This window comes from Dendrobates tinctorius, unplaced genomic scaffold (genome assembly GCF_039654945.1).
Source record: "Dendrobates tinctorius isolate UK_male_01 unplaced genomic scaffold, ASM3965494v1 ptg000031l, whole genome shotgun sequence".
NCBI lineage: Eukaryota > Metazoa > Chordata > Amphibia > Anura > Dendrobatidae > Dendrobates > Dendrobates tinctorius.
The window spans coordinates 3,553,539-3,697,717 of NW_027361699.1; the positions used below are offsets into that span (position 1 = coordinate 3,553,539).

The window sequence follows — 144,179 nt, forward strand, 5'->3', positions numbered from 1 at the left end:
AGTGCATAAAGAGGGCAACACATCATCATGTAGCAATTTCAGATATTCAGTGGCATTGAATTATGGGTGTCAGGTCCGAGGATTACTACATCAACAGTTTCCTGGAAAGTGGATTGGTCATCTTGGGCCAGTTGAATGGCCACCAAGGTCTTCCAATCTGATCCCCTTAAGCTTTTATCTTTGGGGTCATCTGTAGGCAATTGTCTATGCTGTGAAGATACAAGATGTGCAGCATCTGAAACAATGGATACTGCAAGCCTGTGCTAGCATTTCTTCTGCGGTGTTGCAATCAGTGTGAAAAAATTGGGAGAAGAGAGTTGCATTGACAATCCAACACAATGGGCAGAAGATAGTATTCTGCTACAGATGGATCTGGATAAGTTAGATACTAGGGCTGAAAGGTGGCAGATGTGCTTTATCATTGTTAAATGTAAGGTTATACACATGGGAAGAAGGAATCAATATCACCATTACATACTGAATGGGAAATCACTGGGCAAATCTGACATGGAGAAAGACTTGGGGATCCTAGTTAATGATAAACTTACCTGGAGCAGCCATTGCCAGGCAGCGGCTGCCAAGGCAAACAGAATCATGGGGTGCATTAAAAGAGGTCTGGATACGCATGAAGAGAGTATTATACTGCCTCTGTACAAATCCCTGGTTAGACTGCACATGGAGTTTTAGGCACCGGTGCTCAGTAAGGATATAATGGAACTAGAGCAAGTCCAAAGAGGGCAACAAAATTAATAAAGGGGATGAGGGAATTACAATACCCAGAGAGAGTAGAAAAACTAGGATTATTTAGTCTAGAAAAAGACGACTGAGGGGTGATCTAATAACCATGTTTAAGTATATAAGGGGACAATACAAATATTTCTACGAGGATATGTATATACCAAGGAAGATGACGGTCACAAGGGGGTATTCTCTGCGTTTGGAGGAGAGAAGGTTTTTCCACCAACATAGAAGAGGATTCTTTACTGTTAGGGCAGTGAGAATCTGGAATTCCTTGCTGAGGAGGTGGTGATGGCGAACTCAGGCAAGGGGTTCAAGAGAGGCCTGAATGTCTTCCTGGATTGTAACAATATTGTATCTTACAGTTATTAGGTTCTTTAGAAGGACGTAGATCTGGGGATTTATTCTGATGAATATAGGCTGAAATATCTTTTTTCGGCCTTGCTAATTATATGTTATAATGAACAAAAATGCACTTTCAAAGTGCCACAAGGGAAAAAAGAGGCATAGGCATGAATATAATGAAATATAATATTTTATTGAAAATGTATTAATATTTTTTTTAAATAATTTAAAATCAAAGGGATTTTCTCACGGGTAGCAGGGCATGGGGCTGTTAATAGGAAAGGATCTCTGCAGCAGTAAGACATAATTTGAAAAATTCCCAAACCTGCTTATATGCATGCCCCCTTAGGAAAAAGTCAGGTACAGTTGTGGCCAAAAATATTGACACCCCTGCAATTTTGTCAGATAATACTCAGTTTCTTCCTGAAAATGACTGCAAACACAAATTCTTTGGTATTATTATCTTCATTTAATTTGTTTTAAATGAAAAAACACAAAAGAGAATGAAGCAAAAAGCAAAACATTGATCATTTCACACAAAACTCCAAAAATGGGCCAGACAAAAGTATTGGCACCCTCAGCCTAATACTTGGTTGCACAACCTTTAGCGAAAATAACTGCGACCAACCGCTTCCGGTAACCATCAATGAGTTTCTTACAATGCTCTGCTGGAATTTTAGACCATTCTTCTACTGCTCCAGGTCCCTGATATTTGAAGGGTGCCTTCTCCAAACTGCCATTTTTAGATCTCTCCACACGTGTTCTATGGGATTCAGGTCTGGACTCATTGCTGGCCACCTTAGAAGTCTCAAGTGCTTTCTCTCAAACCATTTTCTAGTGCTTTTTGAAGTGTGTTTTGGGTCATTGTCCTGCTCGAAGACCCATGACCTCTGAGGGAGACCCAGCTTTCTCACACTGGGCCCTACATTATGCTGCAAAATTTGTTTGTAGTCTTCAGACTTCATAATGCCATTCACACAGTCAAGCAGTCCAGTGCCAGAGGCAGCAAAGCAACCCCAAAACATCAGGGAACCTCCGCCTTGTTTGACTGTAGGGACCGTGTTTTTTCTTTGAATGCCTCTTTTTTCTCCTGTAAACTCTATGTTGATGCCTTTGCCCAAAAAGCTCTACTTTTGTCTCATCTGACCAGAAAATATTCTTCCAAAATGTTTTAGGCTTTTTTCAGGTAAGTTTTGGCAAACTCCAGCCTGGCTTTTTTATGTCTCGGGGTAAGAAGTGGGGTCTTCCTGGGTCTCCTACCATACAGTCCCTTTTCATTCAGGCACCGACGGATAGTACGGGTTGACACTGTTGTACCCTCGAACTGCAGGGCAGCTTGAACTTGTTTGGATGTTAGTCGAGGTTCTTTATCCAACATCCGCACAATCTTGCGTTGAAATCTCTTGTCAATTTTTCTTTTCCGTCCACATCTAGGGAGATTAGCCACAGTGCCATGGGCTTTAAACTTCTTGATGACACTGCGCACGGTAGACACAGGAACATTCAGGTCTTTGGAGATGGACTTGTAGCCTTGAGATTGCTTATGCTTCCTCACAATTTGGTTTCTCAAGTCCTCAGACAGTTCTTTGGTCTTCTTTCTTTTCTCCATGCCCAATGTGGCACACACAAGGCCACAGGACAGAGGTTGAGTCAACTTTAATCCATGTCACCTGGCTGCAAGTGTGATTTAGTTATTGCCAACACCTGTTAGGTGCCACAGGTAAGTTACAGGTGCTGTTACTTACACAAATTAGAGAAGCATCACATGATTTTTCGAACAGTGCCAATACTTTTGTCCAACCTCTTTTTTTATGTTTGGTGTGGAATTATATCCAATTTGGCTTTAGGACAATTCTTTTTGTGTTTTTTCATTTAAGACAAATTAAATGAAGATAATAATACCAAAGAATTTGTGTTTGCAATCATTTTCAGGAAGAAACTGAGTATTATCTGACAAAATTGCAGGGGTATCAATACTTTTGGCCACAACTGTAGGTGAAACGGCACTGTCGAGGCCCTGGCAGTGATGTGTCTGCTGTTTACATTTACACTGATGTAAGTTTAGATAAGATCTTGATTCATGTGGCAGCTTTATATGTATGCATATAAGCACTTTAACTTTTTTTATTTTCACGTATATATGTCTTTATCTAACTTTCAGAAGACAGCTTTCCTTGACATTTGGGCACTTCGCACTTTATCATGTATAAGAAATACTTCCTCCATTTATGCACTTTTTCTGAATTTTTCAAATTATATCTTGCTGCTGCAGAGATCCTTCCCTATTAACAGCTCCACACTGTGCTACCCTTGAGAAAATCACTTTAAATTCTTTAAAAAAAATTAATAAATTTAAAATACATTTTTATATTTTATTATAATCATGCTTATGCCTATGTTTCCCCTTTTGGCATTTTAAAAGTGGGTTTTTGTATATTTTATTCTTTAGTGATATACATACAGCAATGGAGAAGGCATCATTTTGATAGTCTGATCCCTGCTTCTGCAGTTGCACAATCATGTGTAGCTGTGTTCAAATGAAATGATGTCTTAGAATGTCACCGCAGTGTAGGAGCGAGACCGCTCAGACTTCTAAAATTTATGGGCTGTCTGAAAGCTGTTAACATAGTGATATTTGCCAAATTTGTGTATGTTTTGATTACCTGTGGACTCATACAGGGTGCATCACTCACCATTGCTAAAGGAGCACAGAAGAGATCTGGCATCCAAGGCTATCGGGAGTAAATAATAAACAAAAGGTTGGCACAACATCACACAATGATTAAGAATAAGACAAGCCACCCAACTTATAAGTTTAAATTAAATTACAGGTGCACAAATATCATATGACTAACATACAAATCTGTACATATACACTACATCAGTACACTGCAACAAAGGAACACATTAATTCTGTTATTGCTACATATGTTAAAAAGTAAGCTTCTTAGTTAACATTTTTTGATCCATTAATACAAAAACCATCCAACCACGTCAAGATGACCAAAATTATGTATAGTCCCTATACACGTGCTGCGCCAATTCTTTGGAATGCACTTCCCAGGTCAATACGATTAGTCCCCAATCCCTACAATTTTAAGCGTGCCCTGAAAACGCATTTATTCAGAATGGCCTATCACCTCAACACATTAACCTAACTATCCCTGTGTGGCACAGTCAAAAGTTATACCATAACCCGGTTCCCCGCATCATGTTCCCACATGCCTTATGCATTTATTAGCCCTCTGTTTCTGTACTGTTACACACTTAACATTATGGCTGGTCCAAACAATCAGGGCAACTGTTACCACCCACCTTTCGTGTTTACCTTTTTTCCTCATAGATTATAAGCTTGCGAGCAGGGCCCTCATTCCTCTTGGTATCTGTTATGATCTATGTGATTACTGTTATGCTGTAATGTCTATTGTCTGTACAAGTCCCCTCTGAAATGTAAAGTGCTGCGGAATATGTCGGCACTAAAGAAATAAAATTTATTATTATTATTATTATTATTATTATATTATCACCATTGTCTCACCTCTCCAAGTGTCAAACCAGGCTTCATCTGGGGAAGTTAAAGAAAACCAGACATATCTCATGATTAAAACTGTGTTTGGAAAATTTGAATGAATATGTAGATTTCCATAAAAGGTTGTATAAAAAACTATGCCTGATATGCTTTACTTTGCCAGTTCACATATAGAGAGGTGAGGTATATGTTGTAAGGACATTGACATTTAACGTAAACACCTTGATGTCGTTGGATGGCTTTTGAACTTTTTGATCACAAAATGTTAATGCTTATGCAAAGTGTGAGTATACAATGCTCCAAAATGACCGAACTTTATTATATCCAAAACATTATTGCAAATATCTGGAGGTACAGGCAGCGCACAGAAGACCATTTTTGGTAAATGAGCTCATTGTCAGGCTTGGTAAGCTTATGCCTTACAACACACTCATAAGTGCTATCAGAATAATCATTTCTGAATTTAGGTGTGCAGCTAACTCTTGACCTTCTAGTTTAGTAATTTACTGAGATGCTGAATAAACAACAAACGTATCATGCAATGGAGACACAAAGGAACAACAATTTTGTTGGGGTATAAAAAAGTCTATTTTAAAAGTAGATAACATCCTTTTCTATGCAAAAAATGAATGGCAGAGTATTACATACATTATAATACTAGACATTATGTGCATTCTTAGGCATACTTGACATACTATGGTTACAACTATACATATGAAACACATATGGCTAGCTGATTTATTTCAGCAGCTGTCTTGGATGAGCTTCAGCCATCACCTTATATTTTCACTGATTTCACAATCAGTGATGTCAAAGAAAATATTAAAATCCATAATACAACTCTAGTGAGGGGACATTCACCCCCCTCCTCTCTCACATGGAATCTCTCTAGAGGAACAAGAGCTTACATTCCTAAAGTAGCATTACACAGATTAACATATGGGAAGAGCGAAAATTACTTAAAGCTAGGATGTGAGAAAACTAAATAACATAGGAAAAGCTAACCAATTAAACTCACTTTGAAGCAGAGGACCTTGTAGGGCCAAACAGGAAGTCTACTGTAAGGAATAATGAGATTTATAGATTGGTGAGGAAGAGAAACAGGAAATCTAACACTGAAAACGGTTGTCCCGTTTCCTCTGAAAGGAACATTAACAGCTTGATGTTGGGGCACCAGTGGAAAGTGATTAATATTGGGGTTTGTATTGACCTTATGCTTATGAGACATAGATTTTTGGTGTCATTACAAGGGTACAGACATGATGAAATCACTCAGTTTGCCATGGGTAGAATCCCTCCAATTAAATAACTGCCTGATAGATGATGCAAACTGGGTCATATTTAGTCTCTGGGTAATGGTAAAATCATGATAAAAATATGACTATAATATATCCCACCCGTGACCCCCAGGAGTGAAAATATCTTCAAAATTGTACATGTAATAATCTTCTGAACCTAAAACCACATTCCAGGACCATCCCTGTTATGAGTTATCAAGGGGAGGTGTGTGGGGGTAACTTAGATGCTGATTAAAGGACCAGGCAAATTATTATCTGTGTTCCATGCAGAGAGATGCATATCAGCTTATGCATGATCACTGTTCACTGGACATCTCCAAGCAAAACTCGCTCCTTCACCTAGTTGAGCCATCTTCGTGACCAGTGTTGTAACTTTCCTTTGTTTCTTCTTTTATGTAATTTTATATATTATGCTGCATTGTTTTGTCTCCTTTGTAAAATATTCTGTTTATGTTTTTAAACACTGCCTATCATTCTAGATTAAACATAAAATATAATAGTTCTGTTCCTTTTGTTCTATAAACCACACTACTGAAAGCGATACGCTTCCAGGAACCAGGCGTCTGATCAACCTATAAACGATTGATGAGGCCAGTGAGCAGTTCTTTAGTTATAGTGGAGTTTGTCCGTGACCATACCAGGGTATATACATATATTCCATGCATTTGAAGCGTAGGTGTGTATATCATAAGTTCACTGTTAGTTCTCCACTAACCAGCCTATTAGTGGTAATATCAGCACCCTCATCCATTAATAGTCTGCCAATCGTGTGATTGTCCTTATGATAAGGGGAAGCAGAGGGCTGTTTGTGACAAAAAGATAACCGAGCAGTGGGTCTGGAGTGACCCCCAGGCTGTGATCTTTGACAATTGGTGAAAGCGGTGGGATCTGTGAGACCCTTCTGATGTCCTTCTTTGACAAGTGATTTCAGTTCTTCTCTCGTATAGTATTTAAGATTTTTTTTCAGATCAGCTACAAATAGTATATTTTTTTGCAATATATAATTGTGGCATTTTATTGTCATTTAGACAAATATATTGGATTACATGGTAATAATCTTGACAGATAATATTCAGAATTAAGTAAATATTGATGGTAAAGTTTTACCATTAATTATGGAATACAAAAAGTAAAAGCGATCACATTTTCACTGGACTTTTAGCTTTGGGCTACGACAACTTTTTTTCTTATAAAATATTGTGTTCTTCTATAGCACATGCTGATTCTTCCCAGATAATACATTAAACCCCACCTGCTGATTGCTTGCTAAATGTAAAATTACAAGGATAAAACAAGAAAGAAAAACATGTTATTAAAAAAAATATTTAACTTAGTTTACTGCCTGATTATTATAACATTATGTAGAGAACAAAAGCACTTCCAGGAAATTTCAGCAAAACGCTGCAATTATGTTGTAACTTTGATGTATAGTTATCATCAGAACTTAAAAAGACAATGCATTTGGAGAAGAGATAAGTAGTCAGCCTGAAAAGAAATATCAGCTTTCTCCCCTGTAATTGCTCTATTCCAAAGAGTTATTAGACTTTGCTTTGCAGAAAACATTATTTCCATCAAGGCTTTGTGATCTTTGCTGCTCTTGGTAATGCTTTGCCTTGTGCATCATGCAAACTTTTCTTGGTTTGCTAATCTACTTGTTTGATTTTGATCCTAGTTAAAGCTTGGCATAAACTACAAGACATTTTCTCAGCATTCCTATGTTCTTCAAAAGCCTCCTTTGTAATCTGCTTTCGATATGTCCTGTACCGGCTAAGCACTGACTTTAAACATGAATCAGGCTGACTTTTGCTCATTGATTTCCATAAGTCTTCCATTCTCAGCCTGACAATGAATGGAAAAGGAAGCATTTGCTATTGGCTTTCAAATCAATAGCCCCTGAGTGATTAACTTCCTGAAACACCATGTCACATTTGATCACTGTATCCTTAGAATGGCATACACATGTGCAGCAGACAAAATTGCAGTGAATTATTGCTAACTGACAGTTTTTGATTTGGCATTTTGCACTGGGAGGTGCGAGAAGGGAAGATTAAAAGTGGCACAATGTGCCAGTTCATTTATCCTCTGTAGCTCACGCAGAGAGCAATCAAATTATCACAGCCAGAAACACTTCTCTCTGTTCTCCATGGTAGTGCGATAAAGTAACTGGTTGCAATGGAAGGGGGAAAGGGCAACATTTTTACTCATCACAAACTGCATTTCTATTCTCTCAAGTGAATCTCAGATGTGATATTATCCTTAGAGTTATCTATTTATCTATCTATCCATCTGTCTATCTATCTTTACTATCTATGAAATAAGATTTAGTTTTTAAGTTATTAACTGTTATCTATATATATAAAACTCAAAATCTGTAGCCTGCTCTATACAAATCCACAGTTCTAACCCGATTTGGGTGAAGTTTAGCATGCCTCATCTCCACCCACAGGAGCAGAATACTGCTTATGTTAAATCTCGCTAGCATCGCATCCCCCTGTCATGAGATTGGGGCCCCCGAAGTTGGGCCCTATTCATATAATGGAGAAATGTGAAGGTGAAAGTAAAAGTGCTGAGGGGAAAACAACAGTTGTGACTGAAAGTTACAGATTATAGTGATGGTGCCAAAGAGTCGCTGCTAAAGGGGCCACACCACCACACACAACACACAAACATTTCACAAACACCATGCAAACATCACACAGACAACACACATACACCAACCCACAAGCACAACACCACACAAATGCCACAACACACCATACAAACACCACACCACTCTAATACAGGAAACATGTATATCTTTGTACCGTGCTAGCCAGTAGATAGAAAAATATTCAGAATTAAGAGTCCTCAGTGGTTGATACCTTTTAATGGCTAACTGAAAAGATGGTAACACATTGCAAGCTTTCGAGATTACTCAGGTCTCTTCATCAGGCATAGACTAATACAAAATCTGAAGAGTCACATATTTATGCACAATACAGCACAGAAAAAATGCAATAGATGAGACAAGTGACGAGAAGCAGAATTATGATTATGGGAGAGGGAGAAACATAAATATTGGACCAGTTCGTAGATAAGGAGTCCGGATGTTTTATTGTCCTCTGATTGGGGTCTCCTAATATGTTGTGATACCCTCACAAGGTCTTAGGAGCAAATTCCTTAATTGATGTAAAAAGACATAAATCCATGCGACTCATTCATTCCAGCATTGAGAGTGTCAAAGGTCGTCATAAATTTATACTCACAGACTCTTCTCTCTCTCTGAGATGTGAAGTTACCTTTCAGTACCAGTAATTTCATATCCCCGGTGTTGTGGTCCATCATGCAAAAATCTTTTGCCACAGGTAGATCCATTCTTTTTTTCTCTTATTGTGTGACGATGAGCATTCATCCTTGTTCTAAGCTTTTGCCCTGTCTCCCCCACATACAGACCCCCAGTTGGACATTTAGTACAAATAATTAAGTACACCACATTAGATGTAATGCAGCTGAAAGTACCTGGGATCTTGTAGTCCTGATGTGAGTTGGGGATCTTTATCTTGTTCGTGGTCATTATAGATGGACAGGTTTTACATTTTTTCTGATTGCAAGGAAAGGTTCCTCCAGCTGTTGGAGAGGACAGGGAGCTTCTGACAATGATGCTTCTTAGATTTGGGGGCTGCCTAAAGCACAGTAGTGGGGGGTCTGGAAAATGGATTGCAATCGGGCATCTTTTTGTAGTAAAGGTTGTAATTTCCGTGCAGCTCCCCTTAGCACTTCCAGATTTGGGTTGTAGGTGACTACTAGAGGCACCCGGTTATTTTCTTCTTTAGCTTTGTAATGTAGCAGGTGATTCCTTGACATTCTGGTGGCTATTGTAATTTGGTTTTCAATTGTTCTTGGATGGTAGCCCTGATTCAAAAAGGTCTTTTTGAGGCGACCAAGGTGTTTGTCTCTATCCATGGGGTTGGAACATATACGATTGTATCTGATGGCTTGGCTATAGATAATAGAGTTCTTTATGTGTTTTGGATGGAAACTGTCCCATTTAAGGTATGTTGGACGGTCGATTGGCTTCTGATACAGGGATGTCTCTATTTCATTGTTTTTTAGCTTAATGATGGTGTCCAAAAAGTTAATCTCAGTGCTGGAGTAGTTGAGTGTTAAATTGATGGTGGGATGAAATTGCATAAACTGTTCGTGGAACGTCTTTAGCTGTTGCTCAGACTCCATCCAGATGATTAAAATATCATCAATGAAGCGGTAGTAGGCCAGGGGCCTGATGGGGCATGAGGACAAAAAGTTGCTAGTGCCTCAGCTCCCTATATAGTAAGCAATAATGACAATATTACTATGAGACATTTTTTGCCTGACCAATATTGCTGCTCACAAATGTTCATCCGTGTGTGTAGGGTGCATCCATCTGAGTGTGTTTGCATGCGTGTGTGGTCCGTGTGTGTGTATGTGTGTTTGTGTGGTGTGTATGTGGTATTTATGGGGTGGAGTTGTGGAATTTTTGGGGTGGTGTTTGTGTTGTGTGTGTCTAGAGTGGTGTGAAATATCCACTGCTGAGGCAAAGTGAAAGCTGCGCTCTGATTGGTTGCTATGGGCAACTAGACAAGTCTGCCTGTGAGGCGGTTTTCATTACTGAGATGTGAGCTCCTTCAAGTCATAGCAATACTGTGTGAGGGCTGCTCTGTATTTACTATTCATCCTACTACATCTCTTATCAGTGTCAGGTGACTACTAAAGGGTCATAATACTAAGGACTGTTTTTTAAAATGCACCCCAAAAAACAACCATCTATTGGGCAAGTTCATCCAAAAGCTAAGAAAACAAAATTGTATCAACGAGCTGAGACAAGAGAACAATGTGACTCGCGGCTTGAAAAGAAACGGATGAGACAGACTAAATGTAAGGCAGCTGAGACATCAGAGCAATGGGAATGTCGTCTTCACAAGAATTGGAAAAGGCAGGCTGAAGCAAGGAATATTTAAACATCTCAACAAAAGATTAATCGTTCTGAAAATTACCACATACGACATGTGCAACTTGTGCAAAGATGTAGGCAGGCTGATTTGAGTTTGGAAGCATTTCACTACTACCCAATTCAAGATTATAGGTCACATCAGAAAGTCATCATTTGAAAAATGGACATAATATGCAAACAAGCAAAGAAGTTTAACTTGGAATCGCTTGGTATGTGCTGCGGAAATGGCAAAGTCAGTTTGCCACCTTTAGAAATACATCCTGTACCACTTCTTTCATACATGTCAGGAGCAACTCACGAGTCCAAGCATTTTCTGCAAAATATTAGGAGATACAATTCATCTTTCCAGGTGACATCCTTTGGTATGACAGCTGGACTCCAGGAAGCAGGACTTATGCCAACTTTTAAAGTCCAGGGCCAAATATATCACAAAATCAGTTCAATGCTTTTTTTAGCAAATGAAGATCCAAAGTTTTTACTAATGTATTTTTTGAGAGACGAACAAATGCAAGCTGATAGACGTTGTGAAGCTATACTTGAGACAAAAAAGAGATTGTGTTGAATTTGCAAAGATTTTTCCATCAGCACAATCAGTTAGTAAACCTTTTCAAAATAGCCTTCGAAAGAATGCCAAGTGATGAATATCAAGTTGTAATAAGAGAAGACAAGACACCGGTTGGTGAGCATGAAAGGCAATTTAATTTTCCCACTGTAAATGAAGTAGCTATTGTAAATGGTTGGACAGGACTTTCAAAGCCGAGATATAATTATTCAGTGATGAAGTGACAATCTTCATAATTGTCAGGAACACGGCACTGCACTTGCTCACTGAGCCAGTGGGCATGTCCTGAGTAAGACAAGCTGTGCTCAAAGATACCTGTGGAGTGGGTCAGCAGCGATGAAGATGCTTGCTTCAGACAAACAGGGCCTGAAGCACGTGACTGCCAACGGGCAGAGCCGGCCACAGGTCTCCCAGAGGAAGCAGGGCACAGAGAGATTGCTTTAGGCCAGATAGGACCTGAATCACGTGACTGCTTGGGACGTGGCCTAATCTCCGGAGAGCAAGGAGGTGAAGGAAAACTCCTAGAAAGGTAACTATTGGACAAAGTTACCAAGGGCATAGACAGGGACGTAAACCAGATCAAGCCGGGGTTAAAGCACGAGATAGCACGACAGTACCAAAGGATTAGACAGAATGGATAGTCAGGACGTAGCAAGAGACCAATAAACCAGAACAGGCAAATACTCAGTACCAAGACAGCAGACAAACTCACAACAAAGAGACGGACTGGGTCAAAACCAAACAAGCAACAAGATATCAGGCACAAGGCACAGGCACGCAAGGGGTCAACTAACTCATCCAAGGGCAGGAGTATAACTGATACTGGACCTAGGTCGATTGGCAACTAAATAGCCGCCCTCTGCCAGAGCGAGGCGGAAACAATTACCCCTGTCTGACCAGGATGGGACAAAGTCAAAACCCCATCCTGGATCAAGAAAAAAGTAATGCAGAAACACATAGATCATATGATGCTCTGAATTTCTATCTAAAATCTTATCTGTAGATACATGTTCAGAAGCAAACTCTTACTACTAATATTTATTCAGACAGGGAGAGTGAACAAGCCTTAAGGGCATGTCACACTAAGAGATATCGCTAGCAATATCGCTATAACTTGTGACGTTATAGCGATATTGCTAGCGATATCGCTGTGTCTGATACTTACCTACAACCCGCTCCCCCGCTGGTTATCGCTGATCGCGCGAGAACGTCCTGGACCGTTTCTTGTCGTCAGTTTCCTGCGGCACTTCCTGCTGTGACGACGAGCGACGCGTGGAGCCGGGCAGGAGGACGCAGGATCGCCTGGTGTGACAGGTAAGTAGCGACCCCCATCCCCAGCGATGTCGCTAGTGAGATTTGCCTGTGTGGCAGCTCACTAGCGACCACTGTTGTGAGTTCATTCTCCCCTTCACCTTTGATGTCTGATGAACTCCCTCTGCTGGTGAAGAGAGGTAGTGAAATTGATTGGGATTGGAAGAACCTGTCATCTGAACAGGCGGAGTGTGATTGGACATCTGGAATTTCTGAGTGGATATAAGGCACCCGACGCCCTGCAGGGCTGCTAGTGATCCTTTCTGCTCTGAGCTCTTGCATCCAGCTTAGTTCCTGTCTACTAAAAGCTAAGTTTTTGCCCTGCTATTATTCCATGAGATTTTGTCTGGTTTTCTTAGTGTTTGTGTTCAGCCAGTCCTGGTTGGGACTGGCTGAATTCCATTTTTGTCTCTGATCAGTTGATCTCTTTGCTCTGTTTTCAGAATATACCTGAGTGCTGATATAGTGATTTTTCCCTATCAGACGGTTGGGACATTTTTGGTAGGGTTTTTTGCGGATTGCAGCCAGCATCTTTTCTGTCCTGTCCTATCTAGTTAGTTGGGCCCCATCGTTTGCTCAGCCTGTCTTTCTGTCTGTGTTTGTGTTTTCATCTGTTTTTCACCGACAATACATGTTGGGGGCTGTCTATTGCTTTGGGGTCTGCTCTGGGGCAGTTTAGATTTCCCCTTTCCTTCTTTAGGCTTATATAGTTCTCCGACTGTGACGAGGGGTCTAGGGCACCGTAGGAACCCCCCACGGCTACTGTTAGTTGTGGTGTATAGGATCAGGGGTCTGCAATCTGATAGCTACCAACCTCTCCAGTTTTCTGGACTTAGCTTGTATTTTTGTTTTCTCCTCCTCCGGTGACTCATTCATAACAGACCACTTAGCGATGCACCAGCGATCCTGACGGGGTCATATCGCTGGTCGGGATCGCTGGTGCATCGCTAAGTGTGATAGTACCTTTAATGTATCCATTGGAGTTCCTGAATTCTTTGGCACCTCCTGGAATGCCACCTCATAAGTTCACTTTACAAATGGGAGCCACAATAATTTTGCTTCAGAACCTTGACCCACCAAAAATGTGTAATGGCACAAGATTGTGCATTAAGAGTATCATGCCCAATGTTATTAGAAGCCTCTATTCTAATGGGAAACTCTAAGGGAGGAAATGTTTTCATTACGTGTATTCCTTTGCTACCAAGCGACATGCCCTTCAATTTTAAGCTTCTGCAGTTCCCAATCCAACTTGCATTTTCTATGACTATAAACAAAGCACAAGGTCAATCACTTAAAGCAGCCGGCATTAATTTGGAGAGCCCGTGCTTTTCACATGGACAGCTGTATATTGCTTGCTCTAGAGTGGGTAACCCCAAAAAATCTTTTCATATATGCACCTGAAGGTAAAACCAGAAACATTACTTACCAAGAACCACTACAATAGATAGTTGTTTAACTGTAAACCAATTTTACTCTTTTGTCCGTGAATTACTTATAGATTACACTGGAGGGAGGGGGGAAGGGTTGCACTATGTTGTTAATTGGGTGTAAATGTTTCATATGTTTGTGTAAGGTGCATATATTTTCATTTTTTATAAAAAATAGTTACAAAAATGGTTGTAATAGTTTATACTATATAATATGTATTGAATATATAAAATCACTAAAAATGTTGAAATTAAAAAAAAAGTTGTTGTTCACATCAATGTTACAAATTAGTAAAATGCCACAGTAATAAAAATTTAAAGTGGAAAAAAAAATTTCAGGGTGACACTGAAAATTTTACTTTAGCTAACATAACCAACAATTTAACATATTTTCCACTAGTGAAGCCGCAGGTATTCCACTAGTTTTAAACAAAAATAGATGCTTATACCTAACTAGTATGGTATGTCACCTATTGAAATATCAGATATAAGATTGCGTAGATGTTACTACTTTTGAGTTAAGGCTCCCTTAAACCATTTTTTTTAAGAATAGAGACATGGACAAGAAGAAAATTCCTATAATTATTTACAAATTATGCTCAAAATTGTTATTTAGCATATGTACTATGTATACTGGACACTTTACAATGCCAAGAAAAAACAGCCATTTATTACCCAAATAATGTTGATATACAATGTTTAATTTAAACTATGTTTTGCTAAAAAACTGCCACACTTTTCTCATAAAATGCAAACATTCAATGCTCAAACAAAACTTTCATTCGGCCTCTAATAAATGCTACTGTACAATATCTAAATATAAAAAAGTTTCACTGTGAATTCCTTGGTTTGTTTGGACCACTCTCATGTTGCTTGCCAAACATCCAGTCATTGTAGACACGTTGAAAGCTTGTCCCTAGTGTAATGCTGCGGTAGCACACATACAGTACCTTGCGAAAGTATTCGGGCCCCTGGAACTTTTCAACCTTATCCTACATATCATGCTTCAAACTTAAAGATACCAAATGTAAATTTTTGGTGAAGTTCAAAAACTGAAAAGTGGGGCGTGCAATATTATTCGGCCCCTTTAACTTAATACTTTGTTGCGCCACCTTTTGCTGCGATTACAGCTGCAAGTCGCTTGGGGTATGTCTCTATCAGTTTTGTACATTGAGAGACTGAAATTCTTGCCCATTCTTCCTTGGCAAACAGCTCGAGCACAGTGAGGTTTGATGGAGATCATTTGTGAACAGCAGTTTTCGGCTCTTTCCACAGATTCTCGATTGGATTCAGGTCTGGATTTTGACTTGGCCTTTCTAACACCTGGATACGTTTATTTGTGAACCATTCCATTGTAGATTTAACTTTATGTTTGGGATCATTATCTTGTTGGAAGACAAATCTCCGTCCCAGTCTCAGGTCTGTTGCAGACTCCAACAGGTTTTCTTCAAGAATGGTCCTGTATTTTGCTCCTTCCATCTTTCCATCAATTTTAACCATCTTCCCTGTCCCTGCTGAAGAATAGCAGCCCCAAACCATGATGCTGCCACCACCATGTTTGACAGTGGGGATGGTGTGATCAGGGTGATGAGCTGTGTTGCCTTTACGCCAAACATATCGTTTGGCATTGTTGCCAAAAAGTTCCATTTTGGTTTCATCTGACCAGAGCACCTTCTTCCACATGTTTGGTGTGTCTCCCAGGTGGCTTTTTGCAAACTTTAAACAACACTTTTTATGTATATCTTTGAGAAATTGCTTCCTTCTTGCCACTCTTCCATAAAGGCCAGATTTGTGCAGTGTGCGACTGATTGTTGTCCTATGGACAGACTGTCCCACCTCAGCTGTAGATCTCTGCAGTTCATCCAGAGTGATCATGGGCCTCTTGGCTGCATCTCTGATCAGTCTTCTCCTTGTTTGAGATGAAAGTTTAGAGGGATGGTCGGGTCTTGGTAGATTTGCAGTGGTATGATACTCCTGCCATTTCAATATGATCATTAGCACAGTGCTCCATGGGATGTTTAAAGTTTTAGAAATCATTTTGTATCCAAATCCAGCTTTAAACTTCTTCACAACAGTATCACGGACCTACCTGTTGTGTTCCTTGGTCTTCATGATGCTCTCTGTGCTTCAAACAGAACCCTGAGACTATCACAGAGCAGGTGCATTTATACGGAGACTTGATTACACACAGATGGATTATATTTATCATCATTAGTCATTTAGGACAACATTGGATCATTCAGAGATCCACAATGAACTTCTGGAGTGAGTTTGCTGCACTGAAAGTAAAGGGGCCGAATAATATTGCATGCCCCACTTTTCAGTTTTTAAATTTCAAAAAAATGTAAAACAACCAATAAATTTCTTTTAACTTCACAATTGTGTCCCACTTGTTGTTGATTCTTCACCAAAAATTTACATTTTGCATCTTTATGTTTGCCGCATGATATGTGGGAAAAGGTTGAAAAGTTCCAGGGGGCCAAATACTTTTGCAAGGCACTGTATGCAGCGAAGAGGCAGTGACCCACAAAGTTCAAACATAAAAGTCTCTTTAAACTGTTTCCTCACAGTATTAAAGTCCAATTCACACACAAGTGCAAATCATATAGCATAGCAACAGTGTCCAGTACTACATAGCACCTGATATCCTCCGGATCACTACCGGGAACCATACCCTCCAGTTTGCAGTTGGTAAATATGCCAGTCCACCTTCAAGACCAGTTGCCTTAGTCGACTACACTGCTGTGTAAGCTGTGGGTGCCAGTAGTTGCTCTTCTGAACTCTGTTACTCTCACACAGGTCGTGCCCCTGCAGGCTGTCTGTTCCACACCAAGCAAACTCCACTTTGATACTGACACACCCAAAGCTCTACTGCAGGGGTTTTTACAACAATCCTGTGGCCTTAGGCCACATGGAAAACCCAGACCGGAAATGAAACGGACTGCACCACTAATATACTGTAGTCAGTTTCAAAACACAAAACCCAGAGCAGGTTTTCCCTAAATCTGTCTTGGACAATAGCATGTCCAAGATTACACTTATTTCTATTATTTCTTATCTGCATTGCAGTCACCACTACGCTCATGACTGCCATGCACACATATGGACTTTGTGCACCTCCATGCATATCCTGGGGAGAACACACAGCAACCCCTGCCTGTGACATCGGTCACTGCTTCACCACTGCAATCCCAGATACTACTGTGACTCCAGTGCATTCCCATGGCCTAAATACATCTCTGTGCGCATCCTGGGAGAACATACAGTGCCCCCTAGCTGTAACAGGGTTCACTGCCTCACACTAGACAGTTTAGAAGTTTTTCACCCAGTAAATATAATCCAAGGCTTGTTTTAGTGTAGCATGTAATGAATGATACCATCTACTATTAACAGAGAAAAAATATTTAGTTGCTGACAATATAGTTTCATAGCTTCTAAGGTTTAGAGTAGAAAAAAGACATAAGTTCAAGCTATATTCAAATAGAGTCCAAAGGGATGCAAAATACGTATATATATATATATATATATATATATATATATATATATATATATATATAGGAATATAAGAGAATTGGGATCCAGCAAAAAGTTGAAAGTTCACCAGAATTATAAAATCTTCTTCTTTATTTATCCATCAAATCATATAAAAAATGTGTGAGGAACTCCAAACAATTGGTAACATTCCAGCAAGGGACTACATGTTTCAGCACTATGTGCCTTCTTCACGGTCCTATTTGAACTGAGCTCCAACACTGGCAATATATCCTCCTTTGTGAAACATATTCAAATGACCCTTAATTAAAAGCAGTGAAACAAACCAATTAAAAACACCTGAGTAAATGGTTGAAACTCAGTTCAAAAATATTGCTAGAAAAATACTTATATTGAACATGTTTTATACATAGACCAATGATATAAACATTAAATAATAAATCAACAGTAATATGGAATAACTGCCGCAAAAATAAAGAAATTTTTATATAAACATATATGAAAAAAATGCATCACGTAGTAGGCGCGATCTAAGTATCAGAGACCATCATAAATATGACTCTCAAAAGAATAACATATTGGAGTAGGTTTAAGATAGAGATATAATCTTTAGAAACTAATGTAAGAAAAAGAAAAAAAAATATATAAAAAATATTTTGATGTTTGCTTGCTTAATATTGTGTAATAAGGTCCATTCTACTGTTCAATCCGTCAGGAACTCTAGTCTCTAATAAAAAGATCCACCTACTTTCTCTAGAGAGGATTTTACTTTTATAATCACCACCCCTATGTGGTTTTGTAACCACCTCTATTCCCCTAAAGGAAAAGCTTTTTAGGTCACCTTTATGCACATTGGCAAAGTGTTTGGAAACCGCAGAGGCTCCTGCAATAGGCAAATTAACTGCATCCGACAAATGTTTTCGCATACGCTGTTTCAATGAATTAGTGGTGCAACCCACATATTGAAGTCTGCAAATATTGCAATCAATAAGATATATTACATTTTCTGTATTACAATTAATAAAAGAAAAAATCTCAAAGTTTTTTCCATTTTTTATAGAAGAAAATGTTTTCGTTTTGACAATATATTTGCAACACTTACAAATTTTTGCACCACAACCATAACAGCCTACACTTTTCATCCAATTTTGTTTCAATTTTTTGTCTGGATCAGTAAATAAACTTGCCGTCAACATGGATCCTATAGTAGGAGCTCTCCTCGCAACAAATTTAATTGAATATTTTTTAATATTTGTTTCAGTTCACCACTTTGTTCTAAAATGGGTAAATGTTTTTTAATAATGGAGACTATTTCTTGATACTGTGGACTAAATTTAGTGCTGAAAACTATACCCAAATCATTGTTATGTTCTTTGATATTTTTATATTCCAACAATTCCTGTCTATTTAAATTGTCTACTATGCCTCTCGCTCTTTTTAGAGACCAGTTTGGGTAACCCCTGGATTTTAATCTTTTTGCCAAAAATTCAGATTCTTTGATATAGGTATCTTTTTCTGTACTATTTCTTTTTGTTCGAATCAGTTCACCTGTGGGTATATTCCTAATAACATGGTTGGCGTGACATGAATTTGCCATCAATATACTATTCACAGCTGTAGATTTGCGATAAGGTTCCACCAACACTTTTTTCCGATTTGAATCTATTTTCAAGGTCAAATCAAGAAAGTTAATTGACAGCTCATTCATGTGACATGTAAATTTGAGATTGAAACTATTTTTATTTAAATATGAAAAAAAGGAAGATGCTGAATCCTTATTCCCCCTCCACACAAAAACCAAATCATCAATGAAGCGTCCCAACCAAAAAATGTTATGTCTAAATAGATTGTTAAAATGTAAAATATACCTCTCCTCCCATACTGACATAGTTAAATTTGCTAAAGACGGTGAGAATTTGGCCCCCATGCTCACTCCCTGTATCTGCAAATAATATTTCTCATCAAAAATGAAATAATTATGAGTGAGCAAAAAATTAGTTGCAAGCAATAAAAAATGTTGAATTTCAACTGTATACTCACTGTATTTAGATAGATAATATCTGAGGCTCTCCAATGCTACAGAAAGTGGAATTGATGGATATAATCCAATAACATCACATGAAAGCCACAGAAAATCATTCCCCCATTCTATTTTTTCTACCTTTTTTCTATGTTTTTTCTACCTTTTTTCTATGTTAATAGCTGCTTTGCTATCTCTCAAGTGACTAGGAGTTAAAGCCACCAGGGGTTGTAGATAATGATCCACCCACTCTCCAAGGCGTTCACTAAAAGATCCTATCCCTGAAACGATAGGTCTTAGTGGGGGAGGGAAAATTTCTTTGTGCACCTTGGGGAGTGAGTGGTAAATGGGTATAATGGGATGGTCACAATACAAAGCTTCACTCAATTTCTCTGAAATAGCTCCTGTAGATACACCTTCCTGCAAATTTTTTTTCATTTCCTTATTAAAAGGGAGAGTGGGATTTTCATTTAATTCCCTATACACACTGGAGTTTCCCAATGCGGTTAAATTAAGTTTCTTATATAAACCCACATCCAGAATGGTAATTGATCCACCCTTATCCGACTGGACAATTTTTAGATCTTTATTCTTACTCAATTCCTGAAGAGCCTTATGCTCATGAAATGTCAGATTATGATGGGTCAGTTCCACTCTGTTATTTAATTCTACCAAATCCCTTTCCACCGCTTCTTGAAAAACATCCAGCATCGGAGGTCTAGATTTAAGTGGGTAAAATTTTGTATTTTTTACATGAAAAGAATCATTTAAATTAACCTGCTATTCTTTGGATCTTTCAGATTCTAGTTGTCTCAAATTGTACAAACCCACCTGTTCCTCAAATGTAAGTAACCTTTCAACATTCCTATTTTCTACAGAACAAAAATTGTCAGTACCAATATTATTCCCAAAATGACATTTTAAGGTTAAACTACGTGCTAGACAATTGACATCCATCACTGTGTCATATACATTGAATTTACATGCCGGGGAAAAACCAAGTCCTTTTGACAAAAGTGAAAGTTGCGGTGCTGAAAGTATATAACTGGAAAGGTTGTAGACTGGTACAGTTACGTCTTCTGTTTCCGGAGTTTGTCCTGATAAGCCTGTTCTCTTATGGCGTCTTCCTCCTCTCCTTCTAATCCGTTTTTTGGTTTAGCTCCCGCTTTGTTGTAATTTCTTTGGTAAGATTTTTTTCTTTTTTCCATATCTTTATTAGATGCACAAGCCACTGATGAATCTGAATAATCATCTGAAGTATCTCCAAAAGTAGTGTCCATATTTTCTTGAGTTTTTTGAAAAGTCACTTTATGTTTGATGAACCAAGGTTTCCGTTTTTTTAATATTGATGACGGATTCTTACTCCAATTATATGCACATTTACTGTTGTAATCCTCCAAATCTCGTGTATATTTTCTTTTTTTAGTCTCAATGATGGTATCCTCTAGTTTATTTAATTTTTGTTGCATTTTTTCATATAATAATTTGTAAGAATCATTGCCTTGATAAATTTCCAGAGAATCTTTCACAATCTTAATTTCATCACTGAGTTTTTTAAGTTCAGTCTCCTCTTCTTCAATGATTAATTTTATAAGACTGAGAGAGCATTCACTAAGAACATTTTCCCACCTGGTCTGGAACTCATCATTATGAGCTGTTGTGGCCACTTTTTTTAATCTCAGACCACGTGGGATCATCTTCCTCTCCCAGTAGCAGCTGAGAGAATTGTGGTCCCACCATAATTTCTGTTCCTTGATCATAATACGTTCCAAATTGTACATGATGGAATTTAATCCCCCAGGTGCTATATCCACTCCATTGACATTGTCATTAAATATCAAGGCAAGTTTATTGCGTCTTGTGTTGCAGTAATCCACTTCCATAGCAAAAAAGGATTTTTTACTAATGGGATCAGTCATATGTAATGAAATTTCAAGTTCAATACTTTGATTATGGGTGCTCGGCTAATACTCCCAGAGGCAATATTCAAACAATGTAAAAAACATATAGCCAGCTCACCATAAAGGAGTTCCTGTTAATGCAATAGTCGGTGTTCACCTTATATTCTGCACGGATCCAGGCAGGGAGTATGCCCCAACAAATAGGAATATAAGAGAATTGGGATCCAGCAAAAAGATGAAAGTTCACCAGAATTTTTTTTTTTTTTTTTCTTACATTAGTTTCTAAAGATTATATCTCTATCTTAACCCTTTCACGCCTGAGCCTGTTTTTGCCTTCGTGACCAGGCCAATTTTTTCAATTCTGACCAGTGTCACTTTATGAAGCCATAACTCTAGAACGCTTCAACGGATCCTGCTGATTCTGACATTGTTTTCTCATGACATATTGTACTTCAGGATAGTGGTAAAATTTCTTAGATATGAACTGCGCTTATATGTTAAAAAAATCGAAATTTGGCAAAAATTTTGAAAATTTTGCAATTTTCAAACTTTTAATTTTTATGCCCTTAAATCAGAGTGTGATATCGCACAAAATAGTTAATAAATAACATTTCCCACATGTCTACTTTACATCTGCACAATTTTGGAAACATAATTTTTTTTTTTTAGGAAGTTATAAGGGTTAAAAGTTGACCAGCGATTTCTCATTTTTACAACAAAATTTACAACACCATTTTTTTTAGGGACCACCTCACATTTGAAGTGAGTTTGGGGGGGTCAATATGACAGAAAATACCCAAAAGTGACACCATTCTAAAAACTGCACCTCTCAATGTACTCAAAACCACATTCAATAAGTTTATTAACCCTTCAGGTGCTTCACATGAATGAATGGAATGTGGAAGGAAAAAATAAACATTTAACTTTTTTTCACAAACATTTTACTTCAGAACCATTTTTTTTATTTTCACAAGTGTAAAAACAGAAAATGAACCACAAAATTTTTTGTGCAATTTCTCCCAAATACGCCGATACCCCGTATGTGGGGCTAAACCACTGTTTGAGCACACGGCAGAGCTCAGAAAGGAAGGAGTGCCGTTTGACTTTTTCAATGCAGAATTGGCTGGAATTGAGAGAGGACGCCATGTCACATTTGGAGAGCCCCTAATGTGCCTAATCAGTGGAAACCCCCACAAGTGACCCCATTTTGGAAACTAGACCCCTTAAAGAACTTACCTAGATGTGTTGTGAGCACTTTGAACCCCCAAGTGCTTCACAGAAGTTTATAACGTAGAGCCATGAAAATAAAAAATCATTTTTGTTCCACAAACGTGATCTTTTAGCCCCCAATTTTTTATTTTCACAAGGGTAACAGGAGAAATTGGACCCCAAAAGTTGTTGTACAATTTGTCCTGAGTACACTGGTACCCCATATGTGGAAGAAAACTACTGTTTGGGCACACGGTGGGGATCGGAAGGGAAGTAGTGACGTTTTGGAATGCAGACATTGATGGAATGGTCTGCGGGTGTCATGTCGCGTTTGCAGAGCCCCTGATGTGCCTAAACAGTGGAAATCCTCTACAAGTGACCCTTTTTGGAAACTAGACCCCCCCCAAGGAACTTATCTAGATGTGTGGTGAGCACTTTGAACCCCCAAGTGTTTCACTAAAGTGTATAATGTAGAGCCGTGAAAATAAAAAAATCATTTTTTTTCCACAAAAATGATCTTTTAGCTCCCAATTTTTATTTTCACAAGGGTAACAGGAGAAATTGGACCCTAAGAGTTGTTGTCCAATTTGTCCTGAGTACGCTGGTACCCCACATGTGGGGGGGACCACTGTTTGGGCACACGGTGGGGCTCGGAAGGGAAGTAGTGACGTTCTGGAATGCAGACTTTGATGGAATGGTCTGCAGGCGTCATGTTGCATTTACAGAGCCTCTGATGTACCTAAACAGTGGAAACCCCCAATTCGAATTCCAACCCTAACCCCAACACACCCCTAACTCTAGCCCTAACCCTAGCCCTAACCCTAGCCCTAACCCTAGCCCTAACCCTAACCCTAACCCTAACCCTAGCCCTAACCCTAACCCTAACCCTAACCCTAACCCTAGCCCTAACCCTAACCCTAGCCCTAACCCTAGCCCTAACCCTAGCCCTAGCCCTAGCCTGCTTACCTGCTTTTTTTTTCTTTACTTTTTTTTTTATTTTTGTGTTTTTTATTTTTTGTATTTTTGACTCATAGTAACGCCACTTCTCCTCTGATCTCACACAGGCAGATGATCAGAGGAGAAGCAGCATTACTATATGACAAGATCGCTGCCTGGCACATAGTAACGCCACTTCTCCTCTGATCTCACACTGACAGATGAGCAGAGGTGAAGCAGCGCTACTGTGTGACAAGATCGCTGCCTGGCACAGCTGTGCCAGGCAGCGATCAGCTGTGCCAGGCAGCGATCTAGTCACACAGTAACGCTGCTTCACCTCTGCTCATCTGTCAGCATGAGCTCAGAGGAGAAGTCGCGTTATAATGAGGGAGATCGCCGGGAAACAAGCAGCTTTCCCAGCGAGCTCTCTCATTGGCTCCTGTGACGCGACGTCATCAGGACCTGAACCAATCAGGTCTCGATGACGTCGGGGGTCTCAGCATGCATTGTGCACCGGGATCCCCGCGTTATAAGGTATGAGGGGGTCCCGGGGGGCACAAAACCGCCGACAGTAGATAAACGTCGGCGCTGCACAAAGCCCAGCAAGCGCCAATGTTTATCTACTGTGGGCGGTCGCGAAGAGGTTAAACCTACTCCAATATGTTATTCTTTTGAGAGTCATATTTGTGATGGTCTCTGATACTTAGATCGCGCCTACTACATGATGCATTTTTTTCATATATGTTTATATAAAAATTTCTTTATTTTTGCGGCAGTTATTCCATATTACTGTTGATTTATTATTCTATGTTTATATCATTGGTCTATGTATAAAACATGTTCAATATAAGTATTTTTCTAGCAATATGTTTGAACTGAGTTTCAACCATTTACTCAGGTGTTTTTAATTGGTTTGTTTCACTGCTTTTAATTAAGGGTCATTTGAATATGTTTCACAAAGGAGGATATATTGCCAGTGTTGGAGCTCAGTTCAAATAGGACCGTGAAGAAGGCACATAGTGCTGAAACATGTAGTCCCTTGCTGGAATGTTACCAATTGTTTGGAGTTCCTCACACATTTTTTATATGATTTGATGGATAAATAAAGAAGAAGATTTTATAATTCTGGTGAACTTTCATCTTTTTGCTGGATCCCAATTCTCTTATATTCCTATTTGTTGGGGCATACTCCCTGCCTGGATCCGTGCAGAATATAAGGTGAACACCGACTATTGCATTAAGAGGAACTCCTTTATGGTGAGCTGGCTATATGTTTTTTACATTGTTTGAATATATATATATAGGCAAAATATTTATGTAAAAATACTGTATATCATAAAAGGTTGTGTACTAGATACTAGAAATGTGTTTTTGATCCAGGGAACTGGCCTCATTAACATATTTGCAGTTGTCTCATGGAAGTTTTTTCATCTTTGGACCATATTAGGTTACAAATTGAACCTGTGTCTTTTTTCAGTCTTAGACTTATGATGAAACAATTAAACTATATTAGTATCGGAAGAAAAAAACGCTTACCACACCATGCAATGTGAAGTCAGTGTTCGATATGTTCCTGGAAGGTGCTAGTCCAGCTGGTGATTGCGGCAACATAGAACAGCAGGGGAGGATGAAACTCAGCACAAACTTCAAGTAAATTAAAATTCAAAAAAAATTTATTAAGTGAAAACCATGATTAAAAACAAAACCTGTCAAGTTTCTGGCACTAATTAACTAAGCAAAAAACTGGCCACCTGTGCTTGTGGTTTCAATCTTAGTTGAAGAGCGATAGAGTTATTAGGATATGTTTTAATATTTATATATTATTTATATAACATTTTATTTATGTTATATTTGTTTAGTGTAATCAATATTACAACATGTTGTGTTGTTCCAAGTGTGAAAAGATTATTAGAAAGTTCTCTGTGTTGCCCATTCATATATTTGTATACATTGTAATAAGATTTCCCCCAAGTCTTACATTTTTCCAAAATAAGTAACTAAAAAAACACAAGTTTTATAACTTGTCTAGGAACTGCAGTCCACTAATCCTTTAATAAAGGAATAACTGTAGTTCAGATATGTCCTTATACACTGGAGCCCAAAATTGTTCACAGAATTGTAAGTGCAGCCTAGCAAATGACATGTATTGAGGTAACATATTTTATTAACCATTAAATATAATCAAAGCTTTTGAAATTCAAATTGACCAACTTGGAATTTTTTTCCAATAAATGTAATTTGTAATGAATCAATTAAACCACTTAGTAGCTTTTTAATGCACACATGTACTTAGAAATGTGAAAGTTACCTCCACCTATTTATCTAGAAGAAAGAAGATTACAGCTGGCAGTAACTCTCTATTTAACAACACACTGCAATACAAACTTTTTAAGCTACTTAAATTGTGAAATGGTCAAAAAAATTATCATTTTCTTGAGGCAGATACCTGCCTTTCTGAAGTTTATACAGAGGTAGTGCAATTGTAAAATGTGTAACTTTTTTTTACAAGGGGTAATGCAAAATTTGATTCTGTTTGGGGAGTATCTAGAGCTTTTTTCTAAACTTAATATAAGAATTTATGGGGGGATTTTTATAAAGCCATCTAAAAGTTGTGTATTTTTTAGACAGTAGAAACAGGTTAGCTGTCTTCAAAATGAAAAAGTAATGGATTATTACCAAGTCATTAAAAGCTTGCCAATATTTTGAGAGCTGTTTCATGTTTGTGTACTGTCAAGAGAGTATGCTTTCCAACAGCAGAACAGTATTGCTATACAACATACTGGGAAGCTCAGGAGATGTGTGTTGGCATCTTGCGGCAGTAGCAGCAAAGGAATCAGTATTAAAATATGACACATCAGGCTAACAAAAGTCTGTGACTTCCAGCTTAATCATGTGCGTGCAGGGTCACAGTGCATGTTGAGACATCAGGATTTCTAATGGGTGAACCCATGGATATTTGGGTCCAGCGGGTTTGGCTGAACATCTAAAACAATTCTGGTTCAGGTGCCAAAATGGTACCTAAACACGAGCATAGATCCCATTCAGATGAATGGGGGCCCCAAGCATCCAATGTTTGCCACGGTGTCATTTGTCTGACAGCATGGCAAACAAGGGCTCTGTTTAGCAGTAAGATCATTACCAATGGTCAGAGAGCTGCAGGTCCCCTGAAATTTTCATAAGCAGCAGAGGGAAAGTTGAAGGCTGATGTTAATATTCTGGGAAGTGGGGTAATATCTATAAAGGTTCTCAGGCTATTAATATCAGCTCAAAGCTGTTTGGTTAACCTTTACTGGATATTTTATGAGGGTACCCCAGAAGAAAAATGACAAAGGGTCCCCCCATAATTTCAAATCAGCAAAGTCTAAACAAACTGCTATGGTCTGAAATCAATAGCCAGGGAAGGGGGCAAGGAAATTGGACCTTCTTCAAGAACATCAGCCCTCAGCTGCCCCAGAAATGGTGCATAAATAATATGCGTCAATTCTGGTGCTAGGCCTTGCTCTTCCCACTTGATCTTGTGTGGTGGCATTTGGGGTAATATTTGTGGCGTTGATGTCAGCTTTGTATTGTAAAAAATGAGGATAAATGAACTCATGGAGATCAACATCCAACACTGCGGAGACACCATCACATGTTTCTCAACGCAGTGATTCTAGAGCAGTGCCCCCATCCTTTATGGGAAATATGTCAACATATGCAAAACACAAGCCGCGGAGGCACCATCACATGTTTCTCTACGCAAGCAATGACTAGCCAGGTCTTTCCCTGGGAAGGAACAACCATGGGAAGGGCAGTCTCCAATGAAGGAAACCACCTAGGCCAAAACATGGTATCCATCCACAGACAGCTGTTTCTGGGTATTGCCCCTCATCAGATGAGGTTGATAGAAAACCACAATCTGTGTCCTCACAGCATTCCTGTGTACACATCTCAGTATTTAGATCACTATTAGCGTGATCTATTTCTAATCATCGTTTCCCTGTATTCCGATCACAGATAGTACAACATGCTTCAGCCACAGGGCAATAAGTATTGCCTTCAATTGTAGAGTTCTGGATGACATTTTCATAGTGTGAAACATTAATTAGGCATAAAAACATTATTGGCCTGGAACACAGTCGGTGGACATTTAGAAATCCCCCCATTTACTGGAATATGCAGGTCTTCACATCCATTAGTAGGAATCCAGATATTAAAACTACAAAACAACAAAGATTATCTTTTAATTAGAAACAGATTATTGAAGAAATTTAAACAAGTTATTTAACATTTAGCCTACTTTGACATAACAGTCAAACCATAATCGTGCTGTATCAGAATAATAGAGCAAGGGGAACTTTAAATACTTTATGCACTAACACAACTGCCCCACAACAAAGGTGAACTGTACTACAAGGATAGGATCCGGATTGACTGTCCAATGTCTGATGCCAGACTCCTTCAAACATCAACTACATAGTGGAGATCAGTGCTAAAGAAAACCCAAGAAGCAAAATAAAGGATTTTTTTAAGGAGCCTCTGGGCCCATATTTGAATTGGGAATATCTCTTATTACAGTCACAAATTTGTGGTGGTCTCATCAGAGTTTAATCTTAAATGCAGTTGGTTGGATGACTGCTGATGACCCTGAGGAATTAAAGAGTGTTTTCAAGATATTATCAGGATAAACTTCAGCAGGAGTATTTGAAGCAACAATAGAGGAGGAGGAGGTTGTGTTTCTTGTAGATTCACCTTCCTTTTTTGATGGGGAGTCACTTAATCTTAAGGCCCCGTCACACTAAGCGACTTACCAGCGATCCCGACACCGATATGAATGTGTCAGGATCGCTGTTAAATCGCTATGTGATCGCTGGTGAGCTGTCACACAGACAGCTTCACCAGCGATCAGCACAGCGATGCCGAGTGCCCGGCATCGCTGGCCATCCTGTAAAAAATAGAATCAAAATAAAAAATATAGTTATTCTCACCTTCCGATGTCGCGTTCAGCCATCCCGCCTCTCTCCACGCTCCGGTCCCAGTGATCCTTTGCGAGAATGACCGCGAGATGTCACAGTCTCGCGGGATAACAAAGTCTCGCGGTCATTCGTGCAAAGGATCACTGGGACCAGAGCGTGGAGAGAGGCGGGATGGCTGAACGCGACGTCGGAAGGTGAGAATTACTATATTTTTTATTTTTTTAATTATTTTTTACACCTGATCGCTGGTCTCCCGCCTGTCACACGCAGCGATGCGTGCTGGCCAGCAGGAGACCAGTGACCAAAGAAATGTCCAGAGATTTCTTCCAGCGATCAGCGATACCGGCAGGGGGGCCGCTCGCTGATCGCTGTCACACACAGCGATCTCGCTGGTGAGATCGCTGTTATGTCACAAAAGTTGTGACTCAGCAGTGATCTCGCTACCGAGATTGCTTAGTGAGACGGGGCCTTTAGAAGTATGGGCTGGTCTGATGTTATCACACTATCATTCAAATGTAGATTGCATTTCATTGGCTGTCCATCTAGGTATCTGTTGTTGTATTTTTTGTAGGCACCAACTGCATCTTCTTTTCTTACAAACACAACCTCTGCAGCTCCAGAACTCAACAAGATGGCACGCTTCAATGCACCGCATAAACAGAAAAGCTACACGACATCTTCCTCTGTGACTCTTGGATGCAAATTATTAACAGTCATTTTTGTGCCTTCTAAAGGGCTAAAGACAGACTCTTTAGGAGTTGGCCCTACTGAAGACGATCGTCCTTTGTGACAAGTGTCTGTGACATGTTGATTAGAGATTTTGTGTGCAATAAAGGTGGCCAAGTGTTGTGCTGAGTAGACATGGGAGCTGTGTATGCATCATTCTGTAACACTTTAGTAAGAGGTAAAGTTTACCCAAGAGAAAATGAATTTCCAGACATTCCTGGCCTTTTTTGCACAGTGTTGGCAGCTGTGGTCTTCATCTTCTTGGTAGGAATTTGGGAAAGTTCCAAGCCATCATCAATACCATCATCGTCCATATCTTGTGAGGATATCTATGGTTTCCCAGGTTCGTAGTTAACTACGATTATTCACATTGCTTTAAAAGTGTTCATTATACCAGAAGAAATAGTTTTCATCTGTGAAATTTAGAAGGTCTTGGTAATATTTATGGGTGAAGATGAACAACCTTGTGCCACGGGTAAGTCGATAGTTACGGCAGGTGCACTCCTCTTTAAACTTTGTTTGTCATGAGCATCCATCAGTTTGGTTGGTCTTCCCCCAACACTGATCTGCTGCTCTCTAGAATTCAGCATCTCACTAGCATCTTGCACTTTACCCTTTATACAGAAACGTGCATCTTTGGCAAACAAATTCTCATGGGGATCTTTTATGCATAGCTTTTACACCTATATTCTGACAGGCATCAAACGCATTATGGTAATAGGTGGTGGGTAAATGACTAAACATTGTAGGCTGGATCCTGGATCTCAGACCTCCCATAGCCTCCCTGTTATTAATCCTGTACGTTCCCATTCCTGCCGTCACAATGCCCCTTTTCCAGATCACTTCATCAAACAACACGTCCACCATATTTCTGCTACAAAACTGCACCTTCCCAGCAGCAATGGTGTATCAAACCACATTATTATTTTTAAGGGTGTTTATGATGCCAGTAAAAAAAAATGTTTACACAGTATGTTGATGTGTATCTCCCAGGGGAAATGTTTGTCAGCCCATACACCTACTTCATGGGCACTGCAAGTATAGGAGACCCGCTCCTTTAAACTGGGAAACATTTTTAGGAGGCCATCGTCCACATTTATTCCAAGAAGGATTGGGGTGCGTGCAAATTTTAGGCAGGTCATGTAATTATGGTGCAGGGCAGGCCTTGCATTCAATGCATAAGCAAGCAGTAAGTTAGGACCAAATGAATAATGGGAACAATGGTTTCATGTGGACATCCAGGACATCAGTTCAAAGGTTTATTGGGATGCGTGAAACTTTGGTGCAGGGTAGACCTTGCATTCAATGCATTGCACCAAATGAATAATGGGAACTTTTTTTCATGAGGACATCCAGTACCTCGGTTCAAAGGATTATTGGGGTGCATGTAATTTTGGTGCAGGGCAGGCCTTGCATTCAATGCATAAGAAACAGTATGGGAGGACCAAATGAATAATAGGAACTTTGGTTTCATGTGGACATCCAGGAAATCGGTTCAAAGTCTTATTGGGGTGTGAGTAACTTTGGTGCAGGGTAGGTGTCATGATCCAGGCTGGGCTTTGAGTCCCGTCTCCCTCTTTCCCAGTCTGGTCATGTCAGGGGTTAACTTTTTTCTGCCTAGTTTTGGTGTCAGGTCTGTTATTTCTCTCTATTGTATCTTGCAGGCATTGTCAGTTATATTTTTTGCCTACGGCATCAGTAGCTGACTCTGGTTATACACTGATTTGTCCTTCTGGGTTTTGCAGACTGTGCCCGTGTCTGTCTGTTCTTCCTGACTCAGTGTTTCCCTTCATGTTTGGACTCCTTGGTAACTAACTCTGCTTTGGCTATGACCTGTTTTTGCCTCTTGCTTCTGGCATCTTTGCTTCTGACCGGTACTGACCTTTTTGGTGTTCTTCTGACTCTGTTCTTGATTCTTCCCTTGGTACTGCGCTACTCTCTGATATTGACACGGCTTGTTTGACAATTCTGCTGCCACCTGGTGATAGCCACGCTGCAGTGCTGCTGGACTGCTCTGAGCAGTATTTCAGTCTTTCCTCCACTCTGCTGCCACCTTGTGGAGTTTTCATTTTCCCTGCAGAGCTGCAGAATGACAGCATGCCTTGCATTGAATGCATAGGCAAACAGTATGGGAGTACAAAATGAATAATTGGAACTTTGTATTCATGTGGCCATCCAGTACCTTGGTTCAAAGGATTATTGGGGTGCATATAACTTTGGTGCAGGGCAGGCTGTTGTGAGTTCATTTTCCCCTTCACTACTGAGGCCCGAGGAACTCCCTCTTCTGGTGAAGAAAGGTAGTGAGCCTAATTGTCAAACACCTGGGGCTGATGATGATGACTGGCTGAGTGGAGTTAATGACTGGATATAAGGCTGCCGACGCCCTTCTGGCCTGCGGGTGATTTCTCTGTGGACTTCTAGGAAACCAGTCTGATTCCTGCTCATCTAAAGCTAAGATTTCTGCTTTGCCTTTTTGCATTAGTGTTTTGTTTTCCTTGCTTTTCTGGATTCTGCCATTCCCTGCTGGGGTGAGCTGAATCTCCTTTTGCCTGTTGCTCTGTCTTCAGAATATTCCTAAGTACTGACATAGCTTTTTTGAAGCCTAGCATCTTCAGGGCCTTTTTACTGTAAGTTTGTTGGCTCTTATTTTCATAGGGTTTTTCACGGATTGCAGACAGCAGCCTTCCTGTCCTTTCCTATCTAAGCTAGCGTGGGCCCCATCTTTGCTCAGTCTATCTTTCTGTCTGTGTTTTGTTCTTTCTTCTTGCTTCACCGTCATTACATGTGGGGGGCTGCCTTTTGCTTTGGGGTCTGCTCTGGGGCAGTTTAGATTTCCCTTTCTGTCTTTAGGCTATGTAGTCATCCGGCTGTGATCGAGGGGCCTAGGGCATCGTAGGAGCCCCCCACGGCAACTGCTAGTTGTGTTGATAGGTTCAGGGGTCTGCAATCCGATAGCTGCCAACTTCTCTGGTTTTCTGGACTTAGCTAGCATTTCTATTTTTGCCTCCTACGGTGACTCAATCATAACAGCAGGCCTTGCATTCAATGCATAGGCAAACTGTATGGGAGGACCAAATGAATAATGTGAATTTTGGTTTCATGTGAACACCCAGTACCTCGGTTCAAAGGTTTATTGGGGTACACGTAACTTTGATGCAGGGTAGGCCTTGCATTCAATGCATAGTCAAATAGTATGGGTGTACGAAATGAGTAACGGGAACTTTGGTTTCATGTGGACATCTAGTGCCTCGGTTCAATGGATTATTGGGATGCATGTAATTTTGGCGCAGAGAAAACCTTGCATTCGGTGTATAGGCAAGCAGTATGGGAGGACCAAATGAGTAATGGGAACTTAGGTTTCATGTGGACATCCAGGATGTATTTCAAAGGCTTATTGGGGTGCATGTAACTTTGAATAGGGCAGTCCTTGCATTCAATGCATAGGCAAACAGCATGGGAGGACCAAATAAATAATGGGAAATTTGGTTTCATGTGGACATCCAGTACCTCGGTTCAAAAGATTACTGGGGTGTGTGTAACTTTATTGCATTGCAGGCCTTGCATTCAATGCATAAGCAAACAGTATGCAAGTACCAAATGAATGATGGGAACTTTGGTTTCATGTGGGCATCCAGGATATCAGTTCAAAGGCTTATTGGGGTGCGCGTAACTTTGGTGCAGGGCAGGCTTTGCATTCAATGCATAAGCAAACAGTATGCAAGTACCAAATGAATAATGGGAACTTTGGTTTCATGTGGACATCCACATGAAACCAAATGATGTGGACATCATTTCAAAGGGTTATTGGGGTGCGTGTAATTTTGGGTAGGGCAGGCCTTGCATTCAATACATAAGCAAACAGTATGGAATTAACAAATGAACAATGGGAACTTTAGTTTCATGTGGCCATCCAGGACATCTGTTCAATGGGTTATGGCTATCTATTAAAATAGGCTTTGTGATTTTCAGAGTCCCTCATTCATAACTGAAATAGGATGTGTCTGATGATGTGTCACACACCACATGGCCAGATAAGGTTGTAAAGTGTTAAAATGACATTTACCAGTGAATGCATTTGGCTTAGTTGAAAGCAATGCTAAAGTTTAATATCGCATCAAAAACGCTACATGTGAACATAGCCCAAGCGGTAGAGGAACATTTTTGTTTTGGGTTATTTATTTTGCCTTACATACAAATCATTACTCTGAAAAGGATGTTCCTTAACATATTTCCAAGGAATATCCATTTTGATTTTGTTTTTGTATGTTTTATTGTGAGCCTGTAAAAGTGGCACAAGACTTTTGTCTTGCGCCACATTGTTCACAGCTGTGACCTGAGAGTCAGAAATGCTTCCAAGGGTATTCCCCATGATGTTCCCATTTGAGTTGAACGCTGTTCCCATCGATTTCAGATGTTTTTAGACCCTTAAAGGACTCCCGGATGGTTCGCGGCAAAAATGCTCTTTTTTTTCCATAGATTTACATTGGGCTCGTTGTTCAGGTCAAGCACCCGAGCACTGAAATTTGCTTGACCCAAGCAACGAGCACCCGAGCATTTTAGTGCTTGCCCATCACTAATAACCCGTCCCACATCCATAAGTACCAGGGCGCAGGGACATATTATTATGGACCACGTCAGAAGGGGTTAAAGCTCCTTATCTCACCATCCACTACTGCATCAAATATGAGAGTACCATCATTTCATAAACAATCATCTTGGCTATCTCATACATAAATTTGACTTGCAATTATTTAACATTTGATTAGTTATGTAGATTCTTGTCATGTCACTGATTTCTTACTGTATTATTCCTGGTGGTGGAAAAATCTTTTTCTTCATATATACTACAAAAGACAACCTTTTCTCACATTCCCTATTAGCTCAGTGTGTTATTAGGTTGATTCCCAAGTGAAAAGTCACTGGTTCAAATTGGGAAGCAGCCAAGATTTTCCAAGAAAAGAGAAATGGCATATCAATAGCATTCTCTCAGCTAAGAAAATTACCATAAACACTTGTTTTCCTGAGCTAATTGTACAGTAGTTCTAAATTAAACCATTCAATTTGTCATGCAATATACAGGCAAATAAGAAGAAAATCCCAAATATTTTGAAAAACAATCTAAAATTACATTATTTTTACAGCTTTATTTTTTACCAATTCATTGTGCGGTAAAAATAATCTAGCAACATGGTTCTCCCAGTCAGTATGACTACAGTAATACTAAACCTAAATAGTTTTAATGTAAGTGGGTAAAAAAATTCAAACAATTGTAGAAAAACGTAAAACATGTAGTTTGAGCTACCATTTTCTAAGACTATTAACTTTTTTATGTTTCTGTCAATAAATAAAGGTTTTTTAAGACGATCTGTAGTTCTTCTTGGTATTATTTGAATTTTTGGTATTGAAGCATCCCGCTGGTGTAAGGTGATAATGGAAGTCGGCAAAATGAACAGTCATATGAATGGTACGTATGGTCAGGTACCTGCACAATAGTGTTGAGCGATACCACCCGATACTGAAAAATATCGTATCGGAATGGATCGGCCGATCTAAAAAAAAGTATCGGGTATCGCCGATTCCGATCCCGGAATACCCATTCAAGTCAATGGAACAGAAATATCGGAATTAAAAGAAAACCTTTCTTTCCCTGTTGGTTAATTCTACATGGAGAAAAACAACTAATAATAATGTAGAATGTATTGTGGGAGGTGTAGGAGACATTAAAGCCATAGAGGTTTAGCCCAATCAAATGGAATCGCAGTATTTTTTTTTTTAAAGACGTTCGTAGTTACAAAGATATTGACTATGTTAAAGTCTTTAATTTTTTGTCAGATATGTATGTTTCACTACTTCCATGCTCTTCACCTTCTTTTTTACTTCTCCCACACTTTCTCCTTCAACATCTTCAGCAGCAGCAGTATCTTCTTCTTCTTTTATTCTTCTTCTTTTATTCTTCTTTTATTCTTCTTCATATTCTACTTCTTCATCTTCTTCCAATTCTTCTTCATCATATTCTTATTGGTGTCAGGCATTCCTGTAGTTGTTATCTATAAAAGTTTGAAGATTACACCTTCCGTTCAGCCTGTCACAAAAGATTTACAACAGGATTTGTCCACGTTCAGTTTGGCCTGCAGCATCAGGCCTTTTCCAGGGGCACCACGAGGAGGAACAGACTCACCCCCAGACACTGCTTAGTCTTCTTCTGCTTATAAATTAGATAATATCATTTGCTCTGATTTTTAGTCTTATGCTTCATGTTCTTCTGCTTTTGGTTTTTATGCTTCTTGGTCTTCTGTCTCTTGTTGTTCTACATCTTGGTGGTTGTCTTCCTGTTCTTTGTCCTCTTGGTCATCTTCTTCAGGGTCATCTTTTAGGTATTCTTCTGTGTGGTCTTCAGGGTCATCGTCTTCAGGGTCATTGTCAGGGAGATCCACAGTGAGAATCAAAAACCATCTCCAAAAGCTTGAACTTGGAAAAGTAGCAGAAGGTACAAGAAGGCTGAGGAACTGCCGAGAACCAGCTGATGGTACTGGAACCCGGAGGTGCAGCAGAATGAACAAGAGCCAATGGCACAACCGTGGACCAGCTGAAGTTGCTGGAACACGGTTACTAAGCAGGAGGTACCTGTGCTCCAAAGCACTACCAAGGACCAGCAGACATTGCTGGAACTCAGATACTGAGAAGGAGGCACCTAGGCCAAAGGCACTGCCGAGAACCAGCTGACGGTGCAGGAACCCGTATGGGTAGCAAAAGCTGCAAGAGCAAATGACACTAGCGAGGACCAACTGACGATGCTGGAACCCGGTGGGGCAGCAGAAGGAACAAGAGCCAATGGGAGAACCGTGGACCAGCTGAAGTTGCTGTAACACGGTTTCTAAGCAGGAGAAACCTGTGCTACAAAGCAGTACCGAGGACCAGCAGACGTTGCTGGAACTCGGATACCAAGAAGGAGGCACCTAGGCCAAAGGCTCTGCCGAGAACCAGCTGACGGTGCTGGAACCCGGATGGGTAACAGAAGGTACCCAGGAAAAAAACAAAGTTGCAAGGCCGTGAGCCGGCCGCAGTTACCGAAACCCACAGTCCTACAGGGGGTGTTTGTCCTATTGGCACTACGGAACCAGCCTTTATTACCAGAACCCGCAGCCCACATAGGAAGCACCGAAACTGCAGGCACCATAGACGCGGCTAACCCGACCGCAACACGATAGGACAACGTATTGGTGGCAAAGTGACGTTGACACTACCCGAAAACAGCAGGCGTGCTGTAACCAGTCTGTGCAGGAGGGAGTGCCCATGCCAAAGACACTTTCGAGAACCAGCTGACGGTGCTGGAACCCGGATGGGTAGCATTAGCTACAGAAGTCAATGGAACTACCGAGAACCAGCTGATGGTGCTGGAACTCGGAGGGGCAGCAGAAGGAACAACAGCCAATGGCACAACCGTGGACCAGCTGACGGTGCTGGAACATTGGAACTCGGATACCGAGAAGGAGGCACCTAGGCCAAAGGCTCTGCCGAGAGCCAGCTGACGGTGCTGGAACCCAGAGGGGCAGCAGAAGGAGCAAGAGCCAATGGGACAACCGTGGACCAGCTGATGGTGCTAGAACACGGTTTCTAAGCAGGAGGTACCTGTGCTAAAAAGCACTACCAAGGACCAGCAGACGTTGCTGGAACTCGGACACCATGAAGGAGGCACCTAGGCCAAAGGCTCTGCCGAGTACCAGCTGACGGTGCTGGAACCCAGATGGGTAGCAGAAGGTACCCATGAAAAACAAAGTTGCAAGGCCGCGAGCCGGCCGCAGTTAACGAAACCCACAGTACTACAGGGAGTGCTTGTCCTATTGGCACTATGGAATCAGCCTTTGTTACCAGTACCCGCAGCCCACATAGGAAGCACTGAAACTGCAGGCACCATAGACTCGGCTAACCTGACCGCAGCACGACAGGACAACGTATCAGTGGCAAAGTGACGTCGACACTACCCGGAAACAGCAGGCGTGCTGTAACCAGGCTGGGCAGGAGGGAGTGCCCGTGCCAAAGACACTGCCGAGAACCAGCTGACGGTGCTGGAACCCGGAGGGGCAGCAAAAGGAACAAGAGCCAATGACACAACCGTGGACCAGCTGACGTTGCTGGAACACGGTTACTAAGCAGGAGGTACCTGTGCTCCAAAATACTACCAAGGACAAGCAGACATTGCTGGAACTCGGATACCAAGAAGGAGGCACCTAGGCAAAAGGCACTGGCGAGAACCAGCTGACGGTGCTGGAACCCGGATGGGTAGCAGAAGCTACCCCTGAAAAACAACGTTGCAAGGCCGCGAGCTGGCCGCAGTAACTGAAACCCACAGTCATACAGGGGGTGCTTGTCCTATTGGCACTACGGAACCAGCCTTTATTACCAGAACCCGCAGCCCACATAGGAAGCACCTAAACTGCAGGCACCATAGACTCGGCTAACCCGACTGCAACACGACAGGATTATGTATTGGTGGCAAAGTGACGTTGACACTACTCGGAAACAGCAGGCGTGCTGGAACCAGGCTGGGCAGGAGGGAGTACCCGTGCCAAAGACACTGCCGAGGACCAGCTGACGGTGCTGGAACGCGGATGGGTAGTAGAAGCTACAAGAGTCAATGGAACTACCGAGAACCAGCTAACGGTGCTGGTACCCAGAGTGGCAGCAGAAGGAACAAGAGCCAATGGCACAACCGTGGACCAGCTGACAGTGCTGGAACACGGTTACTAAGCAGGAGGTAGCTCTGCTATAAAGCACTACCAAGGACCAGCAAACGTTGCTGGAACTCGGATACCGAGAAGGAGGCACCTAGGCCAAAAGCACTGCCGAGAACCAGCTGACGGTGCTGGAACCCGGATGGGTAGCAGAAGCTGCAAGAGCAAATGACACTAGCGAGGACCAGCTGATGGTGCTGGAACCCGGTGGGGCAGCAGAAGGAACAAGAGCCAATGTGAGAACCGTGGACCAGCTGACGGTGCTGTAACACGGTTTCTAAGCAGGAGGTACCTGTGCTACAAAGCACTACCAAGGACCAGCAGACGTTGCTGGAACTCGGATACAGAGAAGGAGGCACCTAGGCCAAAGGCTCTGCCGAGAAACAGCTGACGTTGCTGGAACCCGGCTGGGCAGGAGGGAGTACCCGTGTCAAACACACTTCTGAGCAGCAACATGCGATATTGAAGCCCAGGGGTCAATCAGGCAGCAGGCTGAGGCCAACTTGGAGCGAGTTTTATATTGGTTGTACACAACTACTGATTGTAACCGTGATCCACTTTGGCCTCTGGCTCTACTGTCTCTAGTATTTCCCCTTGCCTCCAACCATGGCAGTTGCTGCTCTGCAGAGTTGTCTGCACAATCCACATTTGTTTCTGAGTTACTGGGGCTCAGTCACGTCAGTTGATCCCCTGATGTGTGTCCGGCAAGGTGTCCTGCTCTGTCCCCATTCCCACAACTATTAATGGGAATGGGGACAGAGCAGGAGACATTGCCGGACACACCACAGGGGATCAACTGACGTGACTGAGCCCCAGTAACACAGGAACAAGTGTGGATTGTGCAGACGGCACATCAGAGCAGCGACTGGCGGGGTTGGAGGCCAGGGGAAATACTAGAGACAGTACAGCCAGAGGCCTATGTGGACCACGGTTAAAAGTCAGTAGTAGTGTGATGTTGGAGGCAGCAGGAGACTTTGCCATCCGCACAGCAGGGGAACAACAGGTGTTACCCCACTGACACCGGAGTGAGTGTTTCTATCTGTGCGGACGGCACTTCCAAGCTACAACTGGCTGTGTTGAAGCCCAGGATCAATGCTCCGAGCAGGCTGAGGCCTACTTGGAGCGAGGAGAAAAAGCGTTGTAGTAGTTTGGAGGCAGCTGGAGACTTTGCCGTCCACACAGCAGGGGAAAAGCTGGTGTTACTGAACCCCACTAACACAGGAGTCGTGTGTGTTTCTCTGTTAAGACGGCACTTCTGAACACCAACTGGCATTGTTGGAGCCCAGGATGAGGCATGGAGTTGGCTGAGGCCAACTTGCAGAACGTTTTATAGAGGTTGTAGACTTCTACGGATTGTAACCGTGCTCCACTTAGGCCTCTGACTCCACTGTCTCTAGTATTTCCCCTGGCATCAAACCCCGCCAGTGACAGCTCTGAAGTGGCGTCAGCACAATCCACACTTGTTCCTGTGTTACTTGGCCTCAGTCCCGTCAGTTGATCCCCCGATGTGTGTCCGGCAAGGTCTCCTGCTCTTTCCTCATTAACACTACTAGTAATGGGAATGTGGACAGAGCAGGAGACCTTTACGGACACACATCAGGGGATCAACTGATGTGACTGAGGCCAAGTAACACAGGAACAAGTGTGGATTGTGCTGACCCAACTTCAGAGCTGTCACTGGCGGGGTTGGAGGCCAGGGTAAATACTAGAGACAGTGTAGCCAGAGGCCTAAGTGGAGCAGGGTTAAAAATCAGTTGTAGTTTGAATGTGGATGGAGCAGGAGACTTTGCCGTCCACACAGCAGGGGAGCAGCTGGCATTACTGAACCCCACTAACACAGGAGCGAGTGTTTTTATCTGTGCGGACGGCACTTCCAGGCTACAACAGGCTGTGTTGTAGCCCAGGATCAATGTTCCAAGCAGGCTGAGGCCTACTTGGAGCGAGGAGAAAAAGCGTTGTAGTGTGAGTTTGGAGGCAGCTGGAGACTTTGCCGTCCACACAGCAGGGGAACAGCTGGCGTTACTGAACCCCACAGACACAGGAGCGAGTGTTTATATCTGTGCGGATGGCACTTCCAGGCTACAACTGACTGTGTTGTAGCCCAGGATGAAGCATGCAGCAGGCGGAGGACAACTTGCAGCTGGTTTTATAGAGGTTGAAGACTACTACTGATTGTCACCGTGCTCCACTATGGCCTCCGGCTCCACTGTCTCTAGTATTTCCCCTGGCCAACAACCCCGCCAGTTACAGCTGTGAAGTGGCATCTGCACAATCCACACTTGTTCCTGTGTAACTGTGGCTCAGTCCCATCTGTTGATCCCCTGATGTGTGTCTGGCAAGCTCTCCTGCTCAGTCCTCATTCACACTACTAGTAATGTGAATGTGGACAGAGCAGGAGACCTTGCCGGACACACATCAGGGGATCAACTGACGGGAATGAGCCACAGTAACTCAGGAACAAGTGTGGATTGTGCAGATGCCACTTCACAGCTGTAACTGGCGGGGTTGTTGGCCAGGGGAAATACTAGAGACAGGGGAGCCAGAGGCCTAAGTTGACCAAAGTTACAAATCTGTAGTAGTTTGCATGTGGATGGAGCAGGAGACATTGCCGTCTACACAGCAGGGGAACAGCTGGCATTACTGAACCCCACTAACACAGGAGCTAGAGTGTTTCTCTCTGCAGAGACGACACTTCTGAACACCAACTGGCGTTGTTGGAGCCCAGGATGAGGCATGGAGCAGGCTGAGGCCTGATGGTGTTGGCATGTGGAGGCAGCAGGAGACTTTGCCGTCTACACAGCAGGGGAACAGCTGGCATTACTGAACCCCACTGACACAGGAGCTAGTGTGTTTTTCTCTGCGGAGACGGCACTTCTCAACACCAACTGGTGTTGTTGGAGCCCAGGATCAAGCATAGAGAAGGCTGAGGCCTGCTGTTTTTTGAATGTGGAGGCAGCAGGAGACATTGCCATCCACACAGCAGGGGAACAGCTGACGTTACTGAACCCCACTGACACAGGAGCTACTGTGTTTTTCTCTGCGTAGACGGCACTTCTGAACACCAACTGGCGTTGTTGGAGCCCAGGATCAAGCATGGAGCAGGCTGAGGACTGCTGTTTTTTGAATGTGGAGGCAGCAGGAGACATTGCCGTCCACACAGCAGGGGAACAGCTGACATTACTGAACCCCACTAACACAGGAGCTACTGTGTTTTTCTCTGTGAAGACGGCACTTCTGAACACCAACTGGCGTTGTTGGAGCCCAGGATGAGGCATGGAGCAGGCTGAGGCCTGATGTTGTTGGCATGTGGAGGCAGCAGGAGACTTTGCCATCTACACAGAAGGGGAACAGCTGGCATTACTGAACCCCACTGACACAGGAGCTAGTGTGTTTTTCTCTGCGGAGACGGCACTTCTGAACACCAACTGGCATTGTTGGAGCCCAGGATGAGGCATGGAGCAGGCTGAGGACTGCTGTTTTTTGAATGTGGAGGCAGCAGGAGACATTGCCGTCCACTCAGCAGGAGAACAGCTGACGTTACTGAGCCCCACTAACACAGGGGCTACTGTGTTTTTCTCTGTGAGGACGGCACTTCTGAACACCAACTGGCGTTGTTGGAGACCAGGATGAGGCATGGAGCAGGCTGAGGCCTGATGGTGTTGGCATGTGGAGGCAGCAGGAGACTTTGCCGTCTACACAGCAGGGGAACAGCTGGCATTACTGAACCACACTGAAACAGGAGCTAGTGTGTTTTTCTCTGCGGAGACGGCGCTTCTGAACACCAACTGGCGTTGTTGGAGCCCAGGATCAATCATGGAGCAGGCTGAGGACTTCTGGTTTTTGAATGTGGAGGCAGCAAGAGACATTGCCGTCCACACAGCAGGGGAACAGCTGACGTTACTGAACCCCACTAACACAGGAGCTACTGTGTTTTTCTCTGTGAAGACGGCACTTCTGAACACCAACTGGCGTTGTTGGAGCCCAGGATGAGGCATGGAACAGGCTGAAGCCTGCTGTTTTTGAATGTGGAGGCAGCAGGAGACATTGCTGCCCACACAGCAGGGGAACAGCTGACGTTACTGAACCCCACTAACACAGGAGCTAGTGTGTTTTTCTCTGTGAAGACGGCACTTCTGAACACCAACTGGCATTGTTGGAGCCCAGGATGAGGCATGGAGCAGGCTGAGGCCTGCTGTTTTTTGAATGTGGAGGCAGCAGGAGACATTGCCGCCCACATAGCAGGGGAACAGCTGACGTTTCTGAACCCCACTAACACAGGAGCTAGTGTGTTTTCCTCTGTGAAGACGGCACTTCAGAACACCAACTGGCGTTGTTGGAGCCCAGGATGAGGCATGGAGCAGGCTGAGGCCTGCTGTTTTTTGAATGTGGAGGCAGCAGGAGACATTGCCGCCCACACAGCAGGGGAACAGCTGACGTTACTGAACCCCACTAACAAAGGAGCTAGTGTGTTTTTCTCTGTGAAGACGGCACTTCTGAACACCAACTGGCTTTGTTGGAGCCCAGGATGAGGCATGGAGCAGGCTGAGGCCTGATGGTGTTGGCATGTGGAGGCAGCAGGAGACTTTGCCTTCTACACAGCAGGGGAACAGCTGGCATTACAGAACCCCACTAACACAGTAGCTAGTGTGTGTTTCTCTGCGAAGATGGCACTTCTGAACACCAACTGACGTTGTTGGAGCCCAGGATGAGGCATGGAGCTGCCTGAGGCCAACTTGCAGCACGTTTTATAGAGGTAGTAGACTACAACTGATTGTAACCGTGCTCCACTATGTCCTCCGGCTCCACTGTCTCTAGTATTTCCCCTGGCCTCCAACCCCGCCAGTGACAGCTCTGAAGTGGCGTCTGCACAATCCACACTTGTTCCTGTGTTACTTGGGCTCAGTCCCGTCAGTTGATCCCCTGATGTGTGTCTAGCAAGGTCTCCTGCTCTGTCCTCATTCACACTACTAGTAATGGGAATGTGGACAGAGCAGGAGACCTTGCCGGACACACATCCGGGGATCAACTGACGTGACTGAGGCCAAGTAATACTGGAACAAGTGTGGATTATGCAGACACCACTTAAGAGCTGTCACTGGCGGGGTTGGAGGCCAGGGGAAATACTAGAGACAGTGGAGCCAGAGGCCTAAGTGGAGCAGGGTTAAAAATCAGTAGTAGTTTGAATGTGGATGGAGCAGGAGACTTTGCCGTCCACACAGCAGGGGAGCAGCTGGCGTTACTGAACCCCACTAACACAGGAGCTAGTGTTTTTCTCTGTGTAGACGACACATCTGAGCGACAACAGGCTGTGTTGAAGCCCAGGGATTATAGTTCAGGTGGTACAAACATGAACACAACAGGAGACCCGGATACAGTTGCCAACCAATTATTTAGTCGGGAAGAGGACTGGCAAATTCTGGGGAGATCCAGGCCTTGTTCATTTTCAGAAAGGTAAGCCAGTCAACGTTATCGGAAGAAAGGCGCGTGCGATGGTCTGTTAGTACACCACCTGCTGCACTAAAGACGCGTTCCGATAATACACTGGCAGCAGGGCAAGCCAGCACCTCCAATGCATACTGGCTAAGCTCTGGCCATGTATCCAGCTTAGAGACCGAAAACTTGAAGGTGGAAGAGCCATCTGGGAGTACACTCACAGGGCAAGACATGTAGTCTGTCACCATCTGACGGAAACGTTGCCTCCTGCTGACTGGAGCTGTCAGTAATGGTGTAGACAATTGTGGCGGACACACTAAACTTTGCCACATTTAAGCCACAGTGGTCTTGCATTGTGCTGAGGCTCTGCCTCTGCTCCCTCTTTGTGCCGAGTTTCCTCCACTGGGTCGACGCACAGAGGTGTTTGTAAAGCACTAGCACCACTGCTGTCGGGTGGAATGGAAAACATGATGGACTGCACCAGTGTGTCTTGGTACTCCCGCAGTTTACGCTCCCGGTTCAACGTTGGTATGAGGGTTTGCAAGTTGTCCCAGTAGCGAGGATCTAGGAGGGTGTACACCCAATAATCAGCTGTGTAGAGAATGTGGGCGATGCGTTGGTCGTTTCTCAGGCACTGCAGCATGAAGTCAACCATGTGCTGCAGACTCCCAACTGCCAAAGAACTGCTGTCCCCTGCTTGAGGTGTGATCTCTGCCTGCTCTGCATCACCCCACCCTCGCTGTACATACTGACTAGAGCTTTGTGTACCTCCCTCCTGTGGAGACATGTCTTCCTCCTCCATTGACTCCTCCTCATCCTCCTCACAAAGTGTCCCCTGCCTAGGCCTTTGTGAGGAAGCACGTAGCGCAGACTGTCCAGAAGCAGATGGCATTTGGGACTCCTCATCCTCCACCTCTTCCAAAACCTCATCCCTTAGTGCTTGCAGTGTTTTTTGAAGCATGCAGATAAGGGGGACAGTCATGCTGACTAGTGCATCATCTGCACCCGCCATCTGCATGGAATCATCGAAGGCACGCAAAACGAAGCAGATGTCCTTCATAGAGGCCCACTCAGTGGTGCTGAAGTGTGACCGGCGCACAATGCGACTTGTTTGCGCCTGATGCAGCTGGTACTCCATGACTGCTGCCTGCTGCTCACACAACCGCTCCAACATATGTAACGTTGAATTCCACCTGGTGGGTAGGTCACATATGATACGATGTTCCGGATGGCGTAATCGGTGCTGCAGAGCAGCAAGGCACGATGTTGCCGTGCTGGAACGCCGCAAGTGAGCGCACTATATGCAGACCTTGTGCAGCAGTGCATCAAGATCCGGATATTCCCTCAGAAAGCTCTGCACGACCAAGTTGAGCACATGTGTCAGACATGGGATGTGAGTGAGGTTGCCAAGGCCAAGAGCTGCCACCAGATTTCAGCCATTGTCACACACTACCAAGCCCGGCTGGAGATTCGCTGTCAGAAACCACACGTCGCTCTCCTGCATGATGGCATTCCAGAGCTCCTGCGCTGTGTGGCTTCGATTCCCCAATGAAATTAATTTCAGTACGGCCTGTTGACGTTTGGCCACGGCTGTGCTCATATCGGTCGTAACAGGCTCCTGCTGCGCTGTTTCAGAGGAACTGGAGGAGGAGGAGGAGTCAATGTGTACAGACTGGATACCTGCAATCCGTGGAGTTGACAGAACACGTAGAGCGCCACTCTCCAGATCTGTACCCAGCTCCACAACATTGACCCAATGGGCAGTGAGGGAAAGGTATCGTCCCTGTCCATGGTTACTGGTCCACGCATCGGTGGTCAGGTGGACCTTGCTACTGAAGGCGTTTAGTAGCGCATGTTTTATGTTTGCCTCCACATGTTTCTGCAGGGCAGGGATGGCTCGCCTGCTGAAATAAAAGCGGCTGGGCATGGTGTATTGTGGGACTGCCAATGCCATGAAGTCCCGGAAGGTGTCAGTCTCCACCAGCCTGAATGACAGCATTTCAAGGGCCAGTAGTTTGGCAATGCCAGCATTCAGAGCCTGTGCTCGGGAATGGTTTGCCAAGTATGGCCGCCTTTTCTCCCATGCCTGTGCTACCGATGGCTGCCGAGTGGCCTGGGAGTGTGAGGATGACTGGGAACGTGGTGCTGTGGGTGGAATGTCACAGGGTCTCCAGACAATAGTGCCAGAGGTTCTTCCTTGGCGATCCTGTGAGGAAGCCGAACCAGCTGTGTGTGAGCTGAAGGAAGAGGCCACAACACGAGCTGAAGAGGTGGTAGGTGGTGCTGTACGTTGGCCTACGTCTTCAGTGTCTCTGTGTAACTCCAGCTCATGCTTGGTCCGCACATGTTTCCACATATTAGTGGTATTGAGGTTGCTGACATTTTTCCCTCTTTTGACTCTCTGATGACACAGCTTGCATTTGACAAAGCAAATGTCATCTGCAACTGTGTCAAAAAAGGACCACACACTGCAAGTCTTGGGAGTGTCCTTTTTGCCTTTTGAAAGTGGAATGCTACTAACGGGTGCCGAAGTGGAGGCTACAGGCAACCAAGTGTGCCCCCTCCGTCTCCCTCCGGTTTTGGCCGTTCGGGGAATCTCTTCCTCAGAGCTGCTCCCACCACCTTCCTGTTCCTCACGCCATGATGGGTCAAGGACCTCATCATCTACACTCCCCTCTTCAAACACCTGCTTCTCCTGGGTTGTCTCACCAGCACCGTACGCAACAGAAAGTGGTAACTGAGTCTCATCATCATCTGATGCATACTGAGGTGTGCTGACCAAAGGCACTGGCCCACCCGCCTCTTCAGATTCAGAGGGACAAAGAAGTTGCGCATCACTGCATACTCCCTCTTCTTCACATTCTGGAATGCTGCATGGCTGGCCCCCTCTTTCCAAAACAACAGATTCCGAGAACAATCCAGAGACTGTGATGGCTCCTGTCCAGGGCTCTCTGACTGCCTGGGCACTTTGGCAGGTGGTGAAGAGACAGATAGTTGCTCTTCGGTGCTCTGGCCCTGAGAGGATGTGGAAGTCATTGAAGTCGATGCGTTAGCTGCCATCCATCCGACAACGGCTTCAATTTCTTCCTCCCGCAGCAGTGGGGTACGGTGAGGTCCTACAAAGCTGCGCATAAAGTACTGTTGCCTGCTAAAACTGGGGGATGCTGACTTACTGGTGCCAACAGCAGGCACAGAATCCCCACATCCTCTCCCTGCAGAATCCCCACGTCCTCTCCCTGCAGGATCCCCAGGTCCTCTACCTGCTGAAACTCCACGCCCACGGCCACGTGCCTTACTCCCTGCCTTCTTCATCTTGCTAGACTGAGATAGGCAGAAAAGTACAAAGGGGGGCCTTAGTGTGCTTATTCCTGAACAGCTGGTTACAGGTATAAGAAACACTAATTTTATGAAGTGTGTGTGTCAACTACACTTTAATGGGAGCTAATGTGGCCTACACAACTTTCAAATGTAGTGTTTGGTGAACTTTGTTGTTTCTTTTGGGGGGAAAAAAAACTAAAAGGATGTGACCAAAGATTTGAAAGTCAGAGTATCACCAACTTTCTGGAGCTATTACAATGCAGGCAGGTAACCTACAATGCAAAAGACGAAGCTCCAAAAAAATTGGGTAATACTAATCTGGCTGCAGCTGAAGGGCACAAGCCAGAAAAAAGGCTCCTCTATCTACTCCTATATAGTGTTTGCAACCAACCAATGTAGATGGATATGGATGGATGCACACTAATAAGAGAAGAAAAAATGAGCTGCAATTAAAGAAATATATGTGTGAGGCAGTGACGCACGCTGAGCGGCCTACAACCAGACGTAGCTGCAGGACACACTACTCAGCGTGAGCTGCACTCACACACAGTCAGAGACCTCTCAGACAGCCGTGAACAGTGCAGCTAAGTGGGCACTAGCACTGACAGGCTGCAGAAAGGCTCCGCTGTGTACTCCTAGAGTGTTTGCAACCACCGTATATGGATACGGATGGATGCACACTAATAGGAGAAAAAATGAGCTGCAATAAAAGAAAAATGTGTGAGGCAGTGACACGCTGAGCGGCCTACAACCAGACGTAACTGCAGGACACACTACTCAGCGTGAGCTGCACTCACACACAGTCAGAGACCTCTCAGACAGCCGTGAACAGTGCAGCTAAGTGGGCACTAGCACTGAAAGGCTGCAGAAAGGCTCCGCTGTCTACTACTAGTGTTTGCAACCAACGTATATGGATACGGATGGAAGCACACTAGATATAATTTTTGAAAAATAAGCAGCTCAAAAAGAAAAATATGTATGAGGCAGCAGTGAGGCACGCTGGGCGGCCTACAACCAGACGTGGCTGCAGGACCCACTCCACAGCGTGAGCTGCACTCACACAGCCCTTGCAGACAGCTGTGAACACTGCTGCTAGGGAAAAGAAAGCTACAGTGGTGGTTTATGAAGCCTGGGTAAAGCACAATATTGTTTTGAGAATCGCTATTTCTAACTGTCCCTCACAGTCTTCAACAGCAGCCTGTCCCTAACTGAATTCACAGCAGAGTCACCAGAAATGGCGGCGGCAGTGGCTTCATGACATCATTTCAGCAGCCAATCACAGCCATGCCAATAGTTAACATGCCTACATGCCTAACAGGATGTGCCCACACTTCTGAGGAATCCTATTGGCTGAATCAAAGCGAGCGGGCTGATAGCATTATGGGAACTTCCGATTCCGGTATCCGATATGAAAAAAGTATCGGAAGTCAGTATCGGAATTCCAATACAGCTAATATCGGCCGATACCCGATACTTGCGGTATCGGAAAGCTCAACACTACTGCACAAGGATGGTCAATAAGGGCAAAATTGGTTGTACATTAGTGAAACTCTTACTAATATTCCATTAATACATTTCTTTAATGAAATTCTAATTTTCCGAATAAATAATAAATATTGTAGTATTTTTGGGGGTTGATTGTATTTCCCCATCAAACTCTGTGCAGCATTGTTTCGATGCTCTCGGTAGAATACAAAACGAAAAAAAAATTTACTTCACAAAGAAAAATTCTTGGTATATTCCAGAGATTATCAAATGTTTAGAAATTTGAATTTCTCAGCTTTCAAAAATTCTTTTCTTATTTGATGTGCAGTTAACTGGCAAGAAAAGAAGTTTAATGCTCTGAGGCTCGATTCACTATATTGAACCCGAACTTAACTTTGTAATGTAAACACAGTCTTAGAAATGTCATATTGACCTCAACCTTAATGGCATAATAAAAAACAGTTGGTAAGTATGGCAAATCAAGCTTTTTAATAACATTAAGTAAAGATTGCTTTGGCTACTTTAAATTCCAGAATTGCCAGTGTTTATACACAGGAGGTGCAATCAGAAGGAGCTTTTTCACAATTGTCCCTGTTTTGGCTAGTATCAAGAGCTTGTTGAATTAATACTTAAAGGACATCACTTTTTCAAGGGTTTCAGGGTCAACAGAATTTAATTTACAATAGTAATGGCTAATTTTTTTTATAATGGAATATCTTTTGCAATAGTTCTTCAGCTGAAAGATCAAATTTCTCCAAGCACTTCTGCAGCAATAAGTCACATGGATTGAGAGGGTGATCTCTTGAGGAATTACACATTGAATTTATCATGGTCTAAGCATTATGTACTTATTGAAAGTACCATCCTAAGTTGATAGGACACTCATAGACATAGAATGTTGCCACAAGAATGGATGACCATCATCAAGTTCAGGATAATGCATGCACCATTTATAAAATGCATGGTAAATTAGGTTTGGTCTACACTAGAGACGAGCAAGCACTAAAATTCTCCAGTGCTCATTGCTCAAACCGAGCAATTCTTAATTCTCAAATGTTCGTTTCGATTAACGAGTATAATGGGATTCAATGGGAAATCCAAGAATTTTTTCCGGCAGACCCTATAAAGAGGTCTGAGAGGCAGTGAAAATGTTGTAATGGATGGGAAAAGTGCAGAATGGAAGGAAAATAACAGGAAGACCCTTCAAAGCATCTCTGACTCCCAGATCGCTGGTGAAAACAAAGGGGTCACACTTTTACTCCACCTTAAGGTCTGACAATAAAATATTCCAAATTGATGACACATTGCATATTACAGGAAAAAAAAGTTAAGGGACATTTTCTCCTGTGTAATGATTTGTATGTAAGGTAAAATTTAAAAAAAGGATAAAAAAATGCAATTTAAGTAAGCCATCATTTATTTTTTTATTAAAAATAGGAATTTCAGTATAATTTATGAAGGAAGCAAGAAATGTAAAAAATTAGGGACTCAGATATATCCTGTATTAGACATAAAGGAGAGCGTCATACACTTTCTGTTCAAATTGTCATGTATTGGTACTCCTGGACTAATAAAGGCTGTGCACTAAGTGCAAATCCTGCCAAAAATTACAAGCAGAGTACATACAACCTAGACCATGGAAAAGTGTATGAGTGAGAAATTTATTGAATGCCTTTTTGGAGTGTTAGCACAGAAATGGAGCCCAGACTACAAAATAGTGTATGGGTGAGAAATGTAATCCAGCCATTTTTTAATGCTTTTTTGGAGTGTTAGATATAACAGAAAAGTACCCCATACCAAGGAATACTGCTTGGCTGAGAAATTTAACCCTTAAAATCTTTCTAACACTTTGATTCAGTTTTATAGGTCACAGAAATGTACTCTACACCTAGGAATAGTGCATGGGTGATAAATGTAATTCAGCAATTTTTTTAACACTTTTTTTGTAGTGTTAGATATCATGGAAATGGAATATACCTTACACCACTGAATAGTGTATGGTTGAGAAATGAAATCCAGCAATATTTTTCAATGCTTTTTTCAGTTTTATGGATCATAGAAATGTACTCCACACCATAGAATAGTGTATGGGTGATGTCATGGCTTGAACAGGGTTCTTGTCCTGCACTCACAGGGTTAAGTGTTTGTGGCCTCTTTCTGGATCTGGGAGGGGTATATATACTCACTCTTTACCAGGGTTCTTTGTCAGCTATACTGTTGTTCTGCTGTGTCTGACCCCTGGTGTGCGTGTATTCTGCGCTGCTTGTTTGCTTCCCATGTACGATCCGGTCCGTTCCCTCACACTGTACTCCGTCTCTCGTTTTGGTACTATTGTCTTTTCTGGTTCTGACCTCCTGGCTTGGCTATCGTTACTCCGTTACAGTTTGTCCCTATTGTACCGTCTGTTGCTTGTTCTGGTTTTCTGATCTATTGCTACGTCCTGACTATCCATTCTGTCTAACCCTTTGGTACTGTATTGCTATCTCGTGCTTTGACCCGGCTTGATCTGGTTTCTGTCTCTGTGCCCCTTGGTAACATTGCCCTGTAGTTAACTTTCTAGGAGTTTCCCTGCAGCTCCTAGCTCTGTGGAGCTTAGGCCACGCCCCCAGCAGTCACGTGCTTCAGGTCCTGGAGCATGCATCGTCACCGCTGCTGCCCGCTCCACAGGTATCTTTTAGCACTGTTTTTGTACTCAGGACACGCGCACTGGCTCAGTGAGCAAGTGCATTGTGGTGTTCCTGACATTATAGCTGACCCTTTCAGTTTTTTTTTCTCTGAAGAAAAGAAAAGTGTTATCCTCATGGATCCCATACAAGCTTTGGCTGATCAGGTCAAGCACCTGACCCAAATGTTCCACAAACTTAATGTGGAACAGCACATGATGGCTCATACCCAGCAACAGTTGGTGGATACTGTGCAGGGGGCCGTCACTGCAGGGGCTTCTAGTGCTGTGGATAGAGATGTGTCATTGGCATCCCCCGAATCTCCGGTCAAATTGCCAGACCCTTTCTCAGTGGATAAAAGGGAGATCAGGTCATTCAGAGAAGGATGCAAGCTTTTTTTTTCTCTGAGACCCCGCTCCTCCGTGGATGAGTTCCAGAGGGTGGGGGTCGTCATTTCCCTACTTCGGGAGGCTCCACAGGCATGGGCTGTCTCTCTCTCTTCCTCTGCTCCTGAACGAATGTCTGTGAATTTGTTCTTTGAGGCTCTGGGGCATATTTATGATGAGCCTGAAAGAGTGCATCTGGCAGAGGATATGGTGATGAGTGTGACACAGGGGAGGCACTCTGCTGAACGGTTCTTCTCTGAGTTCAGACGCTGGGCAGCGGAGGTCTCCTGGGATAATGCTGCCCTCCGGGGTTTGTTCTGTATAGGCCTGTCCGAACATTTGAAAGATGCCCTAGCCCTTCATCCTCCATCGGATTCTTTGGAGGATGCTATGATCCAGGCTGTCAGCATGGACCGTAGGCTGCGGGCAAGAGGGGTCATGCTGCAGGAGACCCCTTTATTCTTCAATCTGAGAGACTCTGCATCTAGTCCTGAGCCCATGGAGATTGGTGCCACGTCATTGTGCTTTTACTGTGGATCCGCTAGACATTGGAGAAGGAACTGTCCTTCTTGCCCTTCTTCAGTGAAGCCGTCAGGAAAACGACTGAGTCTGGGTAACAATCGATGAGGTTGCCCTGACTCCCAGGTACCCTTTTCCTCACTTACTAAAATTCTGCTTCCGGTGGAACTAGAACTTACAGGTGCCTTTGTTGACTGTGGTTCTTCTATTAATCTGATCGATGCCAAAGTTGTGACTTTTCATAAGATAGGGACAGTCAGGTTAAAAGATCCTGCTAAAATTGTGGCAATTGATTCTTCTCCTATCACCAAGGAGGGAATTTGTTTCATGACTGATACCTTTTCTCTGAAAGTTGGTTCCATTCACGTGGAAAAATTAAGGTGTTTTATTCTAAATAATCTGCCAGCTGGAATGGTACTGCGTATGCCTTAGCTTCAACGTCACAATCCTACTATTGACTGGGTCACGGGGGAGATCATTCAGTGGGGTTGTATGGCTAATGGACTATGTTGTAACTTGACAACTCTTGCCACCCCAGTAAAATCTGTGTCAGTGTCGTCTGTCGATCTGGAAGGTATTCTGGAGCACCTGAAAGATTTTGAAGACTTATTTCCTGTAAGTGAGGCTGAGGCGCTACCACCACATAGACCATTTGATTGTGCCATTAATCTAGTCCCTGGAGCCAAGTTACCCAAGGCTCGCCTGTTCAATTTGTCCGGGCCCGAACGTCTAGCCATGAAGGAGTACATTACCAAGAGTCTCAGCAAAGGGCATATTATGCCTTCTGTTTCTCCTGTGGCGGCTGGCTTCTTTTTTGGTTAAGAAAAAAGATGGTGGTGTGCGGCCGTGCCTCGACTTTTGGGAATTAAACAAAATTACTGTGAAAAATGCATACCCTCTCCCCCTAATTCCTGATCTATGTAACCAACTCACAGGGGCCAAGTGGTTCTCTAAACTGGATTTACGTGGGGCATACAACCTTATAAGAGTCCGGGAAGGGGACGAATGGAAAACAGCATTCCTGACGACTGAAGGGCTGTTCGAAAACTTTGTTATGCCCTTTGGTCTCACCAATGCTCCTGCTGCTTTTCAGAATTTTATTAATGTAATTTTCTCTGATTTAATTGGTCATTTTGCGGTCATCTATTTGGATGACATTCTGGTGTACTCAGTGTACTCGGTGGACAGTCAGTCTCACTTGCACCGTATGCGGATGGTTCTCCTGAGACTGAGGGAGAATCATTTGTGTGCCAAGTTGGAAAAATGCTCATTTTTCATGCAAAAAGTATCCTTTCTGGGGTTGATTGTGTCAGGGGAGGGGTTCCGCATGGATCATAGGAAGGTCCAGGCTGTTACAGATTGGGTGCAGCCTCATGTCATGACTTGAAAGGGTTGCAGCGATTTTTAGGCTTTGCTAACTTTTATAGGAAATTTATTAACCCTCCGTCAGGCGCAATAGATCTGACAGGCATACAGTAATTAGTTTCACTTCTCTCTCCTTGCCCACTTATCAGAAAACCCCACCCCTCCTAGTTATCTCCTGACTCTACAGGCTCTGTGAAACCTGATATCACAGTGACTCAGCAGACCTTCTAGTGAGCAGATATCAACACTTTGGCTTCTCAGGCACATTGCACCTGATTTCAACACAAATTGAAAGGTTAGAATTTTCTTTTTTTATTCATCACGATTGTGTATTTAGCTTGTTTTATGAAGGATTAATGCTAAGTTAGTGTACATAAGTACTGTTTTCTTAGACAAAAGGAGGGTGGCTTCTAAGGCACATTGCGCCCTAACACATACTCTTTCTCTCTTGCTTCAGATTTTCTGCTGCAATGGCCAGAAAACAGTATGATTCATCTAAACCCCTTCATTTAGAAGAAATGAAGATTTTTTTGTTAGAAGATGATGAGGAAGAACCAGCAGTAACTGAGGATTTAGAGGAATCTAGTGACATTTCATCTGAAGATGAGGTAGCAGAATGTAACACTGATTCTGGAACAGAGCAGGATGGTGATGACACTGATACAGAGGAAACAGACACAGATCTAGCTTATTATTTGGGCAAAGATAAAAATACAAAGGACGTCCCAAGGACGTTCCAGAACAAACACCGACTCTACCACCTTCTAAAAGACGCAGTTGTACTACCTGCTCATTTGTATCTGGTTTCAGAAGGCTTTCTAAATATGACTGCAAAATATGTAAAGAATCAATCTGCCTTTCCCATGCAACTTTCGTCTGCCAGCCTTGCTTTTCTAAGTGTACCTGTGCTGCTTCTGCTGCAATTGAAACCACTGAAGATGAGTAGAAAATAATTAAGTAATATCTAAGTGCAATATCCTTTAAGTTTTTTTCCATAATTTTATATTTAAGCAATAGTTAAGTAAAGATAACTGGAGCCTATTTGGCGGTACTACCGAAAAGTGGTACTTTTAGTTTTAATAAGTTTATGGTTAATAAATGGTTTTTTTTTGCATCTGATTTGGTGTAATCTCTTTTAATACATTCCTATGAAGGTCACTGACTACTTCTATAGTCCTGAAATTGAAATATGTAGCTACTATAGGTGGTTTTCTGACCTGTGCTTGTCAGGCACATTGCGCATGAACTGAGGAGAATCTATATTGCGCCTGACGGAGGGTTAAGGGCTTCTCGCAGCTGGTAGAGCCTCTAACGGACCTCACTCTCAAGGGAGGTGATGTAAAATATTGGTCTGTAGCTGCAAAAAATTCTTTCATGACATTAAAAAAGTGCTTTTCTTCAGCCCCTGTATTGGTACAACCCGACCCATTAAGACCTTTTATCGTGGAGGTTGACACCTCGGAAGTAGGGGTGGGGGCAGTTTTGTCTCAGGGCCCTCCTACCCTTACTAATCTGAGGCCTTGCGCCTTCTTCTCTAAAAAATTTTCCTCTGCCGAGAGAAATTACGATGTCGGCAATAGAGAGTTGTTGGCAGTAAAGTTGGCTTTTGAAGAATGGAAGCATTTCCTGGAGGGGGCTATTCATCCCATTACAGTCATCACTGATCACAAAAATTTGGTCTATATCGAGAGATTATCCCCCAGACAGGCTCGGTGGGCGCTTTTTTTTTCTCGATTTCAGTTTACCATCACATTCCGCCCGGGATCTAAAAACATCAAGGCTGATGCCTTATCCCGAAGCTTTGATTCAGTGTCCCCTCCAGAACCACCCTCCTCCATTCTTCAGCCAGGAGTAGTGGTGGCCGAAATCTCATCTGAGTTACAGAGAGAGATTTTGGAGGCCCAGGCTCGGGCTCCGGGTGGTAAACCCCCGGGTAAATTGTTTGTACCGGAACGTTTCCGTCTTGGACTCATGCAGGAATTTCACGATTCTATGTTGAGTGCTCACCCTGGGATTGCAGCTACCTGGGGGGCAATTGCGAGGGGTTTCTGGTGGCCCTCTATGGTAACAGATATTAAAACGTTTGTGACTGCATATGGGGTGAGCGCTCGTTCTGAAAATTCTCAGGTCCCGCCGGCCGGGGAGTTGGTGCCTTTGCCAATTCCGGATAGACCACGGACACATTTGTCCATGGATTTTATCACAAATCTTCCTCCTTCCAGGGGCAACTCGGTGATATGGGTGGTGGTGGATAGGTTTTCAAAACAAGCCCACTTTGTACCTCTCCCCGCGTTACCATCTGCTGAAACCCTGGCCCGCTTATTTATGCAGCATATATTATTCGGTTGCATGGAGTGCCTATGAATGTGGTGTCAGACAGAGGGGTACAGTTTGTAGCCAGGTTCTGGAGGGCTTTTTGCAAAAAGCTGGGGATTTCTTTGTCCTTCTCCTCTGCCTACCACCCAGAGTCTAATGGACAGATGGCACGCACGAACCAATCGTTGGAGCAGATTCTGAGATGCTTGGCCTCTTCCAGGCAGGAGGACTGGTGTGAGGTATTGCCCATGGCAGAGTTTGCATTCAACGGTCATGTGAGTCAATCTACTGAGAAGTCTCCCTTTCAGATCAACTATGGGTTTAACCCACATTTTGGAGAGTTTTCCCGCATAGATTCAGGTTGTCCTTGAGCTGAAAGTGCAACACAACGTCTTAGAATTCTTTGGAGGGAGGTTCAGAGGAATATTTCCAAGGCCCAGGAAAACTATAAGCGGTTTGCTCACGGGAGGAGGGGGTCAGGTTCAGCATTTGCAGTAGGGTAGAAGGTGTGGCTATCCACCCGCAATATCAAGCTTAAGATACCATCTATAAAGCTGGGCCCCAAGTTTATTGGCCCATACAAAGTTGTGGAGCTTGTTAACCCAGTAGCCTACCGACTGCAGCTGCCCACCTCCTTTAAAATTTCTGATGTCTTCCACAGGTCCCTGTTAAAGAATGTGGGGACGGTGAGAGAGGATCCCTCATCAAATGCTCTGCCAGTGCTGGTAGAGGGGCAGCTGGAGTATGAAGTAGGGTGCATTGTTGACTCCCAGTCGGTGCGCCGTAGACTCCAGTATATGATACACTGGAAGGGGTACTCTCTGGAGGATCGGTCATGGGTTCCAGCCAGTTCGGTGCATTCTGATCGTCTGGTGCGGGCTCTCCATGCCAGATACCCAGACAAGCCTGGGGGTCCAGTGGCCCCCGTTAAGAAGAGGTACTGTCATGGTTTGAACAGGGTTCTTGCCCTGCACTCACAGGGTTAAGTGTTTGTGGCCTCTTTCTGGATCTGGGAGGGGTATTTATACTCACTCAGGTTCTTTGTCAGCTATACTGTTGTTCTGGTGTGTCTGACCCCTGGTGTGCATGTATTCTGCGTTGCTTGTTTGCTTCCCGTGTATGATCCGGTCCGTTCCCTCACTCTGTACTCCGTCTCTCATTTTGGTACTATTGTCTTTTCTGGTTCTGACCTCCTGGCTTGGCTATCGTTACTCCGTTACAGTTTGTCCCTATTGCACCGTCTATGGCCCGTTCTGGTTTTCTGATCTATTGCTACGTCCTGACTATCCATTTTGTCTAACCCTTTGGTACTGTATTGCTATCTCGTGCTTTGACACAGCTTGATCTGGTTCCTGTCTCTGTCTATGTCCCTTGGTAACATTGCCCTGTAGTTACCTTTCTAGGAGTTTCCCTGCAGCTCCTGGCTCTGTGGAGCTGAGGCCATGCCCCCAGCAGTCACATGCTTCAGGTCCTGTGAGCTTGGAGCATGCATCGTCACCACTGAGACCCCGCTCTGCAGGTATGTTTGTGCACAGTCTTTGTACTCAGGACACACGCACTGGCTCAGTGAGCAAGTGCAGTGCGGTGTTCCTGACAGGTGATAAATGTAATTCAGCCAATTTTTGGAACTCTTTTTTGGAGTGTAACATATCATAGAAAAGTATCCCAGATTACGTATTACTGTATGGCTGTGAAATTTATCCTTGCTAAATATTTTAATGTTTTTTTCAGTTTTAGAGATCACAGAAATGTACCCCACAACATGGGATAGTGTATGGGTGAGAAATTTAAATCTGCCAAATTTAAAAAAAAATGTGACTTTTATATAACACAAAAAAGTAACACAAGGCACATAATACTCATATCAAAATATATTCAATTTTTTCACCCCTGAAAAAAGCTGGAGCTATTTATTTTGTAAGGAACTGCATAGTCCTAATGCTTGTCTATAAAATTACTCTTCCACTTTACCTGCTCCTGTAACTCTCTCTCCTTCCATACACTAAATGCAGAATGTATGTGATACAAACAGCAAGCAAACAATTAACCCTTAGAAGGGCTGTTAGTATGATGATACAGCTTCAGTACCTTTATCAACATACAGGACTCAAATTTGTTACACTGTGAACACACAGGCCTAGACGAGCACTCTCTCCCACAAATATGAAGTGTTACAGAGCTGTCAATGTGCCGAGGCGTGCAGCATCTGTTTATAACCCCTGATGTTGTCAAAAGGCCAGCCAATCACAGTAATGGCATAACCAAGATGGCAATAGCATTCCAGTTAGATGCAAGCAATCCCTGCTTGCTTATTGGCTATGTAACAGGCATCAAACATGTGTGACGGGGATTAGAGTTTACATTGAGCACTGCCCAATACTCACAAAGTAGCAAGTATATCCGAGCACCATGATACTCGAAGTGATAATGGAGAATCACCAAGCACTTTTCCTCATTCCTAGTATACACCTGATGTTTGGGCAGGTAAATTCTGAGTTTGTCCTGTGCAGGAGATTTCAGTTGATCATTAGCAACATATCAACTGAATATGATTTTAGGAATGTGACACATATTTTTTTAAATGTCCATAAATAAAGAAATTTTGTTTGGACTACTAGTAATAGGTGCTGTTAACCATCTGCCCCTTTTACATTTCATTAAATGTTATATTTCTGAAGGCTAATATTAACTAATTTTCTGCAGTATATTATCATCTGAGACATCAACAAAGGTCAAGGAAAGCTCACTTACAAACGTATTATCACTGATTAAGTCGTATCACTGCTTAACACTTTATTCATATTAAAATCTTGATTAAGCAGCATTATTTGATTAGAATTAACTGTAACAAAACACACAGTGTCAATTCTATAATACCACATATTTTGAAATAAGTAATACCAGCTTTATATATAAAGTATGAGTTTTTCTGGATATTGCACCTAAGTCTTATTCCTACTGGTCCTTTCAAAAATTGGACATGCAACCCCCATTCTAGAGACAAAACATGTTATATATTCTTTTCTGGTTCAAACCCTTCTGCATATTCATTTAAAAATGTATGCACTCATTTTAAAGTGCAAGTTTTTATTAAGATTTGAAGCACCACTATTTCATTTAAGACATAATTAGCCTAATAAAGATTAAATTATTATGCTTAAATATATGTACAATAAAATGTCAATGTTTGCTACTCCCTTTTGAAATAGGATATTTAAACATGTTATTGAAGATAAGCTCATTAAAACTTTATCAAAGAAATCAGAATATCTATATATAAGGTCAAACAACTCCCACACACATAGTGGTGAAAGTCATGCTGCTATCGGCAAATTTACAGCATTAAACAACAAAGCATTGCTAATTCTTTTGGCATCTGTTGAGACGCCATTAATCCTAATGCTCTTATCTGCTATTTGTGTGGATGTAATATAAAATTCCATGGGAGTCCTTGTGTAATGCACCATTTCCTCATTCTTGAATTGATTTGCAATAGACTATTGCACGTCACAGCAGCAGTTAGAAGTTAAAAGCCAAGTACTTGCAAGGACATGAAAAAGATGGAGATGTTTGGCTGATGACAAACTGAGATGGCTGTGCGGTTGACATTTTCCAGAGTACGCTGAAATTAATCTTTATGAAGTTGTAAACAAAAAAAATGTTAAGAGATACTATGTACTTTCAATAAAAGAAAAATGTGGAATTTTGTATTATTTTAACAAACGAAATGCAATAAAATGCAATATTAGATATATATGTTCATTGTAATCACAGTGTGCATGTATAAGCGTAGCAGAATTAAATCTGTCTTTTCACCTTTTTTATGACACCTGAAGTCTAATGGAAAGTAATAAACTTTGTTTTGCAGTCAAAAGAAAGTATATTGTTATGACAAAGTACTTATGTGCTACAAAATAGTACCAAAATAAACATAAATCTATTTCCATGTTTTAATAATGTGAAATAGAAATTTAAACATTCATTACAGTTGTTTTGTAGGGCAAAACAGTGGCTCACTGTTTAGCTGCATTGTAGTACTGGAAACTCGAGCTCAAATTCAGTTTCTTTTCATGCTCAAACATATATCAATAATTTGTTGCCATTCTAGTTGAGATGAACAGATCAATCTATAAACTTTGAGACAATTTTCCTTAAATTTGCAGGTCATTCAACACTTTGCATGGTTTTATTCCAATAGCACACATTCATATAAAAAGCTCATATTAACAAACTATTAATGTCCAAATTACGTCAACCTATCTGTCTTGGTGAAAGTGGATGGTAACCAGTGTTAAACCCTTACCGACATTGGGTGTAATAGTACGCCGATGTTGGTATTCCTCTCTTTAATGTGGGCTCCGGTTGTGACATGGGACATGTCAGTTGTTTTGAGCTGCTGAAATATGAGCGCAGTATTCGTGGGTGGAATCGCAAAACACCCGTGGCCATTAACTAGTTAAATGCCACGAAATGCGCTCACCAATGACCCGCGTCATGTGAACGCGGGTCACCTTTGCATCGGCATGACAACCCGAGGTCTCCTATGGTTGTCAGTGCAGAATTGTTATGACCGCCACCCAGTGGTCGGCGCTCATAGCAAATCAGAAATTCTGCTACATAGAGGTGATCTGCTTATTGCCTCTATATTGCAGAGCCGATCAAGTTGTACCAGCTTCTAGTCTCCTATGGAGACTATTAGAGCATGGCAAAAGTAGAAAAAAGTGTTTAAAAATATTTAAAAATACATAAAAGTTTAAATCAACCCCTTTTGCCTCATTCAAAATAAAACAATAAAAAAAATCACACATTCACCTATTAGGTATCGCTGAGTTCATAATCACCTGATCTATCAATAAAAATGTATTAACCTGATCGCTAAATGGTGTAGTGAGAAAAAAATTGAAAAACAGCAGAATCACGTTTTTTTTCCTCACCGCGACATTGCATTAAAATGCAATTACAGGCGATCAAAAGATCGTATCCGCACTATAATGGTATCACTAAACGTCAACATAGACAATGTTGGTGTCTATGAACTCATAATGACCTGGAGAATCATAGTGGTAGGTCAGTTTAAGAATTTAGTGAACCTAGCAAAAAAGCCAAGCAAAAAACAAGTTTGGGATCGCACTTTTTTTGCAATTTCACCGCACTTGGAATTTTTTTCCCGTTTTGTAGTACACAATATGGTAAAACCAATGATGTTGTTCAAAACTACAACTCATCCTGCAAAAAAAACATGCCCCCAAATGGCCATATTGACGGAAAAATAAAAAAGTTATTGCTCTGGAAATAGGGGGAGCAAAAAACAAAAAACAGAAAATATCTCCGGTCATGAAGGGGTTAAATAATAGGCTATTTAACAACACACTGCAGAATTAGACTTGTAAATAATTTGTTATTTAACAACACACTGCAATGTCTTTATGCTACATAAATTTTATAAATGGTTAAAAAATTATCCCTTTTTGCAAGAAGATGCTTGTCGTGTTATTTTAATATATAGCTGGTGAAAAAGAAGGATCTATGGCTTTTTCGCTCAGAGCGGTGACCATATTTTCCTTTTTGGGGGCATTTTTAGAGCTGTATTGTTTGCTGTAAGAAGAATCAATTACTTTCTCATGTGATATCCAACAATTGTCCCTCCTTTTAACTAAGATTTTTAACGAGTAGTTACAAAATAATTTTTTGCGATTCACAACATATTTGCAAAATTAATGAACAATAACAAAAGATATTTCTCAAGCTATCCCGAATTTAACCCTTTAGTGATGAGCCAATTTTCAACTTATGACCAAGCCAATTTTAACAATTCTAACCACTGTTGTTTTATGAAGCCATAGTTCTGGAATGCATGTTTGACTTTTTGAATGCAAAATTGTCTGGAATCGAAGGCAGGCACCATGTCGCATTTGGAGACCCCCTGGTGTGCCTAAACAGTGGAAACCCCCACAAATTACCCTATTTTGAACCAACAGGTACATTACAGAATTTGATAACATTAGGTCATCATATTCAACATGTCTTCATTAGTGTTGAGCGCAAGTACTTGCTACTTGAGTTTGCAACAGGTGCTCGGTTATTCACCAAATATTGCAGGTGCTCAAGTGACATGTTCGAGTCCCTGCTGTTATGAATGGGTCACTGAGCAGAAAAAAGCAAAACAAGCTAAGCCACAGAAAACCAGAGTGGTTGGTAACTATGCAGATTGCAGATCCCTGATCTTACCACACAACTAGCAGTAGCCGTGGAGCGTGCCTACGATGAACCTAGACGCCTCATCATGGCCGGAGGGCTACATAAGCCTAAAGCAAGAAAAGGGAAAACTAACTGCCCCAGAGCAGACCCCAAAGGAATACATAGCCCTCACACATGTATTGACGGTGAAACAAGATGAAGGCACAAACACAGGCAGGAAAATAGGCTGAGCAAATGATGGGGCCAAAACTAACTAGACAGGATAGGAAAGGGAAGACACTGTCTGCAACCTGCAAAAAACCCTACAAAAATAATGTCCAACACTTCCGATAGCAAAATTAACCCTGAAGTCACTAGACTTCACCCACTATATCAGCACTCTGAAATATTCTGAGACAGAGCAAAAAGAGACCGAACTAGTAAGGGACAAAAAGCCAATTGGCAAAATACTGATAAATAAGAGTGGAAATTCTGCTCAGCCCCCAGCCGGGGCTGGCAGACCACACAAAAAACTGAATAGACCAATAAAATCAAGTGTGAACATTAGCAGAAAAACTTAGCTTTAGATGACTGTAAAAGAGTTGAAAGCAAAGAGCTGACAAGCCAGAAGGAATCACCAGCAACTGAATAGGGCGTCGGCTGTCTTAAATCCAATCTGAGAATCCTGAGATCCAATCGTCATCCTCATTCTCAGGTGGCAAATCTCCACCGATCAAACCAGCCGCACCACCTCCCGTCACCACCAGAGGGAGTCCAGAAGGGGAACTCACAACTGGTGAACCAGAGAATGAACTCACAACAGTACTCCCCTTGAGGAGGGGTCACCGAACCCTCATCTACGCCACCAGGCCGATCAGGATGGGTCCGGTGAAAAGCACGAGCCAATCTATTGGCATGAATATCGGAGGCAGGGACCCAAGAATTATCCTCCTGACCATAACTCTTCCATTTGACCAAATACTGGAGTCTCCGTCTAACCAAACGAGAATCCAATATTTTCTCTACCTCATATTCGACATTGCCTTCGACCAACACAGGGTCAGGAGGTGCTGCCATAGGAACCACTGGCTCAACAAACCTCTTCAACAGAGATTTGTGAAATACGTTATGGATCTTGACTGTAACTGGAAGAGCCAATCGAAACGAAACAGGATTAAGAATTTCCAAAATCTTATAAGGACCAATAAATCTTGGCTTAAATTTAGGAGATGCAACCTTCATAGGAATATTCTTAGACGACAACCAAACCATATCACCCACTTTAAACCGGGCACCAATGGTCCTATGCTGGTTGGAAAATCGCTGGGCCTTTTCCTGAGAGAGTGACAACTTATCTACCACTTGGTCCCATATCTGCTGAATTCTCTTAACCACAGTGTCCACACATGGGCGGGATGAAGATTCCACTTGCACTGAATAGAATCGAGGATGAAACCCAAAATTACAGAAAAAGGGTGACATCAAAGTGGCAGAACTAACTCTATTGTTCAGTGCGAATTCAGCCAAGGGCAAAAATGAGACCCAATCATCCTGATCAGCAGATATAAAACATCTCAAATAAGACTCCAAGGTCTGGTTTGTTCTCTCAGTCTGTCCATTGGTCTGAGAATGAAACGCGGAGGAGAAGGATAACTGAATTCCCAGATTGGAACAAAAGGCTTTCCAGAATCTGGAAACAAACTGGACTCCTCTGTCGGACACAATGTTCTCAGGAATCCCATGTAACCGAACCACCTGTTGTTAAACGAAGGGCACCAACTCAGCAGAAGATGGCAACTTTGGGAGTAGTACAAGATGGACCATCTTCGAAAATCTATCACAAATCACCCAGATAACAGTCATTCTCTGAGAGACAGGAAGATCAGAAATAAAATCCATTGAGATATGGGTCCATGGCCTCTTGGGCACCGGCAAGGGCATCAGCAACCCACTAGAACCAGAACAGGGTTTAGACCGAGAACAAGTCCCACAGGACTGTACAAAATTCCTGAGGTCACGAGATAAGGCAGGCCACCAAAAGGACCGACTCACCAAATCTCTGGTACTAAAAATACCTGGATGACCAGCCAAGGTGGCGCAATGAATTTCAGACATCACTCTCTTTCTCCACTGGTCAGGAACATACAATTTTCCCATAGGGCAATGCTCAGGTTTATCCTCCTGAAATTCCTCCAGGGCGCGTCTCAAATCGGGCGAAATGGCAGAAAGAACAACCCCCTCACCTAGGATGGTAGTAGGCTCGGTCACACTAAGAGAATCAGCAAAGAAACTCCTAGAAAGGGCGTCTGCCTTAACATTCTTAGTGCCCGGAAGAAAAGATACCACAAAATTAAAACGCGTGAAAAACAAGGCCCATCTAGTCTGTCTAGGATTCAAGCATTTGGCCGACTCCAGATAAATTAAATTCTTGTGATCGGTGAGGACCACAACTTGATGCCTAGCTCCCTCCAACCAATGTCTCCACTCCTCAAATGCCCACTTCATGGCCAACAATTCCCGATTCCCCACGTCATAGTTGCGTTCAGATGGAGAGAACTTTCGAGAAAAGAAGGCACAGGGATTCATCTTAGAAGTCACAGGGTCTTTTTGGGACAAAACAGCTCCTGCACCAATCTCAGAAGCATCTACCTCCACCTGAAATGGAAGTGAGACATCAGGTTGCCGTAAAACTGGAGCTGAAGTAAATCTCTGCTTAAGCTCCTGAAATGCTGAGATAGCCTCAGGAGACCAATTCAGCACATCAGCTCCCTTCTTGGTCAGATCAGTCAGCTGTTTGACAATGCCAGAAAAATTACCTATAAATTTACGATAGAAATAAGCAAAGCCCAAAAACTTCTGGAGGGCCTTCAAAGAAGTAGGCTGAACCCAATCATAAATGGCCTGCACCTTGGCCGGGTCCATTTCAATAGTCGATGGAGATAAGATAAATCTCAAAAATGAAATCCTCTGTACACCAAAGAGGCATTTCGATCCCTTAACAAACAGGGAATTCTCCCTCAAAATCAGGAACACAGTCCGGAACGTGTTCCACATGAGAATCCCAATCACTAGAAAAGATCAAAATATCATCCAGATAGGTTATCAAAAACTTTTCCACAAAGTCACGGAAAATATCATTCATAATGGACTGGAAGACAGAAGAGGCATTAGTGAGCCCAAAAGGCATCACCAGGTACTCAAAATGTCCCTCTGGAGTATTAAACGCTGTCTTCCATTCATCCCCGTGCTTGATGCGAATAAGATTATATGCCCCCTGAGGTCAAGCTTAGTAAACCAGCAGGCACTCTTAACTCTGGAGAATAAATCAGACATCAGAGGTAACGGGTACTGATATTTAACCGTCATCTTGTTAAGGGAACGATAATCAATACACGGTCTTAATGAACCATCTTTTTTGGCCACAAAAAAAACCAGCACCTAAAGGTGACGAGGATGGTCTAATATGACCCTTTTCCAATGACTCCTTAATATAGGATCGCATAGCATCATGTTCGGGTACTGATAAGTTGAAAAGCCGACCCTTGGGAAATTTACACCCAGGCATCAACTCAATTGCACAGTCATAACTCCTATGAGGAGGCAAAGACGCAGACTTGCTCTCACTAAATACATCAGAAAAATCGGCTAGATAATCAGGAATATCATGAGACTGAGGAGGGGTGGAGAAAACAGGAGCATCCCTAAGAACACACTGACAACCCCAACTCACCACAGACCCAGATTTCCAATCCAAAACTGGATTATGAGTTTGCAACCAAGGAAAGCCCAGAACAATAGTATCATGCAAATTATGCAGCACCAAAAATTTACAATTTTCTTGGTGGTCTGGGGCAACCCGCATCGTCACCTGGGTCCAAAACTGAGGTTTATTCTCTGCCAAAGGAGTAGCATCAATACCCTTCAAAGGAATAGGTGTCCGCAGAGGCATCATGGAAAAACCACAACGTTTAGCAAAGTCCAAATCCATCAGATTCAACGCTGCTCCTGAATCCACAAAAGCCTTCTTGAAAAATGTGGATAAGGAGCAGATCAGAGTAATTGCCAAAAGAAACTTAGGTTGTATACTGCCCACAGCAAATGTGTGTGCAAAACGGTTCTCTCATTTTGGGCAGACAGAAATAGTATGAGAGACGTCTCCACAGAAAAAACACAGCTTATTACACCTTCTAAACTCCTGACGTTGCGCCCTAGACAAAACTCTATTACATTGCATAGGTTCAGACATTTGTCCAAAGGGTGGCAACTCCTCTCGTGTAGTTTTGCGTTCACGTAAACGCCGATCAATTTGAATGGCTAATGACATAGAATCATCAAGACCAGAGGGAAAAGGAAATCCCACTATAGTATCTTTTACGGTTTCTGACAAACCCTTCCGAAAGAGAGCTGCCAATGCACCATCATTCCAGGTAGTGAGGACCACCCACTTTTGGAATTTTTGTCAGTATAACTCTGCAGAATCCTGACCCTGTTTCAATGCCAATAGGGCTTTCTCAGCTTGATCAATAGCATTAGGTTCATCATACAACAACCCCAAGGCTTGAAAAAAATGCATCCACATTAGTCAGAAAATGATCTTCAGGTGACAAAGAAAATGCCCAATTCCTGGGGATCGCCATGCAGCAAAGAGATGACAATTTTAACCTGCTGTGCAGAGCTCCCCGATGAATTAGGCTTCAAGGCAAGAAATAATTTACAATTATTCTTAAAATTCAAAAATTTAGACCAATCCCCAAAAAACACATCAAGAGTAGGGATCCTTGGTTCAGCAGCATGTGAATGAGCGAGATAGGCGGAAATTCCCTGCACTTCAGCAGTGAGCTGCTCCACACGATCAGACAATTGCTTAATCTAAATTAAAAAAAATCATCCTACTGCCCCAGAGAAAAAGAGGAAAAAATAAACATATAAAAAAATTTTTTTCTGCCACTTTTATTTTTTTTTTTACAATTCTTTCTTGCTTTTGAGTACCCTAGAATCTGCGGTATGGCTGGTGATTCTGTTATGAATGGGTCACTGAGGAGAAAAAAGCAAAACAAGCTAAGCCACAGAAAACCAGAGTGGTTGGTAACTATGCAGATTTCAGATCCCTGATCTTACCACACAACTAGCAGTAGCCGTGGAGCGTGCCTACAATGAACCTAGATGCCTCGTCACGACTGGAGGACTACATAAGCCTAAAGCAAGAAAAGGGAAAACTAACTGCCCCAGAGCAGACCCCAAAGGAATAGATAGCCCCCACACATGTATTGACGGTGAAACAAGATGAAGGCACAAACACAGGCAGGAAAATAGGCTGAGCAAATGATGGGGCCCAAACTAACTAGACAGGATAGGAAAGGGAAGACACTGCCTGCAACCTGCAAAAAACCCTACAAAAATAATGTCAAAAACACTTCTGATAGCAAAATTAACCCTGAAGTCACTAGACTTCTCCCACTGTATCAGCACTCTGAAATATTCTGAGACAGAGCAAAAAGAGACCGAACTAGTAAGGGACAAAAAGCCAATTGGCAAAATACTGATAAATAAGAGTGGAAATTCTGCTCAGCCCCCCGCCGGGGCTGGCAGACCACACAAAAAACTGAATAGACCAACAAAATCAAGTGTGAACATTAGCAGAAAAACTTAGCTTTAGATGACTGTAACAGAGCTGAAAGCAAAGAGCTGACAAGCCAGAAGGAATCACCAGCAACTGAATAGGGCGTCAGCTGTCTTAAATCCAATCTGAGAATCCTGAGATCCAATCGTCATCCTCATTCTCAGGTGGCAGATCTCCACCGATCAAACCAGCTGCACCACCTCCCGTCACTACCAGAGGGAGTCCAGAAGGGGAACTCACAACTGGTGAACCAGAGAATGAACTCACAACACCCTGCCTCACATGTTTTGTATCTGTTAGACACCCCAAACAAAACATGTGGGGATCTGTGATACTTGGTGCATATCCAAGCACCAGATGCAAACTCAAGTAAAGTGCACTTGCGCTCAACACTAGCCATCATACATCATCATTTTATTTTTTTTACTTTTGAAAATCCCTTCAACTCTAACTCCAACCCTAACGCAGCCTTAACCCAAACCCTAACCTCAATACACCCCTAACTCTAACCCTACACCCAACCCTAACCACAACGTTAACTCCAACACAACCTTAACCTCAACATGACCCTAATCTCAACCCTAACCCCAACACAACCCTAACCCCAACACTAACCCAACATTAACAAAATCACAACCCTAACACAACCCTAACCCCAACACAACCCTATTCCAATGCTAACCCTAACACAACCCTAACCTCAACACTAACACCACCCTAACTACATCCCTAATCCCAATCCTAACCCTAAACCTAACTGCAAAGATTGGAAAAAATTACAACTTATTTATCTTATTTTTATCTACTTAAGGGGGTGACAAAAGGGGGTTTGATTTACTAGTTCTTATTTAATTTTGATCACTCTGATAGGGTCTATCACAGTGATCAAAATGAACCAATAGGAAAAATTTCCGATTGTTGCTGGATACCAGCTTGCAGTTCTCAGCCAGCGAACTGGGCATGTACCAGCCATTTTCTCCAAGGAAGATGAGGTGGAGAGTTGGGGGACATAGCAGGAGTACCCAAGGATGGTGGAGGTACGGGGGGTCTTGGGCAACCCCATTTCTCTCCTCTGATATGGAAGATCATGCCAGAGGAGAGAGAAATGAATTAAAAATCTGACTTTTTTTGTGATCACCTTTATTCGATGAATTAGGATTATCACATGACAGGAGACCGTAAATACTGGCCCTGATCATGTTATCCAGGGTCTCAGCTACCCCGATTGCCATGACCCTGGAGATTTTTCGTTGCTGGGGGAGCTGTACCCTTATTTCTCAGCGCCGCTATATAGCGGTGCAGAGGAATGAGGAATAAGTACCCATAACTTCAGCCATTAAAAGGTGTATCAGTGGCTGTTAAGGGGTTAAAAATAAAGAATTACTGGCTCTTTGTCAACAAGCATTTAAAATGGTTAGCATTAGTGATGAGCAAGTATGCTCATTGCTAGTGATGAGCGAGTATACTCATTACTTGAGATTTCCCAAGCATGCTCGGGTGAACTCTGATTATTTGGATGTGCTCGGAGATTTAGCTGCATGATTTGCAGCTGCTAGCCATCCTGAATACATGTGAGGATTGCCTGTGGGGAGAGTCAGTTCAAAGGCGGGCATCTACATTATTACACGGGATGAAAAGTTCTTCCCATAATCAGAGGTTAGAAAAAGTTGGGTTAGATAAGTTGAGAAAAAAGATGATATCATTAATTTGCATAAATCACTGTGTGGTCAATAAAAAAGGACTGGTACATGATTTATTCCTTTCAAAAACAATAATAACCAGTGGTATTTCATTACATTTAAATCAAAAGGGGTATGATTCAAAAGTATTGTGTGCTAGGCAAATAGTATCAAAATCCCGTCTGTGTTATTGACTTCTCTACACTGAGAAAGGTGGCCAGAAAATAGCACAAGAATTATCATAAAAAATCAATTGCAATTTTTATTAAATATGCAAAATAAATTTAAACAGAAAGAAATTAAAAATATAAAACAAATGCCTCCAATGTGAGGAACGCTAAAGGCTAATGGACTCCATTAAACACACATTGCTAGTAAATTAGTATAATTAATTACAATAGATAGGTAGATACACTATCCTAAGATGTAGAAAGAAGCAAGCAGCTTGCCTGTTACCATTGGGATGCTTAAGAAAGTATATAAAGGATTTTCTTATGTGCTTGTGCTAAAGTGAAAACAACCTGCGTCATTCCATGCATATACGGATATTCCAATTGCTGCAATGCATTGCTATGGGAATCTACAATAATAAAGAGTGTAAAACACCATAAAAGTTATGATTGATATTATGCATTCGCAAACTATAAATCTGTTCTGAGAACCAGTGCAAGCTTACATCATATTAATACTCACTATGTGTGCATAATTGTAAATTAAAAAAAAAAAAAATCAAAAAATAATAAAAAAATCAAAAGATATTGTATCTATAAATAAGGTTTTGTATAAAAAAGACAAAAAAACATAAAATTAAGGTATGGTGTCCGCAACGACCCGACCTCTAACACTGTCCCACTAGTTAACAACTTTAGGGAACACCATAAAAAAAGCAAAATACAATCCTTTATCATCATACCGCTGTTAAATATTATTAGTTATGGATTTATATTAGTTATGGATATATATATAGTTATGGAATTGTATTCTTAGTACACTCAGTTCTGTACATTGCTGACAACGACATAGGCTATTTTTGTAAGCATGGCTCATGGTACAGGACAACTCCATATATACCAGGATCACGTGCTTCAAGAGACGTATATAATTCATGGCTAACTGTAGAGGTCGCTGGTTCCTTCCCTCATCATCATGAGACACAGACGCAACATGTCATAACTGAACAGCTGGTATGTTAATCCAACCCCCCCTCCAGAGAAGCTACGCACTACAAGACACATGTCTTTTCAGAGTTCCAGGAAAGAAGGTTACAAGCTTATATATGAACTAATGGACAATCTCTCTTTCACCTATTTTTATGTTTTTCTGTAATAATTTTTCTTTGATGGAAGAATCCAAATAAACCACTATATTTTTATCTGGTAACTAGTCCTGAGTATTTTACAGGATAAGCATTATTTTACAACCGCCAAACTTAAAGTGGAATAAAATGCGACAAAAAGACGGACATAAATAACCATGGTACCGCTCAAAGTGACATCTTGTCCCACAAAAAACAAGCTGCCTTTCAGCTCCATCAGCATAAAAATAAAAAAGTTATAGCTCTCTGAATATGCAAAAATGATTATTTTTTTCTATAAAATATTTTTTATTGTGTAAAAGCGCTAAAATATAAAAAAAAATGAATTATCGCTGTAATTGTACTGACCCGAAGAATAAAACTGCCTTATCAATTTGACCACACATGGAATGGCATAGACCCCCCCATAAAAAAAAATTCTGAATTGCTGTTTTTTGTTCATTCTACCTCTGAAAAATAAGAATAGAAAGCGATATAAAAATGTAATATGCCCAAAAATGATACCAATAAAAATGCCAACTTGTACTGCAAAAAACTAACCCTCACATAACTCTGTGGGCCAAAATTAGGAAAAATTATAGCTCTCAAATATGATGATGCAAAAACTATTTTTTACAATAAAAAGCATCTTTTAGTGTGTGACAGCAGCCAAACATAAAAACCCAATATAAATCTGGTATCGCTGTAATCACACTGACCCGAAGAATAAAGTCATCTAATGACTTTTACCGCACAAGGAACAACGTAAAAAAAATCCTTACCGGCTGATTTTTTCTGCCTCCCAAAGATTACATTAAGGCTAAGCCTTATTATAGTGAATGGATACCTCGGTGGTATCATCTGAATTACGTCACTCAGCGATTTACATGTAAACCCCAAAGTAAGTGGTCAGCGTAGAGTGCCGAATAAATGTGAATCCTAACATTATGTGAAATATTCCCAATAAAAGCTTCAAATCAATCCACAAATAAAGCAAGCCCTCACTTAGGTCTGTCCTCTGTTAACGGAAATAAAGTGGGCTTCTACGTTACTGGTGGTACAAAGGCTCTGGGAAATCAAAATTACTCTATATCCCGCCAAAAGAAATTCAGCAAAATCTGTGCTCCCAAGTCCAAATGTCCTATTCCCTTATGAGCCCTGTAGTGTACCTAAACCACATATAGTGTCCACATTTTTGGCAGTTCTGAAGCAATGAGAATCTAACTTATGGATGCATGTCTCCAGAAGCTTGAGCTGGACATAATATACTGGTGACTGCAATGTACTGGTCACTACAGCTTACTGTTCACTACATCAGCAGTTTGCAATTTTCTCTCTGCAACAATATTGCTGCTTTTTTCTGGAAAATACCCATAAAGTCAAAATCATCACTGCACCTGTAGAAAAATTCCCAAAGAGGTACATTTTCCAAATGGGGTCACTTGAAGGGGGATTCTGCTCTTCTAGCAATTAAGGGCTCTGTATATGGAAACCACAAACTGTTCTAGGAAAATCTGCACTCCAGGAGGCAAATAGCACTCTGAGTCTCTCCGTATGGCTAAGTAGTACTGTACAGACACATATGGGGTATTGCCATGGTCAGAACAAATTGTGGGGCAAATTTTGGTGCCATTTATACCCAATTCTTTTGTGAAAATGTAAAACCTGGGGCTAAAACAAAATTTTGGTGGTAAAAATGAAGTTATTTTTTCTTCGCTGCCCATTGGTATAAAATTCTGTGAGGCCATGGTGTCAATATAATGACTGCACCCCTAGATGAATTCATTGACAGGTGTAGTTTGTTAATTGGGGTCACTTATAGAGGGTTCTGCTGCTCCTGCACCTCATGGGCTCTCCTAGTTGGTCATGGCACCTGCAAACCATAACAGTAAAATGTGGCGCTCCTTGCCTTCGGAACTTTGCTCAATGCCTGAAAAATATTTCCCAAATACATGTAGGGTATTGGCACACTCAGGAAAAAATGGACCTCAACTTGTTGTAAAAAAAATAATCCTAATAGCCTTTAAAATATTTGGGGGTAAAACAACATTTTAGCAGTAAAAATGTAATTTATTCTTTCTTCCCTGCTCAAGGGTATAAAATTTTGTGAGGCACATGAGATGTCAATATGATCATTGAACCGCTAGATGAATTCATTGGAGAGTGTAATTTGTAAAATGAGTTCACATATAGTGGTTTTCTGTTGTTCTGGCACCTCATTGCACCCTCAAACCATTCCAGCAAAATCTGAACACCAAAATGTCTCCTCTTCCCTTCTCACCTTTGCATTGTGCCTCAAAAGTAGCATTCCTCCACACATGGGGTATCGGCGTACTCAGAAGAAAACGGCACAAAAAATTGTGTGATGCAGTTTCTCCTGGAACTTGATGTGAACTCTCTTGATATGACTTCTGAGTTGGGGCTCCCTCTGGTGGTTACAGCGTGTATTGGAGCTGATCATATTGACAGATGTCTAGCACCTGAAGATGATGATTGGAAGTCAGGGGTTACTGGCTGGGAGGATTTAAGTGAGCAAGCTTCCTTCAGTTGCTGCTGGTGATTTGTTTGTCTTCCTGTGCATTGTGAACTCTGCTTTTTCCCCTCCTTGGTCTTGCATCACTCAGATAAGTTATTTGTTTGCTGAAACTTTTGCATTTGATATAGTTTTTGCTTTTCTCTGCTTTCTGCTTTGCTGTGTGGGTTCAGCATTATTCCCTGCTGGGATTTGTGCTGAACCCCACTCATATGTCACAGCTTATGTCATTCTGCTCAGTCCCCTGTTTTATTAGTATCTTTGCTTCCAGTTCACACCAGAATGCTGATCTAGCGGGGGAGAGGTTGAGTGGTCTCAGTGTTTTTGTATATCAGACATGTTGAATTTTTTAGGGTTTTTGCGTGATTGCAGACAGTATCTTTTCTGTCCTGTCCTATCTAGACAGTTTGGGGCCCATCATTTGCTCACTCTATTTTCTGCCTGCATTTGTGCTTCATCTTGTCTCACCGACAATATATGTTTGGGGGCTATCTATTCCTTTGGGGTTCTACTCCGGGGCAGTTTAGCTTTCCCCTTTCTTGCTTTAGGCTTAGTTAACTCTTTGGCTGTGCCGAGGTGTCTAGGGCATTGTAGGCATGTCCCACGGCTAATGCTAGTTGTGTTGTTAGGTTTAGGGGTCTGCAATCCGCTAAGTTGCCAACCTTTCTGGTTTCCTGGTTGCTTAGCTAATTCCCTGGTAATCCTCTTCGATGACCGAATCATAACGGGAACCCTTATGAATATGCAATATTTGGGGCTAAAATAACATTTATATGGGAAAAATGTGATTTTGTTATTTTCACGGCTCAACATTATAAACTTCTGTCAAGCACCTGGGGGTTCAAAGTGCTCAATACAAATACATGCTCAAATATTTGCTCCATACAAATCTAAATACATTCCTTGAAGGGTCTAGTTTCTAAATTTAAATAAACGCAAGTCATACCAAATAAATTTTATCAGTGTCTTGAAGTACAATGTTTCATGAAAAACTTTCTCCGAATCAACAGGATCCGTTGAAGAGTTCCAGAGTTATTGCCTCATAAAGTGACAGTGGTCAAAATTTATAAAAATTGCCTGGTCATTAATGTGCAAACCTCCTTTGGTGGTAAAGGGGATAATGGTTGGCGAAAAGCTCTTTCCCTTAAATTCTGTTCTCTTTTTTTTCCACACATACCTTTGATCATTGTGGCCAGCAAATTCTATTTTAGCCTCACTCGTAGTCTCAGCAGACCACAGGATTTGCTTCCAAAATGCATCAGTCTGGTTTGAATGTTCCTTTGCATACTTCTGACTCTGAATTTTAAGGTGAGGATGTAGGAGAAATTTTCTTCCAATGACTCTTCCATGTAAACCATATTTGTGCTTGTGTCTCTGAGCAGTGGAACAATGTACAATTTCAGAGTCTGCTAAATTTTCATTGCCCTTCTCCTGCTTTGTGGGCCTTCACCACTTTAATGTTCAGATTGCTAGGCAACTGCTTAGAAGAACCCATGACTGCTGTCTTTTAGCACTAGGTTAGAAGAGACTGGAATTTTGGATCACCTTACTGTCATGACAATGGTAGTGAACAAGCCATAATCCTAACAGGCTAATTAAGGTCTGAGACCTTAGGCAATGTTATTTGAGCACACAAATCTCTAAGGGTGCTCAAACGTTTGCACTGGCCCATTTCACTTTTTGGAATTTTTTTGCTCTTAGACTCAAATTTATATTATAGTTTTTATTTGTAACACTAGAACAAAAATAACTAGAAGTCTGCATATAATCACTACATGTGCAAACTATAAAATATATAAACTATAAAATAAATTCCTTTATTATTTGCAACACTACATACAGTCATATGTTAAAGTTTGGGCACCCCTATTAATGTTAACCTTTTTTCTTTATAACAATTTTGGTTTTTGCAACAGCTATTTCAGTTTCATATATCTAATAACTGATGGACTCAGTTATATTTCTGGATTCGAATGAGGTTTATTGTACTAACAGAAAATGTGCAATCTGCATTTAAGCAAAATTTGACTGGTGCAAAAGTATTGGCACCTCAACATAAAAGTGACATTAATATTTCGTAGATCCTCCTTTTGCAACAATAACAGCCTCTAGTCACTTCCTGTAGCTATTAATGAGTTCCTGGATCCTGGATGAAGGTATTTGTGACCATTCCTGTTTACAAAACAATTCCAGTTCAGTTAAGTTTGATGGTCGCCGAGCATGGACAGCCCGATTCAAATCATCCCACAGATGTTCAATGATATTCAGGTCTGGAGACTGGGATGGGCATTCCAGAACATTGTAATTGTTCCTCTGCATGAATGCCTGAGTAGATTTGGAGCGGTGTTTTGGATCATTGTCTTGCTGAAATATCCATCCCCTGCGTAACTTCAACTTCGTCACTGATTTTTGCACATTATTGTCAAGAATCTGCTGATAACGAGTTGAATCCATGCGACCCTCAACTTTAACAAGATTCCCGGTGCCGGCATTGGCCACACAGCCCCAAAGCATGATGGAACCTCCACCAAATTTTACTGTGGGTAGCAAGTGTTTTTCTTGGAATGCAATGTTTTTTAGCCTCCATGCATAACGCCTTTTTGTATGACCAAACAACTCATTCTTTGTTTCATCAGTCCAAAGGACCTTCTTCCAAAATGTAACTGGCTTGTCCAAATGTGCTTTTGCATAACTCAGGCGACTCTGTTTGTGGCGTGCTTGCAGAAACGGCTTCTTTCGCATCACTCTCCCATACAGCTTCTCCTTGTGCAAAGTGCGCTGTATTGTTGACCGATGCACAGTGACACCATCTGCAGCAAGATGATGCTGCAGGTCTTTGGAGGTGGTCTGTGGATTGTCCTTGACTGTTCTCACCATTCTTCTTCTCTGCCTTTCGGATATTTTTCTTGGCCTGCCACTTCTGGGCTTAACAAGAACTGTACCTGTGCTCTTCCATTTCCTTACTATGTTCCTCACAGTGGAAACTGACAGGTTAAATATCTGAGACAACTTTTTGTATCCTTCCCCTGAAAAGCTATGTTGAATAATCTTTATTTTCAGATCATTTGAGAGTTGTTTTGAGGAGCCCATGATGCCACTCTTCATAGTAGAATCAAATAGGAGAACTACTTGCAAGTGGCCACCTTAAATACCTTTTCTCATGATTTGATACACCTGGCTATGAAGTTCAAAGCTCAATGAGGTTACAAAACCAATTTAGTGCTTCAGGAAGTCAGTAAAAAGTAGTTAGGAGTGTTCAAATCAAGAAAATGATAAGGGTGCCCATACTTTTGCACCGGTCAAATTTTGTTTAAATGCAGATTGCACATTTTCTGTTAGTACAATAAACCTCATTTGAATCCAGAAATATAACTGAGTCCATCAGTTATTAGATATATGAAACTGAAATAGCTGTTGCAAAAACCAAAATTGTTATAAAGAAAAAAGGTTAACATTAATAGGGGTGCCCAAACTTTAACATATGACTGTATATAGTTTATTTGATAACTTGTACAAGTTGTAATGTACAATATCTTGGTTGCACTTCCAATGCGTTAAGTCAGAGCTAGACGTCATTTGTCGGATGCTGCTAATAAGAAAGTGACTAAGTGCTCTGCAGCATCTAGACACTTAATTAAACCTTGGAGGGGGGGAATCATTGTAGAAAATTGATGAACAGAGAATCCTGGTGGATCTGCAATTTAAAAACGAGGCTCCCTAGAGGTATGAATATAAGACAGGATTTACCTTATCATTATACTTGAGAAAGAAGAGGAAAGAAAAAAAGTTTTTTTTCAAAAGGATTTTTTTTCCCCCCAAATTTTTTTCCTGTGTTTTTGTTGCATTTTTTGAGTTACCTGATTATTGATTATTTTATATATTAATTTAATTTGTTTTATTTATTTTTGGATGTGTTTAGGGCTATTTTGATAAGATTATATTATTATTTTTCTACTACATGTGGTTTGCTATGTACATCCTTGAACAAGTATCAGGCTTTGCCTAATTAATGTGTATTGGTTTAATGATATTCTGCACCTGATTTAGCAACCACTTGTATATAACATTAGTGAAATGGAGTATGCGTAGAGCAATGATTAAGAGCTGTTAAGCTCAAAACGTGTCTTTTCTGTCCCACCTTCGGTGGGGACAATATGCTGATATGAAGTTGGATTTTATATACTTTGTCCAATAAAGGAAATTTCTCCTGGATCAGGAATCTGGATTTCTTCTATTCATTTCTATAATATATGAGCTTCACTTTTTGCATTGATGAACTGAAATAAATTCCCATGCTGTCAAAAAACTGCGTGAGTGTGCAGCTGTGATCAGTAGAGTTGAGCGATACCATCCGATATTGAGAAATATCAATGGATTGGATTGGATCGGCCCAATACCCAAAAAAGTATCGGTATCGCCGATTCCGATACCGGAAGTCCCATTCAAGTCAATGGGACAGAAATATCGGAATTAAAAAAACCCTTTCTTTACTTGCACATCCAGTTCGGGAGGGGGGAAGAGTGTGGGTGGTGCGTGGGCGGACACTGTGCGTGTCTGTGCAGGCCTGCCGGGGGTCTGTACGGGCCTGCCGGGTCTTGTGCCGGCTGCTGGGGGTCTGTACGGGCCTGCCGGGGGCTTGTGCCAGCTGTCAGGGGTCTGTACGGGCCTGCTGGGGGCTTGTGCCGGAAGCCGGGGGTCTGTATGGGCCTGCCGGAGGCATGTGCTGGCTGCCGGGGGTCTGTACGGACCTGCCGGGGGTCTGTACGGGCCTGCCGGGGGCTTGTGCCGGCTGCCGGGGGTCTGTACGGGTCTGCCGGGGGCTTGTGCCGGCTGCCGGGGGTCTGTGCAGGCCTGCTGGGGGTCTTGTGTGTGTGCAGGCATCGTCCGATGAGACTGCAAGTCCCATCGGGCGATGCCTGCTACAATGACAGTGATTGACACATTAGCCAATGATGGGACAGTAGTAGTCCCATCATCCGGCTAATGTGTTGAATGTAAAAAAAAACCAAAACATGCATACTACATACATACATACGTACTACATATATACAACATTCATACATACTACATACATACTACATATATACAACATTCATACATACTATATATACAACATTCATACATACTACATATATACAACATTCATACAACATACATACATGCTACATACATACTTCATATATACTACATTCATACAACATACATACATACTACATACATACTTCTTATATACTCCATTCATACAACATACATACATACATACTACATATATACTACATTCATACAGCATACATACATACATACATACTACATACTACATACATACTACATATATACTACATTCACACAACATACATATCACATATATACTACATTCATACAGCATACATACATACTACATACTACATATATACTACATTCATACAACATACATACATACATACTACATATATACTACATTCATACAGCATACATACATACATACTACATACTACATACATACTACATATATACTACATTCATACAACATACATACTACATATATGCTACATTCATACAGCATACATGCATACATACTACATATATACTACATTCATACAACATACATACATACTACATACATACTTCTTATATACTACATTCATACAACATACATACATACATACTACATACACTCACTGGCCACTTTATTAGGTACACCATGCTAGTAAGGGGTTGGACCCCCTTTTGCCTTCAGAACTGCCTCAATTCTTCGTGGCAGAGATTCAACAAGGTGCTGGAAGCATTCCTCAGAGATTTTGGACCATATTGACATGATGGCATCACACAGTTGGCGCAGATTTGTCGGCTGCACATCCCTGATGCGAATCTCCCGTTCCACCACATCCCAAAGATGCTCTATTGGATTGAGATCTGGTGACTGAGGAGGCCATTTGAGTACAGTGAACTCATTGTCATGTTCAAGAAACCAATCTGAGATGATTCGAGCTTTATGACATGGCGCATTATCCTGCTGAAAGTAGCCATCAGATGTTGGGTACATTGTGGTCATAAAGGGATGGACATGGTCAGCAACAATACTCAGGTAGGCTGTGGCGTTGCAACGATGCTCAATTGGTACCAAGGGGCCCAAAGAGTGCCCAGAAAAAATTCCCCACACCATGACACCACCACCACCAGCCTGAACCGTTGATACAAGGCAGGATGGATCCATGCTTTCATGTTGTTTACGCCAAATTCTGACCCTACCATCCGAATGTCGCAGCAGAAATCGAGACTCATCAGACCAGGCAACGTTTTTCCAATCTTCTACTGTCCAATTTCGATGAGCTTGTGCAAATTGTAGCCTCAGTTTCCTGTTCTTAGCTGAGAGGAGTGGTACCCAGTGTGGTCTTCTGCTGCTGTAGCCCATCTGCCTCAAAGTTCGACGCACTGTGCGTTCAGAGATGCTCTTCTGCCTACCTTGGTTGTAACGGGTGGCAATTTGAGTCACTGTTGCCTTTCTATCAGCTCGAACCAGTCTGCCCATTCTCCTCTGACCTCTGGCATCAACATGGCATTTCCGGCCACAGAACTGCCGCTCACTGGATTTTTTTTCTTTTTCGGACCATTCTCTGTAAACCCTAGAGATGGTTGTGCGTGAAAATCCCAGTAGATCAGCAGTTTCTGAAATTCTCAAACCAGCCCTTCTGGCACCAACAATCATGCCACGTTCAAAGGCACTCAAATCACCTTTCTTCCCCATACTGATGCTCGGTTTGAACTGCAGGAGATTGTCTTGACCATGTCTACATGCCTAAATGCACTGAGTTGCCGCCATGTGATTGGCTGATTAGAAATTAAGTCTTAACACACAGTTGGACAGGTGTACCTAATAAAGTGGCCAGTGAGTGTATATACTACATTCATACAGCATACATACATACATACTACATACTACATACATACTACATATATACTACATTCACACAACATACATATCACATATATACTACATTCATACAGCATACATACATACTACATACTACATACATACTACATATATACTACATTCATACAACATACATACATACATACTACATATATACTACATTCATACAGCATACATACATACATACATACATACTACATACTACATATATACTACATTCATACAACATACATACTACATATATACTACATTCATACAGCATACATGCATACATACTACATATATACTACATTCATACAACATACATACATACTACATACATACTTCTTATATACTACATTCATACAACATACATATATACATACTACATATATACTACATTCATACAGCATACATACATACATACTACATGATTCAAGATTCAAGATTCAAGGAAGCTTTATTGGCAGGACTAAATACACATTAGTTTTGCCAAAGCAGGTGTACAGAAGGGAATAGGGATAGGGACTGTAGGGATGTTGGGAAGGGGCTGTAGGAAAGGTGGATGGGGCAGATCTAGGATGGGGCTATAGAAGTCCATGGCATAGGGAAGGTGGATGGGGGCATGGGGGCAGATCCAGGATGAGGCTATAGAAGTCCATGGCATAGGGAAGGTGGATGGGGGGATTGGGGACAGATCCAGGATGAGGCTCTAGAAGTCCATGGCATAGGGAAGGTGGATGGGGGATTGGGGCTATCCAGGGTGGGGGCTATAGAAGTCCATGGCATATCATAGTTCTCTTTCTCGCAGTCTATGGCATTCGCTCACATATTGCGCTGCTATCTCCACTGCTCTCTCTTCTTCCCCCAGCAGGATGTATGTTTTCTCTTCCTCCTTCATGGTGGTGAAATCCGGGAAGAGATGTGAGAGTCTCCTGAAGTGAGTGTCCCTCACTGCTGAGTACTTGGAGCAGTGTAGCAGGAAGTGGGTCTCATCCTCCAGGGCCTCCTGGTCACAGTGTTGGCACAGTCTTTCCTCCCTGGGCTTGTAGCTCTGCCTGTGTCGGCCGGATTCGATGGCCAGACTGTGGGCACTGAGTCTATACCGGCTCAGGATCTTGCGGTCTTTGGGGTCCGGGAGTTTCTCCAGGTATGGAGCCAGTCTGTAGTCTCTCTGTAGACTTTGGTACATGGTCAGTTTCTGTGAGCTGATGATGTCGTTCTTCCAGTCACTTACGTACCTCTCCTGGCCTTCGTCCACCATCTTCCTGATACCGACTTTTGTCAGGTTGTTGTGATTGGTTTTCTGGTCAGGTTGGGTTTGGGTGAGCTGTTCCGAGGGTCCTGGTTTTTCTGTTTCCCCTACATGTGTCAGGGCTTTATGGTGATGGGAGCTTGGATTGCTCCTACGTAGGTGAGCCCAGAATGACAGTGCCCTCTTTAGAACCATTAGGTGTAGAGGGAATCTGCCCAGCTCGGCCCGGCAAGCACTGTTGGAGGTGCTCCGATGGACTTGGAGAAGGTGCTTGCAGAATTCCAGGTGGAATATTTCTGTTGGGCTTGAATCCCACCTTGACCAGTCTGGGTAGGTGTGAGGACCCCAGACTTCGCTGCCATACAGGAGGATTGGGGCGATGATAGAGTCGAAGATTTTTAACCAGACCCTCACTGGTGGCTTTAGATGGTAGAGTTTCCTTCGGATGGCATAGAAGGTTTTGCATGCCTTGTCTTTCAGGGTCTCTATGGCTTGTTTGAAGCTCCCTGCATACTACATACATACTACATATATACTACATTCACACAACATACATATCACATATATACTACATTCATACAGCATACATACATACTACATACTACATACAGTACATACTTCATATATACTACATTCATACAACATACATACATACTACATATATACTACATTCATACAGCATACATACATACATACTACATACTACATACATACTACATATATACTACATTCATACAATATACATACTACATATATACTACATTCATACAGCATTTATGCATACATACTACATACTACATACACACTACAGTCATGGCCAAAAGTTTTGAGAATGACACAAATATTAATTTTTACATAGTCTACTGCTTCATTTTTTCTAATGGCAATTTGCATATACTCCAGAATGTTATAAAGAGTGATCAGCTTACCAGCAATTACTTGCAAAGTCAATATTTGCCTAGAAAATGAACTTTATCCCCCAAAACACATTTCAACATCATTGCAGCCCTGCCTTAAAAGGACCAGCTAACATCGTTTCAGTGATTGCTCCATTAACACAGGTGTGGGTGTTGATGAGGACAGGGCTGGAGATCAATCTGTCATGATTAAGTAAGAATGACACCACTGGACACTTTAAAAGGAGGCTGGTGCTTGGCATCATTGTTTCTCTTCTGTTAACCATGGTTATCTCTAAAGAAACATGTGCAGTCATCATTGCACTGCACAAAAAGGGCCTAACAGGGAAGAGTATCGCAGCTAGAAAGATTGCACCTCAGTCAACAATCTATCGCATCATCAAGAACTTCAAGGAGAGAGGTTCCCTTGTTGCCAAAAAGGCTCCAGGGCACCCAAGAAAGACCAGCAAGCGCCAGGACTGTCTCTTAAAAGTGTTTCAGCTTCGGGATCGGGCTACCATCAGTGCAGAGCTTGCTCAGGAATGGCAGCAGGCAGGTGTGAGTGCATCTGCACGCACTGTGAGGCGGAGACTCTTGGAGCAAGGCCTGGTCTCAAGGAGGGCAGCAAAGAAGCCACTTCTCTCCAGAAAAAACATCATGGACAGACTGATATTCTGCAAGAGGTACAGGGAGTGGACTGCTAAGGACTGGGGTAAAGTCATTTTCTCTGATGAATCCCCTTTTCGATTGTTTGGGACATCTGGAAAACGACTTATTTGGAGATGACCAGGTGAGCGCTACCACCAGTCTTGTCTCATGCTAACTGTCAAGCATCCTGAAACCATTCATGTGTGCGGTTGCTTCTCAGCCAAGGGAATGGGCTCTCTCTCAGTCTTGCCTAAAAACACAGCCATGAATAAAGAATGGTACCAGAATGTCCTCCAAGAGCAACTTCTCCCAACCGTTCAAGAGCAGTTTGGCTATCAACAATGCCTTTTTCAACATGATGGAGCACCTTGCCATAAAGCAAAGGTGATAACTAAATGACTCAGGGAACAAAACATAGAGATTTTGGGACCATGGCCTGGAAACTCCCCAGATCTTAATCCCATTGAGAACTTGTGGTCAATCATCAAGAGACGGGTGGACAAACAAAAACCTTCAAATTCAGACAAAATAAAAGCATTGATTTTGCAAGAATGGACTGCTATCAGTCAGGATTTGATCCAGAAGTTGATTGAGAGCATGCCAGAGAGAATTGCTGAGGTCCTCAAGAAGAAGGGTCAACACTGCAAATATTGACTTACTGCATTAACTCATTCTAACTGTCAATATAACCTTTTGCTACTCATAATATGATTGCAATTATATTTCTGTATGTGATAAAAACATCTGACAAACACACATAAAAACCAGAGGCCAGCAGATCATGTGAAAATATAATATTTGTGTCATTCTCAAAACTTTTGGCCATGACTGTACATATATACAAAATTCATACAACACACATACATACTACATACTACATACATACTTCACATATACTACATTCATACAACATACATACATACTACATATATACTACATTCATACAACATACATACATACTACGTATATACTGTACTACATTCATACAACATACATACATACTACATACATGCTACATATATACTACATTTATACAACATACATACATACTACATATATACTACATTCATTCAACAAACATACATACATACTACATACTATGTTATGAATGAGGGACCGTAGGAGGCAAAAACAGAAATACTAGCTAAGTCCAGAAAACCAGAGAAGTTGGCAGCTATTGGATTGCAGACCCCTGAACCTATCAACAACAACTAGCAGTAGCCATGGGGGGCTCCTATGGTGCCCTAGACCCCTCGATCACAGCCGGAGAACTAAATAGCCTAAAGACAGAAAGGGAAATCTAAACTGCCCCAGAGCAAATGATGGGGCCCAAGCTAACTAAATAGGACAGGATAGAAAAGCTGCTGTCTGCAATCCGCCAAAACCCTATCAAAACAAGAGCCAACAGACTGATAGGGAAAAAAGCCCTGAAGACGCTAGGCTTCAAAAAGACTATATCAGTACTCAGGTATTTTCTGAAGACAGAGCAAAAAGGAATTCAGCTCACCCCAGCAGGGAATGGCAGAAATCCAGAAAAACAAGGCAAAACAAAACCAAAACACAAATGCAAAAAGCAGAGCAGAAAACTTAGCTTTTGAGGAGCAGGAATCATACTGGTCTCATAGAATCCCTCTAAGAAATCACCAGCAAGGCAGGAGGGCGTCAGCTGCCTTATATCCAGTCAGCAATTCCAGTCACCCAGTCATCATCATCCTGCTCAGGTGCTTGGTAATCAGCCTCACTATCTTCCTTCACCTGAAGAGGGAGTTCATCAGACCTCAATGGTGAAGGGGAAAATGAACTCACAACAGTACCTCCCCCTTGAGGAGGGGGTCACCGAACCCTCATCCACGCCACCAGGGTGATCAGGGTGAGCCCAATGAAAGGCACGCACCAATCTTTTGGCATAAATATCAGAGGCAGAGACACAGGAATTATCCTCCTGACCATAACCCTTCCACTTAACCAAATACTGGAGTCTCCATCTAGCCAGACGGGAATCCAGTATCTTCTCTACCTTCAACCAATACAGGGTCCGGAGGTACCACCCCAGGAACAACTGGTTCAACAAACCTCTTCAACAAGGACTTACGAAACACATTATGGATTTTAAATGTGACCGGAAGAGCCAAACGAAAAGAGACCGGATTAATAATCTCCAAAATCTTGTAAGGTCCAATAAATTTAGGCTTAAACTTAGGAGAAGCCACCTTCATAGCGATATTTTTTGATGATAACCAAACCATATCACCAACCTTAAACTGGGGACCAATGGTCCTATGTCGGTTGGAAAACCGCTGGGCCTTTTCCGGGGAGAGAGATAACTTATCAACCACTTGGTCCCAGATCTGGTGCATTCTCTCCACCACAGTGTCAACACCTGGGCAGGCAGAAGGCTCCACCTGCCCTGAAGAAAATCGAGGATGAAACCCAAAGTTACAAAAAAAGGTGACATCAAAGTGGCAGAACTAGCTCTATTATTTAAAGCAAATTCGGCCAAGGGCAAAAATGAAACCCAATCATCCTGATCAGCGGAAATAAAACATCTCAAATACGACTCCAAGGTCTGGTTTGTTCTCTCCATCTGCCCATTGGTCTGAGGGTGAAAAGCAGAGGAGAAGGACAACTGAATTCCCAGCTTGGAGCATAAAGTCCTCCAAAATCTAGACACAAACTGAACTCCTCTGTCAGATACAATGTTCTCAGGAATCCCATGCAAGTGAACCACCTGTTGCAAAAACAGGGGCACCAACTCAGAGGAAGATGGCAACTTAGGGAGTGGTACAAGATGAACCATCTTAGAGAACCTATCACAAATCACCCAAATAACAGTCATTCTCTGAGAGACAGGCATATCAGAGATGAAATCCATTGAAATGTGGGTCCATGGCCTCCTGGGGACCGGCAAAGGCATCAACAACCGACTAGAGCGAGAACAAGGTTTAGAACGGGAGCAAGTCCCACAGGACTGCACAAAATTCCTGACATCACGAGACAAGGCGGGCCACCAAAAAGACCGACTCACCAGATCTCTAGTACCAAAAATACCTGGATGACCAGCCAATGCAGAGGAATGAACTTCAGACATCACTCTCTTCTTCCACTCGTCAGGAACATACAACTTTCCACTGGGACAACGCTCAGGTTTGCCCTCCTGGAACTCTTCCAGAGCACGTCTCAAATCGGGCGAGATGGCAGAAAGAACTACCCCTTCGCCTAAGATGGTAGCAGGCTTGGTCACCACAGGAGAATCAGCAAAGAAGCTCCTAGAGAGAGCGTCAGCCTTGACATTCTTAGTGCCAGGAAGAAAAGAGACCACAAAATCAAAACGCGTAAAAAACAAGGCCCACCTAGCCTGTCTAGGGTTCAAGCATTTTGGCCGACTCCAGGTAAATCAAATTCTAGTGGTCAGTGAGGACCACGACTTGATGTTTAGCTCCCTCCAACCAATGTCTCCACTCCTCAAATGCCCATTTCATGGCTAACAGTTCCCGATTCCCCACATCATAGTTACGTTCAGATGGAGAGAACATTCGGGAAAAGAAAGCACAGGGATTCATTTTAGATGTTACAGGATCCTTTTGGGACAAAACAGCTCCTGCACCAATCTCAGAAGCGTCCACCTCTACCTGGAAGTGGAGTGAGACATCAGGTTGCCGCAAAACCGGGGCAGAAGTGAATCTTCGCTTCAGCTCCTGAAAGGAAGAAACAGCCTCCGGAGACCAATTCAATACATCAGCACCGTTCTTAGTCAGATCAGTCAATGGCTTGGCAATACTAGAAAATTTTACTATAAATTTCCAATAAAAATTAGCAAAACCCAAAAACTTCTGGAGGGCCTTCAAAGAAGTGGGCTGAACCCAATCATAAATGGCCTGCACCTTGGCCGGGTCCATTTCAATAGTTGACGGAGACAAAATAAATCCCAAAAATTAAATCCTCTGTACCCCAAAAAAGGCATTTTGATCCTTTGACATACAGGGAATTCTCCCTCAAGATCCGGAACACAGTCCGAACATGTTCCACATGAGAATCCCAATCCTTGGAGAAGATGAAAATATCATCCAGATAGATAATCAAAAATTTATCCACAAAGTCTCGGAAAATGTCGTTCATGAAGCACTGGAAGACAGAAGGGGCATTAGTGAGCCCAAAAGGCATCACCAGGTACTCAAAATGTCCCTCTGGAGTATTAAACGCCGTCTTCCATTCATCCCCATGCTTAATGCGGATAAGATTATACGCCCCCCTGAGGTCAAGCTTGGTAAACCAGCAAGCACCTTTAACTCTGGAGAATAGATCCGAAATCAGGGGTAACGGATACTGATATTTAATAGTAATTTTGTTAAGGGCACGATAATTAATACAAGGCCTTAATGAACCATCCTTTTTGGCCACGAAAAAAAACCGGCACCTAAGGGTGAAGAGGATGGTCTAATATGACCCTTCTCCAATGCCTCCTTAATATAGGATCGCATAGCCTCATGCTCGGGTACAGATAAATTGAAGAGCCGACCCTTGGGAAATTTACACCCCGGGCTCAGTTCAATTGCACAGTCATAACTCCTATGAGGAGGCAAAGACGCAGACTCATTCTCACTAAATACATCATAAAAGTCCGCCAAATAGTCAGGAACATCATGCGACTGAGAAGAGGTGGAAAAAACTGGAGCCTCACTAAGGGCACACCGACAACCCCAACTCACCACAGACACAGATTTCCAATCCAAAACTGGATTATGAATTTGCAACCAGGGAAACCCCAGAACAATAGTATCATGCAAATTATGCAACACCATAAATCTGCAATTTTCTTGATGGTCTGGGGCGATCCGCATTACCACCTGGGTCCAAAACTGAGGTTTATTTTTCGCCAAAGGAGTAGCATCAATCCCCCTCAAAGGGATAGGCGTCCGCAGAGGTGTCATCGGAAATCCACAACGTTTAGCAAAATCCAAGTCCATTAGGTTCAGGGCTGCTCCCGAATCCACACAAGCCTTGGCGGAAAATGTGGACAGGGAGCAGATCAGAGTAATTGCCAGAAGAAACTTAGGTTGAACACCACCCACAGAAAACGTGTGTGCAAAACGTTTCTCTCGTTTAGGACAGACAGAAATAATATGCGATGCATCTCCACAAAAAAAAACACAGCTTATTATGCCTTCTGATCTCCTGATGCTGCTCCCTGGACAAAACTCTATCACATTGCATAGGTTCAGATACTTGTTCAACGGGTGGCAACACCTCTCGTGCAGTCCTGTGTTCACGTAAACGCCGATCAACCTGAATGGCTAATGACATAGAATTGTCAAGACCAGAGGGAACAGGAAATCCCACCATAGTATCTTTTATGGCTACTGACCAATCCTTCCAAAAGAGAGCTGCCAAGGCATTATCATTCCAGGTAGTAAGGACCGCCCACTTTCGGAATTTTTGACAGTACAATTCTGCAGAATTGAAAAAATGCGTTCACATTAGTCGGAACAGGATCATCTGGTTTCAAAGAAAACGCCCAATCCTGAGAATCGCCACGCAGCAAAGAGATGACAATTTTTACCCGCTGCGCGGCGCTCCCTGACGGATTAGGCTTTAAGGCAAAAAATAATTTACAATTATTTTTGAAATTCAAAAATTTAGACCGATCCCCAAAAAACTTATCAGGAGTTGGGATCTTTGGTTCAGCAGCATGTGAATGAGCAAGGTAGGCGGAAATTCCCCGCACTTCCGCAGCGAGCTGCTCCACACGATCAGACAATTGCATTATCTCCATTGAGAGAAAAAAAATTCCCCCTACGGCCTCAGAGATATAGAGGAAAAAATATACACACCCTTTTTTTTTTTTTTAACAATTCTTTCCTGCTATTGAGTACCCTAGGATCTGCGGTATGGCTGGTGATTCTGTTATGAATGAGTGACCATAGGAGGCAAAAACAGAAATACTAGCTAAGTCCAGAAAACCAGAGAAGTTGGCAGCTATCGGATTGCAGATCCCTGAACCTATCAACAACAACTAGCAGTAGCTGTGGGGGGTTCCTACGGTGCCCTAGACCCCTCGATCACAGCCGGAGAACTAAATAGCCTAAAGACAGAAAGGGAAATCTAAACTGCCCCAGAGCAGACCCCAAAGCAATAGGCAGCCCCCAACATATAATGACGGTGAAGCAAGATGAAAAAACACTCACACAGATAGAAAGATAGGCTGAGCAGATGATGGGGCCCAAGCTAACTAAATAGGACAGGATAAAAAAGCTGCTGTCTGCAATCCGCCAAAACCCTATCAAAACAAGAGCCAACAGACTGATAGGGAAAAAAGCCCTGAAGACGCTAGGCTTCAAAAAGACTATATCAGTACTCAGGTATTTTCTGAAGACAGAGCAAAAGGGAATTCAGTTCACCCCAGCAGGGAATGGCAGAAATCCAGAAAAACAAGGCAAAACAAAACCAAAACACAAATGCAAAAAGCAGAGCAGAAAACTTAGCTTTTGAGGACCAGGAATCAGACTGGTCTCCTAGAATCCCTCTGAGAAATCACCAGCAAGGCAGAAGGGCGTCAGCTGCCTTATATCCAGTCAGCAATTCCAGTCACCCAGTCATCATCATCCTGCTCAGGTGCTTGGTAATCAGCCTCACTACCTTCCTTCACCTGAAGAGGGAGTTCATCAGACCTCAATGGTGAAGGGAAAATGAACTCACAACAATACTACATACTTACTACATACATACAACATGCTACAGACATACAACATACATACTACATACAATACATTCATACATTCATACAATACATACATATAGACATACAGTACATATAACATAGAGTTCATACTCACCAATACTTGTCACTTTGATCCCCGAAGCCAGTGTCTTCTCTGGAAAAATATGAAAATAACAAACAATCTATATACTCCCTGATCCGCAGAAATCCACGTGTGTCCCACGCCGATCTCCCTTGGAGAACAGCAGCATGAGCTGATGAGACCGCTCTCTACGGGGCTCCAGGAATCCAATGACGGGAGGTAGGTATCCTTCCGCACTGTATTCCTCCAGCACTGTAAAAAAAAATAGTCCCTAGTCTCACTTTTGGCATTGCTGTGTGAGAAAGTTCCCACGCAGCTTTTACCATAAAGTGAGACCAAGGACTATTTTTTTACAGTGGCAGAGGAATACAGTGTGGAAGGATACCTACCTCCCGTCATTGGATTCCTGGAGCCATGTAGAGAGCGGTCGCATCAGCTGATGCTGCTGTTCTCCATGGGAGATCGGCGTGGGACACGCGTGGATTTCTGCGGATCAGGGAGTATATTGTTTGTTATTTTCATATTTTTCCACAGATGACACTGGCTTCGGGGATCAAAGTGACAAGTATTGGTGAGTATGTACTCTATGTTATATGTACTGTATGTCTATATGTATGTATTGCATGAATGTATTGTATGTAGTATGTATGTATTGTATGAATGTATGAATGTATTGTATGTCGTATGTATGTAGTATGTATGTAGTATGTATGTTGTATGTCTGTAGCATGTTGTATGTATGTAGTATGTATGTATGAATGTAGTATATATGTAGTATGTATGTAGTATGTATGAATGTATGTATGTTGCATGAATGTTGTATGTATGTAGTATGTATGTAGTAGGTATGGATGTTGAATGAATGTAGTATATATGTAGTATGTATGTAGCATGTAGTATGTATGAATGTAGCATATATGTAGTATGTATGTAGTATGTATGTTGTATGAATGTAGTATATATATAGTATGTAGTATGCATGTTGTATGAATGTAGTATGTATGTAGTATGCATGAATGTAGTATATATGAAGTATGTATGTAGTATGTAGTATGTATGTATGTTGTATGAATGTTGTACATATGTAGTATGTATGTAGTATGTATGAATGTAGTATGTATGTAGTATGTATGTATGTATGTTGTATAAATGTAGAATATATGTAGTATGTAAGTATGTTGTATGAATGTAGTATGTATGTAGTATGTATGAGTGTAGTATATATGAAGTATGTATGTAGTATGTATGTATGTTGTATAAATGTTGTATATGTGTAGTATGTATGTAGTATGTATGAATGTTGTATATATGTAGTATGTATGTAGTATGTATGAATATAGTATGTATGTAGTATGTATGTTGTATGTATGTATATATATATATATATATATTTTTTTTTACATTCAACACATTAGCCGGATGATGGGACTACTACTGTCCCATCATTGGCTAATGTGTCAATCACTGTCATTGTAGCAGGCATTGCCCGATGGGATTTGTAGTTCCATCGGACAATGCCTGCACACACACAAGACCCCCAGCAGGCCCGCACAGACCCCCGGCAGCCGGCACAAGCCCCCGGCAGACCCGTACAGACCCCCGGCAGCCAGCACAAGCCCCCGGCAGGCCCGTACAGACCCCCGGCAGGCCCGTACAGACCCTCGGCAGCCGGCACAAGCCCCCTGTAGGCCCGTACAGACCCCGGCAGCCGGCACAAGCCCCCAGCAGGCCCGTACAGACCCCCGGCAGCCGGCACAAGCCCCCGGCAGGCCCGTACAGATCCCCGGCAGCCGGCACAAGCCCCCGGCAGGCCCGTACAGACCCCCGGAAGCCGGCACAGGCCCCCGGCAGGCTCGTTCAGACCCTCGGCTGTCGGCACAGACCGCGCATCATGATGCGCACAGACCGTGCATCATGATGACATCATTTCAGCAGCCAATCACATCCACAACAGTGGCTCATTGCATTATGGGGACTTCCGATTCCGGCATCCGATATTGAAAAAATATCGGTACTCGGTATCGGAATTCCGATACAGCGAATATCGGCCGATACCCGATATTTGCAGTATCGGAATGCTCAACACTAGTGATCAGAGGTATAATTTTTACCTCTAGACACTGCAGTCAGTGGATGGGACTATTGCTCCCATCAGCCTCTCCTGCTCTCTGTTTTAGAGGCTGCAGGTGTCATTAGCTGGCTCCTGCACTGTAAATGGGTTCCCCTGTATTTTGTTAACCAGCCAGGCAAAACTCACAGGTGGAGGCTGCAAACCTGAGCTGTCAGCTTCAACAAAGCTGGTTATCAAGAATAGAGTGGTCCCCACCCCTGCCTATCTCTGACAACCAGCCTTGCTAAAGCTCACAGCTGGGGCTGGTATTCTCGGGCTGGTAAGGGGCCGTGGATACTGGCCTCCCAGCCTAAAAATAGTAGCCTGCAGCTTCCAGAAAAGGCACATCTATTAGAAGCAGCAATTTTGGTGCTTTGCCCATCTCTTCCCACTTATCCTATAGTGGTGGCAAGTGGGGTTAATATCTGTGGGGTTGATGTCACCTTTATATTTTCAGGTTACATTAACCCATGGCTTAGTAATGGAGAAGTGTCTATAAGACACCTATCCATTACTAATCCTATATTTACATGCTAAATAAACACACAGCCGGAATAAAGTCCTCTATTATAAATAAGACTATTCACAGTTTTCCATTTTTATTTAATAATGGCAAACACAGCTACTCACCTAACACCAAATTCCACCAAAGCCCTCAATCTCCTGTAGTAAGCCAAAAATAATATAACAACAATATACTATACTTGTCTGTTGTTCTGCCGCACACTGCAGTCCCTGTGTGGGGGAGAAATAGTTTTCAACCTGGACAGTGACAAGATGCGACCGTCAAGGCTGAGAACCACTTTTGACAGAGCGGCTGCGAGCACAGCTTAAGTGACTAGCTGTGATGTCATTGAGGTTACCTCAAGTCATTGACGGAGAGGGACATTGTTGTTTTTTCTTTCTGTTTTATTACAGGAGAATGAGGGCTTTGGTGCAATTAGGCAAGGTCGTAATTATGGTTTAATTAAGATTATTAAAGTAGTCTGTGTAATTTTTTCAATTGAAAGACTTTTTTCTGGGTGTCTGTGCTTTCTTGCAATATGACTTTGAGGTTAGTAATGGGGGTGTTCTATAGACGCTTCTCCATTTCTAACCTCGGGGCTTTATGTTACCTGACAGTACAAAGGTGACATCAACCCCCCAATTATCACCCCACTTGCCACGGCTACAGGGCAAGTGGGAAGAGCCAGGCAAAGTGCCAGTATTGGTGCATCTAATAGATGTAGCTTTTGGGGGCAGCTTCAAGCTGTTATTTTTAGGCTGGGGGCCAATATCCATGGCCCCTTGCCAGCCTGAGAATACCAGCCACCAGATGTGAGCTTTAGCAAGGCTGGTTGTCAAAAACGGGTGGGTCCCCATGCCGTTTTTTTATTATTTGTTTAAATATTTATAAAAACAGAGTGGGAATCTCTCTATTCATGATAAAAATAGCCTTGTTGAAGCTAACAGCTGAGGGTTGCAGCCCCCAGTTGTGAGTTTTGCCTGGTTGGTTATCAAAAATACAGGGTAAGCCGCTGCATTTTTTTCAATTATTTATTTACAGCTCAGGAGCCAGCTTATGAATACCTCCTTTAGCCGCTCCTCTTCTAGCTGTTATTAGAGGAAGCAGGTGTCAGATGATGGAAACAGTTGTCCCATCCACTGACACCAGTGAATGGAGGTAAACTTTATACCTCCAATCACAGCCGAGCACTCATGCTGTCTTTTGACAGCGTGGGAACAGCGGTGGGGAGGATTTCACCACCAATCAGAAGGTCTGCCAGAAAAATACTTGGCTGTAACATTGACATACATTATACTAGTTGCTCGAAATGAGTATTTGGAATTACTTGGTTCAAATAACAAGCATCTAAACATTTTCATGCTTGCTTATCATTAATCCAATTGGTTAAGCCAGAAGTTCATGGAACTGGAGCTCAAGGTGACTGCTCTTGATACAACACAACACAGGCATGACAGATGTGACTGCTCAGATTGTGCATTTTTGTTCACATGCATAAGGTTGCGGCACTGGTAGGTAAAATGTATGGTGCATTATGTCATATAAACTGCAATTGATGCTGCAGCCTTGTTTATTTGTTTTTAGTGTAGCGCTGGCACAAGTGTAGGTCTGTTGATTCTACAGGAACCAGATGGTGGTTTTGGTCAGACATGTCGTTGGCAGCTGTCTATTGTGCAAAGCTTCAACAATGGAGCACATATTATCCTAGTAATACTTAAATTCACTGGCCTCTAAAATTATGAACCACTCTCCCACCATTCACGTATCCATACATCCCTGTGACCTGGGCCTTTTTGACCTGGGACATATGGATAATTCCCTGTGATTTTGGGTGCACACGGGCTGTGTGTGTGCATGATCGCCGCTGGATGTCAGCTGATTCTGACAGCTCTCAGTGTCAGGAGTGGTCCCGCACCGCTCCCGACACTTTAACCCGTTAAATGCTGCAATTACAGCATTCTTGGGAACTGACAGAGGGAAGAAAACCTCTCTGCTCTTGGATTGAAGACTCTGCAACATCATCGCGGTGTCAATGGACTCAGCTTCCTAAGCTTGCTGCTACTCCCTTACTGTGGTTGCCTGCCAAAAGAGGGGAGCTACTGGTTGGGGTAGTTGACCGTGGAAGCCCCGAAGTCGCATATGTTCTATTTCCAGGTGAGTCAGTTGAAGGATGTGATTCTGTCATTTGCATCATCTTTTGTACTTGCTGGGACTGTACTATAAGTTATTGACCGTTGGTGATCCAATATAGTGTCACCTCATTGTGTTACCCTCGTCATGTGTGGTTTGAGTAGTATTCTGCCCACGGAAAAAGAGTATGAGGGCTCAGTGGGATGAGCCCTAGACCATGCGATCTTCCTAAAGACAGCAAGGCTGGCGGACGGGAGCACCCGTTGACGCTCGTGTCTACACATGAAAGATGTGATATATTTTCTCTTACACAATTCATTTTCTCATCATTTATACCCTTGCCAAAGGAAAAGTAGGCCAATTGTATCATGCATTTCCACTACACTTGCTTGGATGGTTGCTGCCAAAAATGCTGGTGGTTCTGCTGGTGGTTCATGATACCTTGCCCATTGCCAGTGCTACATTTTGTTAATGTCCTTTAACTGAATTTGTTACTAGCCACACCTTATCAACTCTGCAAAACTATGTAATCAACCACAAATGCAAGGCACTATGTATTCAAATGTGTGGTTGAAGCAAATTAATTCCCACTATGCAAAATGAAACAAGTAACAACAAATGCCAGGAAGTAAGAGCAAAGCTGCAAAATTCAGTAGCTGGCCATAGTAAAGTTGTGGGCTGTACAGTTGCCACTTTGGAATAGTAAATCAGGTGTGAAAAAACAAATTGTGTGTAAATTGTTATACAATTTCTATTAGCCAAAAAACCTAACCTGGCTTAGCCAAGGTTAGTAATTTATGGAAACAGTCAGCAATATTTTGTGGCGCACATGATTGATATAGAATATTAGTATGATTAGTAAATAAAACAGGAATATATGTCCTAGTATGTACCTAATAGGTTTAATATTTATTTTTTACTAGTCTATAACTTTGTATGTTTGTTCATGTATGGCTTATACTGTACTTCCTACTGTTGTATACTGATATTTTTATAGGAAAATTGTAGTTGTTTCCAATCTTTATAATTTATAACTTCTGAGCTAAATGTTTGCCTGTGTGACCTAAAATTCCCAAAAGTTATTTGTGCTTCCCTGTTAGCCTCGCCTTGCTTTTCATGTGTTTTATTTCTTGTTTTTAGCTGTATTTTTCATTAATAAAGAATGATAAATATACTTTTTTATATATTGTGGCCTTGCATCTTTACATGGATTTGTGTTATACAAAAAAAACTTGTAAAGAGCTGTTCTTTAATTTATCAAAATTAAGGAGGTTGTGCCAAGAACAAAGTTCACTTTAATGAATATATCTTGGAATATCAAGAAGTTCCACAACTGAATGTGTTAAAAATATGTTCCTGTGTTGAGATAATCTTATAAATGTACCTGTTGTTCTGTCTCCGACATCTGATTCATAATCCTCGATTATCTGCTTGTTAATGTTTTCAGTGTTTTTGGCTCCATCTAGTGACCAGATTCATAACCGCAGTGTTATTGTAGTTTTACTTTCACTTTGCTTGTATTTCCCTCCATTGCAGTCCATTATGGTAAGGTTTGAATGCATCCTAGTAGCCTTTGCAAAGGATTATAGTTCGTTCAGTCTCCATTTCCCTCCAGTTCTCCATTTTCCTTCAGCCTGCATTCAGGAAGCATCTAATTTCTCTTCTCCCCGTGTGATAGCATCGCTGTTTCATTGCGCCAATATTCCATCACATTCAAAAAAGCACAGATTCAACTACAGTCTCCTTATTGGACCCCGGTATAGTGGTTTAGCTGCCTGTATAGCTACATGAATTCTGCTTCATTTAGTGAGGACAGAACACCCATTATGTACTGTTTAATGGATGTCTGACCATACAGGGACATGGTCTGATCATACCACAGCTCCTGGGCAGGGGAGGAAGCAAAAGAGACATTACAGCATGGGAGCTCAAGAGATTATTTCTGTGAGATAAAATATATTTAAAATAGGCAGTGAAATGTTTTACCTCACTGAAAGATTCAGCTGTGATCCTGTGCTGTAATGTCTGTATACTCTATTATGCCTCCTCCCTTGCCCAGGCTTTCTAGTATGATCAGACCTTATCACTGTACTATCAGTCACAGCCATTACACAGCACACAGCAGGGGCACATATATATGATTACCTCAGTACAGAAACATTCTTTAACACATCCAATTGTGGAACTTATTATTATTCCAAGATCTATTCATTAAATTGTACTTCATAAGTTTAAAAACCCCTTTAAGGAAGCTTGGATGCAGCACTTTATTGCTTATTTGTACCTAAATTGTTATCAAGATGGTATGTTAACTGCTTTATACTTATTTCCCCTGCAACTTGATACTTGATACTGCAACTTGATACTTCAATCCTGCTAATATCTGCAGATAGCATTTGGTATTGTACACTTTTCTTGGTGTTGTAACTTGGGGATTAAATTGGGTAAAGACCGTACCATCAAAAGGTGAAAATATAGAATAACTTTGAAAAAAATTAAAATTAAATATACGGCAATTTCAATAATTCAGCAAAAAAAAAACCAGTATACAAGGTATTATATACCGTGTATACTCGTGTATAAGCCGACCCCCCTAATTTTGCTACAAAAAACTGGGAAAACTTATTGACTCACGTATAAGCCTAGGGTGGAAAATGTAGTAGCTACTGGTAAATTTCAAAACTAAAAATAGATACCAACAAAAGTAAAATTAATTGAGACATCAGTAGGGTAAATGTTTTTGAATTTCCATATTGAATCAGGAGCCCCATATAATGCTCCATACAGTTCATGATGGCCCCATAAGAAGATCCATACAAAATATACCCCATATAATGCTCCATACGGTTCATGATGGGCCCCATAAGATGCTCCATACAAAATACACCCCATATAATGCTGCACAAAGGTTAATAATGCCCCCATAAGATGCTCCACAGAATAATATGCCCCATATAATGATCCATAAAGGTTATGGCCCCATAAGATGCTCCATAGATTATTCCCCCATAAGATGCTCCATAGATCATGCCCCAATAAGATGCTCTATATATTATGCCCCATAAAATGCTCCATAGATTATGCCCCAATAAGATGTTCCATAGATTATGCCCCAATAAGATGCTCCATAGATTATGCCCCCATAAAATGCTCCATAGATTATGCCCCATATAATGCTCCATAAATTATGCCCCCATATGCTGCTCCACAGATTATGCCCCCATATGCTGCCCCATAGACTATGCCTCATATGCTGCTCCATAGACTATGCCCCCATATGCTGCCCCATAGACTATTCCCCCATATGCTGCCCCATAGACTATGCCCTATATGCTGCCCCATAGGATATGCCCCATATGCTGCTCCATAGAATATGCCTCCATATGCTGCTCCATAGACTATGTTCCATATGCTGCTCCATAGACTTTGCCCCATTTGCTGCTCCATTCAATATGCCCCCATATGCTGCTCCATAGAATATGCCCCCATATGCTACTCCATAGACTATGCCCCCATATACTGCTCCATAGAATATGCCCCCATATGCTGCTCCATACAATATGCCCCCATATGCTGCCCCCATAAGATGCTCCATATATTATGCCCCCATATGCTGCTGCTGCTGCAAAAAAAATGCCATCCTCACCTCTCCTGCTCAGGACCCGTCACCTGAAATATTCACCTGTCCGGGGTCCATCTCTGCTCACCGCTGTCTGCTGCTTTCTGTGTCAGTGACTGTTCAGCCAGCAGAGGGCGCAGCATGCATTAACCACATCAATGCACCCTCTGCTGCCTAAACGTCACTGACACAGGATGCAGCAGACAGCGGTGAGCAGCGATTGACCCCGGATAGGTGAATATCGCTATACTTACCCCCCCTGGCACAATCTCTGCAGCCCCGCTTCTCCATGGTCTCCCTTCCTGCCTTCAGCAGTCACGTGATACCGCTCATTACACTCATGAATATGCGCAAATTCATGAGTTTAATGAGATGTACCACGTGAACGCTGAAGGCAGGAAGGGAGACCGTAGAGAAGTAGGGGGACTGCAGAGACTGCACCGGGGGGGTAAGTATGATCTTTGACACCCCTGCTGCACCTCCCCCACCGACCCCCAGGTATTTGACTCGTATATAAGCCGAGAGGGGGACTTTCAGCCCAAAAAAATGGGCTGAAAATCTCATCTTATACACAAGCATATACTGTATCTACAATATATGACACATCTCTTGCATTTATATTCAGGAAAATCTAGATGATGGATGGATGGGTGGATGGACACATTTGTTAGGTGTCAAATTATTTGCTGGTAGGATGCTATCTGATAGATAAAATGAAATGATAGTTTGTTTATTGAGTAAAAATTAATAATCTCTCCTCTACTACTGAGATATGGCTATAATAGAAGTTTGGCCGCATAAAAAAATTAATAATCACAGAGCACACATGGAAATATTACACAGATATCTTTGTGCTTACTGTTATTTTTTTGTGAAATGTGAACCACGGACTTTTGGAAACATCATAAATGCTATTAGGAATAGGAAACACTTGTCCACCAAAATCAGATTTTCTCATTCTAAGCTACATTGATATCGCTGATAGATAAATCAAGTGGTAAAATTACTGGAACCAATTCAAATCCAATTTCATGGCCATCCCTTAGAGAGCATCAGTGCTACACAGAGATAACCAGCTCATTTCTTTTAACTCTTTCATCATACTTTTGCTTCTATTAGATGTGGTTATTTTTATTACGAAAAATAGATTCTGACTCATATTATACCATCATGTTAAAGCCATGTTAGCTGAACTGTTAGTTAATATACAGTAGCTACCTTTTGCAAAGGCAAAAGAGCCAATTGCCAATAGACCTCCACCATTTAGGCCCTTGCATCATTAAAACCTGCCTTACTCAATTTAATGTACCTTTTTTAGTGATCTTGTCTATTTTCATACATATATAATATGTATTTTTAACAAGTAACGAATTATCAAAATATACAATCACATTTTTACTCGTTACTTGCCAGGAGTTTACCTGGCCACATTCTAGTGGCACTATTCAAGCGCTGGAAGAGCAGACACACTTTGTAAATAGTGGAGGCTAGATGGCCAGCGGAGCGCAATATCTGCTACCTGCCCAATCAAACTAAATTCAGATTAATTAAAAATATAAACTAGTACAAAGGCTGGTGTATTGCTTTTGCTGATATTCATCACATATTTTCTTTATTTTATCCAGCCTGACCTGTCTACCGTTCCAATTCTAGGGTCATTCGCAAGTATAAAAAAATCGGTCCCATCGGTCGAGAATTTTTTTTTACTTGCTATCCGTATTGTCCATATGTTATTTGTATACAATCTGTTTTTTCACTCAGTAGCCATTAATCTTTTACAAGACCATTTACAGTTTCCCATTTTACAGATTTGCATTGAATCTGTAAAAATCGAATGCCATACTGATGGCATAATCTACAGTGAAATCGCAGCATGCTGTGATTTTTTTCATGGAGATTCTGGCAATGTAAAAAAAATCAGTCATCTGCATTACCTCAATGAAGAACATGAGCTAATGTGCTATCCAATAAAAAAGCTCGCTACTCTAACTTTGTGTTACATGAGAGCCTGGTATGGCCGGCTCAAGCCAGAAGTAAAAGGTTAGAATCACATGTTACTTTATCTATTCAAAGGCGAATATGATAGTACAGAATAATCATAGAAACTTATATTTTTGAGATCTACATCACTAAAGTTATTCACTACAACAGTTTTGGACCTCCACGCTCACCAGAATCTGAGAAACGTGTACCTGCCTCTCAGTAATACATAGATATGCCATGTTTGGTGTCAACAGAAAGATAAATTCGCAAGAGATAATGTGATACAGAGATATGGCACTCATAAGTTTTCTAGTAACTTTCAAAAGGAGAGTACATTCTCTAGCTCTGCCCACACAGTGAGATCAGCCAGGAGAAAGTATAAGGCTAGGATGCCCAATAAGGAAATAGTCATTTGCCCAGGGTGCTAGTTAGGAAGCTGTGAAGATAGAACATTTTCCCTTGGGGAAGGTACCCCTCCTACACACGGTGTGCCATGGACTCATAAGTGTAAGTTCTTATTTTAATCCATTTCGTTTTGTAATTGCCTGTATATACTGCATCTTGTCTCATTTGTAACATGTTTTATATTTTTATAAACACTGCCTTTATTTTCTGGAGTAAATCTATAAAATTTACTAGTTTTGTTTTCGTTGCTCTATAACATACCACCACATTCCCCATGCTAAAATTTATGCTACCGTGTGGGTTGTCTCCTGATTCGATATTAATTTTCATGCAGAATGAGAAGCTGGTGGAAGCACAGTGTTCTGGAGATTTGGCAGACTCTAGCAGTGATGGAAGGGAGGTTTTATGTGTGTATTTCCTGCCTGAGACTCGGAATATACATATTGCCCTCACTGCAGAGTGCCCAATAGCCATTGCATGGCAAGGCTGCCTTTCTGGTGACTATTTATCCTAGGTGTAGTTCCCTGACTGACCTGAGGGTATCTGGGGTGCCAGAGAGCTGCAAGTTTCAAAACCGGAACTGAAGGTGGAAACAAAAGTTGTGGGTGGTTATATGACCCACCACCACTAATCAATAATAAATTTGTGACAATTGGTGGGATATAATAAATCCCTGACAACTGGGATCAACGTCACACCCTGAGTTCATGACAGTGTGTCTATTATACTTTTCCTTTGATTGTTCCACTCCTAATTTTTGCTTACAAATACTGATGTAAAATACTGACCAAATACTGAACATGTGAATGTGGCCTAACTCATTCTCAGGTATAGTACTTTGTAGAATTGCTAGTTGCAGATCTTTATCCTTAAAGTGGTATACCCTCTAATTAATTTACATAATAAACTAATATTAGTGTCAACTTTTTATTGCTCAATAAACCCAAAATAGACAGAACACTAAATTGGATAAGGGTGCTGAGGTGCTGCTGCTATGTGGTAACTAGATTTACTTCTCTATTTCAGTATTCAGTCTGACATGAGCATGGTGTACCTCTTCACACTACTTTATTTGTCCTGATTATGTTTCTTATCTGACATACCTCTTATGGCCATTGTTGGCTGTTGCATCACTTTATTTGTAAGAAACATTGGACTTTATATTATCGCTATAAATTCATGGGTGGAGCTCATGTGCATTCTATAGGGGTAGCAGCTTTTACTGCACTGATTTAGTACTGTGATTATTATGCGTTTATTTATAATGCCATACTTTTTTATCTTCTTTTACATCATCCCTACACCATTCATCACTCATTTTTAATCTTTATGTATTTCTATCTTTTTAAGATGAATTAGTAAGTATTATAATTATTTAAACTTTTTGTCTGAGTCTTATGCTTTATTGGATTTCTTATTATGCCAGCCAGAGAAAGATCATATGACTTTGGGCATAGGTTGGTGGTCTTTCGCAAAATGCTTTGAAATTATCACGTAACGTGGGACTATCTTAGCCAATGCTGTTCAATTTGATTTCAATTCTACTTGAATTTTACAAAAAATATTTTTTGGCAAGTCAATTCTGCGCAGATATAGTTAAAATTTTGGCTGCCGGATGCTGTTTTGCTGAACCATAAAGAGCCATCAAAAAGTTAAAAAAAAAATGCCAGACAAAAAAACCACATACTTTAATGCTCACCTCTTCAGCCCCTACACTCATCACTGTCACATGACTGGTTCTTGTTGCATCTTCTGATCGCAACCACAAGTGCTGAATCCCAAGGCCTAAAATAAAAATAAATATAATTTAAATATTTTTTTCTATTTTGTAAATTTGACTTTTAATATTCTCTGAGGTATGAAGTAATACATGGATTAGACAAATAACTTCTCAGCAAATCAAAATTCCAGGGAAAATTTGCTAAAACTGGCAAATTCTAATTTTGTCTAATCTACTCATCTTTATTAGTAAACCTACATTACAGTAATACATTTTTCTCATAATGACTTTATTGTGTTTAGCAAGGATCTTTTAAATCTATAGAACATTTGGATGGAGTACAATATATTTGAGCAACTGGTTTGTGCAAGTATTGGGCTGTTATTTAGCACATTACATTTTTAAGTTTTCAGCCATTTGTGTTGACTAGTTTTATGCATTGGTGTGAACCATCTGTTCCAACAGTAAACGCGTATTGATAATTAGGTTATTGCTTCACAAATCAACTAATGAAAGTCAGCATAGATGAAAAGATTTTAATAAATGGAAACCTATACTGGATTAAAAACAAAGTTTAGTTTCAACAGATGTCTGTTAGTCTTCTTGAAGATTTTATAATGCCAGAAGTAATAGCCATCTTAGTGATGCTTCACTGGTCTCCACCTTAAACAAACATCCTTAATGTCTCCTAAATAAATTGAGCTAAATTTCCAAGCATTATTAATAGGACAAACTAATAACAACGTGCTCAATGAAATCACTCCATTGGCATTGTAAAAAAATAATCAAAATAGTTGAAAGGTAAGGGCATACTACTTAATAAAAAAGAGGCATGATAGAACTCACGAAGGTCAAAATGCTTTTTTTCTCTCAAGTAAATATGTACTGTAGCTCTAATGCTTTAATGCTAAAACTCAAGGCTATTTTGTACTCTATTAGAATGGCATGCACTATATAACCTGATATAGATTTTTAATTAATATTTTACATAAAGAAACAATGTCCAATTTGTTTCCAGAGTATACATCTTAGAGAAGGCAGCAATCAAAACAAATAAGGTTGAAAAAGGTGGACTTTATTAACCCCAAATGGCAATGTTTCAGTTCATAGAACCTTTTTCAAGCAAAGTCAGAGTGCAAATGGTGAGGTATGAATAGTTACAAACAATGATTTCTGTAATTACATTCCACTAAGTTCATAGAAACACAGAATCAAAGAATGGTAGAGTTGGATGGAAATCCTGGGTCATCTGGTCCAACCCCCTGCTCAAAGCAGGATTCACTAAATCAACCCAGACAGATGTCTGTCCAGCCTCTGTTTGAAGACTCCCATTGAAGGAGAACTCACCACCTCTCATGGCAGCCTGTTCCACTCATTCATTAACATTATTTCAATTTCATAAAACATAGTGAATTCATATACAATACATTATACATTAGAAGTACAGTGTAGGTAGGGCTTGAAAAAACTTCTCACTTTTTGAACCGAAACGTCGCCATGATAGGCTAATAAACAGAAGCTCCTTTTTTCACTCTGAATGGTGTGCTGCCTCAGATTTTTTTTGGATATCTATCTATCTATCTATCTATCTATCTATCTATCTATCTATCTATCTCAACGAGTTTGTCTTTCCTTTGCATGACCAGACTATAAAAGTATAAAACTTATGCAGAGACATAGTTTTTTTCTTTTGTCAGATTCCATATGATTCAGACAATAAAACAAATTATAGAATCCTCCTTCAACATTATTGCTGCTAGGGAATAATATGTTATAGCATGTCTTCGCCTTCAAAGTATAGAGCTGCAAGGATGAAGTGTAGTTTTGAACACATTACAAGAACATGGTTCCACCATGTTATTGCATATATTACTTATAAGGAGCCTGAGATGGATATATGTAACTAAAACATGTTTTCTGGTCATTTTTACAGAGAGCAGGCATTTTTTTGCTTGCTTGAAGGGGATCTTTTGCTGGATTTTATAAATTAAACTGAGTAACTTATCCAATTGGCGCTGACCAACTGATTCTGGAGCAGGTTTCTCTTTTCTCCCCCTCTGTTTCAAAGTTATGCCCTCTGTTAAAAAAAAGATACAAATTCTCCCTTCAACCAACTGGTTGTATGCCAACGAACTTCTTTGTGGGCAAGGTTATGTTTTGATTGGTCAGCATCAGAGGAGAAAAAACAATTGCTCACAGAAAAGTTCTGTAGTTTAAGATAAGTTGGATGAAGGGGGAAACTCCACCATCATTACTGAGGGCAGGCATGACTTTGATGCAAAAGGGAAGATAATTAAAAGAAAAAATGTTTTAGAATTAGTGGAGCAGAATCCTTTGAATGAGGTGTCAGTTTAAATTAAAAATCCAGTAAAAGTTTTCTTTAAATGGTCATTTCTAAGAAAGTAAGTTTCCTCCTAGCCATGGACTTCTCAGAAATAGTTAAAACTAGAAAAAAGTAGATTAATCCATGGAGGAATGAGTTACAGTAGAATATCCAGATGTTTGTAGCTCCGCATGAAACTGAACACCTAAACATCTGCCTTTTGTTTTCCCTTTCACTTCCAACAAAGAGGGGAAATATGAAAACTCCCAGTGTTAATTTTGCAGCTAAAACTAAATTCTGCATCCAAGCCTTGTGTCACAGAAAGTGTGATAAGTGAATTTTGTGGCACACAAGCCGCATATTTAAAAAGTAAACTCACATTTTAATTTTTGAAAGCTTTTTCATTTGTCCAGTGTAGCAATCGTGCCCTCCACAATCATACTGTAAGGCCAGGTTCACATAGCATTAACACAGCCCATTCAACGTATAGCGTTGATGGGCTGCGTTAACGCTATAGCATAACGTGATATGTGTTATGCTATACCGCTAGCGCTGATGATTCATCAGCACTAGCGGTGACAGAGCCTCAGACACTACAGCCCGCGTCCGAGGCTCCGTCAGTGAATGACGGCACATTGCGAACGCGTGCCGCTTTACGCCATGCGTCGCGATGCGCCACATAATGGGAGTCAATAGCAGCATCAACGGACTGTGTTACACCGCGTTATACCGCGGTGTAGCGCAGTCCGTTAAATGGACTGCCATAACGCAGTGTGACCCCAGCCTAAGCTGTTAACACATGTTCATTTTTGGACAATGATCCACATGCAGCTACTGCGCAACATCGTATATTACAATTCCTTAAATTACGTTGATTTTTTATTGAACGGATGAGATAGTTAATAAAACTAAATGAGCAAAAAAAGTTTTTGCAACTATTTTACTCACCACATTTTGCAATAGTAAGCATTACAACAATACTGCTGGCTGATGCAGGAGAAGAGAAGTTAAAAACCAAAAACATCTACATTCTCACCATTTTTTTTAAATTGCACATTTTTCAGTTTGGAAATATCACATAAATATACAGTGGTCAGTTACAGTATTAATATGTTATTTATCTCTTGCCATTTTTATATATTGCTTTTTGGACAGTTGAATTCTATGTTCTTTAGTACAACTCAAAATCTGAAAATATATCAGTGGACTAAATGTATTTAACTGTGTAGGTCTGTTTTTCTAAACCTGTTAAATTTGTCAAACTGGAAACACATACCAGCTACACTGATATTATAAGCACAATGTTATTGAATTATTGGTTTTTTTCATCATGTGAACCTTGCCAATGCCTAATATTGTTTTATGTCATATTTTTCCATGGCTGGATGTTAACTAATTAAACATTATATTTATGTCCAAAGTTTATGTTAAGCCCTAACATGGCATGGGCAAAAGACATGGTAGAAAAAAAAGATAAAAAAAAACTCATATCACTGATGAAAATGTGGGAGCTACTAGCAGTAGCAGCAACACCATTGGCAATTCTGGAAGCAACTTTATTGGAAGTAGTACTATCAAATGCAAGTCACATCTGCCCTCCTTTAACTCTAGCATATATAATATTGGGAAAGAAGTAGAGGGCCTATTGGAATATATGTCACACCAATCATCTCAATCATAGCATGATGATAATTTTCCTTTTCGCTAATAACACCTGCTTCTGTTATGCACCTCAAAGGCTAAAAAACATACTACTGTACACAGGAGCTTTGTATATAGGGTCAGTATAAAGGTAATACAGTATTCACTGGTGACTTTGAACACAGGACCTCTGTATATAGTTTACAGTGTATAGTGTCAGTGTATAGGTAACACACTGACTCACCATTGATGTCTCTAGGTGAAGTTCATCAGCTTCGCTTTTTATCTTCATCCAGCACAGACCGCCATCACTTCTTCCAGTCAGGGCTTGTCTCTGCAGGAAATAACACTATTATCTAGAGCACTGCATGCAGAACACATTACTTAATTTTTCCCAACTTCTACACTACACCAGATGAAGAAAGAAAGGTGAGATAGTGTTGCTCTTCACAGTAACAGGACCCCCCATTTAAAACCTTAAAAAATAAATACATCAATGCAGTAATATTATCCTTTAAATAGCTCCTATGGCAATAATATGCCCCATCCTGGCCCCCATGTGGCTCATTCCTGTCTCCAGCCATATGTTCTCCTATCCTGCCCTCATGCGGACCCATATGATCTCCCCATCCTGCTCCATCTGTCTCCATCTTGCCCCATGATCCTGCACAATCTGTCTCCATCCTGCCCCATATTCCTGCTCCGTCTGTCTCCATCCTGCATCATATTCCTGCCCCATCAGTCTCCAACCTGCACCATATTCCTGTCCCATCTGTCTCCATCCTGCACCATATTCCTGCCCCATCTGTCTCCATCCTGCCACATGTCTCCATCCTGGCCCTTGTCGCCATCCTTCCCACATGTCTCCATCCTGCCCCAGTGTCTCCATTCTGCCCCATGTCTCCATCCTGCCCCCATGTCTTCATTCTGCCCCCGCATCTCCATTCTGTCCCCATGTCTCCATTTTGCTGTGGGTCTCCATTCTGCCCTCATGTCTCCATTCTGCCCTCTATATCAATCCGGCCCGTGTCTCCATCCTACCCCCGTTTCCTCATTCTGCCTCATGTCTCCATTCTGACCCATGTCTCCATTCTGTCCCAGGCAGGATGAAGACACATGTTCCATGTGTCTCGATCCTACTGTCAAAACGTATTGCGGCTTGCCAATTTTCAATAAAAATAAAAGCAAAAACTTTCTCCTTACCTGGCCATTTTCCTGTTGCGATGTTCCCTCCAGGTATCTCAAGAGCGGACGCGCGTGATGACATCAGCTGCCAGCCTCCGATTGGCTGGTGGCTTTTAAGTATTGCCATTGGAGGCCCCATGGCAATAGAGTTTAACTGAACCTGCATCTCGGTCGCAGGTTCAGTTACAGCATCGGCAGAATCCTGCCACTGGCGTCTATTAGCAGAAGAGATGGGGCCCGAATCAGGCCCCCTCTGCTCATCAAGCCCCATATGCCAGTCAGGGCAGTAATACCCTGATGGCAGCCCTGTTTGCGATGTTAGTGAGTGGTTGACCCATAATGGGGGGCATTATACAAGGATGAGGGATATATATTACTGGAAGAAGACAGGATGTTGACACTATACCAGGATATTGGGAAATATAACACTGGAAGTGGCCCAGAATTAGGGTCATTATACCAGGAAGGAGACCAGGATGGGGGGCATTATACCAGTATAGGGGATATATTGTTTATTACAGGAAAAGGTCAAGGATGAAGGGAATTCACAAAAAGAAAGAAATACATTAACCCCTTGCCTCTGCAGCTAATTATTTATTTTTTTCTGTCAGTAGTGCTCTTTGAGAGCTCATTTTCATATGGTGAACTGTTGATATAGTGAGTTAAAAAACACTTCTTGCTCTTAGATTTTTTTCTAGTTATAGCGTTTACCTAATAGTTAAAACATTGTAAATTTTTATGCACCAGACTTTCATTGATGCAACATTACTAAAAATGTCTATTTTTAATAAGATAAGGAGTTTGATTCAAATGCTTAAACTACATGTGCCTATATGTCTTTTTATAAATATAAGCCTGGTTACATCATGCCTGTAGTGTATTTATAATTGCAGCAGCAAATCTCTAAGCTCAGCATTGAAGTTGGTTTAGTTAGCAATGAGCCGTTAGCTCAGTATATGCCTGCAGCAGTCACATGCACATCACCCATGAATCCGATAAGGAAAGGCTGCAAAAGAAGCAGAGAGCCAGCACTGGAGCAAGTGATGTTGAGTAATACTGATTGCATTATTTTTTCAAAGGCATGGATACAGTGTACGGAAGATTGAAAGGGAGTCAATGTGAGAGCATTATCATTAACAATGAAAATAAGCTACAGTTAAGATACAATTGAGCTCCTCTGTTGTGCGTCCAATGATGAATCTGTCCCCAGCTCTGAGGCTCTTTTCTTATAATGGGACAGGGTAACAGAATGGTTTAAAAAAAAGTGTGAACACAGCCTTACTGGTTGTCTATCATGTTCTATTTTTTTTTCTATATGGCCAGGGGTATGGTTAAGGATGTGACCTAAAATGTTGATACTGCATTATTTGTTCAATTTTTTCTTCTTTAAAAGTTTGAAGGTATGGCTATGGCTAACCATAATACTATTACATCATATTTTTGCATTATATGTTGAAAATATTCATGTGTACAGTTAGGTCCATATATATTTGGACAGAGACAACATTTTTCTATTTTTGGTTCTAGACATTATATATGGACCTAACTGTATATACAAGTATGTGGTTCTACTGATTATGAAATAACAGATTCCATTTCTATTCTAGTTTTGACAGCTTTTCACTGGATCCAAGAAAATCCAGGCAAACCTCATGGGATTTCAAGGAGTCCTTAGGTGTTTTGTCAGAGTTTTAGTATTTTTATGGCAAGAACAGTTCACGTACAGGCTGTCAGAAACCCAAGCGAAGCTGATAATGTAAAATGGAAAAGAACTTTAAGTATAATTATTTTAATTAAAAAAGATACAAGTTTATATTTCTCTATCTATCGATCTATCTATCTATCTATCTATCTATCTATCTATCTATCTATCTATCTATCTATCTATCTATCACCTATTTCATATCTATCTATCTATCTATTATCTATCTATCTATTATCTATCTATCTATCTATCTATTATCTATCTATCTATCTATCTATCTATCTATTATCTATCTATCTATCTATCTATCTTTCAATCACCTATTTCATATATATCATTTATGATCTATTATATACTATCTATAGCATCTATTATCTATCTATCAATCTATCTATTATCTATATATCTATTTATTTCATATCTAGCTATCTATTATCTATCATCTATTGATCTATCTACCTATTTATTATGTATCTCATCTATTTATCTATATATCTATTTATTTCATATCTATCTATCTATCTATTATCTATCATCTATATATCTATTTATTATCTATCTATCTTCTATCTACCTATTTATTATCTATCTCATCTTTCTATCTATCTATCTATCTATCTATCTATCTATCTATCTATCTATCTACTATGTACATGTTTTAGGCATAATGAAGAATACATATTCATATTCAACAGAAGCATATTTTAAGAATTACAGTAGAACTGCTGAGATATGTTTTTGAAAATGAATGATTCGCTTCTCTGAAGCATAATCCTTTTGGTACACAATTTTCTTTTGACATAATATCTCAGAGTTCAGAGAGCTTAGAGCTTTACTGTAAATGTCTAGTGGTGATTAATATTAAATGAATTACAGTCTTCTATTGTGCATGTTCTGCTGCCTGCCAACCAAATTAAAGTTTAATTCTATTATGAAAAAAGGATGAAAACGATAAGAAGTGAAGAATGCAATTTAATAGATTTGAACAAGGAAAAATTCATACTGTGTACTAAATATTCTAAATCTCATTTTTTTCCATATATTACTTTATTCTTCTTTCTTATTTTTTATTATGCTTCAGCACATGTATATTAATGGAAATGGATTATATATAGTAAGTCATATTTTTATATTCAGCATGTAAAATCAGATATAAGGGTTTGTCTCCATGGTCAGTAAGCACTGCGGGTTGGATGCTGCGTACATCCGCAGCGTCCAACCCGCAGTGGCCAGATGTTATAGCATAGTGGAGGGGATTTCATGAAATCCCATCTCCACTATGCGTGCCCGGCTGCCTCCAGCTTCCCAGCCTACACGCACATGTGGCGCGTCTTTCCAGACCGCAGCATGTCTATTTATCTTGCGGAGATGCTCCGTCTCTGCAAGATAAAATCACCCGTACAATGTATAGGACACGGCGATTCCGCATGGTTCAATGAAAACATGCGGAATCACCAGCGTTCAAAAGTCGTCAACGCTTTGGACGGAGAGGACATGTGCTGCGTCCAAAGCGCTTTCTTATACTGACCAGGGGAACATACCCTAAGACTAATTTCCAAAACTACTAACATTGTTTTCAGTTAACATGTTAAGGAGCAGAAACTCCTAAACCCTTCATCCAATTTTAATGTGGATACCCGCAAATGAAAGCTGAAAGTCTGAACTTCAACTGCATCTGAATTGTTTTGTTTAAAATTCACTGTGATAATGTCTAGAACCAAAATTAGAAAAATGTTGTCTCTGTCCAAATATATATGGACCTAACTGCATATACTCCAGACAATATGTGTTGTATAACTGCAGAACTAAATACTATGAGTGTAATAGTCTGCAAATAAAACAAATATTATATGGATAGTTTGAAAAGAGAAATCAAAGCTGTGCTCATGCAGCACATGTATGATTGATCAGTAATAAAATGGCAGCTTATTGTGCTCTCTTTGAAATCCACATTTTCTTCATTCTTTATTCAATAGAAATCAGCAAGTCAACACAATTGTTAAAGAAAAAATGTTAACTCAGAGTCAGATAAAGCATGCTTGTCACAAGCGAGCCAAGCAACTGTATTGAGTTTTTCATTCCTTTACAATCCTTTTAGAGAAGTAACACTTATTTTTCTATGTACACCTAATTTTCTTATTCATAGTGATTGTTTTATTGAACTTTTTGGCTGTATATAACCTAAATAACATTTTTTTTATTTTACCCTTTTTGGGAAGTGGGTAAGAATTTTGTTTAAAAATTTCAGAAAAAATTCTAGACATTAACTGTTCATGTCTGTTTTTGCATAAATGTTTTACTTGTGAAATTTGACATTTAAACCATAACAATTATTGAATCCTTTTGTTAAATTAGGTTACTTAGACTTATTATTAGCATTTCTTGTTTTGTCCTTTTGGTGAGGAGGGAATAATTGATGTTAAAAAGATTTTTAAAAGTTATTTATAATGTTGTAAAAAATGTAAGGTAAAAGAAAAAGTAATAAATATGAAGTTAATGAAACCAGCTTACCCAAGCTCAAGGCGTTGGAGTTGGAGAAACTAATGATGAATGAGACTAAGTTTTGGTGGAATCAAAAAACTGTAGAGAATTATATCCAGAAGAAGATGTTCCCAAGGGGTCTCCGTATCAAAAAAATTCCTACCAACGTTAATTTCCCTTCTTTTGTTAGTGATTGGAATTGAATACTTTTCAATTGTTCTTGTTGGATTTAATGTAAATCATGATTAAAAATGAGTAAACTAAACTTTCAGAGATGATCTTTGAGATTGATGCCATCCAGCTTTCTCTGAAGCAATATATAACTAATCCTGATTATGATGCATCCTTACAATGTATTCAGCAGTCTGTTTTTAAATTGGGGTATATTATTATGACTACAGATGAGCGAGTACATTCGGAAAAGAATCACCAAACATACAGTAAATTTGGCACGAGCATGGCACATTCAGATTTGTGATCAGAAACATGAGAAAATTTTCATAAAATCAAGAAAAAGCAATAACTTTCGGTGAAAGTATGGGAAAATATGTGCGGTGCCACTAAAGTATTTTTAGCTCTTTGGCTACGACAGTAGTGATGTATAATGAGCGAAGGCACATGTTTGTTGAGTAACAGAGTCAGACACTTTGCACTCTGTTCACACCGAGTGATGTTAAACTCAGTGTGTTTACGGTGCTAACTCGTGGCTACGCTCCACCTTTGTCCTCTAGCTGTGGTTTTGCCATCACCACATGGTGGACCCCGGGTTGCGAAGTACCTTATTATAATTTACATTTGGTGCATTCTGCCACTCCTAACATTATACTACCACCAGTATCTGGCTAGCAATGGTTGCTGATCAGTAGGGATGAGCTTTCCGATATTGAAATATCGGAAATCGGACCGATATTTGAGATATCAGAATTGCGATTTCCGATTCCGATATTTTTTTCATATCAGAAATCGGAAATCCCATAATCCTTCAGCCTCTGAGTGCTCCGTGGAGCCAATCAGGAGCTGAAGAATTGCTGACAACATTGTGTAACTCCCCTAAGCTTGGTAGGAGGTGTCCAAACGTGCTAGCTAGGGGCTGCGCTGCGATTGGCTGGCTGGATGGTGTGATCAGGCAGTATAAAAGGCTGCGCCTGCCATTTTAGCCTCACTCTACTGTGAAAGCAGATAGGGATAGGTTGCTGTCAGCTTCATTTTTTGTGCTGTGCGGGCTCTCAGTGAGGTGCTTAGTGAGACAGTGCAGAGCACATTCACTGCAGCTGCTGCAGCTTCTCTTGCTGCAGCACTGTGTGGTGTGTGTCTCACTGCCTTTTCTTTTCATCCCTTAAATCCCCTTCCCCTATTTTTTCCTAAAAGTTAAACACTATATAGGGATTGTGCTGTGAGGGACCCAAACAACCTCTGTGGCTGGTGACACACAGCACCTGTCCCAGTCCCGGAGAATCCTTTTTTTTTGGTATCACAGCAGTGTCATTTACTGCGCTGTGACATCCGACCGTAACGTGTACACCAATACCACAAACACACGTTACTCTTTGTGTAGGCCACACTAGATTCAAATAAAGTGTTGCAGACACACCATCATCATACAGTGCCATTAGTGTTTCTTATACCTGTTTGTAGTCCTACAGGAATAAGCACACTAATTCCTAATAATTACTTTCTTGCCGTTCTGAATCCATCGATAAAGATGAAGAAGGCAGGGAGTAAGGGACGTCCCCGCGGCGGCCACGGGAGAGGTGCATCAGCAGATAGACATGGTGCACATCCAGAGCAAGCAGCAGGCCCAAGTCACTCAGCACCTACTTTCACCCGGCAGCAGTCATTTATTCGCAGCTTGTTAGAAGCGCAGGGCCATAGGCTGATAAGAAAGGATCAAGTAGAAACCGTTGTTGGTTGGATGGCAGCTGAGGAATCCACCTCAATGAGCACAGCATCCTCCCAGGACCTCTCCACCACATCGGGTCAGGCCACTGAAGAGCAGCACCCATCTGCTTCTTCACCGCCCACTAAATTGCCTAGACATTCAGAGGGTCAGGAGCCAACCTTAATCCTCTTCTCAGAATCTGTTGGCTTGGAAACTGTGTGCCATCCAGACAGCACTCCTGCAGCTGAAGAAGAGGTAGTGTGCACAAATGCACAACCACTGTGTCCGTCAGAGGAAGAAGTGGAGGGTGGGCCAGTGCCCACAGTGACCAGACCCCAGTCAGCAGATGATGATGAAACTCAGCTGCCAGTTTCTGCTGACGAAAGTGTATTGGATGATGAGGTCCTTGACCCATCATGGCATGCTGAGGGGCACCAAGCAAGTGGGGATACCTCAGAGGAAGAGCTTGCAGGTGTGGCGCAGCGTGGCCATCCACGTGGGAGAGGAAGAGGGAAAAATTGGTTGTCGGTTCCCTCAACTTCAGCACTTGTTAGGAGCAGGGCTCTTTTAAAGAACACAAGGGGTGCGTCCAAGAGTTGTGGTGCATGGGCCTTTTTCGACCAAGTTGCAGATAACGTTACAGTAGTCAGATGCAAGCTTTGTCGACAAACTGTGCAGAGAGGGAAGAACGTCAGCAACCTTAATACCACCAATATGTTGATGCATGACAGGATGAGGCACCCTGTGGAATGGCAGCATCACACCCAAGATGATTCGCCACCTGCAGCTGGTTCCCCACCTTCCACGTCTTCAGCCACAGCGGCCACCTCTTACTCCAGCTCGCAAACAGCTGCTCCTGCTTCCTCGCCAGAGTGCCAGGGTACATCTGCAGGCAGTGTTGTGCGGCGGTAAACTGTCTGTACTTCGTCAGCATCAGCATCCCAATCGCTGGCATCCTCACACTCCCAATCCAGTGTGCAGCCATCTGTCACACAGGTGTGGGATAAAAGGCGCCCGTACTCGGCAAACCACCCACGAGCACAGGGCATGAATTCTCGCATTGCCAAACTACTTGCAGTGGAAATGCTACCATTCTGGCTGGTGAGCAAGCCATCCTTTATCGATATGTTGGGGTTTGCAATTCCACAATACAGCGTTCCCAGCCACTTCTACTTCAGCAGGCAAGCTGTCCCCGTCCTGCAACAGCATATGGAGCGTAAAATTAAGCATGCGCTACAAAATGCAGTTAGTAGCAAGGTCCACCTGACCACCGACGCGTGGACCAGTCAGCATGGCCAGGGACGCTACATTTCCCTCACCGCCCATTGGGTAAATGTAGTTGAGCCTGGAACTGAAGTAGACAGTGCAAGTGCGCGGGTCCTGCCAACTTCACGGATTGCAGGCCTCTCCTCCATACAAATTGACTCCTCATACTCCTCGTCAGACTCGCCTGCACCCAGACGTACCACAACAACCGATTTCAGCACTGCACCGGCCAAACATCAACAGGCCGTGATGAAATTGGTTTATCTGGGTGATGTTGGCCACACCGCAACCGAGTTGTGGAACACGCTCAAGGACATGTGGCTTGCGCTGCTCAACCTCCAGCCAGGTATGGTGGTGTGTGACAACGGCTGAAACCTGGTCGCGGCTCTGGACCTAGGTGGTCTGACTCTCATTCCATGCCTTGCCCATGTCCTAAACTTGGTGGTGCAGAGTTTCCTTAGGAACTATCCTGACCTTGAGGAGCTGCTGCACAAAGTCAGATACGAGTGCTCTCATTTGCGGGGTTCAAGCATGGCTGCATCACGCCTTTCAGCCATGCAGCACAAATTAGGCCTGCCCGAGCACCGCATCATTGTTGACCTCCCCACCAGGTGGAATTCGACTTTGCATATGCTGCGGAGGTTGTGTGAGCAGCAACCTGCAATTATGGAGTTGCAGCTGCAGCAGGCGCAAAGTAGGCGACACACATCTCAGCCCTCCCACTTTAAAACCACAGAGTGGGCATCCATAAAGGACATATGCACCATTTTGAAGTGCTTCGAAGACTCCACTCTAATGGTGAGAGCGCGGATGCTGCCCTACTCAGCCTGACTATTCCCCTTATATGCCTTATAGAATCATCACTTAAAGGACTAAGGGATGAGGTTTCTCTGGAGGAGGAGGAGTATGATGAGACACTTGGACCAACCAGGCAATCTTCATCAGCCCGGTTGGTACAAAGCTCTGTGGGTGCCTCACAAAGGTCCAGGCAGGACACAGCAAGTGAGGAGGATGAGGAGGACTATGAGGATGAGCCAGAGGAGGAAAGTACACAGCGCTCTACTAGTAGTCACCAGATAGAGCGTGGATGGGGTGATGCAGAGCAGCCAGAGCACATTCCTCCAGCTGGTAACAGCGATGCATGGCCAGTTGGCAGCCTTCAGCACATGAGTGACTTCGTGCTGCAGTGTCTGAGAAATGACCCACGCGTGGCTTGTATTCTCCACACAAATGACTACTGGGTGGCCACCCTCTTAGATCCACATTACCGGGACAGCCTTCAAAGCCTAATTACACCATTGAACCGAGCGCGTAAAATGCAGGAGTACCAAGATGCACTGGTTAATTCACTCATGTACTTTTTTCCACCACATAGCAGTGATGCACCTGCACTAGCAGGCACCTCAGTGCATCCTGGGCCCAGCGGAATCCGTTCAGAAGCCGGTAGCAGAAGCAGTACATCTGCTACTGATAGGTTCAGTATACCCAACCTGTTCCAACGGTTTCTGAACCCACAAACAGTTCAGGCACCATCAGCACAGACAGTGCAACGCACTAGGAGGCAACGTTACCGTGACATGGTGGCATGATACCTCTCCACCCCTGTCAGTGTGCTTCAGGATGGATCTGCCCCCTTCAAGTTTTGGGTCTCCAAGTTGGATACATGGCCCGAGCTTAGCCAGTATGCCTTGGAGGTCCTGGCTTGTCCTGGTGCCTGTGTGATTTCTGAACGTGTCTTTAGTGCAGCTGGCAATGTACTAACAGACCAGCGTACCAGACTATCCACTGCAAATGTGGACCGGCTTACATTCCTAAAAATGAACCAGGCCTGGATTTCTGGTGACTTTTGCTGCCCTGGGCCAGAGTAGACAGGTTACATGCATGGTTGGTAGCAGTATGCATGCTCTGTCATGTGCCTATGTTGCACACAGCATCATCTGTTATGCCAGTGCTCTGGCCTCTACTACCAACATCTAGCTCCTGGTTCTGTGACTGACTCTTTCACCTCATACTGTTTTCCATGGGCTCTAGTACCGCCAACTAGTGCCCATTTCCGTGACTGCTGATTTCACAGCATGCCGTGTTTCTGGGCTCTAGTACCGCCAGCAAGTGCCCATTTCGGTGACTGCTGATTTCACAGCATGCCGTGTTTCTGGGCTCTAGTACCGCCAGCTAGAGCCCATTTCCGTGACTGCCACTTTCACAGCATGATGTTTCTGGGCAACAGTAATGCCAGCTGTACCTCGTTAGACCAAAGTGGGAAAAAAGGACAGCAGATGCCAAACACCTATAGGCTGAAGCACAGGAGGCGGGATCCAGCCACGCCGGCTGTTTCCTGGCAGTGAAGTGCAGACACAGGTGCCTCCCCCGAGGGGTAAACCGAGTTCCAGCATCGCCAGCTGGCTCTCGGGAGTGCCCAAGGGCACAGTACCTCCTGCTCCAAACCGTGTTTTGACAACACTCGCCGTTACATGGTTGTTTCCGCCGCACTGTTCCATGCCCCCGCCGTACATCATTCTGGCTCAGTTTGCTGTTATCTGTGGTGTCGGCAGTGTAGGAGCCCCCTACGTGGACTCCAGGACCTGGCGCTCAAGGCTGGTCTCGACAGTGCCAGTAGGCCCTCCTCCTCCCCTGCTGCGACATCGGATTAAAGAAGACTGTGTCCGGGTTGCGGGGGCAAATGTGGCTCTTGCACTTTCTGCCGAGAGGACCTTACTCCGGTAGAAGACCCAAGACAGGAAGACAGATGCAGAAGACCCAAGACAAGAAGACAGATGGAGATGTCCCTGGACTCCTGTCTTTTTGCTCTTTAACTTGCATCTTTTTGGGGGGTTTTTGTGCTTCTCGGCAGTGCTTTTGGCTTATGTCACTACCACATTGTGGTATCCGGGCTACAGTAATGTCAGCTGTTGCCCAGTACAGCCACTGGCACTTTTACCTTCTGCTGCTTATCTGGGTTCCAGTAACGTCAGCTGGTTCTCAGGAGAGTCAATGGCTTAGGTCCCTCCTTTGTGGTATCCGAGTTCCAGTAATGTCTGCTGGTCTTTGGTAGTGCATTCTGGAACAGGTTACCTCCTGCTTAGTTATCGGCCTCCGGTAACGTCAGCTGGTGCCCGTTAGTTCCATTGGCTCTTATGCTGATTTCTGCTGCCTATATGGGTTCCAGACTCACCAGCTGGTTCTCTCAAGTTCCTGTGCCTACTGTTACTTCTGCGTATTTCCTCTGGGTTTGGGACATTCTGCGACCAGCCAGTAGCAGGATAACCATAGACAGAAGTTTAGGAAGCAGTAGGAGCAGATGTACATGAACCAAAAGCAGAATATCAATATGCAGAATTACTGAATAACAGTAATATAATCAGCAGAAGAAGACTAAGCATGGTTTAAAGGGAGTGTATCCGTTCCTCCACGTGGTGCTCCTGGAAACTCCCTGCAAAGCAAGGTGAGCTGAACGCGGACACATGTCAGTCAAAGGGCATATTGACACCACCACCGGCAGTTTTAATTTAATAATGTAAAATCACTAACCCTAACTATCCCTAACCCCTAACCCTTACCCTAACCCTTACCCTACTAACCATAAACCCTAACCCTACCCCAACTAATCCTAACCCAAAGAAAAAACACCGCTGTTAAGAAGATGTTTTCCTGCTACAGCTTTCGCTCTGTGCATTTTTCTAGCGATTTTTTTTGCTCCTCTGCCTCTGCAAACGCCTTCCCCATTATCCTGAGGTGTTTCCCCTCCATTTTATCCATTATATAGCACTGTAGTGGTAATTTTGTAATTCCGATTTTTTTCTCCCATTGACTTGCATTGATATCGGAAATCGGAAATTCTGATATCCGATATTGTTTCAATATCGGAAATTGGAATTCTGATACGATATCGGGCAATATCGCTTATCCCTACTGATCAGTGTCTTCAGCGGTACATCCAGCAGCTTCAGAGCAGGTTGACCACTCTCGAGTGGGCGACTTCTGCTGTAGATCTTGCTGCTTTGGCAGCAAAAGTAGCTACCTAAGCCACTTCTAAGGTAACTGCTGCGGCTCCTGTTTCCTCTGTGCCACATTTTTTGCTGCCCAAAAAAATTTCCGGGGACAGCAAGGCTTGTAGAGGGTTTGTGAACCAGTGCTCAATCCGCCTGGAGTTACTGGCTTCACGATTCCCAACAGAGCGTACCAAGGTGGGATTTATCATTTCCCTTTTGTCAGGCAGGGTGTTGGAATGGGCTATGCCATTATGGGAACAAGATGATCATCTGATCCTTAGCACCACTCGTTTTTGGGGGGCCCTGAAAGAGTTTTTTTGGGAGCCACAAGTAACCAATTATTCTGCAATGCAGCTCCTGGCTCTTACTCGGGGTTCATTCATGATTAGCCAGTTTACCATCAGATTTCGCACTTTGGCTACAGAGTTGGAGTGGGCAGATAATGTCCTCATACCTATTTTTTGGAGGGGCTTAGCAAATCATGTCAGGGATGCTTTGGCCACTAGGGAGACAGCAAATTCCCTGCGGCATGTTGAGCATGATTTGGAGCAAGCTCATACTAAATCTAGGGTTTTGTTGGTTCTGAACTTAGAAAATCCCATGTGTCCCCCAACTCAGGTTGACGACCCTGTAGAGCCAATGGACATCTCTCGAGTGGAGCCAATCTCCCACTCTGAATGTCTGCAGCCGACTTGTTTTGCCTGTGGGCAAGTCGGTCACTTTGTCAATAAAATGTCCCAAATGTCAGAAAGAGTAACAGCCTCAATTGGCCTTGGGGAGAGGTTCACTAGTTCCTGTTGTGGTGTCACCCAAGTTGGCTTTTGGGGTTTCTCTGATGTTTGGGTCAGCTACTCTCACAGCGCAGGTTTGCGTGGACTCCGGGGATGAGGGCAATTTCATGTCTGCTACCTTCGCCCAACAGCACGCTATCCCATTGGTAATGCTGCCTAAGCCCATGTCTTTTTGGGTAGCTAATGGGCCCGTTTTGTCAACCCCAATTTCTCATTGGACAGTACCTCTTTCCCTTACTGTTTCTCCAAACCATCAAGAGATAATCTCTTTTCCGGTTATTCCAGAGAGTATGGATGAGGTACTTTTGGGGATACCATGGCTGTGCCTTCCTTCCCCCAGATTGATTGGGTAATGGGGAGCATACTAATATGGGGCCTTTTGTGAGAGTCTGTGTCTGAAGGCTCAGGTACCCCCGGGCAAGTTCTGTGTACCATCTAGAGCTTTAGCCGAACAGCAAAAACACATCCATGCCTCGCAGCGTATGTTGGCTTCTAAGCATGGCAAATGTCACCAGGGAAGGGGTGTTGGGGGGTAATGTTAAGTGCTGTGATTCTCCCATTACATGGATTAGATCCCAAAGCTCGTCTGGTGCAGAAGTCTCCCATTCAGGCTCAGCCATTCGGATGTCTGTTCAGCACAGACTCCGAACCCAGCCCCTTGCCCAAACTCATGCTGCATGTGTAGTTGCTGCTGGCTCTCCAGCTAAGCCTATGGTGACTACTGATATACAAATGCAGCATTGTGCTCTAGAGACTAAGTCCATATTTCACCCTACTGAGCATGTCCATGATGTGGTGTCTTCTCATTGGTGCTCGGATGTCAGCTGCTCTGGTCGGGTGGCAGATTCTGATTGGTCCACAGGCAAGGTCCTGTCTGTCTGGACTTGAGATAAATGTATGAAAGGCTCTCCATGGCGCATACCTGTGCACTAGTATCATGCTTATTTCTTGTGTGTGTGTAGGTGGGACAGCTGCCACCCTTTGTGCACATGTTCCGCTGATAGCATTGGGAGTGTTTTTCTAGAAAGGCAGTGAAGGGTGGGAACTCCCACTTGAACTTAACGGCTGCACCGGGCATCCTCAGGCATGGGCTCAAAAGCCACCATGTGTCAGTGCAGGTTCAATCACCAGCATAGTGGGGGGTGAGTTATAGGGACCCCACTAGCATCAATCTCTCTATGCTCCTGTGACATTTAACAGGGCTTATCTTAGAGTGCTTTCAGTTTCCGCATTGCTCTGTGGAGTAACAGAGTCAGGCGCTTTGCACTCTGTTCACACCGAGTGACGTTTAACTCAGTGTGTTTATGGTGCTTACTTGTGGCTATGCTTCGCCATTGTCATCTAGTTGTGGTTTTGCCATTAGCACACGGTGGACCCCGGGATGCGAAAGCACCTTATTATAATTTACATTTGGTGCATTCTGCCACTCCTAATACATATATTCTTATTTATACAGGCCTCATCCACACTGAAACAATTCTTTTTTCTGTTACTAACCTGTTGCAGTAGGGGAGATCTCACTTTGAAATTATTTGGAGTAGCTAGCATATGTTATACAGGCCTTATCCACATGAAAAAAATACTTTCTTCAGTTACTAACATGATACAGTAGGGGAGATCTGATTTTGAAATTGTTTGGAGCATACCTTCTTTGTTATCCAGACCTCATCCACACTAAAAAAAATTCTTCTTTTACTAACACGATACAGTAGGGGAGGTCTCACATTGAAATTGTATGGAACATATATTCTTTGTTATACATACCTCATCCACACTAAAAAAAATACTTTCTTCTGTTACTAATGTGATACAGTAGGGGAGATCTCATTTTTAAATTGTTGGGAGCATATATTCTTTGTTATAGAGGTCTCATGCACAGTAAAAAAAAATACTTTCTTCTGTTTATAGCATGATTCAGCACGTCATATTTCACCTTGTCATTTAGTGCCACTGAAATTCAGCTGCGTGCAGAGCTGTTGCAGAGTAAAAAATCTAATTTTTTGTTGCCAATAGTGTCATCCTACCATATTGTCTGAGCAGCATGAGTGGGAAAAAGCAAGGTCATGGTGGAAGAGGGAAAGGCTTCTTGTTCAAGGTGTACATGGGGTAGGTGGTAATGTCAGTGAAAGCACTAGTAAACCAACACAGTAACGTCCTATTCAAGCACAACTGACAATTTCCATTACTGGATGGGATACTTCCCTTCCTTTACTTGGCAGTGGCAAAGCGGTACATTGATGAGAGCCAGAAAGAGCATGTGCTCAAGTTGATGGCAAACACAGCTTCAAGTGGCCTCTCCTCCTCTTCCTCTACTTCAACATCACACAGTACAGTCCACAGAGGTGGCCCCTCAATTACCCTTGCTTCCCCAGCATCACAACTGACCCAACTAACTGTATGGAACCACAGATGGGTGAGTCTGCAGAACTGTTCACATATTCTATGCCATGGACATCAGAAGTGTACTCCAAAGATTTACACAGTCCAGAGGAGGAAATCAGATCAGCTGTACCGATGCCCAAAACTTTCTTGGCTTGAATCCGGGGTAGGACATAGGGTCAGAGCAGAATCCTGACCCTCGTCACCAAACGTTATCCCCCCGGAGTGGGAGGTTACCCTGAGGAGACTCAGATATCTGAGGTGCACTTGGACTGTACTATGCTATCAGGGCAGATAGAGAAGGAGGGTCACTGTCATGGCAAGGAATGGGATAACACAGAGGATGATGATGAGGTTGTAGATCCCACTTAGTGTGAACCCAGAGGCATGCAGCTGAGTAGGTCATCTGAGGAGGTAGAGAAGAAGAAAGACGAGGAGGTTGCATTGCGCCCTACAGTGCAGTGATGCAACCACAATAAGCACTGCATCATCAGCCACAACTGTTTGTGGACATGCAGCATGCAGGGGCAGCACAGGTTGCCTAGCCCAGGCTTTTTTTGACACAAAGGATGAGCCAACTCACATTATCGACCAACTTTGCAAAAAACTGAGTAGAGGTTAAAAATAATTGGACTATTACATGCATGAACCTTCACATGCGCAATCAACATGTGTTACTCTTGCAATACTTCTGCGATAAAATGCTGATTTTAACAACCACCTTCTGCCCCACCAACCGCATCTGCTGCTTCTTCTTCCTCCTCTGTTACTATGACAAACATTGTCATGCAGGTCTCCTACCGCAGAACCTCCAGTTCTATAGCCACTCCAGTCAGGCTGAATGAGAGCACGTCAGCTGTAATGGAAGCATACATGTCTGCAGTTTTTGACCGATCTCAGAGAACAAGCACACCACAACTTTATCAATCCACCGAAACATTTACGCCTGCACCTCACTCATGATCTGGTTCACCATACTCTTTCCTCTCTCAGCACTGCAGCCAACCCTTTGTTCCCACAATTGTGGTCACGTAAATGATTGTGGCCTCCTACACATGACCCACCACACCATCTCCAATCTGCTGGCCACGGAAATGTTGACTTTCCATTATGTAGATACAGGAGGTATCCGAAAGCTGATGACTGTCGCAGTCCCCCAATACCAGTTGTCCACTCGCCATTTCTTTTCTAAGAAAGTTGTGCCTGCGCTACACCAGCATGTCACAGACATCACCCATTCCTTGACTAAAGCTACATCTGCCAGGGTGCATTTCACCATAGATGCTTGAACAAGTTAGTATAGCCAAGGGCATTACATCTCACTGACAGGGCACTGGGTGACTCTGGTAATTGTGGGGGCAGGCGGGGAAGGGACTGCTCCACAAGTTTTGAAATCCCCAAGGATTGTAGGACAAACTTTTATATTTCACACTTCCTCCACAGCTTCGGCCTCCTCCACCTCCTCTAGAGCCTCCACTGGCTCCCTCAACCTTTGCCTTAATGAGACATGCATTCCAACAGTGCAGAGCGAATCCCCACCACCTCCATACTGCGCAGCAAGGGCTCACCACAATCAGGCAGTGATAAAATTGATATGCCTTGGAGATTGCAGTCATACAGGTGAAGAGTTGTAGACAGCTCTCCAGGCCAAGTTTGAGCAATGGCTTTCTCCACTGAACCTGGATCCAGGGAAGACCATGTTCGATAATGTTGCGAACCTCGTGGCGGGCCAGTGCTGAGGCAAGTTCATACACGTGCCTTGCATGGCTCATATCCTCAACCTTCCGGTACAGAGATTTCTTTGCCTCTATCCTGGCCTGGGTAAGCTGCTGCAGAAAGCCAGAAAGCTGTGTGCTCACTTCTGCTGTCACACCCCTGAGGTTATTGACTTGCATTGATACAGAGCTCTTTTTTCATGCCAGTTAACAGGCTGATATACAATGTGCTGACACAGTGGAATTCCACTCTGGACATACTGCAGCAACTGTGGCAGCAGCAATGAGCTCTGATGCAGTATGTCATGTCATATAGTCTTGGTCAACACAGTACGGACGTAGAGCATATCACATTTACAGAGTGGACACAGATTAAGGACCTCTGCACCCTTCTACACAGTTTCAAAATGGCTACTAGAAAGTTAGCACTGAGGATGCTATGTCATCAGCATCATTATTCCAGTCATCTACATGATGAAGCAGGTAGTGGTCCCAGCGGAAGCAGAGAAGGATGCAGAAGGGATAACAATGTCTCAAAGTTCCAGACTGTAGTCACACAGGAGGGTGCAAAGGTAGCACGGATAACTGCGGTCAAGGGGGGCTGGTGATACCAGACAAACTGTTAGTGAAGGTGCAAGAGCCAAGGAACAAATAGAGGAGGAAGAAGTGATGGGCATGCAACTGTCAAGATATGAAGAAGATAACCATCTCCTCTATTTTGTTTATGGATGGTGGTAGGGGACTGAGAAAACAAGCATCACTGTTAACCCCCCACCAACACAGCATGCACTTGGACCTCATGGAAGTTGCCACTGATAGATCCACGTTATGGAAAGGGACCCGTGAATGCTGGAGTATCGAAACACACTTTTACACAACCTTAAGTGAGGTTTTCCCCAAGACAGCAGTCAGGCACAGGCACATCGCAGCTCTAAACTTTCAAAATCCGGGACATCAATTTGTCAACGCCAAAACGTTAGCCGCAGCAGCAGCAGGAGTAATATAAGTGGAAGAAGCTATTACTGTGAGTCCTTTGACAATTTTTTTTAGAAAAGTCTCGAGTCCAAGTCTGAAATGTGTTGAATGACAGGAGAAGATGGTGCATTACTGTCTAGAACCCAATATCAATACCATCAGGGAGGGTTGGGACCCTTTTACATTTTGGTCTTCCAAAATGTATGAGTGGCCTGAGCTTGCCTGTCACGCTTTGGAGATTTTATCATGCCCGGGAGCCGGTGTTACTTTCCTTATTTTTTTCTGACAATAGTAGAAGATATGAATGATATTTGTGCCACATGAGTGAGGCTGAGAATCAAAGCAGGTTGAGCTGTTGCATTTGGTATCAAAGCTCCTAGCACAGCAGGCCTACAATGAGGCTTCACCCACCTCATCTTAATTTGAAGCTCAATTCAAAGCTGTAAATATTGTCCCAGACCCTGATACCTCATGCATGTCTGATTGCTGCCATGCCATTCTAAAATTTGTACTCTTGATCAGTTGTGGCCACTTTCCTGGTGACAGCTTTTGGGCCCATTTGAAGATGTTGTGTATGCATTTGTTTTTGCCTTCAATTGACTCCAATGGAGTTCGGCTATGTTCGGCAAATATTCGATGATTAAATTGGCAAATATTGCTAAATCAGCAATCGCAGTCTGAAATGAACATTGACATATTCGTTCATCTGCAATTATGACCAGAAAAAATAAATTCCAACTTGACAATAATGATTACAAATTGAATAAGGTAGATGAATTGGTTAGGTTGGATAAATCAACAAGAACACCTAAATCTATTCTCAAATGCAACTCATTCGAAGGGAAATTTTCCCTGAGGTTGCATGTCAGCTTTAGCTCTTCTGACATAGAATCTTCAGATAGCAATCTAAATGACACAGATTCCATGGATTCACATCAAGATCATACTCATTATCGTAAAACTAAAAATTGCACAAAAAAATGAAATAAGCACAGCGGAGGTGAACACCGTAAATACTCTACTCATAAAAACCTGTTGCAAAAAAATGCCACAGTTGTTTTTAATTTTTCTAATGTTTTAAATCTATCTAGCTGGAAATTAATGTAAATTAGATCAGTGTTCTTTCTTATAGAATTAATTTTGTACCAGATAAAACCTATGATCTCTACCTTACTCCTTGATATTAATACATTTATTAGAAATTTAATAGTCAAGAGACTTCTTTTTACAGAGTTCTCTGTTAATCAAGATTCCAGAAAATGAGCATCGTCTTTTACATTTTCATGAGCAAATGTCTCTGTCTAATTTGTAAGAGCTACAAACTGATGATTCTCCAAATAATTCTCTAATCAATCTAGCTTTAATGTTTAGAACTTGTAACTCTTTTTTTTGCACAGTACAATCTAGAATTAACTGTAAGGATTGCTCCCAGTGAGTTGTGGAAAGGGAATTGAAGCTTTTACATGCATATGTGGATGTTCGGGTTTGGCCAAACTGTATTTTAACGTTTGATTTGGCATCCAAACTTGACCCTGATCTTGACTTGAACCTGGAATCAATAAAAGTCAATGGGGACCCAAACTTTGGTGCTTTACAATTGCTGAAAAATGGTCATAGTAAGGGCAAGGTAGTGGTGTTAACCCCTTTCCGACATATGACGTCCTATCCTGTTCATGTGTTCTGGGCCTTAATGCCCATAGATGGGATAGTACGTCATACCGAATCTCACAGCTAACACCCAGCACTAAGTGCTAGGAGCAGTTCAGACTGCTCCCAGCACTTTAACCCCCAGAACACTGTGATCAAATATGATTGCATCGTTCCGGGAGTAGACAGAGGAGCTGCCAGCTGTGACAGCCCATCTGCCTTTGGATAGGAGATCACGGACGCTTTGGATCGGAGATCGTCCTGATCGCTCCCATGGTAACCCGATGTCGTCATGATGACATCTGGGTAACCAGAGCTCAGAGACTTCCTGTCATGTGCAGTGCATGTCAGGAAGTCTCTGATGTCAGTGCACAGAAACTGCAGCGCTGACAGCTTATTTGGCATGCAGATCTGCATGCCATATAAACGATCAACCTGCAAAAGTGGGACACAATGTAAAAGTAAGAATGAAATAAAAAAACATTTTTAAATAATTGTAAAAACATTTGAAAAAAATTGTAAAAAATAATAATAAAAAAATCAATATTTATTCCATCATTAAATCAATATTTGAATAAAAAAAATCTAAACAATAAAAGTACACATATTTAGCATCGCTGCATCCGTAATGACCCGACCTATAAAACTGTCTCACTAGTTAACCCCTTTAGTGAACACCATTAAAAAAACAATGCTTTATCATGATACCGCCAAACAAAAAGTGGAATAACACGCAATCAAAAAGACAGATATAAATAACCATGGCACCGCTGAAAGCGTCATCTTTTCCCGCAAAAAACAAGCTGCCTATAGCTCTATCACCAGAAAAATAAAAAGATACAGCTCTCAGAATAAAGCAAAGCAAAAATAATAATTTTTTCTATAAAATAGTTATTATTGTATAGAAGCGACAAAACATAAAAAATGATATAAATGAGGTATCGCTGTCATCGTACTGACCTGAAGAATAAAACTGCTTTATGAATTTTACCACATGCAGAACTGTATAAACGCCTCCCTCAAAAAAAAATTCATGAATTGCTGGTCTTTGTTCATTCTGCTTTCCAAAAATCGGAATAAAAAGCGATAAAAAAGTCATGTGCCTGAAAATGGTACCAATAAAAATGCCAACTCATCCTGCAAAAACTAAGACGTCAAATGACTCTGTGAGCCAAAATATGGAAAAATTATTGCTCTCAAAATGTGGTGATGCAAAAATTATTTTTTGCAATGAAAAGTGTCTTTAGTGACAGCTGCCAAACATAAAAACCCACTATAAATAGTAAATCAAACCCGCCTTTATCACCCCCTTACTTAGGGAAAAATAATAAAATAGAAAAATATATTTATTTCCATTTTCCCATTATGACTAGGATTAGGGTTAGATTTTGGGCTAAAGTAAGGGTAAGGGTTGGGGCTAAAGTTAGGGTTAGGGTTGAGATTAGGGGCGTGTTAGGGTTATGTGCTGAGTTCCCGCCACTGCACAGGGGGAATCTCAAGCTAAGTCCAAGTCCAAGAGTGCGGTCTCCCACTCTTCTGCAGCCACAGAGGTACCTGCTCAGCAGAGACGTCGGTCCCAGCGTCTTGCTCAGGATAATGCTATGAGTCTGGTTGCTGCTGCTGCCCTAGGTTCACCTATAGCATCCAGCATTAGTCAGCAGCGATCAGACGCTCCTGGGACTAAGTCCTGCTTCTCTCTATCTCAGCATGCCCATGAGATGACCACTCATTGTTGGTCGGAGGTCACATGCCCAGATCCTCAAGCAGCTCAGATTGGGCAATCAGCAAGGTCCCGGAAGGCTGCAGTTCTAAAAGGATCACACGGCCGCACGGCCATGCGCTAGTATAGACAATGTGGAGTGAGTGTTGTATGCACGTATGAATGTCTCTGGTGACTGACTCATTATGAAACCCCTACCCTTGGTACACATTTGTTGATCAGCTTTGCCAGTCAGGGCCTAGGCTGATGGGGCAGGTAGGAGGCAGAGTCAGGGCCTAACTTCAGAGCCAAGAAGTGGCTTTGCCTACGCCACTGTGTACTTGGACTGCCCTCCACAGAAGCCAGCTTCTATTAGTGGCATTCGCAGGTGTGATGCCGTGCGCCTAGTGGGTCTAGACAGGCTCTTACCCCTTGTCCTTTGGGCAGAGTCTTGTGACCATACACTAGCGCTGACTCAGCTGTGCCCTGTGACAGTCAACAGGGTACGGCATTTGTGTTATGCGGTACCGTGGTTCTGTGACGCAACAAAGCCTGTCGCTATTACATACTGGGTGGCCTTTAACCCACGTGTGTCCAGTGCCATACCGCCATTTACTGTCAGCCATTACCGAGCAGCAGTTAACATGTCTGCACAGTGGACCCCGGGCTGCAAACGCATCTTATTACAATCTTTATATTATTAGGTGCGTTCCACCAGTCCTAACAATGGGTGTGTTGGGGTTAGGTTTGTAGTTAGAATTGGGGGGTTTCCACTGTTTAGGCATATCGCCGGCTCTCCAAACATGACATGCATTTGATCTCAATTCCAGCCAATTCTGGGCTTAAAAAGTCAAAAGGTGCTCCTTCCCTTCTGAGCTCTGCCATGTGCCCAAACAGTGGTTTGCCGCCACATATGGGGTATCAGCATAATCAGGACAAATTGCGCAATAACATTTGAGGTCCAATTTCTCTTGTTACCCTTGGAAAAACAAAAAATTGGGGGCGAAAAAATCATTTTTTTGAAAAAAATACGATTTTTTATTTTTACCGCTCTACATTATAAACTTCTGTGAAGCACTTGGGGGTTCAAAGTGCTCACCACACATCTAGATAAGTTTTTTAGGGGTTCTTCTTTCTAAAAAGCTGCCAATTGTAGGGGTTTCCACTGTTTAGGCACCTCAGGGGCTCTCCAAACGCGACATGGTGTCTGATCTCACTTCCAGCCAATTTTGCATTGAAAAGTCAAACGACACTCCTTCCCTTCTGAGCTCTGCCGTGCGCCCAAACAGTGGTTAACCTGCAAATATGGGGTATCAGTGTATTCAGGACAAAATTATTTAATTAATTCTTCAGTGGTTTACAGCCAGACCGGTAGCATTAGCCCCCATCCCGGATGTAAATTAGTTAACCCCTTGTGATGGATTGCAGCGGGAACTGCAGAGAGGTATGGATATTGTTGTTGTTTTTTTTTACAGTAGAACAAGGGATTTTGTTGGATTGGCAGCATGCAAATTTGGTCAAAAACTTTGTGTAATTCTTTCTTAAAATATTTTTTAATTAATGTGTGTGTGTCTTTTTTAACCCTTTATTACCATAGGATTAATAACAGATAGGTGTCTTATTGACACCTCTCCATTATAAACCCGGCTTAATTTTAACTTTTCAATTGCATTAACCCCTTATTAACTCATGAGCCACCGCTAAAGGCAATGGGAATAGAGAGGCTAAGTGCCAGAAAAGACGCATCTCAGGCTAGTTTCACACTAGCGCTTTTGAGCGCAGCGACGACCTGCGCACGGCCACCGCTAAGCCCCGCCCCCTGCCGCACCTCCACCGGTAGCTCCGCCTACCAGCGCATGACGCTGCATGCGTCCTGCATCCCCTATCTTTATCACTGGGGGCGCAGGCTGTGCGCAATATGCGTTTGGCGGCGCATGCGCCTTTTTGACGGTGCGCCGAGCGCAACCAAACTGCAGCAGGTTGCGTTTGGTGCAGGTTGGCGCACCGTCAAAAGGACACATGGGCCGCCAAACGCATACTGCGCACGGCCTGCGCCCCCAGTGATAAAGATAGGGGATGCAGGACGCATGCAGCGTCATGCGCCGGTAGGCGGAGCCACCGGCGGAGGTGCGGCAGGGGGTGGGGCTTAGCGGCGGCCGTGCGCAGGCCGTCGCTGCGCTCAAAAGCGCTATTGTGAAACTAGCCTTATAGATGCGTTTTTTCTTGGGTGGCTGGAGGCAGATGTTGGTAGCTGGGGGGCAATAACCATGGTCCCTCTGTAGGCTATTAAAATCTGCCCACACTCACTGGCTTTCCCTCTCTGACGAAGAAAATACCGCGGGAGCCCACACATTTTTTTTCAACGAATTTACCCGTTAATTTAACACCTACATGTCTCAAATTTTACATTTGTGTGATTCTGGTCCATGAAAAACAGACCACTTTTATACTTTGTGTTTGACTCCAGCCTTAGTGCATACGCTTTAACAGTGTAGGAGACCCACTGATTAGTAATAGGAAAAAATGCTTTTATGAGGCTCCACCTTCTAGTTGAGAGAACATTTTTGGAAACTAGAAGAGCCATTGAGTTTTATTAGTAATATATGATCTAGTGCTTTGTTTTGGGCTGTCAAGTGGTCATCACATGGAGAGTTTGTACAGAAGATCTTGGTCTCCATATGAGACTGAGTGGATGTGAAGCAGGGTTGATGAAATAACAGTCCTTGATGCTGCTACATTAAACAAATCACTTTTTTCAGAGCTAGTTCAAATAGATTCTATTCTGTAATAACAATACCGCTCTTATTTGCTTTTCGTCTCCGGTGAGCTGTGGCAATGAGGATAACATATTACAGCCATCCAGTCTGGGAATATTGCCTCATAAATTCCAAGCCTTGCTGCTGGTTTTTTTCATTTACTCATTGATTGGTTCATGTTTTTTATGGTGATCTGTAATCATAAATTCATCAAAGCTGGCAGTGTTTCTTGCATTTCTCCAGAGTTTGTTGCTGCCATGTACAAGAAAAAATAATTTGAGGGCCAGTTCAAATCCCTTTTATATTCCGCAATAATACTGCTCTTTTCTGCAATTTGTGTAGGGTGAGGTGCGGCAGTAGGTATAGCGTATGACAGGTATCTAGTCAGGGATTATTGCCTTATAAACTCTAAGCCTTGCTGCTGTTTTTTTCCATGCATTCATTGAACAATTCTTTTTTTACAGTGATCTGTACTCAGAAATTCATCAAAACAGGCAAAATTAACTAATTTAATATGTCCATTCACAGTTTCTCTGCAGCATCTGTATGTTAAGAGGTAGTGGTGGGAGATGATACATTACTGGAGCTGGAATTACCATTTATGAACGCTCCATTACTTTATTTCCATCTACAGTATTTCTGGGTGCTTCTTTAAGTATGTTTGGAGTCATTCTCTTGCTTGAAGACCCATGATCTAGGATGAAAACCCAGTTTTCTTACTCCGGTCACCACATTGAGACACAAAATCTTTTAGGAATCTTCACATTTCATTCTGCCTTGCACACATTCAAGGCATACAGGACCAGAGACAGCAAAACAACCCCAAAATATCTTTGAACCTCCACCATATTTCACTGTAACTATTGTGTTATTTTATTAGTAGGCTTCATTCCATTTAAAGCAAACAATAGAATGATGTGTTTTAACAAAAAACTCTTATCTTGGTTTAACCTGTCCACATGATGCCTGTTGGCCCTCCAAAAATAGTGTGGGGCCACCTTTTGACCCTCTAGAAATTGTGAAGTCCACCTGCTTGCCCTCCAAGTTTCAAATTTTACAGTATTAATATGAAAAAGAAAATTTACCCACCTCAGATGGATAAATTATATTGAAGTAGCAAGAGATGGTTATTCAAAGAATAGGGCTGGCTGATGACACTCTAAAATGGAGGACTTGCTGCTGACCCTCTAAAATTAAAGTGATTGCTGCCTGATGGCCCTCTGACAATAGTGAGTGCCACTTACTGGCCCTCTAACAGTAGTAAGTGATGGCCCTCTACAAATGGTGTTGGTGACCTGATGGCACTGAAAAAAAGAAATTGTGAGTTTTAGAGTCCCTCCTTCATAAATTAAACAGGATGTGTTTCATCATATCTCACACCACATGACCAACTAAGTTATTAAAATTATAAAACTATATTTCCTGTTGTATTACTTTTTTAACCATTGAAAGCATTGCAAACATGCAAAAACACTGTGTGTGAACATAGCCCAAGGTGTGCAGGAACATTTTTTTCTATTATTTATTTTGTCTTATATGCAAGTCATTATCCTGGAAACAATGCTTCTTATTGTTTTTTTTTTCTAGTTAAATCGATTTTAACTGCAGTTTTGTATGTTTTATTGTTGTCCGTAAAAGTGGCATAATACCCTTACAAAATTGTTCCCAGCAGTGACCTGGGATTTAAAGATGCTTCCAGGGGTCTTAGTGTGCTGTTTCAATATCATTTCAGCACTGTTTCCATGATTTTAAGCCATTTTTAGACCCACTGCAGACCTCCAGGGGGTGGCCACCAGAAAAATGCTTGAGTTTCCCATTAATTTCCATTATACTTATTACTAGGGTCGAACACCTGATCATTACAATTTGATCAACTCGAGTAACGAGTACACGAGCATTTTAATGTTTGCTTGTCACTAAAGTTTATCAAAAATTAATAAATCCATCCACTTCCCACATTCCCACCAAATAGGTTATGTTGTCCAAAAATGCTGATCATCCCAGCAAACTTGCTGCAACAAACAATCTCCATCAAAGTATATCCCCTATATGATTAGAACAGAATTATCATAAAACTCCTGGTGTCCAGAGAATGAACCACAAACACCGACATCTTCAGGAAGTCCTTGTTACTATTTGAGTTCTGCATCCTGAACTGTCATCTCTGTGAAAGTGCGAGAAACAACGGTGGTGCTGTTAGGCCGTAAGATCATCATCATGGTCAGAGAGCTGCAGTTCCCACGCTGTCAGATGACAACATGTGAGCCAGCAGCAGTTACCAGTGGTAAAAAAAAATGTACCAGCGAGCTGAGGCAAGGATGATGAGAGTATTCATCAGCCGGTGGCTATGCAATAAATAAATAAATAAATAAATAGACATGGGATCTCTTCTATTTTTGATTAACATTGCAGGCAAAACCCCCAACTGTCAGCTTTACCATTGCTTGTTATCAAGAACAAAAGGGTGTTCATTCTTTTTATTAATTATTTAAATAAATAATTTAAAAAAATGTTGTGGGGCCTCCCATAGCTGATGAACCCTGGTCATCTCACTTAAGGCACCGTGGGCTGCGTGAGATCTTTCTCACGCAGCAAGCAGTGTCGTAAGTAAGGTGACCAGGGTTCATCAGCTATAAACTCTGGTGAACTTTCTCATAATAATATGCAAATAAAATGAAAAATGTGATTTTCTGGATTTTTTTTTCTCAGTTTGTCTCCCATAGTTGAGGTCTACCTATGATGTAAATTACAGACGCCTCTCATCTTTTTAAGTGGTGGAACTTGCACTATTGCTGACTGACTAAATACTTTTTTGCCCCACTGTAAGTGTTAGCACCACGCCGAAGTCCTGCTCTGACAGGCTGGGTTTCTGATGTGTCTCTCCACTCACCCACACTCAGATGCAAATCCTGCTTGCTGCACTCTGATGCAAATCCTGCTTGCTGCACTCTGATGCAAATCCTGCCTGCTGCACTTCTGTTGCAAATCCTGCTTGCTACACTCTGATGCAAATCCTGCCTGCTGCACTCTCATGCAAATCCTGTCTGATGTTCTCTAGTGCAAATCCTGTCTGCTGCACTCTAACACAAACTGTCTGCTGCACTCAGATACAAACTTGGTCAGCTGCACTGTGATGCAAACTCTGCCTGCTGCTCCATCCAGCCTGTTCTTCTGGGTCCAGCTGCTGCGTGAACATTGGTTTGTCCTGGAGTGGCACGTGGCATTCATTGGGACCTTGTCTAACCTCACCATCAGAGGCTCTAATGAATAATCAGGTGATCGCTTAGTCACGCCCCTCCATGCTCTCCACAGTCCTTGGCACAGTGGTTCCACAAACCATGATCATGACAATAAGTCAATGGGGACCTGAGCATGTAAAATGGCCATAAAATGGTGATAGTAAGGGCTAGGGGGCTGCAAAAGGAGGCAAAATGGGAGTAAGAGCAGGGCAATGGCATTGCAAACAAATATGGATAGTAAAATTACTTTAAGGGGTTATTTTACCATAGCAATCATGAAAAAATAGGAAGTAAATAAATAACATAAAAATTTTAACAGTGCCTCCGATGAGACTGAGGTTTGCTACCGCTGGTTCAGTTGAAAATTTCAATCACAGAGCACGGGGCAGAGTATCCCCACAGAAGAAGCTTATAACCTTCACCCCTAGACCATGGGGCACAGTACCCCCATACAAGCTGATTCAAATTTCACCAACAGAGCATGGGGAACAATACCCCACATAAGATTATTAACATTTTCAGCCACAGAACAATGGGAACAATACCCCCACAGATGCTGATTCAGATTTCACCCTAGAGGCAATGATTAATAAATCTCATAGTCCTTTTTTGGAAAGGCAAAGTCACTTTAATACTGAGCTCAACATATTCCACAAGAAGGTATATCATGTGGAAAAAAAGTGAAAATAAGAGAAAATATTGATTGTTAAAAAATGATTCTTTATTAAATATTATTAAAAAGAGAACTTAAAAAGACAGGGCAAAAGGCCTCCAAAAAAAAGGCCTTTTGCCCTGTCTTTTTAAGTTCTCTTTTCTTTTTTTTTCCCTAGAGGCAATGATTGCCTGAAATTTTGTGCTGTCAAATTGTGGTATTAAGGCCCCTTTCACATGTGTGTCTCTTATGTCTGTATGCTGTCTGTATTTAAGGACCGCAAATACGGATACATGCAAACCCATTGTATTCAATAGTGGTGCGCATGTGTCAGAGTTTTCCCATGGACCGTGTGTCCATGTGAAAAACCCACAAACATGTCAGTTTTCTTCACCACATACAAAATGCGTGCACATCCGTGTGTTATCAGCGTGACATGTACCAGTGCCTGGGAAAAACAAGTATAGTTTTGGTTTGGTTAGCCATGAATTGCTTTACCAACTTTTTAAACTTTGCCCTTCTTGTCAAAAATATCCGGTCTTGAGGGCATGGACACTGGGAGGGTGTCATAAAATTGGCCCAGGCTTTTGACAGTATACTCCTGCCTCTGCTGTACCTGGTGTGCGTCTCCTTCACCTCTCATCTTTGGCAGGGAAAGCTTGCCCCCTACTACTAGCAGTGCCTGATGGGAATTTTTACAACATATTTTCCACAATGGCCTGGTGTTGCTCCATTTTAGGAGACCTCTTCACCTCAGGAATACAAGATACAAAGTTCTCCTTGCAGTGTGCATCTTGCAGAGTTAACAACCAGTAAGTACTTTTTTTTGTCCAAGATGAATGTAATGCAAGGGTCATGGGAAAGACAGCGATTAGTGTTGAGCATTCCGATACTGCAAATATCGGGTATCGGCTGATATTCGCTGTATCAGAGTTCCGATACCGAGTTCCGATATTTTTACAATATCGAATACCAGAATCGGAAGTTCCCATAATGCAATGAGCCAGTTGTGCTAGCCATGTTAACTAATGGCATGGCTGTGATTGGCTGCTGAAACGATGTCATCATGATGCGCAGTCTGTGCGGGCCTGCTGGGGGTCTGTGCGGGCCTGCCGGGGGTCTGTACGGGCCTGCCGGGGGTCTGTGCAGGCTGCCGGGGGTCTGTGCGGGCCTGTCGGGGGTCTGTGTCTGTAGTATATATATAGTATGTATGTAGTATGTATGTTATATGAATGCAATATATATGAAGTATGTATGTAGTATGTATGTATGTTGTATGAATGTTGTATATGTTGTATATATGTAGTATGTATGTAATATGTATGTAGTATGTATGTTTTTTGTTTTTTTTACATTCAACACATTAGCCGGATGATGGGACTACTACTGTCCCATCATTGGCTAATGTGTCAATCACTGTCATTGAGACTCTGTAGGTATGACACAACTCACTACTGCTAAAAGGCACTTCGATGTCACAAGTGCTTTTTTTCTTTTTTTGTGTTCTTAATTTAACCCCTTTACCCCCAAGGGTGGTTTGCACGTTAATGACCGGGCCAATTTTTAAAATTCTGACCACTGTCCCTTTATGAGGTAATAACTTTGGAATGATTCCATGGATCCCGGTGATTCTGACACTGTTTTTCTTGTGACATATTGTATTTTATGTTAGTGGTAAAATTTAATTCATATAACTTGTGTTTATTTAAAAAAAAATGGAAATTTGGCGAAAATTTCTCAATTTTCCAACTTTGAATTTTTATGCCCTTAAATCACAGGGATATGGCACACAAAAAACTTAATAAGTAACATTTCCCACATGTTTACTTTACATCAGCACAATTTTGGATCCAAATTTTATTTTTGTTAGAAAGTTATAAGGGTTAAAATTTGACCAGCAATTTCTCATTTTTTTTAGGGACCACATCACATTTGAAGTCACTTTGAGGGGTCTATATGATAGAAAATACCCAAAAGTGATACCATTCTAAAAACTGCACCCCAAGGACTTCATTAACCCTTCAGGTGCTTCACCGGAATTTTTTGAATGTTTTAAAAAAATGAACATTTAACTTTTTCACAAAAAAATTATTCAGGTCCAGTTTTTTTATTTTACCAAGGGTAACAGGTGAAATTGGACTGCAAAAGTTATTGTGCAATTTGTCCTGAGTACGCATATACCTGATATATGGGGGGAACCACTGTCTTGGCACATGGCAGAGCTCGGAAGGGAAGGAGCGCTGTTTGACTTTTTCAATGCAAAATTGGCTGGAATTGAGATCGGACGCATGTCACGTTTGGAAAGCCCCAGATGTGCCTAAACAGTGGAAACCCCCCAAAAGTGACCACAAAAAAGAGGACCCCAAATGTTATTGTGCAATTTGTCCTGAGTATGCTGATAGCTGATATGTGGTGGTAAACCACTGTTTGGCCTTATGGCAGAGCTCAGAAGGGAATGAGCGCCATTTGACTTTTTCAATACAGAATTGGCTTGATGCCATATCGCATTTGGAGAGTCCCTGATGTGCCTAAACAATGGAAACCCCCCACAAGTTACACCATTTTATAAACTACAGCCCCCAAGGAACTTATCTATATGTGTGGTGAGCACTTTGAAAACCCCATGGGCTTCACACAAGTTTATAACATACAGTCGTAAAATTAAAAAAATCATATTTTTTCCACAAAAATGATCTTTTCTCCCCCAATTGTTATTTTCCCAAGGGGAAACAGGACCCCAAAAGTTATTGTGCAATATGTCCTGAGCACGCTGACACCCCATATGTGGGGGTAAACCACTTTTCGGGCGCATGGCAGAGCTCAGAAGGGAATGAGTGCCGTTTGACTTTTTCAATGCAGAATTGGCTTGATGCCATATCATATTTGGAGAGCTCCTGATGTGCCTAAACAGTGGAAACCACCCACAAATGTGTCATGCCCGCCATGTCTGATATGCTGCATGAACCCTGGAGCAGTGTGGATGCGCACCTCATGACTATTATGCTGCATCATCCCTGGAGCAGTATGCACGTGTACCTCATGACTGTTGTGCTGCATCACTCCTGGAGCAGTGTGCATGCACACCTCACCTCATGGCTGCATGCCGTAGCTATGTGCATGCCCGTCTCTGCTCTGCCTGCTGTGATCGTCTCTATGGTCCTGGAGGCCCTGATCATGTAACCCTCTCTATGTCCAGCAGTATCTGATCCAGCAATCCTCTCTATGGTCCTGGAGGCCCTGATCATGTGGCCCTCTCTATGGTCCAGCAGAATCTGATCTAGTTAGCCTCTCTATGATCCTGGAGGATCTGAACCGGAAGTCCTCTCCTGGTCTGACCTGGAAGTGCAGTTGCTAATGCCCTATATCAGACCGCCCCTTCCTATGGTCAGGGCCTGAGTATTGTGTTGCTTCCCTGCATGGCTGCTTGGTCTGCTCGGTCGCTCTCTGTATTCTGTGCCCCTGCACTCTGCCCTGCTGTGCCTCTCTGCACACGCTCTGTGCTTGAATTCTGCCTCTTGTCTTGTGCAATGTCTTGTGTTGTCTTTTGTGCCATGTCTTGCCCTTGCTATTCTTTGCCTTGTAGTACTTCCTCTGTTCTCTGCCTTTGCCTATTTCGCCCTGTCTTGCCTTTTGCTATTCTTAACCTTGTAGTAATTCTCTCGCTCCCTGTCTTTGCCTGGTTTTCCTTACTCTGTCTTTTGGTGCTCGCTAGCACATTCCATGTCTAGTCTCAAGGTTCTGCCTTGACCTGGCTCTGGGCTTCGGCCTATGCTCTGCTGCTAGACTCTGTCCTGTGGTGATCTCTAGCACATTTCTTGGCTAGTCTCAAGGTTCTCCCTTGACCCGGCTCTGGGCTTCGACCTACCTTCCGCTGCTAGCCTTATACTCTCTCTGACTCAGCTCTGTGCTTCTGCCTATGTTCCGCTCCTTGTTCTGTACTTTGCCTAGCCTTGCCTTGTCTTGCTTCTTGCCTTGCCTTGTTTCTTTGCATGCCCTTTGCACGCGCCTGGCTTTCCCTCACCCGCCTGTCTGTGCCTCAGCCGTGCCCACCTTAGCAGTCCCTGCCTGCTTGTGCCTCAGCTGTGCTCGTCGGCCAGTGACTAAGCTGTGTCCGCCTGTTGTGCTTCAGCCTTGCTCGCCTCAGTCTTGCCCGCCGATCTGAGCCTCAGCCCGACCAGCTAGACAGTGCCTCAGCCGTGCTCTGTGCTTCCTTGCACCCACGCTGCCCCCGCACTGTGCATTGCATGCCCTCTTATCATGCGCAAGCCCTAGCATGCTCCTTGGCATATCTCCCTGTGCTTCTCTAAAAGCATGCGCAGGTCCTGCCATGTACCCTGTCGTGCCCTCTTGCACGCACAGGCCCTAGCCTGTACCCTGGTGTGCCTCCAAGCATGTGCAGGCCCTTGCCTTAGCCTGAACCCTGGTGTGTCTCCTAGCACGAGCAGGTGCTTGCCTTAGCCTGAACCTTGGCATGCCTCCTAACACACGCAGGTCCTAGCCCTAGCCTGAACCCTGGCGTGCCCCTCTGCATGCGCAGGACCTTAGCCTGAACCTCAGCATGCCTCTCTGCACGACCAGGACCATGTCCTGAACCTCAAAGCCCAATGTGTTCCCTAGCACTTGTGGGACCCGCTGTTAGCCATTTACCCTGGCGTGCCTCCCAGCACGGCCAGGACCATTCTTTGTACCGTGCCCCTGGCGCACCTCTAGCACATGCAGGACCTTGAATCTTGAATCCTGGCGCTTCTCTAGCGTGCCCAGGACCTTGAACCTTTAACCCTGGCGTGTCCCCTAAACACGCACCATGTCTAGTGTGTTGTACCCTGCCTTGCACCTTGCCTTGGACCCAGGCGTGTCCCTAGCAAGCACCTTGCCTTGCACCTTGCCTTGGACCCTGTTGTGCCCCTAGCACGCACTCTGCCTTGAACTTTGCCTTGGAGCTTGGTGTGTTCCTTAACACACACCATGTCTGGAGCTCTGTCGTGCCTCCTTGCCTGAACCCTGGTTTGCCTGCCGGATGCCCGAAACCTGCTGATCGCTGCCAGAGCTCATAAGCCTGACGACTGCCCTGACCCTGTCGATCGTTGCCAGCTGTCTGAAGTCCGATGCCATTGAACCCTTGCCTGTACCAGGCGTGCCACCTAGCTTGTACCATGCCATGGACCGTGGCATGCCCACGCATGCACCTTGCTGTGTTTCGCACGCACCTTGCTGTGTTTTCTCCGTTATCACGTCCTGCACCTGATGTTACCCTGAGTTTGCCTTAATGAAGATACCTTGAAATCACATCTTGTCTTGTTTCCTGCACGTCCCTTGTCGTCAGACACTCGTGTCTTCCTTGAGCCGGCCGTCTGGTTCCAGCAGACGTGGTGGCTCACCCCCTTGGTCTTGACCCTGACACTCCCTGTATAGGGGGTGGTTCCTCACTAGGTCAGCTCACCCTCGGTGGGTGGGTGCCACGACCCAGAGGGTCCACTCTAGAAAATGACTCAGCGATAGCTGACTCCATCACAAAATGACATAATTTTGGAAACTAATTTTGGAGTTTCACAATAATTTTTCATCAATGACACCATGGTTTGTTGCTCAGTATTACATTACCTATGTCACATAGTGTCACTTTTTAGCAAATTTTCTGCTTCTCCTGTTACCCAATAAAGATTTGTAATTCATCTTTTATACACTGGACGTGTTACACTGTTTTTCAGCTGTGTGGTTTTGATAAGTTTATAATGTACAGCCGTGAAAATAAAAAATCATATTTTTTCCACAAAAATGATCTTTTCACCTCAAATTTTTATTTTCCCAAGGGAAACAGGACCCCAAAATTTATTGTGCAATTTGTCCTGAGTACGCTAATACCCCATATATGGGGGTAAACCACTGTTTGATCGCATGGCAGAGCTCGGAAGGGAAGGAGCGCCATTTGACGCAAAATTGCCTGGAATTGAGATTGGGCGCCTTGTCACGATTGGAGAGCCCCTGATGTGCCTGAAAAGTGGACAGTGAACAGTCACCCACAAGTGACCCCATTTTGGAAACTAGACCCCCCAAGGAACTTTTCTAGATGTGTGGGGAGTAGTGTTGAGCTTTCCGATACCGCAAGAGAAACCAACTAAGCCTAAAGCAAGAAAGGTGAAATCTAAACTGCCCCGGAGCAGTTTCCCAAAGGAATAAACAGCCCCCAAACATATATTGTCGGTGAGACAAGATGAGACACAAACAGGCAGAAAACAGACTGAGCAAATGGTGGGGCCCTAGCTGTCTAGACAGGACAGGACAGAAAAGATACTGTCTGCAATCACTCACAAAACTCTAAAAAAAATCCAACACTTCTGATATAGAAAAAAACCTGAGGTCACACGACCTCACCCCTGATAAATCAGCGCTCTGGTATAAACTGGAAGCAAAGCAAAAGATACTAACATAACAGGGGACTGAACAAGCTGTAACATATGAAGCAGGGCCCAGCAGGGAGTACGCTGAACCCTAGCAACAAAGTAGAAAGCAAAAAAAGGCACAACCAGATTAAATGCAAAGGATTAGCAAAAGAATCACTTAGCTGAACCATGCAGATCAGGCAGGGGACAAAGAACTCCAAATGCACAAAGAGGAAATCACCAGCAACCACCAAGAGCAGCCAGCTCAATTATATGCTCCCAGCCAGTAATCTCAGGTTCCCAATTATCATCATCAGGTGGGGAACTTCCATCAACCTGGCCAGCTCCACTACTCTCAGTAACCACCAGAGGGAGCAGAGGGGGCTTCGGCTCAGAACTCCGAGCAAGGGAATTAAAAAATAGTATCCCCCTTGAGGAGGGGTCACCGAGCCCTCATCCACTCCACCAGGCTGATCAGGATGGGCCCAGTGAAAGGCACAAATCAATCCCTTGGCATGGATGTCAGGAGCAGAGACCCAAGAATTATCCTCCTGGCCATAACCCTTCCACTTGACCAAGTAATGAAGTCTCCATCTAGCCAGACGAGAATCCAATATCTTCTCTACCTCATACTCCAAATTTACCCTTAACCAGTACTGGGTCAGGAGGCGCTGCCATGGACATGACTGGCTCCACAAACCTTTTCAACAAAGATTTATGAAAGCCGTTATGAATCTTAAACGTAACTGGAAGAGCCAAACGGAAAGAAACGGGGTTAAGGATTTCCAAAATCTTATAAGGTCCAATAAACCTTGGCTAGAATTTTGAAGATGCAACCTTCAAGGGAATATTTTTTGAGGACAACCAAACAATATCACCCACTTTAAACCAGGGACCAATGGTCCTATGCCGGTTGGAAAACTGTTGGGCCATTTCCTGAGAGTGGGACAACTTATCCACTGCTTGGTCCCATATCTGCTGCATTCTCTCTACCACAGAATCCACACCTGGACAGGCGAAACCTTCCACCTGCCCCAAAGAAAATCGAGGATGAAGCCCAAAGTTACAAAAGAAAGGGGACATCAAAGTGACAGAACTAGCCCTATTGTTTAGCGCAAATTCGGCCAAGGGCAAAAATGAGACCCAATCATCCTGATCAGCAGATATGAAACATCTCAAATAGGACTCCAAAGTCTGTTTTGTTCTCTCAGTCTGCCCATTGGTCTGAGGATGAAATGCAGAGGAGAAAGACAACTGAGTTCCCAGTTTGTAACAAAAAGCTCTCCAAAATCTAGAAACAAACTGAACTTCTCTGTCAGATACAATGTTCTCAGGAATCCCGTGCAAACGAACCACTTGTTGTAAAAACAAGGGCACCAACTCAGACGAAGATGGCAACTTTGGGAGTGGTACAAGATGGACCATCTTAGAAAATCCATCACAGATCACCCAAATAACAGTCATTCTCTGAGAGACATGGAGATCAGAGATAAAGTCCATTGAGATATGAGTTCATGGCCTCCTGGGCACTGGCAGGGGCATCAACAAACCACTTGGATGAGAACAGGGCTTAGACCGAGAACAAGTCCCACAGGACTGCACAAAATTCCTGACATCACGAGATAAGGCAGGCCACCAAAAAGACCGACTCACCAATTCTCTGGTACCAAAGATACCTGGATGACCAGCCAATGCGGAGCAATGAATTTCAGACATTACTCTTTTACTCCACTGGGCAGGGACATACAATTTTTCCATAGGGCATCGTTCAGGTTTATCCTCCTGAAATTCCTCCAGGGCACGTCTCAAATCAGGAGAGATGGCGGAAAGAACTACACCCTCATTTAGAATGGTAGTAGGCTCGGTCACGTCAAGAGAATCTGCAAAGAAACTCCTAGAAAGTCCGTCCGCCTTAACAATTTTAGTGCCCGGAAGAAATGAAAACACAAAATTAAAACGCGTGAAAAACAAGGCCCACCTAGCCTTTCTAGGATTCAAGCACTTGGCAGATTCAAGATAAATAAATTCTTGTGATCGGTGAGGACCACAACTTGATGTCTAGCTCCCTCCAACCAATGTCTCCACTCTTCAAATGCCCACTTCATGGCTAATAATTCCCGATTCCCCACATCATAGTTACGTTCAGATGGAGAAAATTTTTGAGAAAAGAAGGCACAGGAATTTATCTTAAAGGTTACCGGATCTCTTTGAGACAAAACGGCTCCTGCACCTTTCTCAGAAGCATCTATTTCCACCTGAAATGGGAGTGAAACATAAGGTTGCTGTAGAACCAGAGCAGAAGTAAATCGCTGCTTAAGCTCCTGAAATGCCGAGACTGCCTCTGGAGACGAATTCACAACATCAGCGCCCTTTTTGGTCAAATCCGTCAGAGGTTTAACAATACTAGGAAAATTACTTATAAATTTACGGTAGAAATTAGCAAAACCCAAAAACTTCTGAAGAGCCTCCAGAGAAGTGGGCTGAACCCAATCATAAATGGCCTGTACCTTGGCCGGGTCCATTTCAATAGCAGACGGGGACAAAATGAATCCCAAAAACGAAATCCTCTGTAAAGCAAAGACATTTCGATCCCTTAACATACAGAGTATTTTCCCTCAAAATCTAGAACACAGTCTGGACATGTTCCACATGAGAATCTCAATCACTGGAAAAAATCAAAATATCATCCAGATAAATGATCAAAAACTTATCTATAAGATACCAGAAAATATCGTTCATAAAAGATTGGAAGAAGGAAGGGGCATTAGTGAGCCCAAAAGGCTTCACAGGTACTCAAAAATGTCCCTCTGAAGTATTAAATGCCATCTTCCATTCATCCCCGTGTTTGATGCGAATAAGATTATACGCCCCCCTGAGGTCAAGATTGGTAAACCAAGAAGCACTTTTAACTCAAGAAAATAAATCAGAAATCAGGGGTAATGGGTGCAGATATTTAACAGTGATTTTGTTAAGGGAACAATGCTCAATACATGGCCTTAATGAGTCACCTTTTTTGGCCACAAAAAAAAAACAGCACCCAAAGTTCGACGAGCATGGTCTGATATGACCCTTCTACAATGATTCTTTGATATAAGATCGCATAGCATCATGTTCAGGTACCGATAAGTTGAAAAGCCGACCCTTGGGAAATTTACACCCGGGCATTAACTCAATTGCACAGTCATAACTCCTATGAGGAGGCAAAGACACGGACTTACTCTCACTGAATACATCAGAAAAATCAGCCAAATAGTCAGGAACATCTTGAGACTGGGGAGAGGTGGAGAAAACAGGAGCGTCACTAAGAATACATTGACAACCCTAACTCACCACAGACACAGATTTCCAATACAAAACAGGATTATGGGTTTGCAACTAAGGAAAACCCAGTACAATAATATCATTTAAATTGTGCAACACCAAAAATTTACAATTCTCTTGATGGTTCGGCACGACCTGCATTATTACATGGGTCCAAAACTGGGGATATTCTCCGCCAAAGGGGTAGCATCAATCCCCCTCAAGGGAATAGGGGTTCTCAGGGGCACCATGGGGAAACCA

At 42.4% G+C, this 144,179-nt stretch overlaps 1 pseudogene; it reads right to left on the reverse strand.

Moving 5' to 3' along the window:
- Positions 1 to 28,316: 28,316 nt before the first annotated feature.
- Positions 28,317 to 29,732, reverse strand: LOC141086305 (polymerase delta-interacting protein 3 pseudogene; annotated as a pseudogene).
- Between the last annotated feature and the right edge of the window lie 114,447 nt (positions 29,733 to 144,179).